We start from the raw sequence: 140598 nt of genomic DNA, 5'->3' as shown, positions 1-140598 counted from the left end.
ATAGAAAAATTGTAGTTGAAAAATTGAAAAAATTAACAATTGAAAAATTAAAAGCAGATGTCCTGAAATAACTAAAAAGCGAAAAATTGGAAAATTGGAAAACCGAAAAATTAGAAATCGTGAAACTTAAAAATCTAAAAAATGAAAAAAATCAAAAAACTGAAAAACCTAAAAAAGAAAATTCAAAAAACTGAAAAATCTAAAAATTTTAAAAATCAAAAGGTTGAAAAATGAGAAATTGAAAAGTTTAAAAGATGAAAAATGGAAAAACTTGAAACACGAAAATTGAAAAATCGAGAAAATGAAAACTCGAAAAATTGAAAACATGACAAACGGAAATATCTAAAAATTGAAAGATTAAAAATCGAGAAACTCAAAAGTCGAAAGAAGTAAAGTCGAAAGGCTGAAAAATCGAAAAACTGTAAACTCAAACATTTGTCAGTCGAAAAGTTAAATTGAAACATTGAAAAATCGAAAACTAAAATCTCAAAAAACTGAACAATTGTAAAATAAAAGTACGAATCGACAACTGAAAACAACGAAAATTGAAAAATCGGGAAAATGAAAACTCCGACAATTGAAACAACTAAAAATTGAAAAAACGAAAAATTGCAGAATCCAAAAATTTAGGGAATTAAAAAGTGAAAGATCGAAAAATTAAAAACAGATATTCTGAAATAACCAAAAAAACTGAAAACACGACAAACGGAAATATTTAAAAATTGAAAAATTAAAAATCGAGAAACTAAAAACTCGAAAGAAGTAAAATCGAAAAACTATAAAATCAAAAATTTGCCAGTCTAAAAGTTAAAGAAACAAAAAATTGAAAAATCGAAAAATTAAAATTTCAAATAACTGAAAAGTTGTAAAATAAAAAATCCGAATTGAAAAATTGAAAACAACGCAAAACGGAAAAATCGAGATACTGAAAACGTGAAAAATTGAAATGTCTAATAAAAATTTAAGATAATTGAAGATACAATGAAAAACCCAAAAACTGAAAACATAAGAAGTTAAATTAAAAAACTTAAAAAATCAAAAACCCAAATTCAAAAAACTGAAAATCAAAAAATGTTAAAACTGAAAATTTGAGAAAATGAAAAGTCGGAAAATTTGAACGTTATTAGAAAAATGAAAAAATTTAAATTCGAAGAAGCGAAATATCGGAAAATTGAAAAGCCGAAAAATTAGGAATTCAAAAATCAAAAAAATTAAACATCCGCAAATTGAAAACACGAAAACCTGAAAAGTTGAAAAATTGGAATACATATTCAAAAACTGAAAAACCGAAAAATAAAAAAAATCAATAATCTGAAAACTCGAAAAAATTGAAGAAACTAAAAAATAAAAAACAGAAAATTAAAAACAGAACCTCAATACATAAACGAAAAATCTAACAATTGCAAAACCGAAAAAATACAATCCGTGAAACTGAAAAACCAAGAAAAAGAAAAAATCAAAAACTGAAAACACGGAAAATTGAACCATCTAAAAACTGAAAAATAGAAAAATTGGAGTTAAAAAATTGAAAAAATTAACAATTGAAAAATTAAAAGCAGATGGCCTGAAATAACTAAAAACCGAAAAATTGGAAAATTGGAAAACCGAAAAATTAGAAATCGTGAAACTTAAAAATCTAAAAAATGAAAAAAATCAAAAAACTGAAAAACCTAAAAATGAAAAATCAAAAAACTGAAATATCTAAAAATTTTAAAAATCAAAAGGTTGAAAAATGAGAAAATGAAAAGTTTAAAAGATGAAAAATGGAAAAACTTGAAACACGAAAATTGAAAAATCGAGAAAATGAAAACTCGAAAAATTGAAAACATGACAAACGGAAATATCTAAAAATTGAAAGATTAAAAATCGAGAAACTTAAAAGTCGAAAGACTGAAAAATCGAAAAACTATAAACTCAAACATTTGTCAGTCGAAAAGTTAAATTGAAAAATTGAAAAATCGAAAACTAAAATCTCAAAAAACTGAACAATTGTAAAATAAAAGTACGAATCGACAACTGAAAACAACGAAGATTGAAAAATCGAGAAAATGAAAACTCCGACAATTGAAACAACTAAAAATTGAAAAAACGAAAAATTGCAGAATCCAAAAATTTAAGAAATTAAAAATTGGAAGATCGAAAAATTAAAAACAGATATTCTGAAATAACCAAAAAAACTGAAAACACGACAAACGGAAATATTTAAAAATTGAAAAATTAAAAATCGAGAAACTAAAAACTCGAAAGAAGTGAAATCGAAAAACTATAAAATCAAAAATTTGCCAGTCGAAAAGTTAAAGAAGCGTAAAATTGAAAAATCGAAAAATTAAAATTTCAAATAACTGAAAAGTTGTAAAATAAAAAATCCGAATTGAAAAATTGAAAACAACGCAAAACGGGAAAATCGAGATACTGAAAACATGAAAAATTGAAATGCTAATAAAAATATAAGATAATTAAAGATACAATGAAAAATCCAAAAACTGAAAACATAAGAAGTTAAATTAAAAAACTTAAAAACTCAAAAACCAAATTTCAAAAAACTGAAAATCAAAAAATGTTAAAACTGAAAATTCGAGAAAATGAAAAGTCGGAAAATTTGAACGTTTAAGATTAGAAAAATGAAAAAATTTAAATTCGAAGAAGCGAAATATCGGAAAATTGAAAAGCCGAAATATTAGGAATTCAGAAATCAAAAAAATTAAACACCCGCAAATTGAAAACACGAAAACCTGAAAAGTTGAAAAATTGGAATACATATTCGAAAACTGAAAAACCGAAAAATAAAAAAAATCAATAATCTGAAAACTCGAAAAAATTGAAGAAACTAAAAATTAAAAAACAGAAAATTAAAAACAGAACCTCAATACATAAACGAAAAATCTAACAATTGCAAAACCGAAAAAATACAATCCGTGAAACTGAAAAACCAAGAAAAAGAAAAAATCAAAAACTGAAAACACGGAAAATTGAACCATCTAAAAACTGAAAAATAGAAAAATTGTAGTTAAAAAATTGAAAAAATTAACAATTGAAAAATTAAAAGCAGATGGCCTGAAATAACTAAAAAGCGAAAAATTGGAAAATTGGAAAACCGAAAAATTAGAAATCGTGAAACTTAAAAATCTAAAAAATGAAAAAAAATAAAAAAACTGAAAAACCTAAAAAAGAAAAATCAAAAAACTGAAAAATCTAAAAATTTTAAAAATCAAAAGGTTGAAAAATGAGAAATTGAAAAGTTTAAAAGATGAAAAATGGAAAAACTTGAAACACGAAAATTGAAAAATCGAGAAAATGAAAAGTCGAAAAATTGAAAACATGACAAACGGAAATATCTAAAAATTGAAAGATTAAAAATCGAGAAACTTAAAAGTCGAAAGAAGTAAAGTCGAAAAGCTATAAAATCAAAAATTTGCCAGTCGAAAAGTTAAAGAAGCGTAAAATTGAAAAATCGAAAAATTAAAATCTCAGATAACTGAAAAATTGTAAAATAAAAAATCCGAATCGAAAAATTGAAAACAACGCAAAACTGAAAAACTGAAAAATCGAAATACTGAAAACACGTAAAATTTAAATGTCAAAAAATTTAAGATAATTGAAGATAAAATGAAAAATCCAAAAACTTAAAACGTAAGAATTTAAAATAAAAAACTTAAATAATCAAAACACCAAAATTCGAAACACTGAAAATCAAAAAATGTTAAAACTGAAAATTCGAGAAAATGAAAAATCGAAAAACTTAAATTCTTTGTTTACCAGAAAAATTTACCATTTTAGACATGGTTTAAGTTTCTTATTGTCGAAATAAGTCTACAGATATTAAGTAAAACAAGCAAAATATAGTATATCTCAATTGTGATGATTTTCTTTAATCGTCGAGAGCCAAAGGAGCGGAATTTAATTTCAACATCCTTACTATTTCTCTATAACAAATTACCATGTAAGACATATTTTTGAGTATCGTGTTATTCAAAGAATACTAGGTATATTTATCCTCCTTGAATAATTTTGTCCACATAACCTCAAATTTCAAATTTTGTGAGATTATGCAACCCACAATACATGTAGTTTTAATTTGTAGCCCTACGAACCGAACGAAAAAAGCTCAGGGAATTTTTATTCTTCTGCATCGAAAACCAACAAACTCACTAGATTTTCATGGCCAACCCTACTATGTAAAGATCGTGAACGGATAATATACACGAATCACGTCGTACAGTTGGTTGCCTACTTTCAAACTAGACACAAATTTGTGAGGTTATGCGAACGAAACAAAAACCTTGACAAATAAATTTATTTGACCATTTCGACGATCTTCCTCAGGTTTTAGGTAAAAAAATCGTACCAATTCTTTTATAATTAAATAAAATTGTAACACTGATTCTAGGATAACCAAAATGTCAATTTTGGAATTCTCTGAACAGTTTCATTGTACGAAAACCACGACAGAGAGTGTTCACCACTGCCAAATTTGCCCCTACTTTACAACATCATTTTTTCTCTTATCAAACCACATCCGAAGACACCGTTCATCGCTGCGACATTTCAACTGCCAAAACAGCAAACTCGAACTTTACCACTGCACCGACTGTGATTTCCAAACAGAATTAACAGTTCTGTTTAAACAGCACATTAAAAAACGTCACACCACTCAAAAACAACACACAGACTTCGAAATTCAAAAGTATGACTGCAAAAAGTGCTGTTTTCGGACACATTTTCCGATTAAGTGGCTGCATCACGCGATGAAATGTCTAGTAACAAATAACGACGACAAAAATATTCCCACGTGGTATAACTGTGATCAATGTGAGTTTAAAACTAAACACAAATATAATTTGAGTGTGCACAAGACCGTGAAACACTTAGATGAAAATAAAATCCGTTGGTACCATTGCACAAAGTGTTCATACAGAGCCAAATACAACTATTATTTAAAAAAACACATAAATGCGCAACATTTGGATGAGCGAGATATCCAGTGGCACGAATGCACCCAGTGTCTATACAAAGCTAAACAGAAAAAATATTTAAAAAGTCACATAAGAGCGTACCATTTGGACGAAAAGGACATTAAATGGTACAAGTGCGAAAAATGTCCGCAGAAATGTAAATACAAAGGTAATTTACAAGCCCATATAAGGGCGCACCATCTCGACGAACGAGATATTAAATGGTACGACTGCAAAAATTGCTCTTTTAGAAGTAAACACAAGCATTATGTTAAAATGCACGTGAGTACGTGCCATTTGGCAGAAGAGGATGTTAAATGGTACGATTGTGAAAAATGCAGGTACCGAACTAAATATAATTCTAATTTAAAACAGCACATAAATGCGAAGCATTTGGATGAACAGGATGTTAAATGGTATCAGTGTAAAGAGTGCCCTTATAAAAGCAAGTATAATTCGACTTTAAAAAGCCACGTGAATGCGTATCATTTGGACGAGGAGAATATTAAATGGTTTGAATGTGAAAAGTGTTCATATAAAGCCAAGCAAAATTCGAATTTAAGGCAGCATATAAATGCACGTCATTTGGGTGAAGAAGATGTGAAATGGTACGAATGCAGAAGTTGTACGTTTAAGACTAAACAACAGTCGCATTTGAACAGACATATAAAGAAGGCGCATGTAGACAGTGAAGATGTTAGGTAGTTGAATAATAAATGTTATTTTCATTATAAATTTTGTGTTTTTTTTTAAATTCATAAATTATTTGTTTTATCTTTGCAATAAAAACTACATATAAAATGGTTAAGCTCGATTTAAATACTGCAAGATAAAGAGAAATAACGATTTTGCAATTAGGCTCCGCCCCTTGGTCTGACAACGAATGAAAAATTCATCGCAATTGAGCTTGGGATGGATATGGGTGGGGCTTAATTTTTGGTTTGTTTTTTCTTAATATTTGCATATTTTCATTTTTCAATTTTTCGTTTCTTCAAATTTTCGATTTGAAATTTTCTGGTTTTCAATTACAAATTTTTCAATTTCACGTCTCTTCAGTCTAACGATTCTTTAAATTTTTGTTGCTTCAATTTTACGATTTTGTAATTTTTCGAGTTTTAAATCCCTAATTTTAGTTTTTCCATTTTTTATTTTTTCAGTTTTTTGACTTTTTAATTTTACGGTTTTCTGATTTTTCGATTTTACATTTTTTTTTTAATTTTTAAATATTATAATTTTTCGTTTTTTCAATTTTTTTATTTTTTGGATTTTTAATATTTTTGATTTTTCAGTTTTTCGTTTTCAATTTTTTGCTTGTTCAATTTTTCGATTTCCCGGTTTTTCGTTTTTAAATGTTCAATGCTTAAGTGTTTTAAGATTTTCCAAGTTTTCTCTTTTTCAATTTTTCCATTTTGTCAAATTTTTGTTTCAATGTTTCATTGTACATTTTTTCGTTTTTTCAATTTTTCCAGTTGCGTTTTTATGGTTTTCAATTTTACGTATTTCCATTTTTCAATTTTTTGTTTCTTTAAATTATAGATTTGCAATTTTCTGGTTTTCAGTTTCAAATTTTTCAATTTTTTCGACTTTCCAATTTATTGTCTTCTCAGTTTTACGATTTTTTAATTTTTTGTTTCTTCAATTTCACAATTTTCCAATTATTCGATTTTGTCCTCTAATTTTAGTGTTTACATTTTTTAAAATTTTTTACTTTTTAATTGTAGTTTCGCGATTTTTTTTTTTGGCTTACAATTTTTTAATTTTTCGTTTCTTGATTGGCAATTTTCTAGTTAAATTTTCCAATTTTCATTTTTTCATTTTTCAATTTTTTTTGTTATGTCAAATTTTTGTTTCAATGTTTCAGTTTACATTTTTTCTATTTGCAATTTTCTAGTTTTTAATTTCAAATTTGTCAATTTTCCATAACTTCAGTTTTGCATTTTTTTAATTCTCCGATTTTGCCATTTTCAGATTTTTGACTTCTTAAACTTACAATTTTGCAGTTTTTCGATTTTACAATTTTTAGTTTTAGATGCATATTTTAATATTTCGATTTCTCAGCTTTTGGTTTCTTCTATTTTTCGATTTGCAATTTTTAGATTTCTCTAAAATTTTTTTTTTTTAGTGTTTCAGTGTTAAACAATTTTTTGATTTTCAAATTTTTGTTTAAATGTTTAATTTTTTCATTTTTTCGAGTTGTTTTGAACTTGGCGTATTTTCCATTTTTCAATTTTATGTTTTAAATTATCGATTTGCAATTTCAAATTTTTCAATTTTTCGATTTTCCAGTTTACTGTCTCAGTTTGACAATTTTTTAAATTTTTGTTTCTTTAGTTTTACGATTTTTCAATTTTTTCGATTTTTTAAATTTTGCAATGTTGACATTTTTTTTTCAATTTTTTGACTTTTTGATTGTATAGTTTCGCGATTTTTTGATTTACAATGTTTTAATATTTCGTTTTTTCAATTTTTCTGGTTTTAGTTTCCGGATTTTTAATACGCTGTTTTTTCAGTTTCTGAATTCTTCAATTTTTCGAGTTGCAATTTTCTACTCCAAATTTTTCAATGTTTCAATTTTTCTTTTCGTCACTTTTACAATTTTGCAATTTTCTGTTTTCTCAGTTTTTTGATTTTTCAATTTCTATATTTTCTCAAATTTTTGTTTCAGTGTTTCGAGCAACGTAGAAATTTATTTGTGTGAAGACTGCAATTTCCAAACTGAAACATTGGAAAATTCGAAAATTGAAATATTAAAAATCGAGAAATTGAAAAATTAAGAATTCAAGAAATTGAAAAATCAAAAATCGAAAAACTGAAAAAATTGAGACCGAAAACTAAAAAAATTGAAGAAAGAAAAATTATAAAACGAAAAACCAAAATTCGAAAAATTGAAAATTTCAAAAGTTGAATGATCGAAAAATAAAAGAAACAAAAAAGCTGAAAAATTGAAAAATTATAAATTCGAACAACTGAAAATTGCAAAAGTTCAAAAATCGTAAAATTGAAAAATTCCAAAGTTGAAAGATCGAAAAATGAAAGAAACAAAAACTTGTAAAATGGATAATAATTATAAATCCAAAAAATGGAAAACTGAGAAATTCAAAATAACAATTCAAGATTGGAATACATAAATGGAAAACTGGAAAATTGATAAAACAAAGTTAAGAAATTGGAAATTGGAAAATCCAAAAGCTGAGAAATCGAAAAATCAAAAATTTTGAAATTAAAGAAACAAAGAGAAAAATCGAAGAACTGAAAAATACAAAAGTTGAAAAATCGAAACAATGAAGAAATAAAAAGAACTTAAAAATGGAAAAAACTGTAAAACTGAAAACTCGAAAAATTGGAAATGGAAAAATGGAGTCATTCAACATCAGAAAATTCGAAAAATGGAAAAATTAAAAAATTCGAAAGTGAAAAACCGAAAAACTGCTAAATTGAAAAATTCAAAATAAAAATTGGAATAAGTAAGAAATCGGAAAATTGATGAAACGTAAAATTAAAAATTCGAAAAATTGAAAAATCTAAAATTAAAATATCGAAAAATTGAATAAATTCTAAAGTTGAAATAGAAAAATCATACAAACAAAAACTTGGAAAAAATGACAAATTCGAAAGTCGAAAAACAAAAAAATTGAAAACTTGGAAAAGTATAAAATTGAGAAATTCAAAATAAAAAACCAAAATTGGAATAATTGAAAGATGGGAGAATTGATAAAACAAAATTAAGAAATCGAAAATTGGAAAATCCAAAAGCTGAAAAATCGAAAATTCAAAAATTTAGAAACTAATGAAACAATGTATGTTTATAATTCTATGTAAAGGTATATCCGTTAATAAACATTATTATTATTATTATTATTAAAGAGGAAAATCGAAAAACTCAAAAATTCAAAAGCTGAAAAATCGGAATAAAAAAACTGAAAAATGAAAAAGTTGCAAATGGAAAAATGGAATCATTGAACATCGGAAAATTCGAAAATTGAAACATTAAAAATCCAGAAATTGAAAAATTAAAAATTAGAGAGATTGAGAATTAAAAAACAAGAAACCAAAAATCGAAAAATTGAAAATTCCAAAAGTTCAAAAATCGTCAAATTTAAAAATTTCAAAGTTGAAAGATCGAAAAATGAAAGAAAGAAAAACTTGTAAAACGGAAAAACTGAAAAATTCGAAAGTCGCAAAATCGAAAAATTGAAAACTCAAAAAGTTACACATCCAAAAGTGTAAAACTGAGAAATTCGGAATAACATTCCAAGATTGGAAAAATTGAACAACAGGAAATTTGATGGAATGAAAAATAAAAAATTGATAAACTGAAGAATAGGAAAGGGAAATTGAAGAACTGAAAAAATGTGGAAATTGAAAAATCGAAAAATTAAAGAAATAAAAAACTAAAAATCTAAAAAATTGATAAACTTTAAAATTACAAGATCCAAAAATTAAAAAATCTGAAAACTAACAGAAAAGCTGAGAAATGGAAAAATTAAAAAACTCGACAGCGGGGAAAATTCAAAAATTGTAAAATTGAAAAATTCAAAATAAAAATCGAAAATCGGAGTAATTAAAATATTGAAAAATAGAAAAATTAAAAAATTCGAAAGAAAAAGAAAACGAAAAACTATAAAATTGAAAAATTCAAAATAAAAATCTTAAAATTGGAATAACTAAAAAATCAGAAAATTCATGAAACGTAAAATTAAAAAATTGAAAAATCTAAAATTAAAATATCGAAAAATTGAAAAATTCCAAAGTTGAACAAACAAAAACTTTGAAAATTTGGAAAAGTGTCAAAGAAATTCGAAATAAAAAACCAAAATTCGAAAAACTGAAAAACCCCAAAGTTGAAAAATCGAAAAATTGAAAACTCGAAAAGTTACAAATCCAAAAATGCAAAATGCGAAATTCTGAATAACAATCCAAGATTGAAAAAATTGAAAAACTGGAAAATTGATGGAATGAAAAATTAAAAATTGATAAACTGCAGAATAGGAAAGGAAAATTGACGTACTGAAAAAATGCCGAAATTGAAAAAACGAAAAATTAAAGAAACAAAAAACTAAAAAATGGAAAAATTCATAAATTTTTAAATTTTAAAACTGAAAATTCGAAAATTGCAAATCGAGAAATTGAATAACTGAAACATCGAAAAATTCGAAAATTGATACAATAAAAATCATAAAATTGAAAAATTGAAAAATTAAGAGTCGAAAAATTGAAAAATTAAAAAATCGCAGGATTGCAATATTCAAAAATTAAAAAATCGAAAAACTGTAAAAATAAAATTGCTAATTAAAATTTAAAAACGAAAAATTAAAAAAACAAGAATTGTAAAATTGAGAAATTCAACATAAAAATCGAAAATTGGAATAACTAAGAAATCGGAAAATTGATGAAACGTCATATTAAAAAATCGAAAAATTGAAAAATCTAAAATTAAAATACCGAAAAATTGAACAATTCTAAGGTTGGAAGAGAAAAATCAAACAAACAAAAACTTGGAAAAAAATGGAAAAAGTGACAAATTCGAAAGTCAAAAAATTGAAAAATTGAAACCTCGGAAAAGTGTAAAATTGAGGAATTCAAAATAAAAAACCAAAATTGGAATAATTGAAAAATCGGAAAATGGTCAAAACAAAATTAAGAAATCGAAAATTGGAAAAGCTGAAAAATCAAAAATTTAGAAATTAAAGAAACAAAGGGGAAAATCTAAGAACTGAAAACTCCAAAAGTTGAAAAATCGAAAAATTAAAAAAATAAAAAAACTAGAAAATGGAAAAAACTTTAAAAGTGAAAACTCGAAAAATTGTAAATGGAAAAATGGAATCATTGATTAATTGGAACATTTGAAAATTGAAATCTTAAAAATCGAGAAATTAAAAAATTAAAAATTTGTAATCAAAAATCGAAAAATTAAAAAAATTGGGACTGAGAAGAAAAAAAAATTGAAGAAACCAAAATTAAAAAAGGAGAAACAAAAACTTGTAAAATGGAAAAACTGAAAAATTCGGAAATCACAAAATCGAAAAATTGAAAACTCGAAAAATTACCAATCCAGAAAGTGTAAAACTGAAAATTCAAAATAACAATCCAAGATTGGAATAACTGAAAAACTGAAAAATTTATGCAATGAAAAATTAAAAATTCATAAACTGAAGAATAGGAAAGAAAAATTGAGAAACTGAAAAAATGCAAAATTTGAAAAATAGAAATATTAAAGAAATAAAAATCTAAAAAATGGAACAATTGAAAAACTTGAAAATTGAAAATTGCAAATCGGGAAATTGAATAAATAATTGAACCATCGAAAAATTCGAAAGTTGATACATTAAAAATCAAAATATTGAAAAATTGAAAAATTAAGAGTCGAAAAATTGAAAAATAAAAAATCGCAAGATTGCAAGATCTAAAAACTAAAATTGGAAATTCATAAAATTGCTAGTTACAATAAAAAGAACGAAAAATTAAAAAAACAAGAAACTAACAGAAAAGCTGAAAATGGAGAAATAAAAAAATTAGAAAGTGGGAAAATCGAAAAACTATAAAATTGAAAAATTTAAAATAAAAATCGAAAATTCGAATAACTAAAAAATCTGAAAATTGTTGATGAATTAAAATGCCAAAAAATTGAGAAATTCTAAAGTTGAAAGGGAAAAATCAAACAAACAAAAACTTGAAAAATTGAAAATTTGGGAAAAACGTAAAATTGAGAAATTCAGAATAAAAAACCAAAAATGGAAAATTGAAAAATCCAAAAGCTGAAAAATCTAAAAAATCAAAAATTGAAAAACTGAAAAATCGAATGTAACCGTTGCCCCATAAAGCTAAGGACAGTTATTCTCTAAGAAAACACATAAATGGATGAAAATGATATCAGATGGTATGAATTACAGAGCTAAAAGAAACGTTCATTTAAAAAAATAATACATTAAATGCTATATATGTATGAAAACGTGTTTTTTTTATTTCGGTTTACTTTCTAAACGTAGGTTTTTGTCATCACAAAAGTAAGTAATTGTTGGTTGCCTACCTTCATTGTTCACGTTTTGAGGTTATGAAAGTTAAAAATGTTTTAGATTTTGAAACAATTTTGGAGGTTTAGTTTCATGATTATAGCATTACGTGAGTACCGATATTGAATGAAAACGTGTTTTTGTTTTTTTTATTTCGGTATATTTTCCAATAAGCTTCATCAGTTATCACAGTGAGTAATTGTTGGTTGTCTACCTTCATTGTTGACGTTTTGAGGTTATATAACCTAAAAATGTTTTAGATTTTGAAACAAGTTACTGGTTTAGTTTCATTATTATTTCATCAGGTGAGTACAGACCTAATTCCTGGTACATAAATCTACAATAACTGAATTTAAGCAATCCACAATGTTAACTCTGGAGTCATCTGCAGAATGTTCCACAAACAAGAAACCTTCCCCCAAAGGTGCCCATTTTTGCAAGACTTGCCCCTTTTTCACCACATCGTTTTTCCTGATGGTGAACCACATCAGACGCCACAGCTCACCCTCGCAACACTTCAATTGTGCAAACAGCAACGTAGAAATTTATTTGTGTAAAGACTGCAATTTCCAAACCGGACTGACGCGCTTTTTTAAACAACACATGGAAGAACACAGTCGACAAAAAAAAGACCAATACATCATTCAAAAGTATTTTTGTGAACGTTGCCCCTTTGAAACACATTTCTCACTGAAATGGTTCCAACATTCCAAAACTTGTCTAGGAAGTAAAAATCCTCAAATGAGTCAAGCAAAAAATGAGGATAACGATAAATGCAAGTGTAAATATAGTTCGGGTGGACGTCGATGTTTGGAACACGTGCGCGATAGCAAAGTATGTTGGTACCACTGTTTGAAATGTTCCTACAAATGTCAACGAAAAAGATACATAAGAAGACACATAACCCAACATTGGAACGAAAGTGTGGCTAAATGGTACCAATGCACCAGTTGCCCATACAAAACTAAGTACAACTCTCACTTGAAAGTGCACTCGAAAAGACACTTGGACGAACACGAGATTGAATGGCATCGGTGCGAAAAATGCCGGTTTAAAACCAAATACAAATCGTGTTTAAATATGCACGTAAGTGTGCACCATTTAGATAACCAGAACGTTAAATGGCATATGTGTGCAAATTGTCCGTACAAATCGTTATGTCACTCCAATTTAAACAGGCACGTAAATGCGCACCATTTAGACGAGTCGCAAATTAAATGGTACGAATGTGAAGAGTGTCCACACAGAACTAAACACAAGTCGGCTTTACAAAAACACATTTATGTGCGGCATTTGAGTGAAGACGATATTAAATGGTTTAAATGCCAGAAGTGTTCGTATAAAGCTAAAAGGAAGTGTCATTTAGATGAACACGTAAATGCGCTTCATTTGGATAAAAGGGACATTAAATGGTTTGAATGCCAAAGTTGTCCATATAAAGCTAAGAGGAATAGTCATTTAAAAAGGCACATAAGCGCGCTACATTTAAATAAAAAAAATACTGAAAAAGTTTTAAATGAAAAAAATTAACTGGCAAATGAAATAAACGAAATATTTTTATAGAATATGTGTGTATTTTTTTCTTTTGCATTGTTTCATGTTTCACTTTTTGTATGATTAAATTTTGGATTTTTTTGACACGCTTTTGATTTTTAGATTTTTCGTTTCTCGGTTTTTAATTTTTCAATTTTTCGATTTTTAGTTTTTCAGTTTTACAATTTTGCAAATTTTCGATTTTTACTCTTTCTGTGAAATGTAACGTCTATCAAGAAAAATAATCCAAAACCTTCTAATTTGCAATTTTTCAAAATTTCAGTTGAATTGAAAATTTGACAAAGTTGAAAAATTGAAAAATTAAAAATCGAAAACGTGAACAATTAAAGATGGAAAAAATGAAAAATCGTACTATCGAGAAATCGAAAAGTTATAGTTAAACTGGAAAACTCTAAAACCTAAAATTGTAATATTGAAACATCAAAAAACTGAAAGATTCAAAAATCCATAATATAGAAAATCGGAAAGTCGAAAAATTTAATATTGAAAACTAAATAAATTGAGGGACGAAAAATTAAAAAACGAATAATTTAAAAATTGGAAAATTGATGAAATAGCGAAATTTAAAAAAACCAGAAGTTGAAACATTGAAAAATTAAAGAAACAAAAATTAAAAGAATGAGAAAATTGAAAAAGTGTAAAGTCGAAAAATGGAATAACTGAAACTGGTAAAATTCGAAAATTAAAATATTCAAAATCGAGAAATTGAAAAATTTGGGACTGAAAAGTAAAAAAAAAATTGAAGAAAGAAAAACTAAGAAATAATAAACCAAAAATCGAAAAATTGAAAATTTCAATAGTTGAATGATCGAAAAATAAAAGAAACAAAAAAGCTTACAGTTCAAAAATCTAAAATTCAAAAGTTGAAAGAAACAAAAACGTGTAAAATGAAAAAACTGAAAAATTCGAAATAATAAAAAATTGGAATAATTGAAAAACTGGAAAATTGATGGAATGAAAACTGAAGAACTGAAAAACACAAAAGTTGAAAAATTGAAATATGAAAGAAACAAAGAAATTAAGAAAAAACAATTGATAAATTTGAAAACTCTAAAATTGCACATCGAGAAATTGAATAACTGGATCATCAGAAAACTGCAAAATTGGTACATTAAAAATCATAAAGTTGAAAAATTGAAAAATTAAAAGTCGAGAAGTTGAAAAATTAAAAAGTTGCAAGATTGAATGTTCCAAAAGTTAAAAAATCGAAAAATTGAAAAATAACTAAAAAATCGGAAAATTGATGAAACGAAAAATTAAAAAATCGAAAAATTGGAAAATTAAAAATGAAAATACCGAAAAATTCTAAAGCTGAAAGAAATAAATCAAACAAACAAATATTTGAAAAGTCCAAAATAAAAATCAAAATTGGAAAATTGAAAAATCGAAAAATTGATAAACGAATGTTGAGAAATTGAAGAAACGAAGAGGAAAATCGAAGAACTGAAGAATTTAAAGGTTGAAAAATCTAAAATTAAAAAAATAAAAAACAAAAAATGGAAAAAACTTTAAAACTCAAAAACTCCAAAATTGCAAATTGAAAAATAGAATAACTGAAACATTGGAAAATTCGAAAATTGAAACATTAAAAATCAAAAAGTTGAAAAATCAAAATATTAAAAGGTAGAAAAATTTAAAAATTCCAAAGTTGAAAGATCAAAAAATAAAAGAAACAAAAACCTGAAAATGGAAAAAATTGAAAAATTCAGAAGTTGAAAAATCGAAAAAATGAAAACCCAAAAAATTGCAAATGGTAAGTGTAAAATTGAAAATTCAAAAAAAAATACAAAAATTGGAATAGTTGAAAAATCGGAAAACTGAAAACTCGAAAAATTACAAATCTAAAAAGTGTAACACTGAGAAATTCAAAATAACGGTCCATAATTGGAATAATTAAAAACTGGAAAATCGATGGAATGAAAAATTGAAAATTGATAAACTTAAGAATAGGAAAAGGAAATTAGAAAATTGAAAATTGAAACATCAAAAAATCAAAAATTGAGAAACTGAAGAATCGAAAAATTGAAAAATTTGAAAATCGAAAACTCGAAAAATTGTAAATTAAGAAATGGGAGAATTGAAACACTGGAAAATTCGAAAATTGAAGCATTAAAAATCGAAAAGGTGAAAAATTGAAAAATAAAGAAATCGACAAATTGAAAGATCCAAAAGTTAAAAAATTAATAAACTGTAAAATTGAAGATCAAACACTGGAAAAATTGCTAATCAAAATTGAAGAACGAAAATTGAAAAAACAAAAAAAAAACGACAAATCCAAAAATCGAAAAATGAAAAAAACAAAATGCTGAAAAATGGACAAATTAAAAAATTTAAAAGTGAGAAAACTGAAAAACTGTAAAATTGATAAATTCAAAATTAAAACAGAAAATTGGAATAACTGAAAAATCGGAAAATTAATGAAACGAAAAATTAAAAAAAAGAAATTTGAAAAATCCAAAAGCTGAAATATTTAAAAATCCAAATTTGAAAAACTGAAGAATCGAAGAGGAAAATCGAAGAATTGAAAAATCCAAAAGTTGAAAAATCGAAAAATTAAAGAATTGAAAAACTAAAAAAAATGGAAAAAAACTTCAAAACTGAAAACTCGAAAAATTGCAAATCGAAAAATGGAATTATTGAAACAACGGAAAATTCGAAAATTGAAACATTAAAAATCGAAAAGTTGAAGAATTGAAAAATTAAACGTCGAGAAATTGACAAATAAAAAAATCGAAAGATTGAAACATTCAAAAGTTAAAAAATTGACAAACTGTAAAGTTGAAGATCGAAAACTCGATAAATTGCTAATCAAAAGTGAAGAACGAAAAATTAAAAAAAAAAAACATAAAATGCATAAATTAAAAAATTCAAAAGTGAGAAAACCGAAAAACTGTAAAATTGAAAAATTCAAAATAAAAATACAAAATTGTAATAACTAAAAAAACGGAATATTGATGAAAAGAAAAATTAAAAAATCTAAAAATTGAAAAATTAGAATTAAAAAACCGAAAAATTGAAAAATTCTAAACTTGAAAGGGAAAAATCAAACAAACAAAAACTTGGAAAAAATGGAAAAAGTGACAAATTTGAAAGTCGAAATATTGAAAACTTGGAAAAGTGTAAAACTGAGAAATTCAAAATAAAAAACCAAAATTGGAATAAAAGAAAAATGGGAAAATTGATAAAACGAAAATTAAAAAATCGAAAATTGAATCATCCAAAAACTGACAAATCAAAAATCGAAAATTGGAAAACTGAAAATTCAAAAAAATGAAAAATCGGAAAATTGATAAAACAAAAAATAAAAAATTGAAAATTGAAAAACCTAAGAAACCTAAGTAGAAAAATCAAAAACTTCAAAATTTGTAAATCAAAAAATGGAAAATTGGAATAACTAAAAAATCGGAATGATTTGATGAAACGAAAAATTGAAAAATTTAATATTGAAATACCAAAAAATTGAAAAATATCAAAGTCGAAAGAGAAAAGTCAAACAAACAAAATCTTGAAAAATGGAAAAATTGACAAATTCGAAAACTGAAAACTTGGAAAAGTGTAAAATTCAGAAAATCAAAATTGGAATAATTGAAAAATCGGAAAATTGATGAAACCAACACTAAAAAATAGAAAATTGACAAACTGAAGAATTCAAGAATTGAAAAATCCGAAAATTGAAAATTCGAAAAATTAAAGAAATAAAAAACTAAAAAATGGAAAGAAAACTTGAAAACTGAAAACTCGAAAAACGCATATCTTAAAATGGAAAATTGAAAATTTAAAGTCGAGAAATTGAATAATTAAAAGTTCGAAAAATTTAAAAATTCCAAAGTTGAAAGATCAAAAAATGAAAAAAACAAAAGTGTTAAATTGAAAAATTGAAAACAAAATTCGAGAATTGAAAATTCAAGTTGAAAAATTAAAAAATCGGAAACTGAAGAGTCGAAAAGTGGAAAAACTTTAAAACTGAAAACTCGAAAAATTGTAAATCGAAAAATGGGAAATTTCAAACACCGGAAAATTGAAACATAAAAATCGAAAAATTGAAAAACTTAAAAATTCAAAATAAAAATTGAAAATTGGAATAACCAAAAAATCGGAAAATTGATAAACGAAAAATTGAAAAATTTAATACTGAAATACCGAAAAAATTGAAAAATTCTAAAGTTGAAAGAGAAAAGTAAAACAAAGAAAAACTTGAAAAATGGAAAAACTGACAAATTTGAAAGATGAAAAACTGAAAACTTGGAAAAGTGTAAATTGGGAAAATCAAAATTGGAAATTGATGAAACGAACATTAAAATATCGAAAATTGAAAAATCCAAAAGTTAAAAAATCGAAAATTGAGAAATTGAAGAATCGAAGAGGAAAATTGAAGAAGTGAAAAATCCTATATTTGAAAAGTCGAAAAATTGCAAATCAAAAAAATAATTAACAATTCGAAAAATAGAAAAATTCTAAAATTAAAAAATAGAAATTTGAAAAATCCAAAAGCTGAAATATGTAAAAATCCAGATTTGAAAAACTGATGAATCGAAGAGGAAAATCGAAGAATTGAAAAATCCAAAAGTTGAAAAATTAAAGAATTGAAAAACTAAAAAAAATGGAAAAAAAACTTTAAAACTGAAAACTCGAAAAATTGCAAATCGAAAAATGGAATTATTGAAACAACGGAAAATTCGAAAATTGAAACATTAAAAATCGAAAAGTTGAAGAATTGAAAAATTAAACGTCGAGAAATTGACAAATCGAAAGATTGAAACATTCAAAAGTTAAAAAATTGACAAACTGTAAAATTGAAAATCGAAAACTCGATAAATTGCTAATCAAAAGTCAAGAACGAAAAATTAAAAAAAAAACGAAAAATGCGTAAATTAAAAAATTCAAAAGTGAGAAAACCGAAAAACTGTAAAATTGAAAAATTCAAAATAAAAATACAAAATTGTAATAACTAAAAAAACGGAAAATTGATGAAACGAAAAATTAAAAAATCTAAAAATTGAAAAATTAGAATTAAAATACTGAAAAATTGAAAAATTCTAAACTTGAAATGGAAAAACTGTCAAATTCGAAAGTTGAAAAATTGAAAACTGGAAAAGTGTAAAATTGAAAAATTCAAAGTAAAAAACCAAAATTGGAATAATTGAAAAATGGGAAAATTGATAAAACGAAAATTAAAAAATCGAAAATTGAATAATCCAAAAACTGAAAAATCAAAAATCGAAAATTGGAAAATTGAAGAATCGAGAGGAAAATCGAAGAACTGAAAAATCCAAAAGTTGAAAAACCCAAAATTTAAAGAAATAAAAACTAAAAAGCGGATAAAATTTTAAAACTGAAAATCCGAAAAATCATTGCAACACAGGAAAATTCGATAATTGAATTAAAAATCGTAAAGTTGAAAAATCTAAATGTTAAAAAATAGAAAAAATTGAAAAATTAAAAAAAAGTCGAAAATTGAAAAATTACAAATCGTAAGAGTAAATTCTAAAATTTAAAAAAAATCGAGAATTGGAATAGGTATGTAATTGAAAAATCGGAAAATTGATAAAACAAAAAATTAAAAAATCTAAAATTGAAAACTAAAAACTTGAAAAATTGCAAATCAAAAAATGGAAAAATTGGAACACCGGAAAATTCGAAAACTGAAACATTAAAAATCGGAAAAGTTGAAAAATTGAAAAATTAAAAGTCGAGAAATTGAAAAACAAAAAAATCGAAAGTTTGAAATATCCAAAAGTTAAAAAATCGAAAAACTGTAAAATTGGAAAGTTGAAAGATCAAAAAATGAAAAAACAAAAAGGCTGAAAAATGGTAACATTAAAAAATTTAAAAATAAGAAAACCGAAAAACTGTAAAATTGAGAAATTCAAAATAAAAATCGAAAATTAGGATAATTGAAAAACCGGAAAATCGATGAAACAAAAAATAAAGAAATCGAAAATTGAAAATCTAAGTCAAAAAATGAAAAAATCAAAAATTGAGAAACTCTAGAATCGAAAAATTGAAAAACTTGAAAATTGAAAATTCGAAAAATTGCATATCGAAAAATAAAAAAATTGAAACAGTGGAAATTCGAAAATTGACACATTAACAATCAAAAAGTTGAAAAACTGAAAAATTAAAAATCGAAAAATTAAAAAATTCAAAAGTTAAAAATCGAAAAATTGTAAAATTTTATTTTGAAAACTAAAAAAATTACGAATCAAAATTGAAGAACGAAAATTTAAAAACGAGAAATTAAAAAATAGAAAAATTACAAATCGAAAAATTGAAAAATTCTTAAGTCGAATGAGAAAAATGAAACAAACAAAAACTTGAAAAATGGAAAAACTGACAAATTCGAAAGTCGCAAAATCGAAAAATTGAAAACTTGAAAAAGTGTAAAACTGATAAATTTGAAATAAAAAAGCAAAATTGGAATAATTGAAAAATTGGAAAATTGATAAAACCAAAATTAAAAAATCGAAAATTGAAAAATTCAGAAGGTGAAGAATCGAAGAGGAAAATCGAAGAATTGAAAAATTTAAAAACTGAAACATCGAAAAATTAAAAAAATAAAAATCTAAAAAATTGAAAAAATTGAAAATTCGAAATATTTCAAATCGAAACATGAAATCACTGAAAAAAAATGAAAAACGTAAGTTGAAAAATTAAAAAATCAAAAAATGAGAAATTGAAGAATCGAAAAATGGAAAATTTGAAATACCGAAAAATTCGAAAATTGAAGGATTAAAAATTGAAAAATTGAAAAATTCAACATAAAAATCAAAATTGGAATAACTAAAAAATCGGAAAATTGATGAAACGAAAAATTGAAAAATTTAATATTGAAATACCGAAAAATTGAAAATTTGGAAAATTGTAAAATTGAGAAAACCAAAATTGGAATAATTTGAATGAAGCGAACATTAAAAAGTCGAAAATCGAAAAATCCAAAAGTGAGAAAATCGAAAATTCACAAACAAGAACCGAAGAGGAAAATTCAAGAATTGAAAAATCTGAAAGTTGAAAATTCGAAAAATTAAAGAACTAAAAAACTAAAAAACGAAAAAAAGTTTAAAAACTGAAAACTCGAAAAATTGCAAATCAAAAAATGGAAAAATTGAAAATTTAAACACGAGAAATTGAAAAATTCCAAAAGTTCAAAATTCGAAAAATTGAAAAATTCTACAGTTGAAAGATCAAAAAATGAAAGAAACAAAAGTGTAAAATTGAAAACAAAAATCGAAAATTGAAAAATCTAAGTTAAAAAATTAAAAAATGGGAAACTGAAGAGTCGAAAAGTTGAAAAACTTGAAAATTGAAAACTCGAAAAACTGTAAATCAATAAATGGAAAATTTGAAAAACTGGAAAATTCGAAAATTTAAACAATAAAAATCGAAAAATTGAAAATCTGAAAAATTTAATGTTGAAATACCTAAAAAATTGAAAAATTCTAAAGTTGAAAGAGAAAAGTCAAACAAACAAAAACCTGAAAAAAAATGGACAACTGACAAAGTCGAAAAATTGAAAACTTGGAAAAGTGTAAAATTGAAAAATTCAAAACAAAAATCGAAAATGGGAACAATTGAGGAGCCGGAAAATTGATAAAACAAAAAGTAAAAAAATCAAAATTGATAAATCTAAGTCGAAAAATCAATAAATCAAAAATTAAGAAACTTAAAGTCGAGAAGTTGAGAAATTAAAAAATCGAGAGATCGAAAAATCCAAAAGTTAAAAAATCGAAAAGTTTTTGAAAACTAAAAAAATTGCAAATCAAAAATTGAAGAACGAAAATTAAAAAACGATAAACAAAAAAATCGAAAAATTGCAAATCGTAAAATTGAAAAATTCAAAATAAAACTGAAAATTGCAATAACTAGAGCCCTTACAGTTTTGTACGGCGCCTTTGTGAGGTCAATACTGGAATATGGGACTGTTATTTGGTCCCCAAGGTACAAATTTTATGCGGATCGCATCGAAAAAATACAACGGAAATTCATCAAATTTCTTTGTTTTAAGAATCGCGTTTGTTATGTTCAGGATCAATACAAAACTCTGTGTTCCTATTTTGGTTTACCGCTGCTTTGTAGTCGACGCATGTTCTTTGACATTTATTTTTGTTATAAAGTTATCAATAGTTTTTTAAAATGTACGCCTATCTTAGAACTTTTTCATCTCGCTGTGCCTGTAGTTCTATCTAGAAACTCGCCTCTTTTCAAAATATATTTTCACCGAACAAACTATGGGCAAAATTCGCCCATTACACGAATTAAACTAACAGTAAATAAGCATCCTAGCATAAATATTTTTAATTGTTTTCCAAGTAGTTTTAGGACTGAATGTCGAAAAGAACTGAATTTGTAACATATTCTTTTGTTTATATGTATTTATATTCTCTCTCTTTAGCAAATGTATTGGTATATCCGTAATAAACATTATTATAACTGACAAAATCGGAAAATTGATGAAACAACTTGAAAAATCCAAAAGCTGAAAACTCTAAAAAAAAAAATTGAGAAACTAATTACTCAAAATGGAAAAATCGAAGAATTGAGAAACTCAAAAGTTGAAAAATCGACTTCTGACAATTTTGGTTAGCGTTTTACCATTACATGATGTTCCTAAAACGTCAAACACACAAAACTTTACAACAATCGGTCTAATAATTTGAAACCTTAACCATCTAATAAAAATCGATACAGACGAGAACTGGCAGAGACCAGACCGTAGACGCGCAGACGGCGGACCTATTTTTTCGTGCTCTAGGGGTCATGAAACGCCCAGAAAACTAACCAATTTTAGTGCCACCAGACCCCAGACCCAAAGCACAATTCTTAAATATTGACCCTTTAGTGGCTGGTGAACCCAGTTAATAGTGAGGTTATATTAAAAACGAACCCCAGAAACATTAGGTGAGAAACTTCAAAAATAGGTGTTTCATTACCGGTTTTAATACTGTAAATCGTAATGTTGGTTGCCTACTTTGACAAGCGCTTTATTGTTGTTTAATTGTTGACGTTTTCAGGTTATGTAACCTATTAACGTCGGAGAAAGTTTTTCCGGTTTAATTTTTTTCTCACATCCTAGACACTATCTAGATGTGAGGAAAAATAACTGTTTACAGTTAAAGTAACTGCGTACAACCGCTAGTTAAGTGAAATGTAGAATAGTGCAATCCTGTTCTCAATAACAATTCGATTTTCAACAATGTATTCTAACTGTGCTATTTTCACTTAATTCCAGTTCGGACCACCTCTAGCAACCAACAGAATGCTCCACTGGCTAAAAGGAAAGCGTTTTACGCGCTAGTTACTCACGTACAGGTAAATTTTCGCGTACGTGGTGCCCCCGATTTTTTTAAATCGCGACTTTTGCAGTTGACTTGATCAAACATTTCGTAACAATTAAATCATCCACGATGTTAACTCTGGAGTACTCTGCAAACTACGCCACCACCAAAAAACCCTTCCTCAAAAGCGCCCACTTCTGCAAGGTTTGCCCCTTCTTTACAACATCATTTTTTCTGATGATGAATCACATCAGACGCCACAGTTCGGCGTTGCGACGCTTCAACTGCGTCACCAGCAACGTGGAGATTTATTTGTGCAGAGAATGCAACTTCCAGACCGGACTGACGCGCTTTTTCAAACAGCACATGGAAGAACACAGCGAACAAAGAAAAGAACAATACATTGTTCGAAAGTACCTTTGCGAACACTGCCCTTTTGAGACACATTTCTCGCTTAAGTGGCTCCAACACTACAAAAGTTGTCCGCGACGGAAAAACCCCCAAACAACGTATGCCAAAAGTTACACTTGGAATAATTGTCGCGAGTTCAAATGCAAATGTAAAACGAGTTCGAGTAAACGGAGGTGTTTGGAACACTTGCACGATAGTGGAATTTCGTGGTATTATTGTCTGAAGTGTTGTTACAAGTGTCAGAGGAAAAGGAACATACGAAGACACATCAACCAACACTTGAACGAACATGTGGTCAAGTGGTACGAATGCACACTTTGTCCCTACAAAAGTAAGTACAACTCGCATTTAAAAAAGCACGGGATTAAACACCTGGATGAGAAGAAAATCGAGTGGCATCAATGTGAAAAGTGTCCCTATAAAAGCAAGTACAAGTCGTGTTTAATCAGCCACATCAACGTGCATCATTTGGACGAGGAGGACGTAAAGTGGCACGAATGCCCCAATTGTCCCTACAAAACCAAATTTAACTCCAACTTGAACAAACACATTAACAGGCACCACTTGGACGGGACTCAAGTCAGATGGTATGAATGTGAAGAGTGTCCACACAGGACTAGGGAAAAGTCGGATTTAAAAAAACACATCTATGCGCGGCATTGCAGCGACAACGATATTAAATGGTTCGAATGCCAACACTGCCCCTACAAAGCCAAAAGAAAATGTCATTTAAATAACCACATAAATGCGCGACATTTGGATAAAAACGACATTAAATGGTTCGAATGCCAAAGTTGCCCATATAAAGCCAAAAGAAACTGTCATTTGCAAAGTCACATAATCGCGCGACATTTAAACGAGCAAGATATTAAATGGTACGAGTGCAACATGTGCCCCTATAAAGCCAAACAAAGTTCGAATTTAAGGCAGCACATAAACACGTACCATTTAAATGAGCACGATATTAAATTCTTTAAGTGTGAAAAATATCCTTAACAAACTAAATTATCACATTGTACTACTTTACTAGGTATAGAAAAATATATATCTGAATAATAAAAACGTATTATAATTTAGTGTATTGTGTGTTGCATATGTCACTATTTGGGCTGAATTGAGGTTATGTCCGTTTATTGTGTTCTTATTGGTTTTTATTTTACACAAAATGGGATAATTCACACAATTTAAACGACTTTTATTCAAATTTTAAATAAGAAGACACAATTCTAGGTGAGAAAAACCAAAAATTGTCTCCAGCTATATTAAAACCATTTTTCTAAATTAAGGTCCCAATGGAACTCTCCACACATCTAAGTACATTCCCACACCCTTTCAACTGCGAAAACAGCCCCATTGAAGGCTACTACTGCAAAGACTGCGAATTCCGCACCGACCTAACCCTACTTTTCAAACAACACGTCGCTAAACACTGCCTCATCAAAAAAGACCACAAAGAAAACGAAATCGTCATCCACAACTACATTTGTGAAAAATGCAACTTTGAGACCCATTTTGTGATCAAGTGGCTCCAGCACACCACTACGTGTTTCACTAGTGGCGCAAATTCCCATGTATTAAGTTGCACCATAGACGCCCGGAAAAATGTGGTCAAATGGTACAACTGCAAACACTGCGGACGCATGTTCAAGCAAAAAGGTAACATGAAGACCCACGAAATCCTAATGCACTCGAGCGACGACGAGTTGTGTTGGTACAACTGTACACAGTGTTCGTACAAGTGTAAACGAAAAAAGCACTTGGAAAGACACATTTATTTCCGGCATATGGACACCCAGAATATTTCGTGGTACGAATGCAAAAAGTGTCCCTATAAAACTAAAAGTAACTCGGCTTTGAAGCGGCACATAATCGCGCGACATGTAGACGAGCAAGACATTAAGTGGTACTATTGTGAAAAGTGTCCATACCGGAGTAAAGCCAGTAGCGACTTAAAACGGCACGTGAAACTGCGCCATTTGGATGAAGGGAACATTAAATGGTACAAATGTGACAAGTGCCCCTTTAGAGGTAAACACAAACTGTCTTTAAACACACACATTAATGCGTACCATTTGGACGAAAAGGATATTAAATGGTATGAATGCAAAAAGTGCCCATACAAAGCTAAACAAAAAGGGAATTTGAAACAACACATAGTGGCTCGGCATTCCAGTGAACAGGATATTAAATGGTATCACTGCGAGAAGTGTTCATATAAAGCTAAAGCCAACAGCGTTTTGAAAATACACATAAAAGCGTGCCATTTGGACGAACGGGAGATTAAATGGTATGAGTGTAAAAATTGTCCATACAAAGCTAAACGGAACTGGCAACTGAAGCAGCACATAAATGCCCATCATTTGCAGGAACAGGACGTTAAATGGTACAAGTGTAACAAGTGTCCACATAAAGCCAAGCAAAAGTCGAATTTAAAAAAACATATAAAGGCGCGCCATTTACGCGAATAAAGTAATAGAAAGTAATAGGAGTTTTATCCAGTGATTGAAAAAGGTACATCGTGTGTGTATAGTGTGTTGCATACACAATGATGGCGAATGCGCGTGAAGGCCAGTGGCGACTCGTCAGATAAGGCGACAGTGAATTGGATAACTTAAAAAGGAAACTTTACTCCCCGAGCATAAGCTAGTCTGTGTGGATTTTTATTAGACAAATAACCTAAACTATCGGACCGATTGTTGTCAAATTTTGTGTGTATATTAGTAATAATGTGTATTAATAAAAATTTTAGCTTGTATGTTTGGTTGCATAACTCATGTTTTGAATTTTAAGGAATTTAATAAAATTATGATCACCCGAAAAGTATTGCAACTTACTCAACTGTTAATTGGCGATTAATAATCTCGAATATTAACCTCTCGTTTATTAATCGCCTTTATTAACAAACTTAACAGCGAAGGTAAGCGTCCTTTACCTCATCCGTTTTTGTTGTCGAAATAAGTCTACACATATTAAGAAAAAAAAAACAAAATGTAGCCCCGCCCACCCGCCCTATCTCGATTGTGATGATTTTTTTGTATTCGTCGTGAGCCAAGGGGGCGGAGCTTAACTGCAAAATCCTTATTTCTCTACGAGAAATTAAAAATATGTTTTTGAGTATCGTGTTGTTCGAAGAATACTGTGTATATTAAGAAAAAATAAAGCCAAAGATACCCGCCCCGATCTCATTTCTCAATTGTTATGAAGTTTTCATTCGTTGACAGACCTAGGAGCGGAGCCTAATTGCAAAATCCATATTTCTTTACAAAAATTTACTATTTTAAACGTATTTTAAGTTTCTAAGAATAAAAAAATCATTATAATCGAGATGGGGTGGGTGGGCGGGGTTTATATTTACCTTTTTTTCTTAATATACATAGTATTCTTTCAACAACACGATACTCAAAAACATGTTTTTAATTTCTGTACCGAAATAAGTATTTTGCAGTTAAGCTCCACCTATTTGGTTGATGGCGAATAAAAAAAATCATCACAATTGAGATAGGGCGGGTGGGCGGGTTTATATTTTGCCTTTTTGTTTTAATTTGTGTAGAATTCTTTTCACAACATGAAACTTAAAACATCGTCGTGGGTCAAGAGGGCGGAGCTTAACTTAAATCCTTATTTCTCTACGAAAAATAAAAAATATATTTTTGAGTATCGTGTATATTAAGAAAAAATTAAAGCCAAAGATTTAGCCGCAAAACATGAAACTTAAAACATGTTTAAAATGAAAAACTTGTATAAGTAAATATCGATTTTGCAATTAGGCTACGCCCCATAATTGCAAAATCCATATTTCGTTAAAAAAATATACCATTTTAATTATGTTCTAAGTTTCTTGCTATGAAAAGATGGATATGTATATTAAGAAAAAAAAGGAAAATATAAGCCCCGCCCACCCGCCCTGTCTCAATTGTGATGATTTTTTTTATTGGTTGTAAGCCGAGGGGCGGAGCTTAATTGAAAAATCCTCATTTTTCTATTAGAATTTACCATGTGAAATATGTTCTTAACTAATTGTGTTATACAAAGAAAATAAATGTGTGAAGCAGAAAAAATCATCACAATCGAGATGGGGTGGGCGGGCGGGGTTTATATTTTACCCTTTTTTCTTAATATTTATAGTATTCTTTGGACAACGCCATACTCAAAAACATGTTTTTGTAAAGAAATAAGTATTTTGCAGTTAAACTCCACCCCTTTGGTTCACGGCGAATAAAAAAAGATCATTACAAATGAGAGAGGGCGGGTGGGCGGGCGGACATATTGCCTCCTTGTTTTAATAGTTGTAGGCTTCTTTTCACAACACAAATCTTAAAACATGTTTAAAATGGAAAATTTGTATAAGGAAATATCGATTTTGCTTCGCCCCATAATTGCGAAATCCGTATCTCCTTGCAAAAATGTACCATTTTAACCATGTTTTAAGTTTCTAGTTGTGAAAAGATGCCTACGTATATTAAGAAATTAAAAGGCAAAATATATGCTCCGCCCACCTGTCTTATCTCAATTCTGATGATTTTTTTTTTATTCGTCGTAACCCGAGGGGCGGAGCTTAATTGTAAAATCCTTACTTTTTTTTCTACGAGAAATACCATATGAAATATGTTCTTAAGTAATCGTGTTATACAAAGAAAACTAAATGTTTTAATCAAAAAAGAAAACCACAACAGAAGCCCCACCCATCCATCTCGATCTTAATCGTGATGAAGTTTTCATTCGTTGGCAGACATAGCGGCGGAGCCTAATTGCAAAATCCATATTTCTTTACACAAATTTATCATTTTAATCGTCTTTTACGTTTCTAAGAATAAAAAAAAAAATCAACACAATCGAGATGGGGTGGGTGGGCGGGGTTTATATTTTGCCTTTTTCTCTTACTATAAGTACATAGTATTCTTTCAACAACACGATATTCCAAAACATGTTTTCAATTTCTTGTATTTTGTAGTTAAGCTCCGCCCTCTTGCTTCACGGCTAATAAAAATGATCATTACAATTGAGAGAGGGTGGGTGGGCGGGTTTACATTTTGCCTCCTTGTTTTAATAGTTGTAGGCTTCTTTTCACAACACAAAACTTAACATTTGCATAACGAAGTATCGATTTTGCAACTAGGCTCCGCCCATCATTGCAAAATCCATATTTCGTTGCAAAAATGTACCATTTTAACCATGTTTTAAGTTTCTAGTTGTGAAAAGATAGCTATGTATGATAAGAAAAAAAAGGCAAAATATAAGCCCCGCCCACCCGCCCTATCTCAATTCAGATGATTTTTTTTATTCGTCGTAAGCCGAGGGGCGGAGCTTAATTGAAAAATCCTTATTTTTCTACCAGAAATTACCACATGAAATATGAAATATGTTCTTAAGTAATCGTGTTATACAAAGAAAACTAAATGTTATAATCAAAAAAGAAAACCACAACAGAAGCCCCACCCATCCATCTGGATCTTAATCGTGATGAATTTTTCATTCGTTGTTAGACCGAGGGGCGGAGCATAAAAAAATTTAAACATGTTTTAAGTTTATTGTCGTGAAACGATGACTACACATATTAAGATATTTGAATAATCACTGAAATTAGGTGGATGGGCGGAGCTAGCGCTTGCTTATAAAATACTCTGTACGAAAAAGTTAAAGTTAGCCCCACCCACCAACCCGTTTCCTCATTGTTGTTCTTCTGAAATAAAAAATACGATTGGAGCTTTTTTTTTAACAGCCTACCCATTCCCACTCTACAAAAGGAAATAACTCTTATAGCAAATAGTATATCAAAAAAATTACGACTACCGCTTTTTTTAGCAGCCTACGTACTCTTAATTCCCATTGGCATTATACCAAAGAACATATAATAAACCCCGCCCACCCTCCCCGCCTCCATTTCCGTGATTTATTTTATTTAGTCCGAATGAAAGGTGGATCTCAACTGAACAGAGGAAAAATGTAACTAGGTAGTTTTCCAATTTTTTATTTTGGCCTATTTCGGTTTCTCAGTTTTTCCAGTTTTCCAATTTTTCGTTTTTTGATTTTTCCGCTTTTCCAGTTTTTCAACTTTTAACTTTTTGTTTGTCGATTTCTCCATTTTTAGATTTTTCGACTTCATCACTTTTCGATTTCTCGTTCTTTTGATCTTTCAATCTCTCATTTTTTCAATTTTTCGAATTTTTAAGTTTTTTGATTTCTCGATTTATCGAGATTTGGATTTTTCGATATTTTGATTGTCAGTTTCTCAATTTATAAATTGTTCAATTTTTAAATTTTCGACTCCACGATTTCTTGATCTTTTGATTTTTCGATTTCTCGGTTTTTCGATGTTCCAGTTTTTCGATGTTTCGATTTTTCAGTTATCCGATTTTTTAAATTTGGGAGTTTCGATTTCTCGATTTTTCGTTATTCGGTTTTTAAATTTTAGATTTTTGAATTTTACATTTTTTCGATTTTCTGATGTTTCATTTTTAGATTTTCACTTCTTCGATATTTCGATTTTTCAATGTTTCCGTTTTACGATTTTTTAAGGTTTCGATTTTTCGATTATTAGATTTCTCGATTTTTCGATTTTTCGAATTTTCGATTATTTTAATTTTTCAATTATTTTCTCACTGTTAATATCATACAGTGTATCAAAAACAACCACAAAAATTGTCACTAAAACATTTAAAAATTCGTACAAAATAGAACACAGTGTTTCCAAAACATTTTCCCGAAAAGAATCCATTGGGTTATTACGATTTCAATAATATTCTTAGTTTAAGACGTTTTGCCAGTATAAAGTATTATACCTTGCACATTAAAAATTCCTTTGCGTCCTGAAGGAACATTTTCAGATTAGCACTCGTCGAAATTTTTGTATTTTTGGAACATTTTTTCTTTTTAAAAACGCAAATAGCTTGCCTAACTTTTTGTATCTGTATTTTTGAAAAAACCCACTTGGGTTAAACTTCACGAGCCGCCGCTGAGCACGCGCTTACGCAGTGACCTTCCTTATTTGCCCGGTCTCTCCTAATTAAAGTAATTGATTGCCTGTTAGCTGTACGGTGGGTTGCCTACACGCCACCCTTCCTGTTCCATTACATTCCCCAAAAAGATGATTCCCTACGCAAATTTAGGTACAAAGGGCGCACAAATTGTCCAACCGTGTGATAAACCCCCACGTGTGATTTCAGGCAGTTTTGAAGCAACCCGCCGATTTGAAACCGAAACGAAAATTTTGAGGTTAGGTTGTGAATAATTCAAAAAATTTAATTAGTGGCCATTGTTCCCGCAACCGCAGTGAATTAATTCGCACAAAACACTTTATTATGGACTATTCTCGAGCACACTATTTTCATGCAACGCACAAACCACTATCTTCATCGTCGCAACGTTTTAACTGTGAAACCGCCAACATCGAACTCTACTTCTGCAAAGACTGCCACTTCCAAACCGAACTCGCCCTTTCGTTGAAACAGCACCTTGAAAAACACACCATTAAAAGCGAAAATTCGCCCCTCGACGAGCACAAAATCCAGAGGTATGAGTGCAAAAAGTGCCCCTTTGAAACCCACTTTTTGATGAAATGGCTTCGACACAAATCAGCGTGTTCCCGGAACGGGGAGGCCTCCACTTCGAACGTAACGTGGTACAAGTGTCACCAGTGCGACCGTAAATACAAGAACCGGTCTTCGTTGAGTCAACACAAAATCTCCAAACACTCGAAAGACGACGAGATTTGTTGGTATCATTGCACGAAATGCTCCTACAAAGCTAAACAAAACTGGCGGCTGAACATCCACATGAGGTCCCGGCATCTGGACGAAAAAGATATTAAGTGGTACAAATGTGACCAGTGCCCGTACAAAGCCAAACAAAAAGTGAGCTTGAAGGATCACGTCATCGCGCGACACTTAAAAGAGCAGGAAATACATTGGTTTCAGTGCACTTTGTGCCCGTACAAAGCTAAGAGGAAAAGTAGCTTGAAAACTCACATATATCAGCTGCATTCCAACGACAAAGACATCAAGTGGTTCGAATGTAAAAAGTGTTCATACAAATCTAAAAGAAATTATGATTTAAAATTGCACATTGACGTGCGGCATTTGGATAAAAAGATTGTTAAGTATTTTAAATGTGCGAAGTGTCCGTATAAAGCTAAGCAGAAAACGTCGCTGGATAAACACATTATTGCTCAACATGTAGATGAGCAAGATGTCAAATGGCATACTTGTGAAAAGTGTCCATATAGGACTAAACACCACAGTAATTTAAGAACGCACATGAATTTAAATCATTTAAGTGAAAACGCTAGCTGGTATGAATGTACGATGTGTCCATATAAAACTAAGCTGAAGGGACATTTGAAAAATCACACTAATGCACGTCATGTGGACGAAAAAGATATTAAGTGGTTTGAATGTAGAGCGTGTTCTTTCAAGTCTAGGTATAAATCGTGTTTGAAACGACACATAAATGCACGACATGCGTCTGAGGTACTACTAAGTAAAGTAGATTTGGAAGAAGTGAGGGTTAATTGAGTACATTCACATTTTTTATCTTGTTGTTGTGGACTATATTCACATTTTTAGATATTTATGGAAGTCAGGGAAGCCATTACTGTAAATTTTAGATTTAAGTGAACTTTTACTACTTTACTTTTAATCAGGTGTCATAAAGTGGGTATAATTACAACCAGAAATCTATTTTATTAATAGTTTCTGGGTAAAAACAGTAGTTTGTATATTTTATTAACGATTGATTGTTGTTGTGTCAATTTTTGTCTTGTGAAAGTTTTATTAAATAAATGTTATAAAAATTGTGTGTATAATGGGTTGCATATATAGCACGTAAAATTATTTTACTTTTTAGTTCTAATACTATTATTTGACTTTTTTATTCATTCTGCAGTTATAATTTAAAAAATTAATCGTTCGGTTATTATTTTTAGACTTAACAAGTGAAATTTGTGTCATTTTAAATTTGCCGCCACTGATATTATAAACTTGAGCTGATGTTTCAATGTCAATTTTTGCCGTATTTAAAAGGGTTGTAGAGGAAAAGTGGAGGATTTAAGTTGATTACTACAAAAATGTACTATTTTAGACATATTTTAAGTTTCTTGTCGAAATAAGTCTACACATATTAAGAAAAAGAGGCAAAATGTAGCCCCGCCCACCCACCCTATCGCAATTGTAATGATTTTTTTCATTCGTCGTGAGTCAAGAGGGCGGAGCTTAACTGCAAAATCCTTATTTCTCTACGAGAAATTAAAAACATGTTTTTGGGTATCTTGTTGTTCAAAGAATACTATGTATATTAAGAAAAAAATAAAGCTAAATATTAGACCCCACCCATACCCGCCCTAATCTCAATTCTCAATTGTGATGAATTTTTCATTCGTTGTCAGATCGAGGGGCGGGGCCTAATTGCAAGATCCATATTTGTCGACAAGAATTTACCATTTTAAACATGTTTTAAGTTTCTAAGAATAAAAAAATCACCACAATTGAGATGGGGTGGGCGGGCGGGGTTTATATTTTACCTTTTTTTTCTTAATACACATAGTATTCTTTGAACAACACGATACTCAAAAACATGTTTTTAATTTCTTGTAAAGAAATAAGTATTTTGCAGTTAGGCTCCGCCCTCTTGATCCACGGCGAATAAAAAAATCATTACAATTGAGATAGGGCGGGTGGGCGGGTCTACATTTTGCCTTTTTGTTTTAATATATGTAGACTTCTTTTGACATGAAACTTAAAACATGCTTAAAATGGAAAATTTGTGTAAGGAAATATGGATTGGGCAATTAGACTCCGCCCCATAATTGCAAAATCCATGTTTCCTTGCAAAAATGTACCATTTTAATCATTTTCGAAGTTTCTTGTTGTAAAAGATGGCTATGTATATTAAGAAAAAAAGAAGGCAAAATATAAGCCCCGCCCACCCGCCCTATCTCAATTGTGATGATTTTTTTATTTGTCGTGAGTCAAGAAGGCGGAGCTTAACTGCAAAATACTCATTTTCTACGACAAATTAAAAACATGCTTTTGAGTATCGTGTTGTTCAAATGTTCAAATTCTATGTATCGATTTCTCAATTTTCCGATGTTTCAGATTTACGTTTTTTAAATTTTACTCCTCTTCAATTTTACGATTTTTAAATATTTCAATTTTTCAATTTTTGACTTTTATTTACTCAATTTTTCCAATTTTCCCATTTCTTGACTTTCGACTATTTCGATTTTTCAGTTTTTCAATTCTTCAATTTTTCGATTTTTCAGGTTTTTGATTTTTCAATTTTTCGATTTTTTTAAGGTTTCGATTTTTCGACTTCACTTTTTTGATTTTTCGATTTCTCAATTTTTCGATTTTCCAGGTATTCAATGTTTCGACTTTTCAATTATTTGATTTTCAATTTTTTAAATTTTGGAGTTTGTTTTTCCATTTTTCGTTTTTCGGTTTTTAAATTTTAGATTTTAACATTTTTTGAAGTCAAAAATCGAAAAATCGAAAAACGCGAGTATTCAAAAAATCGAAACATCCAAAAATTGAAAAACTGAAATGTCGAGAAGTCGAAAAATATCGAAAAACAGAAATACCCCAAAATCGAAAGATGCAAAAGTTAAAAATTGATGAAAATTTAAAACTTAAAAAAGATCGATAAATAAATAAAGCGAAAAACTGAAAAATCAAAGATTTAAAAAAATCGAAAAATTGAAAAATCAAAAAACTGAAACATCGAGAAATTAAAAAATTCGAAACTGAAATAAGGAAAATTTGGGAAATCCAAAAACTGAAAAATCGAAATATCGAAAAATCTAAAACTTGAAAAGCCGAAAAATTGAAAAACCGCGAAATCAAAACATCGAAAATTTGAAAAACTGAAACATCGAAAAATCGAGAAATAAAAAATTCGAGATGTCGAAAATTCGGGAAATCGAAAAGTTGAAAATGAAAAATTTTAAATTAAAAAGTATAAAAAATTTAAAAAATGTAAATTAAAAAAATCGATAATTTGAAAAAGTCTAAAACTGAAATGACGAAAAATTTGGAAATAGAAAAACTGAAAAATCCAAAAATCTAATAATGAAAAGCCGAAAAGTTGAAAAATCGAGAAAGCGAGAAATCAAAAAAACGCAACATCCAAAAATTGAAAAACTCAAACATCGAGTAATAGAGAAATTGCAAAGTCGAAAAATAAAAATTACCCAAAACCGAAAAATCGAAAAGTTAAAAATTGAAAATTTAAACATACAAAATTGAAAAATTTACATTAAAAAGAATAGATAAATAAAAACCAAAATATGTAAAAATTAAGAAATCTAAAAAATTGAAAATCAAAAAATCGAAAAATTTAATAATTCGAAATCCGAAAAGTCGAAAAATCGAACATTTTACCTTTTTGTTTTAATATGTGAAGACTTCTTTTCACAACATGAAACTTAAAACATGTTTAAAATGGAAAATTTGTATAAGGAAATATCGATTTTGCAATTAGGCTCCGCCCCATAATTGCAAAATCCATATTTCCTTGAAAAAGTGTACCTTTTCAACCATGTTCTAAGTTTCTTGTCGTGGAAAGATGGCTATGTACATTAAGAAAAAAAGCAAAATATAAGCCCCGCCCACACGCCCTATTTCGATTATGATGATTTTTTTAATCGTCATGGAGGGGAGGGGAGGAGCTTAATTGTAAAATCCTTATTTTTATACGAGAAATTACCATGTTCTTAAGTAATCGTGTTGTACAAATAAGAAAACTAAATGTATTAATTAAAAAAGAAAACCAAAAGAGAAGCCCCACCCATCCGTCTCGACCTCAATCGTGATGAATTTTTCGTTCATTGTCAGACCGAGAGGCGGAGCGTAATTGCAAAATCGATATTCCCCTATACAAATTGACCGTTTTAAACATATTTTAAGTCCCTTGTTGTGAAAAGATGACTCCACATATTAAGAGAAGAAGACAAAGTGTAAGCTTTGCCCACCCACCCTATCTCAATTTTTATTCGTTGTGAGCCAAGGAGGCGGAGCTTAATTCCAAAATTGTTATTTTTCTACAAGAAATAAAAAACACGTTTTTGAGTATCGTGTTGTTCAAAGAATATTATGTATATTATGAAAAAAACAAGCCAAAAATTAAGCCCCACGCATATCCACCCATGTGATGAATTTTTCATTTGCCTAATTGCAAAATCGATACTTTCCTACCAAAATTTACCACTTTAAACATGTTTTACCTTTCTTGTAATGAAAAGAACACTAGACATATTAAGAAAAAAGGGCTTAATGACTATTAGTGGACCCCATTGTCTCTGTCAAAATTTGATTTTCGTGGAATTAGTGCTGTCAACCACAAAAATGTCTCCCCTACTTCAGGGAATTTTCCTTCAGGTTGGCAGCGCTGCACACTACCGCAATTTGATTGGTTGCAAATCCAACGTCAACGGTAACGTCACGAGAAATTTAATTACTTGTTTATTAGTTGAGGTTATGTTTACAATTGTTCGTACTTTTTCACAAAGTTGGCGCAAGAAAAGGCAAAAATGTGTTAATTTACGAATTCACGAACCGTGTAGATCAGTTATTCGGTGAGAAAAAAAATTCATTCAGTCAAAAAATGATAATAATTTTTAGGCCATAATGTCAGTTCAAACTAAATCTTTATCCAAGAAGGTGCATCTGTGCAACGTCTGCCCCTACGTAACAACATCAGTTTTTCTCATGGTGAACCACACGAAGCGCCACTCTTCCCCAGTTTTGCCCTTCACTTGCGAGAACGCCGAAATTGAAGTGTATTCCTGTCAAGATTGTGATTTTCGGACAGAATTGACCCTTCTTTTCAAGCGACACCTTCAGGAACATCATAGTGTTAACCAAAACCAGGACAACTTTACAGTGCAAAAGTATGTTTGTGAAAATTGTACCCTTGAAACACATTTCTTGGGAAAATGGCTTGAACATACAGCAACGTGTGTCAAAAATAAACATAGTCGTCGGATGTCATCTTCTAAGGAAGATTCCGTTTTGTATAAGTGTGATAAATGTGAGCGCCAGTACAAGTGTGAATATAACTTAAAGAAACACAAAATCGTAAAACATGGCTGTGAAATACCTTGGTACCACTGTGCGAATTGTTCATTCAAAACTAAAAGAAAATGGTGTTTGACAGTCCACATAAATTGTTGGCATAGCGAAAGAAACAACGTTAAGTGGCTCGAGTGTAAAAATTGTTCTTTCAAAGCTAACCAAACTGACGATTTACATAAACACCTGAAAACGCAACATCTAGACAGAGAAAATATTAAGTGGCACAAATGTGAAAAGTGTCTTTATAAAACCAAATACTTGAGGAGTTTAAATTTGCATATAAAAGCCAGGCACGGTATTAAGTGTCATGAATGCAGAAATTGCCCCATTAAAACTGAGCAAAATTTTAACCTAGACCACGTAAATTTACACCATTTGGACAACCAAGATATTAAATGGTATGAATGCAAAAAGTGTCCATACAAATCTAGATACAGTACTCATTTAAAAACCCATATAGTGGCGCGCCATGTGGACCAAGACCACATTGAATGGTACAAATGTGAAAAGTGCCCATTCAAATCCAAACAAAATAGCAACTTAAAACAACACGTAATCGTGCGACATTTAAACGAGCAAGACATTAAATGGTTTGAATGCAGCAAATGTTCATACAAAACCAAGCAAAATTCGCATTTAAAAAGACACATGAACGCGCACCATTTGGATGAGAAATATATTAAATGGTACGAATGTGAAGCCTGCCCGTACAAGTCCAAAATGAAGAGCAATTTAAACTGCCACATAAATACGCAGCATTTGGATGACGAAGATATTAAATGGTACCGTTGCGATAAGTGTCCATACAAAGCTAAACACAAGCTGCATTTAAAAACCCACATAAATGCCCACCACTTGGACGAAAAAGACATTAAATGGTATGAATGCAAAGAGTGTCCATACAAAACCAAATATAGCTCGAATTTGAAATCTCACGTAAATTCGCACCATTTAAATGAGGAGAATATTAAATGGCATGGGTGCAGTAAATGTCCCTATAGAACCAAGTACAAGCATTATTTAAAAACACATGTAAATGCAAAGCATTTGTATGAATAGGATTTAATTTTGGTGACGTAAATTCGGAATGTTTAAAATTATAAAAAAAACGAATTTTTGTTAAATAAATTGTTCATAACGTAAAGAAGTTGAAATGAACTTTGTACTTAATCTGTGTTAATAAATGTATTTTTTTTACGCTCGGGAAGTAAAAAGTCAGTGAAATGGAAAAGGCAGGTGGGCGGAGCTATGTTTAGCTTTTTTCTAGTTTTATGAGCAAAACAGTAGCCCCGCCCACCCACCCCTTCTTCATTCCAGTGACTACTCTTAATGTTCAGTTCTATCTCATCAAGTTTTAGCCCCGCCCACCCACCCTTTATTTTCTTAGAGGATGTCATTTGCCACAATCATTATTTTCTTAGAAGGCATGGCAAGCTAGATTTTTTTTCCTCTGTTCAGTTGAGATCCACCTTTCATTCGGACTAAATAAAATAAATCACGGAAATGGAGGCGGGGAGGGTGGGCGGGGTTTATTAGATGGTCTTTGGTATAATGCGAATGGGAAATAAGCGAACGTAGGCTGCTAAAAAAAGCGGTAGTCGTAATTTTTTTGATGCACTATTTGCTATAAGAGTTATTTCTTATTTCAGAAGAAACAAGGTGAGGGGGTGGGTGGGCGGGGCTAAGCTTAACTTTTTCTTAGAGAGTCATAAGCAAACGGTAGCCCCGCCCACCCACCCCCTCTGCAGTCCTGTGACTACCCTAAATATTGTTTAGTCTTATCTTGGCAGGTGGTGATAATCGAATCCACCCGCCCTTAATTTTTTTAGAAGGTGTTGTTTGCCAAAATCGGTCTTATATTAGCAGGTACTAGCCCCGCCCACTTGCACTATTCTCACTTTAACGATTTTATTTTTGTTCGTCAGTATAAAATCCACCTTGTATTCAGATATAATTGAATCACTAAATTGAAGGCGGGGTAAGTGGGCGGAGTTAATTCTATGTTCTTCTGTAAAGTGGCAAGAAACTAATAGAACCTGGACTATTAAAAAGAGAAAAAAGAAAGATAATCGTAGTTTTTTTGTTACACTATTTGCTATAAAAATGCATTTCTTATTTCAGAAGAAAAAAACGGGTGGGTGGGCGGGGCTAAGTTAAATTTTTTCTAACAGAGTCTTTTATAAGCAAGCAATAGCCCCGCTCATCCACCTCTTCTTCATTCCAGTGACTACTCTTAATATTGTTTAGTTCTGTCTTAGCAAGTTTTAGCCCCGCCCACCCACCCTTCATTTTCTTAGAGGATATTTTATTTACCAAAATCAGTCTTACCTTACCAGGTACTAGCTAGATTTTTCCTCTGTTCAGTTGAGATCCACCTTTCATTCGGACTAAATAACATAAATCAAGGGTATGGACGCGGGGTGGGTGGGCGTTGCTTATTATATTTTCTTTGGTATAATGCGAATGGGAATTAAGAGTCCGTAGGCTGCTAAAAAAAGCGGTAGTCGTAATTTTTTGATGTACTATTTGCTGTAAGAACTATTTCTTATTTCAGAAGAAACAAGATGACAGAACGGGTGGGTGGGCGGGGCTAAGCTTAACTTTTTCTTAGAGAGTCTTATAAGCAAGCGGTAGCCCCGCCCACCCACCCCTTCTCCAGTCCTGTGACTACCCTAAATATTGTTTAGTCTTCTCTTGGCAGGTGATAATCGAATCCACCCGCGCTTAATTTTTTTAGAGGGTGTTGTTTGCCAAAATCAGTCTTCTATTAGCAGGTACTAGCCCCGCCCACCCGCGCTATTCTCATTTTATCGATTTTATTTTTGTTCGTCAGTATAAAATCCACCTTTCATTCAGATACAATTGAATCACCAAATTGAAGGCGGGGTAAGTGGGCGGAGTTAATTACATGTTCTTCTGTAAAGTGACAAGAAACTAATAGAACTTGGGCTATTAAAACGAGAAAAGAGAAAGCTAATCGTATTTTTTTTTGTTACACTATTTGCTATAAAAACGCATTTCTTATTTCAGAAGAAAAAAACGGGTGGGTGGGCGGGGCTAAGTTTAATATTTTTCTAATAGAGTCGTTTATAAGCAAGCAATAGCCCCGCTCACCCACCCCTTCTTCATTCCAGTGACTACTCTTAATATTGTTCAGTTCTGTCTTAGCAAGTTTTAGCCCCGCCCACCCACCTTTTATTTTCTTAGAGGATATCTTATTTACCAAAATCAGTCTTGCCTTAGCAGGTACTAGTTAGATTTTTCCTCTGTTCAGTTGAAATCCACCTTTCATTCAGACTAAATAACATAAATCATGGAAATGGAAGCGGCGAGGGTGGGCGGGGTTTATTATATGTTCTTTGGTATAATGCGAATGGGAAATAAGACAACGTAGACTGCTAAAAAAAGCGGTAGTCGTAATTTTTTTGACATACTATTTGCTATAAGAGTTATTTCTTATTTCATAAGAACCAAGATGACAGAACGGCTGGGTGGGCGGGGCTAAACTTAACTTTTTCTTAGAGAGTCTTATAAGCAAGCGGTAGCCCCGCCCACCCACCCCCTCTCCAGTCCTGTGACTGCCCTAAATATTGTTTAGTCTGTAACGAAGCGAATTTTCGCGGGCCGGAAACCGTGGCGCGTACCGCGAAAGCCGGGGGTAAATTGGCGATCGCCGCGCCGCCGCGGCGGAGGAGGGAGACTCTTACCTGCAACTTCAGAGAGTGCGGAAGTGCTGTGGCGATTTTGGTGTTTAAGAATTTTTGGAGAAGTGTGGCAGAAGTGTGCAGTTTGACCCTCCGACCTCCGTAAGTACCTTTTTGGGTCGCCTGCCTGTTTTGTACCGGTTTTGGAATCGCCGCCCCCGAGCGAGAAACCGTGTCACCGTCACCGCGTTCTTTTTGTCACCGTCGAAAGTCGACACCGTCGTGCACGCGTCGTTACCGTCACCGCGCTCCCCTCCCGGGTCGCCGTACCGTCTTCGCGCGATTTCCAGGTTCAAGGTCGCCGCCCCCAGAGCCAAGAGGAGCCCGGCCTGAAGGAAGTCGCCGCCCAGGAGGAACGACCGTGCCGGACAGTTAATTCTTTTTGTTGTAAAACCGTTGTTTAGTTATTTAAGTTGCTTAGCCGTAAGATTTATTATTTTAGACCGTGTAGCTGGTGGTAGGGAATAAACCCTATTTTTGTTATAAAATATCCTCGCCGTTTCATTTATTATTCTCGCGTTTTCGCGGCGGCTCATCACCTGAATTCCGTGTCTCCGGCTTTAGAGCACCCCGGCGCTCCCTCCCCCGGAGAGTGAGCTGGCGCCCGAGCTACCGCCGCTCCTGACCGAAGGCGCCACCCCCGGCGGCGTGAAGGTAGCCGCATAAGCTTGGTCGACCAGACGTGTTACTGACATCAGCGATACTAGTCGACCCAAAGCTTGGCACTCAAGTACGCCGCCACCCCATACGCTATCGGCGAGATTCCGGACCGTCACCGGACCGTCCGTCCCTCTCATCCGGAATTTCGTCGCAAGTCTTATCTTGGCAGGTGATAATCGAATCCACCCGTCTTTAATTTTTTTAGAGGGTGTTGTTTGCCAAAATCAGTCTTATATTAGCAGTATAGTTATTATTTTTGTTCGTCAGTATAAAATCCACCTTTCATTCAAATACAATTGAATCACTAAATTGAAGGCGGGGTAAGTGGGCGGACTTAATTTTATGTTCTTCTGTAAAGTGGCAAGAAACTAATAGAACTTGGGCTATAAAAATGCATTTCTTATTTCAGAAGAAAAAAAACGGGTGGGTGGGCGGGGCTAAGTTTATTTTTTCCTAACAAAGTCTTTTATAAGCAAGCAATAGCCCAGCTCACCCATCCCTTCTTAGAGGATATGTTATTTACCAAAATCAGTCTTATCTTACAAAGTACTAGCCCCGCCCACCCACCCTTTATTTTCTTAGAAGGTATGTCATTTGCCAAAATCAGTCTTACCTTAGCAGGTACTAGCTAGATTTTCCCTCTATTCTTTGGTATAATGCGAATGGGAATTAAGAGGACGTAGGCTGCTAAAAAAAGCGGTAGTTTCTTTGATATACTATTTGCTATAAGAGTTATTTCTTATTTCAGAAGAAACCAGAATGACAGAACGGGTGGGTGGGCGGGGATAAGTTTAACTTTCTCCTACAGTCTTTTATAAGCAAGCAATAGCCCCGCCCACCTACCCCCTCTTCATTTCACAGATTACCACAGATGAAGGAAGGGTGAGTTGGTGAGGTTAATTATATGTTCTTTTGTAGAGTGGGAATAGGTAGGCTGTTACAAAAGCAAAAAAAAGGCTCCAATCGTATTTTTTATTTCAGAAGAACAACAATGAGAAAACGGGTGGGTGGGTGGGGCTAATTTTAACTTTTTCTTACAGAGTATTTTATAAGCAAGCAATAGCTGCTCCGCCCATCCACCCAATTCCAGTGATTACTCAAATATCTTAATATGTGTAGTCATCTTGTCACAAGAAGAAACTTAAAACATGTTTAAAATGGTAAATTTGTATAGGGAAATATCGATTTTGCAATTACGCTCCGCCCCTCGGTTTCAATCAAGATGGATGGGTGGGGCTTCTCTTTTGGTTTTCTTTTTTAATTAATACATTTAGTTTTCTTTGTATAACACGAGTACTTAAGAACATATTTCACGTGGTAGTTTCTCGTAGAAAAATAAGGATTTTTCAATTAAGCTTCGCCCCTCGGCTTACGACGAATAAAAAAAATCATCAGAATTGAGATAGAGGGGGTGGGCGGGGCTTATATTTTGCCTTTTTTTTCCTTAATATATTTAGCCATCTTTTCACAATTAGAAACTTAAAACATGGTTAAAATGGTACATTTTTGCAAGGAAATGTGGATTTTGCAATTATGGGGCGGAGTCTAATTGCAAAATCGATATTTCGTTATACAAATTTTTCATCTTAAACATGTTTTAAGTTTCATGTTGTGAAAAGAAGCCTACACCTACTAAAACAAAAAGGCAAAATGTAAGCCCGCCCACCCGCCCTATCTCAATTGTGATGATTTATTTTATTCTTGGAAACTTAATACACGATTGAAGCTGTAAATTTTTGTAAGGGAATATGGATTTTGCAGTTAAGCTCCGCCCTCTTGACTCATAACGAATAAAAAAATCATCACAACTGAGATAGGGTGGGTGGGCGGGGCTATGTTTTGCCTTTTTTTTCTTCTTAATGTGTGTAGACTTATTTGAACAACAAGAAACTTAAAACTTTTCTCCGCAACGTCAGCGGGAACTTCAACGTCAACAAATTTGGTCATAAATTCAAAATATATATAGAATATATTTCTGGGCTGAATTTTATATCACATATATTTACGACAATAGGATTATTATTATTTATTAGTCGTAAATCGTAACATGTACATCAAACATAGAGGTTTGAGAACTTCTGGTTTTCCGTTCTGTCATATTTTTATTCTAGGGAATTTCAGCGCTGATAATAGTTGATTCTAGGGATTTTTAATTTATACTAACATAAGAAGAAACAAAATAAATAAAAGTCGATCAAGTTCCTAATTTGAATATTTTTTTAAACAATTGGAACGACTTTGTGTTAATAGCACAAACTATACGGAATGATGATCGAACTAGAACCGTAATACCAAACTTATGGCATTTACTCACACCCAGTTTGAGGTTAGGAAACCGTGATTACAACTCGTACCCTTTTTTTATTCACGTATTTGTCAATCTCAGGTGAGAGCTACAATACTAACCCCCATTTTGTAGTAAAAATATCATAATTCAGCCAACCCACAATGTCAGTTCTGGAGTATTGCGAAGCTGTCACCACACACGTCCACCCTTCAGAGCACAACGTCCACCACTGCAAACTCTGCTCATACTTTACCAAGTCCGTGCTTCTTATGACCAACCACATCAAGCGACACCACTCTCTACTGGCCCGTTTCAACTGCGGAGACGCCAAAATCGAACCCTTTTATTGCAAAGATTGCAAATTTAAAACCGAGCTAACCCTCCTTTTTAAACAACACATCGAACAGCGACATAGTCTTAAACCAAACTACGATTTATCAGACGAAAAGTTCACAATCCAACGATACGTGTGCCAAAAATGTAGCTTCGAAACGCACTTTATTATCAAGCGACTTCAACACACAATGTCGTGTTTGGGGAATTTCAGAGACTGTTTGGCGATTAGAGAACACACAGTCACTCGCTACTTCGACGAAGAAGGCATCAAGTGGCACCAGTGCAACTATTGCCTATACAGAACCAAGTACAAGTACGTTTTAGAAGACCACATAAACGCGCGACATTTGGAAGAACAGGACGTCCACTGGTACGAATGCAAAATGTGTCCATACAAAAACAAATTCCGGTCGAATTTAAAATGCCACGTGAAAGCTCGCCATTTGAAAGAACAGGATATTAAATGGTGCAAATGCAAAGATTGTCCATTTAAAACCAGAAAAAGCTCGCATTTGAAAAGCCACATAAACGCCCACCATTTGAACGGGCCGGACATCACATGGTACGAATGCAAAATGTGCCCATATAAGAGCAAGTTTAAGTCAAACTTGAAAGCTCACATTAATGCGCACCATTTGGACGAACAGGACATTCGGTGGTATGAATGCAAAAAATGTTCATATAGAGCTAAGCGGAAAGCGCATTTGGAAAGTCATATAAATGCGCACCATTTGGATAAACGGGATATTAAGTGGTATGAATGCGAAAAGTGTCCATATAAAGCTAAACGAAAAGCACATTTAGATATCCATGTGATTGCGCGACATTTGGATGAAAAGGATATTAAATGGTATGAATGTAAAAGCTGCACGTATAAAGCTAAGTCGAATTCTGATCTGAAAAAGCACGTAAATGCGCTGCATTTGGACGGACAGGACGTTAAGTGGCACAAGTGTGACAAGTGTCCGTATAAAGCCAAATTTAAAGTTTGCTTGAACAAACACGTCCAGCGAATTCATTAATGTAACTAAATAAACATTTTTCTGAAATAAAAGACTTATTAATGACCTAGATTGGGTAAATGGGGTTTCTAAAGTAAAATGACGTGCGTGTATAATGTGTTGCATACCTCACAAAACATTGAGGTTATGTTTACACAACAACAATAACACAAATATTTTTCACATTATACGACTAAATAAAATCGTAATTTATGAATTTATGCTGTCGAAAGATACAAAATCGACCCGTTGACTGCTACCCCATCACATTATTGGGTGAGAAAAAAAAACAATAAAAACATAACCCTATAATTGAAAGCAACAATAAATTTAGGCAAAATGTCGATTCTGGAGTACTCTGAGAAGTCCATTGACGTGAATCCCGCCCTCAAGGAAGTCCACACGTGCAACGTCTGCCCCTACATCACCAAATCCTCCTTCTTCATCTCGAACCACCTCAAACGTCACTCTTCATCCCTGTGGCCTTTCACCTGTGCAGACGCCAAAATCGAAAACTACCACTGCCAAGACTGCGACTTCCAAACAAAAATTACCCTCATCTTCAAACAACACCTTCAAGAACGACACCTCTTCACCCCCAAAAACCAAAAAAATACATCAAAAATCGCAATCCAGAAGTACGTTTGTGAAAACTGCAGCTTTGAAACCCACTTTTCAATCAAGTGGCTGCAACACACCGCAGAGTGTTTAAAAAACAAAAAAAGCAGCCCCAAGTTTAACGAAAAACGTGTTCAGTGGCATAAATGTGACCAGTGTGACTGCAAATACAAGTCCAAATATAATTTAAAAAGACACCAACTCGTAAAGCACTCGGACCAGTGCGAAAAACATTTCACTTGGTATAAATGCAACGGGTGTGACTACAAGTCGAAGAATAAGCACCATTTACGGCAACACAAAATCGCGCGACATTTAACCGACGACGAAATAAGTTGGCACCACTGCGCTGAATGCCCATACAAAACTAAAAGTAAAAGTTCGCTCGAACTTCACTTAAATTCCAGACACCGAGCCGGGGACAATATTAAATGGTACACGTGCCAGAAGTGCCCATTCAAAACCAAACAGAGCTCGAATTTGTACCACCACGTGAGTGCGCGCCACAAAGACGAGCACGATGTTAAATGGCACGAGTGCAAAAGTTGCCCGTTTCGAACCAAATACAATTCCAGTTTAAAAAAACACATAAATGCGTGCCATTTAGACGACCGAGAAGTGCGCTGGTACGAATGTAAGAAGTGTTTTTTCAAAGCTAAACGTATCTCTCGTTTGAAAAGTCACACGAATAAGTGCCATTCGGAAGAACACGATTTTAAATGGTACGAATGCAGGGAATGTGTATACAAATGTAAAGATAGTTCTCACTTGAAGCAACACATGATTACGCATCATCTGGGCGAACAGGACATTAAATGGTTCCGATGCACCCAATGTCCATACAAAAGCAAGTATAATTCTGTGCTAAAAAACCACATAAACGCCCATCATTTAAACGAACACGAGATTCAATGGTTCAAGTGCCAAATGTGTTCATACAAAGCTAAACAGAGTTCTAATTTGAAACTTCACATAAATGTGCACCATTTAGACGATCAGGACATTAAATGGTACAAATGCGAAAAGTGTTCATTTAAAGCTAAATATAAGCAAGCTTTGAATAGACACGTCAACGTGCACCGTATGGACAAACAAAGCCTTAAATGGCATAAATGCGTACAATGTTCGTATAAAAGTGCAAGTGGTTATAACTTAAAAATGCACGTTAATGCGCACCATTTGGACGAGAAAGACGTTAAATGGTACGAATGCGAAAAGTGTGCTTACAAAACGAAGTTTAATTCCAATTTAAAGCAACACGTGAGGGTGCATCATTTAGATGATAAGGATATTAAATGGTACGAGTGCCAGAAGTGTTCATTTAAAGCTACACAAAAGGCGGCTTTAAGACAACACGTGAATGATGAACATTTGGATGAACGGGGTGCTTTATGGTATGAATGCAAAGAGTGTTCATATAAAAGCAAGTGTGTTTCTAATTTGAAGCAACACGTGAATGTGCACCATTTGGATGGAGATGATGTTAAGTGGTATGAATGCAAAAAGTGTTCGTTTAAAGCTAAATATAAAGTTGCTTTGAATAGACATAAGTGTGCATCCTCTAAACGAACAAAGTGTTGAGTCTTGTTCAAGCAATATAAAAGTGTAGTAGTTTATTCTAAACAAGTGTACCTAGTAGTGGTGCTTAGTATTTATTTATTTTTCTACTTCTATTTAGTTTGTAGAATGTTGAATTAATAAATTTTATTTTTGTCACAGTTTGTGTATAGTTGGTTGCCTTATAGTTCGAAATATATTTTTAATAACTACTGGTCGTTTTATTCATGGTAGAAGGAGACATGGTATAGGCATACGCATCGGGTGTGACGTCAAGTGGGGTGAAATTAGCGCGAAATTTAAAATACAGTTCGTTATCCGACAACTAATTGACGTATTGGACAGAGCACTGACAACTTAAGCTGAAATTCCCTAGACTTCCCTAGCGAAGCTCACAATAGTCACAAGGTCGTTGATGCCACCTAACGTCACAAATGGATGCGCAGACCATTTTTAAATTGGTACATCGGATGCCTATACCATGTCTCCTTCTACCATGGTTTTATTAATCTTCAAATTTGCCGTAGATCTTTAATTTTACAAGATGTTTGTATGTATGCAACCCACAATGCGGCACACTATTCACCAGTTTTAAACATTAAGACGTGCGATTATTTAAATTTCTAATCTAGATAGGCGTTGAAATAAAACCCATATGTTCACTTTTTTAGGTTAGATATTAGTGATCTGCATTTAACTTAACATTGGCAGATCGCATGGTAAATCGCTAATCAAAATTTTTCTATTTATCCCCTCCAAAAACGTGTTGACGTCGTTTCAAAATCTTGCTAAATAAATCGTATCTAACATGTACAAATCATTAGTTATATAGTTTTCTATAAATGTTATTTTACTAATTAACAATAAATAATTGCTATTTCGGGATAAAAAGATTAGTAATTAAAACGGTTATTCCCAATAAAAAATTCCAATTACATTTCTGGATTCAAGACATAATTAAATAAATAAATAAATAATAATTAATCAACAATATCACAATTCAACGAGAACGTTTTCCTAGAAACACAAAGTTATGAAAAACAAATCAATTTGTGCAAATGTTGCTAAGCTAAACCCGAAAATGTGCAATTTCTCGGCCAAAATCTGTAAAATTTGTTTTGCAAAGGCAATGGCAAAGGTCATCACGTACTATGACATTACTGACAACAACATGAGCGCGTCATTTTGGCATAAAAGTAGTGCGTTTTTGCGTATTCTCTAATTCATTGTTAATAAGTACCCGGAATACTATTAATGATTGTTTTTTTTTTGTCAGGTTGGCGAAATATTTAAAATTTTATTATGGCGTACATGATTCTCAACATAAAATTTGGGGTATCAAATTATCTTCTCATCACGTTTGTTAGACACGATAGACACGCTCCTGTCAAAGCTGACAACCACTGTGCACTCAGATTTGCTGCCAATAATTCAGAATTACCAACACAAAAGTTTGTTTTAATGATTAATAGTCATCTGCTTGAAAATTTATAAAGTATCGCGGTGAACGTTTATGAAGTATGACATTATTGAAACTTCATCTGAAGTTTCACAGATATCTATCTGTGTCTCTCTATCGGTGTATTTGTGTCTGTAACAGTATATTATATATCTATGTTTGTATCTGAGTATCTGTGCATCTCGGAATCTTTGTATCTCTGTGTCCCTGTATCTTTGTGTCCCTGCAATTTTGTGTCTCTATATCTCTGTATGTTTGTGTCCCTGTGTCTTTGTATTTTTGTATCTCTATATCTTTGTTTCTGTTTATCTTTGTTTCGCTGTATCTTTTAATGTTAGTATTTCTGTATCTTTGAATCTCTATATCTATATGTATGAGTATTTCTGTATCACTGTATCTTTTTATCTCTCGATTTATGTACCGTTGTATCTCTATGTCTCTGCAAGTTTGTATCTCTGTATCTCTACATCTTCTGTATTTCTGTGTCTTTGTATCTTTGTATTTGTTTATCTTTCTATCTTTGTATCTCTGTATCTCTGTATCTTTATATCTCTCGATCTTTGTATCCGTGTAGCTACATGTTTGTATCTAAGCATCTGTGGATCTCTGTATCTTTGTATTTCTGTATTTATGTACCTTTGTATCTCTGTATCTCTGGGTCTCTGCATCTTTGTGTCTCTGTATCTTTGTGTCTCTGTGTCTTTATAGTTTTGTGTCTTTATATCTCTGTATTTTTGTATTTCTGTATCTTTGTATCTGCGTATCTTTGTGTCTCCGTATCTTTGTATCTCGGTATCTTTGTATCTCTCTATCTTTGTATCTCTGTATCTGTGTATCCGTGTAGCTATAGGTTTGTATCTAAGTATCTGTGGATCTCTGTATCTTTGCATTTCTGTATTTATGTACCTTTGTATCTCTGTATCTCTGGGTCTCTGCATCTTTGTGTCTCTGTATCTCTGTGTTTTTGTATCTCTTTACCTCTGTACCTTTGTGTCTCTGCATTTGTCTGTATCTGTATCTGTGTGTATCTGTATCTTTGTGTCTCTGTCTTTATATTTTTGTGTCTTTATGTCTCTGTATTTTTGTATCTCTGTATCTCTGTATTTTTGTATCTCTGTATCTTTGTATCTCTGTATCTTTGTATCTCTGTATCTTTGTATCTCTGTATCTTTGTATATCTGTATCTTTGTATTTCTGTATCTTTGTGTCTCTGTGTCTTTATAGTTTTGTGTCTTTATATCTCTGTATTTTTGTATTTCTGTCTCTTTGTATCTGTTTATCTTTGTATCTGCGTATCTTTGTATCTCCGTATCTTTGTACCTCTCTATCTTTGTATCTCTGTATCTGTGTATCCGTGTAGCTACAGTTTTGTATCTAAGTATCTGTGGATCTCTGTATCTTTGTATTTCTGTATTTATGTACCTTTGTATCTCTGTATCTCTGGGTCTCTGCATCTTTGTGTCTCTGTATCTTTGTGTCTCTGTGTCTTTAGAGTTTTGTGTCTTTATATCTCTGTATTTTTGTATTTCTGTATCTGCGTATCTTTGTATCTCCGTAACTTTGTATCTCGGTATCTTTGTATCTCTGTATCTGTGTATCCGTGTAGCTACAGGTTTGTATCTAAGTATCTGTGGATCTCTGTGTCTTTGTGTCTCTTTACCTCTGTACCTTTGTGTCTCTGCATCTGTCTGTATCTGTATCTGTGTGTATCTGTATCTTTGTGTCTCTGTATCTTTATATTTTTGTGTCTTTATGTCTCTGTATTTTTGTATCTCTATATCTTTGTATCTGTATCTTTGTATGTCTGTATCTTTATATCTCTGTATCTTTGTATCTCTGTATCTTTGCATCTCTGTATCTTTATATGTCTGTATTTTTGTATTTCTGTATTTTTGTATCTATTTATCTTTGTATCTGCGTATCTTTGTATCCCCGTATCTTTGTATCTCTCTATCTTTGTATCTCTGTATCTGTATATCCGTGTAGCTAGAGGTTTGTGTCTAAGTATCTGTGGATCTCTGTATCTTTGTATTTCTGTATTTATGTACCTTTGTATCTCTGTATCTCTGGGTCTTTGCATCTTTGTATCTCTGTACCTTTGTATCTCTGTATCTTTGTATCTCTGTATCTCTGGGTTTCTGCATCTTTGTGTCTCTGTATTTCTGTGTCTTTCTATCTCTTTACCTCTGTACCTTTGTGTCTCTGCATCTGTCTGTATCTGTATCTGTGTGTATCTGTATCTTGGTGTCTCTGTGTCTTTATATATTTGTGTCTTTATGTCTCTGTATTTTTGTATCTCTGTATCTTTGTATCTTTGTATCTCTGTATCTTCGTATCTCTGTATCTTTGTATCTCTGTATCTTTGTATCTCCGTATGTGTGTATTTCTGTATCTTTGTATCTCTGTATCTTTGTATCTCTGTATCTTTGTATCTCTGTATCTTTGTATCTTTGTATCTCAGTATCTTTGTATCTCTGTATCTTTGTATCTCTGTATCTTTGTATTTCTGTATCTTTGTATCTCTGTATCTCTGTATCCGTGTAGCTATATCTTTGTATCTGAGTATCTTCGTGTCTCTGTATCTTTGTGCCTCTGCTTCTGCGTGTATCTGTATCTCTGTATTTTTGTATCTCTGTGTCTTTGTATCTCTGTATCTTCGTCCCTTTGTATCTCTGTATCTTTGTATCTTATTCTCTTTGTATCTCTTCATCTTTGTATCTCTCCATCTTTGTATCCCTTCATCTTTGTATATCTGTATTTTTGTAATCTCTATCTTTGTATCTCTCTATCTGTACATCCGTGTATCTACATCTTTGTATCAGAGTATCTGTACATTTCTGTATCTTTGTCTCTTTGCATCTCTGTATCTTTTTATCTCTGTATCTCTCTATCTTTGTATCTTTCAATTTTTGTATGTCTCTATCTTTGTTTCTTTCTATCTTTGTATCTTTCTATCTGTGTATCCGTGTATCTATATGTTTGTATCTTTGTATCTCTGCATCTTTATATCTCTGTATTTTGGTATCTCTGTATCTCTGTATCTTTGTATTTCTATATCTCTACATCTTTGTATCTCTCTATCTGTGTATCCGTGCATGTACATATTTTGTATCTGAGTATCTGTGCATCTCTGTATATTTGTGTCTCTGCATCTCTGTATCTTTGTATTTTTGTATCTCTGCATCTTTGTATCTTTGTATCTCTTTATCTTTGTATATCTGTGTCTGTATATCCGTGTATCTATATGTTTTTATCTGAGTATCCGTGCATCTTTGTTTCTTTGTATCTCTATATTTATGTACCTTTGTATCTCTGGATCTCTGTATCTTTGTGTCCCTTTATCTGTGTGTCTTTGTATCTGTGTATCTTGGTATCTCTGTACCTCGGTACCTTTGTATTTCTGTGTCTCTGTATCTCTTTATATTTTCATCTCTGTATCTTTGTATTTCTCTATCTTTGTATCTCTGCATCTTTGTATCTCTGTATCTTTGTATCTGTGCATTTATATCTGTATATCTGCATCTGGATGTCTTTGTATATCTGTATCTGTGTATCTGCGGACCTGTGTATCTCTGTGTCTGTATCTGTATTTATATAGGTATGTTGTATCGATATTTGTTTATCTGAGTATCTGTATATTTGTGTGATAACTCAAACATCGCGCCATAATTTGACATCTGAATAACAAAATTTTAAAACCCGGGGAAAATTCAAAATTTGGCCTTGAACTGTGATCGTCAATGAAAACGAAACCTTACGATGTGTTTTTTTAAATGGCGGAATGCGTTCAAATGCAAACTGGTGCACCTCAAGATTGGAAAAGCGACCCTAAATCAAACACCAAATATGGAGGAAAAAATCTTTATTCCTCCAATCTGGAGAGGTAAAAAAAAATTGTGACTAAGTCCATTGTGGGCAGATTGCAAAGCCCTTAATAATCAGCTACTAACACTGCGTAGCTTTCAAACAAACACTAGGTAATGATGTATAAAACTTTTATTTTCATCAAATTTGTAAACAAAATAAACTCTGGTTCATGTTCAGATATCACCATTTGTCAACACGAAAACTAGAAACGTGTCCATCTGTTTTAACCTAAAAAAAAATAATTCAAGGACAAATGTTGCCATGACTCAATAATCTTACTTTAATCATCGTAATTTCAAGCATCCAATTCAACTTGTCTTACTGTAGCTTATTTAATCCGTTTTTCCTTTTCACTTCAAACATCAATTCGCCAAGAAAAGGAATGCTTGAAAAAAAAAGTGGTAGCTTTAAATGAATCATCTCCTTAATCACCTTTCTCATCGAAATGTCGCGCATTAATGTGTTTCTTCAAATGCGCTTTTTGTTTAGCTTTGTATGAACAATCACTGCATTTATACCATTTAATATCCTCATCATTTAAATGCTGCATCATTATGTGTCTTTTTAGGGCAGCTTTTTGTTTAGCTTTATACGGACACGTTGCACATTCATACCACTTGACATCACTTTCGTCCAAATGGATGGAATTAACGTGCCTTTTTAAACAAGAGCTTTGTTTTGCTTTAAATGGGCAAACTTTGCATTCGTACCATTTAGTATCCCGTTCTGCTAAATGGTGTGCATTTATGTGCTTTTTTAAAGATGAACTGTATTTAGCTTTATATGGGCACTGTTTGCATTCGTACCATTTCATATCTTTTTCGTCCAAATGTCGCGCGATTACGTGACTTTTTAAATGAGAGTTTTTTTTACCTTTGTATGGGCAGAATTGGCACGCGTACCATTTAATATCCTTCCCATCCATATGTCGCGCGTTTATGTGTTTAGTTAAATCAGAATTCTGTTTAGCTTTATATGGGCATATTTTACACTTGAACCAATTAATGTCTTTTGCATCCAAATGTCGGGCGATTATGTGTGTTTTTAAACACGTTTTGTGTTTAGATTTGTATGGACACTTTTTACACTTATACCATTTGATACTCTGAGTTTCGATATCAACATGTCGGGAATAAATGTGTCTTTTTAAATTCCCTTTTTGTTTAGATTTGTACGAACACTTTTCACACTGAAACCACAGTTGATCATTCGTTGTGCAATTTGTGTGCATTTTAGCGAAATTTTTGTACTTGAAAATGCGTCCACACTGCTTACAGTTGTACATTCTGGTGAGACTTTTCCTGCTACTGTTCAAAATTTTGGAACTCTCTTCACCACTGAAACACGCGATTGTGTGTTGAAGCCATTTAATCAGGAAATGTGTGTCGAAGCCGCATTTCTCGCAAACGTACTTCTGGATGAAAATTCCTTCATTTCCGTTTTCTTTTTTGACGCCATGGTAGGTGGAAATGTGGTGTTTGAACAAAAACGTCAAGTCTGTTCGGAAAGCACAGTCTTTGCAACGGTAGGTTTCGATGGTGGCGTTTTCACAGTTGAATGACAGGGGTGATGAATGGGGGCGTCTGATGTAGTTGGCCATCAAAAATTTTCAAGATTTCGAGTTGGACTGTAACATAACCTCAAATACTGAAATATCAGCTTTCACGTTCTTCAACTAATTTATCAATTTGTTTGTTTGCTTTATATCTCCTATCGCTTAAAAACCTACGAATAATAGCTGAAATTGTATAAATATGTGGAAATTTGTTTTTAAATAAATGACAGAAATTGTACATAACCTCAAAAACGATGGGATGTAGGCAACACACAATACACGAATAACAATAATTCTCCAATCACATAATAAATGAACAAAAACACTCGTTATATTGATCCAAATACTACAATATTCTTTCATTCATATGTCGTACATTTATATGCCTTGTTAACGTGTCTTTGCGGTTAGATTTGTATCCACAGCTTTCACACTGGTTCCACTTAATGTCCTTTTCATCCAAATGCTTCGTACTTATGTGCTTCTTTAAATCAAAATTTCTTTTAGCTCTGTATGAGCACTTATTACATTCGAACCACTTAATATACTGCTCATCTAAATGCTGTGTATCTACGTGCTTTTTTAAATTAGAGTTGTGTTTAGTTTTGTATGGACACTTCTGGCATTCGTACCATTTAACATCCTGTTCATCCAAGTGTCGTACGTTTATATGTCTCCTCAACGTCTCTTTGCGATTAGATTTATACGCACAACTCTCACACTTATACCATATGATATCCTTCTCATCTACATGATGCGAATTTACGTGCTTTTTTAAATTAAAATTAAATTTGCTTTTGAATGGACATTTCTCGCATTTGTGCCATTTAATACTCGTGTCGTCCAAATGCTGCGTGTTTATGTGTTTCTTTAAATCGAAATTTCTTTTAGTTTTATAGGGACACTTGTCACATATGTACCACTTAACATCTTTCGTAACCATGTGGTAAATATTCATGCCATATTGTTCTTTGATGCTGTGGTGGTCTTTAATGTGTTGTTTGAAACGAAGCGTTAGTTGGGTTTTGAAATCACAGTCGCTGCAATAAAAGGGTTCAAGTTTGGTATTTTCACAGTTAAAATGTAGCATGGAGGCACAATGTCGCCGGAGGTGGTTTACCATGAAAAAGGATAACGTTGTAAAGTATGGGCAAACTTTACAGTTATGGGTGTTTTTCAGGAGGGATTTCACACGTGTTGTGAAGGCTTCAGAGTACTCCAAAAGTGACATTTCGGTTTGCCTGAAGTTATTACACTTCGGTATAAGTATGAAAAATATACCGCTGAATGAGTTATCCCTTACCTGAGAGCTGATTTTAAATTTAAGTTACATGCATGAGATTATTTATGAGTGTTTTCGTTTATCAACAGTGATATCAATATAAATAACCTCAAATATTGAATGTTAGAAGTTGGATATCCCCGCAGAGTAGGCAACCAACAAGTCGTATTAATATATTGTAAATTTTATTATTAAAACTGACAACACAAATTTCTATAAAAGCGGTTATATTTTCAGCATTTTTTTCTCTCGTGTTAGGAATCTGACTGTCAATTAAGATATTTCGATAATATTTTTAAAGATTTTAGTTCATAATTTAGCGTATTGCTGGTTGCATAAGCAAAAAGTACAGCGTGATCAACGAAAATCGTGTCTGTTGGCATCAGTGAATTATCTTTAAAATTGGCAGATCTGTCATTCCACGCAAAGTCATTTAATAGATTAGTAGTTCTCTATTAACTAACCTTGGGATTTTTAATGTTTCTATTCAACAATGTTTCGATTTTTCGCTTTTTCAATTTCTCTAATTTTTAATTTTTCGAATTTTCAACTTTTACATTTTTTGATGTTTAATGTTGCAATTGTTCGATTTTTCAATTTTTGACTTTTGAATTATCTGATTTTTTAATTTCTCAATTTTTCGACTTTAAAATTTTTCGATTTTAACGTTTCTATTCAACAAAGCTTCGAATTTTCAGTTTTCCAATTTTTGATTTTTCAATTTTTAGTTTTTCGGTATTTTGATTTTTAAGTTTTATGATTTTTTGAATTTTAAATTTCTCGTTTTTTAATTTTTCAATTTTTCATTGTTACAATTTTTAGTTTTTTCGCTTTTCCAATTTTTCAGTTTCTGCTTTTTCAATTATCCGATTTTTCAATGTCTCTAATTTTTAATTTTTCGAATTCTCAACTTTTAAATTTTTTGATGTTTCAATGTTGCAATTTTTCGATTTTGCGATTTTTCAATTTTTGACTTGAATTATCTGATTTTTTAATTTCTCTATTTTTTCAATTGTTCTTTTCAACTTTAAAATTTTTCGATTTTTAATGTTTCTATTTAACAATGTTTCGATTTTTCAGTTCCTCGATTTTGGTTTTTGGATTTTTCGAATTTTCAGTTTGCAGTTTTCCAATTTTTGATTTTCAATTTTTAGTTTTCAGGATTTTGATTGTTCAGTTTTATAATTTTTCGAATTTTAGATTTCTCGTTTTTTAATTTTTCGAATTCTCAGCTTTTAATTTTTTGATATTTCAAAGTTGTAGTTTCCCGATTTTCCAATTTTTGACTTTTGAATTATCTGAATTTTTAATTTCTCAATTTTTCAGCTTTAAAATTTTTCGAATTTTAATGTTTCTATTCAACAAAGTTTCGATTTTTCAGTTCCTCGATTTTGGTTTTTGGATTTTTGACTTCTAAATTTTTCGAATTTTCATTTTTCCAATTTTTGATTTTTCAATTTTTAGTTTTTCAGAATTTTGATTTGTCAGTTTTATAATTTTTCGAATTTTAAATTTCTCGTTTTTTAATTTTTCAATTTTGCGATGTTGCAGTGTTGCAATTTTTCGTTTTTTCGCTTTTCCAATTTTTCAATTTATGCTTTTTCAATTATGCGATTTTTCAATTTCTCTAATTTTTAATTTTTCGAATCGTCAACTGTAAAATTTTTTGATGTTTTATCAAAGTTGCAATTTTTCGATTTTCCGATTTTTCAATTTTTGATTTTTGAATTATACGATTTTTTAATTTCTCTCCGTTATCAATTTTTCAACTTTAAAATTTTTCGATTTTTAATGTCTCTATTTAACAATGTTTCGATTTTTCAGTTCCTCGATTTTGGTTTTTGAATTTTTCGAATTTTCAGTTTGCAGTTTTCCAATTTTTGATTTTCAATTTTTAGTTTTCAGGATTTTGATTGTTCAGTTTTATAATTTTTCGAATTTTAGATTTCTCGTTTTTTAATTTTTCGAATTCTCAGCTTTTAATTTTTTGATATTTCAAAGTTGTAATTTTCCGATTTTCCAATTTTTGACTTTTGAATTATCTGAATTTTTAATTTCTCAATTTTTCAGCTTTAAAATTTTTCGATTTTTAATGTTTCTGTTCAACAAAGTTTCGATTTTTCAGTTCCTCGATTTTGGTTTTTGGATTTTTGACTTCTAAATTTTTCGAATTTTCATTTTTCCAATTTTTGATTTTTCAATTTTTGGTTTTTCAGAATTTTGATTTGTCAGTTTTATAATTTTTCGAATTTTAAATTTCTCGTTTTTTAATTTTTCAATTTTGCGATGTTGCAGCGTTGCAATTTTTCGCTTTTTCGCTTTTCCAATTTTTCAATTTCTGCTTTTTCAATTATGCGATTTTTCAATTTCTCTCCGTTATCAATTTTTCAACTTTAAAATTTTTCGATTTTTAACGTTTCTATTCAAAAATGTTAAAATTTTTCAGTTCCTCGATTTTGGTTTTTGGATTTTTCGAATTTTCAGTTTTCCAATTTTTGATTTTTCAATTTTTAGTTTTTCAGGATTTTGATTGTTCAATTTAATAATTTTTTGATTTTCCGATTTTTCAATTTTTGACTTTTGAATTATCCGATTTTTTAATATCTCTATTTATCAATGTTTCGACTTTTCAGTTTCTTGATTTTGATTTTTGGATTTTTCGACTTTTAAATTTTTCGAATTTTCAGTTTTCCAATTTTCGATTGAAATTTTTCAATTCTTAATTTTTCCGAATTTTATCGTTCAGTTTTATAATTTTTCGAATTTTAAATGACTCGTTTTTTAATTTTTCAATTTTGCAATGTTTCAATGTTACAATTTTTTGTTTTTTCGATTTTTCAATTTTTGATTTCGCAATCAATTAATTGAAACAATAGACTGGAAAAGTCTAATTTTTCGATGTCTCAATGTTAGACTTTTTCAACTTTTCAGTTTTAAAATTTTAGATTTTCCAATTTGTTTTTTTATTTTATAATCCCCGTTTTTCGATTTTAGATTTTTCAAATGTAGAATTTGTGGATATTTTAATTTTTTGATTTTTCGTATATCCAATATTCCAGTTTCACAATTTTTTCAATTTTAGATTTCTCACTTTTTCAATTTTAGATTTTTGAATGTTTTGTTTTTCAGTTTTCCAATTTTATATTTTTCGGTATTTTGTTTTTTCAGTTTTAGAATTTTTTAATTATTCAATTTTGCGATGTTTCAATGTTACAATTTTTTGTTTCTTCGATTTTTCAAATTTTGAATTTTTAGATATTTTTATTTTCCGATTTTTCTGTTTCACTGTTTATTCAATTTTTTAATTTAAAATTTTTCGATTTTTCAATTTCTCCATCTTTACATTTTCATGTTCCACTCTAATTTTTTGATGTTTCAATGTTACACTTTTTTAATTTTCCGAGTTTTCAATTATCCGGTTTTTTAATTTCTCTAATTTTTCGATTTTCAACTTTAAAATTTTTTAATTTTTACTGTTTCAATTTTTCGGGGTTTCGATTTTTTAAATTTTATGATTTGTCAGTTTTTCAATCAGTTTTAAAAGTTTTGTTTTTTCAAATTTGATTCCTGAATTTGTGGTTTTTCATTTTTTGTTTTAATATTAAAATTTTCCGTTATTTAATTTTTCAAATTTTTAACTTTACGACTTTTAATTAAAACAATACATATTATGTTGCCATCAAAAGTCCGAAATCTGCCAATGTCTAAATTTAAAAAACGGTCATGATCTTTCGATTTTTCAATTTTACAATTTTTTAATTTTTTGAATTTCAAAATTTCCGCTGTATAAGTTTGAATAAAATTCCTTCTTTTAGAAAACTGAAAAATAAAAAGATAGAAATTGAAAAGTTCAAAAATCGAGTATTAAAAATTGTAAAACCGCACAATGGAATAATTCAAAAATGAAAAAAAAATGAGGAAAAATTTTGCAAATAATGTAAACTTTAGAGACAGATTTTAGTATGTATTTTCTTGGGTACAAAAATAACCAGAAACAATAGGCACATCACTGTATTGTGTGTTGCATATATCGCTTAAATTAAATTGATAAACTAGGTTATGTACGAGATTGTCACATAGAATTATTGAAAAGTTTGCAACGATTTTTAGCTAGTGTGTACCTTTTTCGACAAAGAAACACAAAAACGATAGAAAATCCTCCCTGGTAGGGTTTTCTATGACAAAAATATTCATGTCCTTCATGAACTTTGTGGTGTCAAAAGTTGATTCCTGAATTTTTACCTAAAACCCAAATTAAATAAAAAACCATTACAATCTAAGAGTTTAACAAAACGTCAATAAAACATTAAGGGTTTGCAAGATTTGTCGTTAGTTTTATAATAAATGTGAAAATTTACAGTAAACTAGTACTTTGTGTATGGTTGGTTGCCTACTTTACAAATATCATGTCTGCATGTCTGACTTTTGAGGTTATGTTTTTAAACGAAAAATTGTGTTATTTTGTCTCAGTTTCACCATTTTCGTCGAATTCGTGTTAGGCTTTTAGGTGAAAAACTCAATAATGATTACTGTAACACTAAAATAACTGCAGTTAATAAATTTAGGCATATCAAGATGTCCATGGTGGTCTGCTCAAAGATTTCAACTAACACCAGACTTTCCCCAAAAAACCAGATCAGACACCACTACTTGTCATCTTTGTTACCCTTTTGCTGTACCAAAGCCCAAATTGAAGCATTCTACTGCCAGGATTGTGATTTCGAGACAGAACTAACCCTCCTCTACAAACAACACCTCCAAAAACACCATAACGTGAAAAAAAAATTAGCAAACGACATAATCATTCACAAATTTTTTTGTGACAAGTGTGGCTTTGAAACCCATTTCTCCATGAAATGGTTGCAACACGCTTCCACATGTGTGACAACCCCAAAACCGCCACCCTCCAGCGAAAACACCAAAAAGAAAATTTTCTCCTACAACTGTGACCAGTGCGAGCACAAGTACAAAAACAGGTCGTCACTATACTTGCACAAAATTTGCAAACATGTGACCGACGACCAAGCACATTGGTATTGTTGTACCATGTGTTCCTACAAAGCTAAACTAAAAGGGCAGTTGAAAGTGCACACGTATTATCGCCATTTGGACGAAGATCGCATTAAGTGGCATAAATGTGTCGCTTGTCCATACAAAACTAAACAGAAGTTCCATTTGAAGATACACATGAAGGTGCATCATTTGGGAGAACAGGATATTGAATGGTTTGAGTGTGCAAAGTGTTCGTTCAGGTCTAAACATAAGTCGTCTTTGAATAGTCACATAAATGCGCGGCATTTGGATGGAGAAGATGTTAAATGGTATGAATGTAAAAAGTGCAGTTTTAAGACGAAAGAAAAATCGAATTTAAGTCGACACAATATCGCGCGACATTTGGATGAAAAGGATATTAAATGGTATGAGTGTGAACAGTGTCCGTACAGAGCTAAAGCCAAACACCATTTGAAGTACCATGTGAAGGCGCGGCATAAAATTACCTAATTGGAACGATGGAGACTATTTTTTTGCAAATAGAATATGGACTGAGGAGATGTAGAGGAAGTTAGGGGCTCAAAAAATGGACAAGAATAAGAAAGAAGTCAAATGTACTAGAATTGTTTATTGTTAAAAAGAAGAAATGATTTTTATTGTTACTTAAAATATTTTGTTTTTGTTTCCTAGACGCGCTCAAGAAAGTTTTGTTATGATATTTTAAAGGTCGATTACACTGCTGTTGACGATGGGTTTTCAACCAATCAAATTGCGGTAGTGTGCAGTGCTGCCAACCTGAAAGACAATCCCCTGAAGTAGAGGCGACATTTTTCTCGTTGACAGCACTAATTCGACGAAAATAAAATTTTGATAGAGATAAAGAGGTCCACTAATATTAAGCTATTTAATCACCTGTTCACCGAAACCCTCATACATATTTTAAATAGCTGTCATCATTTTTTACACAGCAGCTTTTCTCGTAGAAAAATAATGATTTCACAATTAAGCTCCGCCCCTCGGTTTATGACGAATAAAAAAAAATCATCAGAATTGAGGGAGGGCGGGTGGGCGGGGCTTATATTTTGCCTTTTTTTTTAATATACATAGCCATCTTTTCACAACAAGAAACTTGATTAAAATGGTACATTTTTGCAAGGAAACATGGATTTTGCAATTATGGGGCGGAGCCTAATCGATATTTCCTTAGATAAATTTTCCATTTTAAACATATTTTCAGTTTCATGTTGTGAAAAGAAGTCTAGAAATATTAAAACAAAAAGGCAAAATGTAAGCTCGCCCACCCGCCGTTTCTCAATTGTGACGTTTTTTTTTATTCGCCGTGAACCACGATGGCGGAGCTTAAATATGGCGTTCAAAATTTATAAAGTAGGGCGTATATGTATATTCTGTATCTCTGTATATGTGTATCAGTGCGTCAACGTCTGTATGTGTATCGGTATGTTTGTATTTGAGTATATATATTTCTTATGTTTATAATTAAACTGTAAATGTCAAAAAATCAAATTTTTGAATTACAAATGAACTTATGCATGACATTTGTAGTATGATCAAAGATATGACAAATATTTCCATGGCCAACTCTAATCTGAAAAGTTTTTGTCACCCGTTATTTCTGTATCTCTGTATGTTTGTGTCTCTGCATCTTTGTTTCTCTGTATTTTGTATCTCCGTATCTTTGTATCTCTATATCTCTGTGTCTCTTACATCTGTATCTCTTACATCTGTATATCTGTGTCTCTGTATCTCTCTCTCTGTGTTTCTGCATATCTGTGTCTCTTTACCTCTGTATCTCTGTATTCCTGTGTCTCTATATCTTTGCATGTCTGTATCTTTGTGTCTCTGCATCTATTTATCCTCTGTATCTCTATATCATTGCAACTCTATAAGCTTTTCATCTCCGTATCATTGTATCTCTGTATCTTTGTATCTCTGCTTCTCTATATCTCTGCCTCTTATATCTGTATATCTGTGTCTCTGTATCTCTGTGTCTCTGTATATTTGTATCTCTGTCATCTTTGCATCTCTGTATCTCGGCGTCTCCATACGTTTGCGTCTTTGTGCCTCTATATCCCTGTATCTCTATGTCTCTGTATCTTTGTATCTCTGTGTCTCTGTCTCTGTATCTTTATGTCACTGTATCTTTGTATCTCTGAATCTCTGTATCTTCGTAACTCTGCAGCTTTGTATCTATGTATCTCTGTATCTTTGTATCTCCATATCTTTGTATCTCCGTACCTTTTTGTCTCCGTATCTCTGTATCTTTGGATCTCTCTGTATCTTTCCATCTCTCTGTATCTTTGCATCTTTATATCTCTGTGTCTCTTACATCTGTATATCTGTGTCTGTGTCTCTGCATATCTGTGTCTCTTTACCTCTGTATCTCTGTGTCTCTGTATCTCTGTATTCCTGTGTCTCTGTATCTTTGTATCTCTGCATCTATTTATCCTCTGCATCTCTATATCATTGCAACTCTATAATCTTTTCATTTCCATATTTTTGTATCTTTGTATCTCTGTATCTCCGTATTTTTTTGTCTCCGTGTCTTTGTATCTCTGTATCTTTGCATCTTCTTATCTTTGTATTTCTGCATCTTTATATCTTTGTATCTCTATATCTTTGTGTCTCTTACATCTGTATATCTATGTCTGTGTCTCTGTATCTCTCAATCTCTGTGTCTCTACATATGTATCTGTGTTTCTTTACCTCTGTATCTCTGTGTCTCTGTATCGCTGTATTCCTGTGTCTCTGTATCTTCGCATCTCTGTATCTTTGAATATCTATATGTTTGTATACCTGGCTCTTTGTATCTCTTTAACTTTTTATCTATCTCTCTATTGTTGTGTCTGTGTATCTGCATCTGGATATGTCTATATATGTGTACTTGTATAAAACTGACAAATCAAAATCCTGAAAAAGTAAAAATTGAAAAATCAAAAATTGGAAAACTGAAAATTCGAAAAATCGAAAAACCAAAATCGAGGAACTGAAAAATCGAAACTTTGTTGAACAGAAACATGAAAAATCAAAAAAAATTAAAGTTGAAAAATTGAGAAATTAAAAATTCAGATAATTCAAAAGTCAAAAATTGGAAAATCGGAAAACTACAACTTTGAAACACCAAAAAATTAAAAGTTGAGAAAATTGGAAAACTGCAAACTGAAAATTCGAAAAATCCAAAAACCAAAATCGAGGAACTGAAAAATCGAAACATTGTTGAATAGAAACATTAAAAATCGAAAATTTTTAAAGTTGAAAAATAGAAAAAAATAGAGAAATTAAAAAATCAGATAATTCAAGTCAAAAATTGAAAAATCGGAAAATCGAAAAATTGCAACATTGAAACATCAACAAATTTAAAAGTTGAAAATTCGAAAAATTAAAAATTAGAGACATTGAAACCTCGGATAATTGAAAAAGCAGAAATTGAAAAACTGGAAAAGCGAAAAAACTAGAAATTGTAACACTGCAATATCGCAAAATTGAAAAATTAAAAAACGAGAAATTTTATATTCGAAAAATTATAAAACTGCACAATCAAAATCCTTAAAAACTAAAAACTAAAAAATCAAAAATTGGAAAACTGAAAATTCGAAAAATTTAAATGTCAAAAAATCCAAAAACCAAAATCGAGGAACTGAAAAATCGAAACTTTGTTGAATAGAAACATGAAAAATCGAAAAATTTTAAAGTTGAAAAATTGAGAAATTAAAAATTCAGATAATTCAAGTCAAAAATTGGAAATTCGAAAAACTACAACTTTGAAACATCAAAAAATTAACAGTTGAGAATTCGAAAAATTAAAAATTAGAGAAACTGAAAAATTGGAACAGCGAAAAAACGAAAAATTGTAACACTGAAACATCGCAAAATTGAAAAATTAAAAACCGAGAAATCTATAATTCGAAAATTATAAAACTAAACAATCAAAATCCTGAAAAACTAAAAATTGAAAATCAAAAATTGGGAAACTGCAAACTGAAAATTCGAAAAATCCAAAACCAAAATCAAGGAACTGAAAAATCGAAACTTTGTTGAATAGAAACATTAAAAATCGAAAAATTTTAAAGTTGATAAATTGAAAAAAATAGAGAAATTAAAAAATTAGATAATTCAAGTCAAAAATTGAAAAATCGGAAAATCGAAAAATTGCAACATTGGAACATCAAAAAATTTAAAAGTTGAGAATTCGAAAAATTAAAAGTTAGAGATATTGAAAAATCGGATAATTGGAAAAGCGAAAAAACGAAGAATTGTAACACTGAAACATCGCAAAATTGAAAAATTAAAAAACAAGAAATTTAAAATTCGAAAAATTATAAAACTGTACAATCAAAATCCTTAAAAACTAAAAACTGAAAAATCAAAAATTGGAAAACTGAAAATTCGAAAAATCTAAAAACCAAAATGGAGGAACTGAAAAATCGAAACATTGTTGAATAGAAACATTAAAAATCCAAAAATTTTAAAGTTGAAAAATTGAAAAAATAAAGAAATTCAAAAATCGAATAACTGAAAAATCGGAAAATCGAAAAATTTAAAAGTTGAGAATTCGAAAAATTTAAAAATTAGACAAATTGAAACGACGGGTAATTGAAAAAGCAGATATTGAAAAATTAAGGAAAAAAATAAAACATTGGAAATTTAAAAACCGGAAAATTGAAATATCGAAAAATCAAAATATGTATTTAGAAATTTAAAATTTGGAAAATCGAAGACCTAAAAAAACCAGAAATTGTAAAATCAAAAATTACAACGTTATCGTGAACAAACTGGAAAATTAAAAATCAAAATATCGAAAAATAGACAAATCATAACTGAAAACTGAAAATTCGAAACATTGTTAAATGGAAACATTACAAAGAGAAAAATTTTAAAGTTAAAAAAATTGAAAAAATTGAGATATTAAGAAATCGGATAATTCAAAAGTCAAAAATTGAAAAATGGGAAAATCGAAAAATTGCAACATTGAACATCAAAAAATTTAAAAGTTGAGAATTCGAAAAATTAAAAATTAGAGAAATTGAAAAAACGGATAATTGAAAAAGCAGAAATTGAAAAATTGGAAAATCGAAAAATAATAGGTAACACTGAAACATCGCAAAATTGAAAAATTAAAAAACGAGAAATTTAAAATTCGAAAAATTATAAAACTTAAAAATCAATATCCTGAAAAACTAAAAATTGAAAATCAAAAATTGGAAAACTGCAAACTGAAAATTCGAAGAATCCAAAAACCAAAATCGAGGAACTGAAAAATCGAAACATTGTTGAATAGAAACATTAAAAATCGAAAAATTGCAAAATTGAAACATCAAAAAATTTGAAACTTGAGAATGCGAAAAATTAAAAATTAGAGAAATTGAAAAATCGGTTGATTAAAAAAAGCAGAAACATTGTTGAATAGAAACATTAAAACTCCAAAAATTTTAAAGTTGAAAAATTGAAAAAACAGAGAAGTTAAAAATTCGATAATAATTCATAAATCAAAATTTGAAAAATCGGAAAATTGCAACTTTGAAACATCAAAATATTTAAAATGTGAGAATTCGAAAAATTAAAAATTAGAGAAATTGAAAAATCGGATAATTGAAAAGCAGAAATTGGAAAATTGGAAAAGCGAAAGGACGATAGTGAAATTGAAAAATCGAAAAATTTGAAAAACTAAGAAATTGTAAAATAGAAAAACCGAAACATTATATGTATATCGAAAAATTTTAAACTTGAAAAATCGAAAAAATACAGAATTTAAAAAATCCCAAAACTGACAAATAAAAACTGAAAAATCGGTAAGTCGAAAAATTGTAACATTGAAATATCAAAAAACTGAAAAATCAAAACTGAAAAAACGAAAACATTGACAAATAGAAAGATTAAAAGTAAAAATCAAAATTTGAAAAACCAAAAATTGAACAAGTGAAATAACAAAACATTGAAAAATCGAAAAACTTATTGATAGTGAAATTGAGAAATCAGACATGTGATTGAAACATTGAAAAACAAAAATATCTAGAAATTCAAATTTTGAAAAATCGGAAATTTGGAAATCTCAGAAATTGTAAAATTGACAAACAAAAATCGGAAACAATGGAATATTGAAACATAAAGTATCGAAAAATTTGAAAGTTGAAAAATCGAAAAACATATAGAAATTAAGAAGTCGGGTAATAATTGAAAAATCAAATCGGAAAATCCACAAATTTATGAATAAAAAAAAATGAAATTAAAATGGGAAATTCGTAACATTAAAATTTAGAAATACATATTAACAATAAAAATAGAAAAATTTAAAAATTATAAAACTGAAAAATCAGTTTGGAAAATCGAAAATGTGAAAAAACGAGGAGTCGTAAAATCAAAAAATTGTAACATTGAATCATAAATAAACTGAGAAATCAAACATTAAAAAATTAAAAATCGAGAAATTGTATAATTCAAAAAATTATGACAGTGAACTGACAAATAATTTTAAATATTATATAAACCTTACTAAATAAAATACGGATATAGAACCAGTTATACACATAATTGCACCCACGTGAAAATCTATAAATGGATCATTAGAGTTTTCGTTCTAATCGTATATCTAATACTAATATTAGATAGCAATTGACCTTCATTTAAAGGAAACTGTGACATAATGTTTCGGAATTTAGTTGTTTGGTAGTGATTTCATAACGCTAAATTAAAAAAAAAATTAAACACATCCTACGGAAAAAAGAGAAAAAAAAAACAGGGCGGTTGTAATAATTATTTATTTAAAATACGTAGTATTAATATATAATCTACAAACAACGTGGAACACAATATTACTATTGCTATGAACATATTTCGTGGATGTTCTAAATACCGGGTGTTATTGAAAGGTACGTACAACAAAATGGACAGTTCTTCGTGAAGTCTAAGAAGTCGGAAAAACTTATTTTGTGTTATCAAAATTATAAGGGGGAAATTAACCCTTATCCAAACTTTTTAGACGCTACTGAAGGATAAATAGGTAAAATTAATTTATTTTAGTAAATCCTAGCAACTGTAACAATAAAACTTTTGTCAAGACTAAATGTTGCTATAGAAACGAAAGATAATCTTTTTGTCAGAGGCGTACAACGAATTTGGACATAAATTTTAATAATTTTTATCTCTAAAAGGAGAACACTTTTACCTGAACTTTTTTTAACTTTTAGCACCCATACTTCGAGACCAATTGCCGATTTTATTTTGTACGTACCTTTCAATAACAGGCTGTATACAAAAATCTTTATACACTCTTAAAAAACTTATAGTCAATAGACACGCTAAAAAATCTGAATCAGTAAAACCGGAATTATAGACAAAAACATGGATTAACAATCGTGATTTTCTCATTGTCTAATAATAATTAGTAATATTTACAAAGTCGAAACTATGCTATATTTCAAATCACTATACCTGAGTGTGAAACTACTTACTTTAGTGTTTTGTACATAAACAATACCAATAGAATAAATAGGCAAAATATACTAAGCTATGTTTAAATTGCATGGCAAGTCACAATTTACGTAATAAAATCTTAAAAATAAACTCCTGGGTTTTTATAATTTATCGTTCCATTAAAAAAAAAAAAAAAAAAAACAAGAACCTTAAACACGAAACACAAACAATCTACAAATAAAACGTCTTAAAGCTTAATCTTCTAACTATGTTAAGAATAATCAGAACATTTAAAATGTTAACAAACACATTTAATCATTCACATGATACTCATCCATATGATTCTTCAAATTCAACCTGTACATACTCTTGTACAAACACTTTTCGCATTCATACCACTTGATATTTCGTTCGTCCCAATGCTGCGAATTTATGTGACTCTTCAAATGATATTTCTTTTTAGCTTTATACGGACACTTGTCACATCTAAGCCACTTAATATCCTCCTCGTTCAAATGATGCGCATTTATGTGCATTTTCAACTCGTAGTTCGTTTTGGTTTTGTGCGGACACTTCTCACATCTGAACCACTTAATATCCTGAGCGTCCAAGTGCCGCGCAATTATGTGCTGCTTCAAATTATCGTTATATTTGGTTTTAAACGGGCACTTCTGACATTCGTACCATTTTATTTCGCGCGGATCTTTGTGCTGCGAATTTATGTGTTTATACAAAGCTAGACTTCGTTTAGCTTTGAATGGACACTTTTTACATTCGAACCATTTAATGCTTTGCACATCCATATGCCAACAATTTATGTGAACTGTCAAATACCATCTTCTCGTGGTTTTGTACGAACATTCCGCGCAGTGGTACCAACGGATTTCGTGGTCACTGGAATGCTTGACCATTTTGTGTGTTTTTAAATTATATTTAGATTTGTACTTGCGGTCACACTGATCACACTCGTATAAAATAAAGTCGTTTTTTTCTTCATGCATGGTGGTGGCTTTTATTTGGGGGTGTTTTCGGTTCCTTCCACAAGCCAAGCTGTGTTGGAACCATTTCAACGAAAAGTGTGTATCGAAGTTGCATTTTTTACAAATGTAGTTGTAGATTGTGAGTTCTTGGTTTGGTATGTCTTCACCGATTTCCCGTTTAATACCATGACATTCCTTGAGGTGCGCTTTGTAAAAAAGGGTCAAATCCGTCCGATAACCACAATATTTACAGTCATAAGGTTCCACTTTCGCGCTGTCGCACGTAAACGGTAAAAATGGAGCAGAGTGGCGGCGAACGTGGTCAATCATAAGCGGAAACGACGTAGTGAAGTACGGACATATTTGACAAGTGTGGACGTTCGGAGTGAAATTTCGCGTATAAGTGACAGATGGCCCACAATAGTCCAAAACGGATATTTCTTTACACAAATCCATCTCTGGTAGTACTAATTAAGTACTCTCTTACCTAACAAGCCACCGAAAACTCCAATTCCACCCCACTTGGTGTGTCTAAGTCCGGATTCCAACCAAACTTTGACCGACCTCACTGACCTAAAATCGCCCATTCGTTACTCAAATCACACTCTGAAACGCTCCTTGTCGCTTTTCTTACCGAAAATGTGAAAGGAAATTGGTGAAATCGCCCGAAATATTTACAATTTCGTTCGGCTAACATAAACATAACCTAGTATTGATTCACAGAGTTGCCAACCTGCGGTAATTGAATTATTGTTTTCGTCGTAACCCGGATCTTGAATTCTTGATTATTCTACATTGGAGAAGGGTAAATGGACGACTGCACTTTTGCTCTTTTCCTGTTTTTTGGCATGGAACACTCGTTATCGGTCACTCGTGTTTAATAAAGTTGTTTTACGTCACATTGGTCTTATCTGGGCTCGAAGATATCCGAGATAAACAGCGAACGCAGACGCCATTTTGAATTACGAGGAATGGGGGCGAAATTCAGCGGTTCCAAATAAGTCGAAACAGATTTGGAGGTTATTGTTTTCGACAGCACAGTGGCGTAACAAATAAAATCGCCTTATAAAATTCTTCTTGGGATTTCTAAACGTGCTGTTGACGTTGAAGTTTAAGTTGATTACTACAAAAATTTACCGTTTTAGACATGTTTTAAGTTTCTTGGTGTCAAAATAAGTTTACACATATTAAAACAAAGAAACAAAATGTAAGCCCACCCACCCGCCCTATCTCGATTGTGATGATTTTTTTATTCGTCGTGAGTCAAGAGGGCGGAGCTTAACTGCAAAATTCTTATTTCTCCACCAGAAATTAAAACATATTTTTGAGTATCGTGTTATTTTAAATTAAAGCCCAAGATTAAATAGTAATGAAGTTTTCATTCGTTGGCAGATCGAGGAGCGGAGCCTAATTGCAAAATCCATATTTCTTTACAAAAAATTATCATTTTAAACATGTTTTTAAGTTTTTTCTTATGAAAAGACGACAACGTATATTAAGAAACAAGGCATAATATAAACTAAATGTATTAATTAAAAAAGGAAACCAAAAGAGAAGCCCCACCCATCCGTGTCGATTTCAATCGTGATGAATTTTTCATTCGTTGTTAGACCGAGGGGCGGAGCGTAATTGCAAAATCGATATTTCCCTTTACAAATTTAAGCAACACGATACTTAAAGCATTGGGGTCCCCGAAATTGTGTCATAATTATTCTAAGATTGACACATCTGGCCTTGAGAGTGTGTCAATCATTTAAAATAGACACTTGTGGCCTAGGACCCTCGGGATTGTATAATAATTCAAAATAGACACTTGTGACCCCTGAGATTCTTTAATAATCTTTTTAAAGAATCAAACAAATACGAATTTTACAATTAAGTTCCGCCCCTCGATCTGACAACAAATGAAAAATTCGTCACAATTGAGAAGGGCGGGTGGGTGGGGCTTAATTGGTCAAGGTTTCTTTCTCTTAAAATGTATATAGTTTTGTTCAAAAACACGATACTTAAAGCATTCGTGCCTCCGAAATTCTGTCATAATCATACCTAATAATTTAAAATAGACAGTCGCGGCCTCGAGATTGTGTCATAATTATTTTAAGATTGACACATTTGGCCTTGAGATTGTGTCAATCATTTAAAATAGATACTTGTGGCTTGTGGCTTTGGAAATTGTGACACATTCATTTAAAATTGACATACGTTACCGTCGAGATCGTGTCAAAATAATTTAAAATAGACACTTGTGACCCCCGAGAATCTTTAATAAACTATTTAAAGAATCAAACAAATACGAATTTTACAATTAAGCTCCGCCTCTCGCTCTGAAAACAAATGAAAAATTCGTTACAATTGAGAAGGGCGGGTGAGTGGGGCTTAATAAGTCAAGGTTTCTTTCTTTTAAAAATAGACATTCGTGGTCTTCGAAATTGTGTAATAATTATTTTAAGATTGACACATCTGGCCTTGAGATTGTGTCAGTCGTTTAAAATAGACACTTGTGGCCTAAGAAATTGTGTCATATTCATTTAAAATTGACACACGTTACCTTCGAGAACATGTAAAAATAATTTAAAATACACACTTGTGACCCCCGAAATTCTTTAATAATCTTCTCAATGAATCAAACAAATGCGAATTTTACAATTAAGCTCCGCCTCTCGATCTGACAACAAATGAAAAATTCGTCACAATTGAGAAGGGCGGGTGGGTGTTGCTTAATTGCTTAGTCAAGATTTCTTTCTCTTAATATGTATATAGTTTTCATTCAACAACACGATACTTAAAGCATTAGGGCCTCCGAAATTGTGTCATAATAATTTAAAATAGACTTTCGTGGCCTTTGAAATTGTGTCATAATTATTTTAAGATTGACACATCTGGCCTTGAAATTGTGTCACTCATTTAAAATGGACACTTGTGGCTTCTGAAATTGTGTCACATTCATTTAAAATTGACACATGTGACTCTCGAGATCTTGTCAAAATTATTTAAAATAGACACTTGTGACCCCTAAGATTCTTTATAATAATCTTTTTAAAGAATCAAACAAATACGAATTTCACAATTAAACTTCGCCCCTCGATCTGACAACAAATGAAAAATTCGTCACATTTTGGACGGGCGGGTGGGTGGGGCTTAATTAGTCACTGTTTCTTTTCTTAATACAGTTTTTTACGTCTGTCTGTCTGTTTGTATCCAGTTACCCCATTTTCTCGAGAGCGTGAGAAAACATACATCTTTACATAATAGTGATACAACAAGAATTGTAATGTTCATAACATTTTGTTTGGTTGTGGTTTAATTAATAATTTTTGTTCTCTGTTTTGAGAAGACAAACTTATTCAAATCAATAGAGGAATATGTATTTTGCAATTACGCTCCTCCCCTCGGTGTAACGACGAATGAAAAATTCATCACAATTGAGATCGGGGCGGGTGGGTGGGGCTTAATTTTTTTCTTTAATATATAGAATTCTCCTTCAACAGGTTAGTTAAAAACATGTTTTCAGTTTCTTGTTGGGAAAAGAAGACTTCATATATTAAGAAAAACCGGACCAAATATATGCCCCGCCCACCCACCCCCTTCTCAATTGTGATGAATACTTTATTCATCGTGAGCTGAAGGGCGGAGTTTAGCTGCAAATTCGTCATGTCTCTACAAGAAATTACTATATGAAATATGTTTTTAAAAGAGTAGATTTTTTTAGAGAAATATTGATGTTACAATTAAACTCTGCCTTTAAAAACTCATCATCGGGTGGGTGGGGCTTAACTTTTGTTTTTTTATAATATATAGAATTCTCTTTCAACAACAGGTTAGTTGAACATGTTTTCAGTTTCTTGTTGGGAAAAGAAGCCTTCGTATATTATAAAAAAAAAATGGACAAAATATATGCACCGCCCACCCAATGTTTAAATCATTGGGGCCCCCAAAATTGTGTTATAGTAATTTAAAATAGACACACGTGACCTTGAGATTGCATAAATCGTATAAAATAGCCACTTGTGGCCTTGAAAATTGTGTCATAATCATTTAAAAGTGACACACGTGACCTTCGAGATTTTTAATAATCCAATAATAAATAATCACGTGTAAAAATCAGAATAAAAGTTCTTTATAAAAAACAAGTTTATTAAACCAATAAACTTAACTAACGTTCAATCATCAACACCCGAATTATTGTCTTCTCATTGACATTTGCGTTCCTATGACAACGCACCACGTGATGCATTTGATGGAGTGCGCAGTAACATGCGCATAAGCTTAAAATTAAAACAATTTTCTCATTTATGTTTTAACCTTCATCATCTTGATCTTCTATTTACTCCACTGAACATCCAAAAAACATCGACAACACCCACTCAAAATTCTATTCACCCACATGGTACTCATTTACGTGATTCTTCAAATTCAGCCTGTACATACTTTTATATAAACACTTGTTGCATTCATACCACTTAATACTCTGCTCATTCCAATGCTGCGAATTTATGTGACTTTTCAAATGATACTTCTTTTTGGCTTTATACGGACACTTGTCACATTTGTGCCACTTAACATCCTGTTCGTCCAAATGATTGGCGTTTACGTGCCTTTTCAAATCAGAATTCGTTTTAGCTTTGTGCGGGCACTTGTCACACTTGAACCACTTAATAACGTCTTGTTTATCATCCATATGGAGCGCGTTCATGTGATATTTTAAATGACAGTTGTACTTAGTCTTAAATACACACTTTTCACACTTGTACCATTTGATCTCCGCTTCGTCCAAATGGTGTGCATTGATATGCCTTTTCAAGTTTGAACTTTGTTTAGCTTTGTATGGACACTCCTGACACTCAAACCACCTGATGTCTTGTGCATCCATGTGCCAAGAATTCACGTGAACCTTCAAAGACCACTTCTGTCGAGTCTTGTACTGACACTTCACGCAGTAGTACCACGCTTTTTTGTCGCTGTTGTGCTTCAAGGTTTTGTGTCTTCGTAACGAATATTTGTTTTTGTAGATTTGCCCGCACTGGTCGCATTCGTACAAAATAAAAAAGTCGCCGTCTTTGTCTTTTTCTCTGGCGGGTTGTTCGTTTTCGAGACAGGCGGTGGTATGCTGGAGCCACTTCATTAGAAAGTGTGTTTCGAAGCAGCATTTTTCGCAAAAATATATCCGGATGGTGAAGTCTAGGAAATTTTCGTTGGAGTGGTTTTTGGTGGCGTGGCGTTGGTCGAGGTGTTGTCTGAAAAGGATTGTGAGTTCGGTTTGGAAGTCGCAGTCTTTGCAGGAGTAATTTTCGAGTTTGGTGTTTTCGCAGTTGAAAGGTGTTGAAGAGATGTGACTTTTAACATGATCCGCCATGAGACAATAAGTTAGTTTTAAATAGAGGTAAAGTTTGCAATGATGGACAGTTGCGAGGGTTTCAGGCATATCTCAAGTTGGCAGCAGTCTTTTTGGAGTAACCCATAATCGACAACTCAGTTTTCTAAAAGCATATTTTTGTTTGTTACTGCTAAATCCAATTAATGTTGGGGTCTTATCACCTAATTTTGTCACAAAAAAGTATAAACGTTGGTGATAGAAAAATTAATGTTTTTATTTTTTATATACATAACCTCAAATTTCATTTATTGAGTATGTAAATAAAATACGTCAATTGTAATGCAAAGGCGGTACATTTAAAATTGAACTATACTGATAAGATTAAAATGTTTAAGATTAAGATTGAATGTAGAAAATGTCAAGGGTGAAATGACTTTTACTTTTTTACTTTAGAAATTGATCAGAAAGTAAAATCATTAGAAAATATAATGCTAAAACGGAAAGATGTTAGAACGAAAGGTCAAAGCTCTATTTTCGTGTATAACTGGTTGCATACATACATGTATTTAATTCCATTGTAATTGATATGTACAGAGTGAGTAATGATCTAATGACTATAGTCTGAAAATTCTATGAAGGAATGCACTGAGTAGGTAAAACGATTTGCCCAAGTATTTACTTAACATGGATTTAAATACTCGACAATTTTTTGTAACGGATTATTGTTGATTTTAACTGTTTGTTTAACAAAAGATTTGTTGTGCAGTTACATGACATTTTGCTATAATGATTTTCTGCCACACTCAGTATAATGCTTCGATATCGTAACCTTACGGGGTACTGAATTTAGCTGTAAAAATCAATTACTCTGCAAAGTAGTGAGTTAATATACCATATGATCGAAAAAAAACTTGACGTGATTTTGATTTTTTTGTTTTAGTTGTATTGCTAACATTGGTAATTTCTGTCATTTTCGTATGAAAAGCGTCATTTTTGTATTTTAAACATATCGTCAAATTGACAGATTTAAATAACGTCATTCAAAAATAATGATAGCGTCAAGCTATTTTTAATAAATTACAAAGAAGACTGTCATCATTTATCAGTGTTAAAATCCCGTGAATTGAACAAAAGCGTAAATAACAGTAAAAATAATTACTTATTTTTATCATCGCCGTAGTACGTCAAATTTTCAATTTATGACTGCGTATTTCAGGATGGCCTATCTTTTCAAGTTGTCCAATGCATTATTGGTTGTGACTAAAATGTCGTCTTTTTCGTCTATTTTTTGTTAAATTCAATAAGATAATAATGATTATTTGTGCTTTAAGTATAAAAGTATTTTTACACCTGATGTCGACCCGTCACTTTTAAAAACAAAATAAAAAGACTGAACAAAAATTAACAAAGTTTGCAATTTTCATTACCTACGTGAAATTGTTAGCTTTTTCACGAAGGTTTATCTTCACATGTTGTCGAATGACGAGCTGTGGTCAAAATGTGATGTTTACAATCCAGAATTCAATCTATAAGGTAAATAAAAAACAAACAATTTACTTTAAATTACTTAGTTTATTTCAGTTGGTAATAATTGGGACAAGACTATATCTAGAAAAATTAATTTTAAATTCAGTAGGCTAATAATATGTAATAACAATAGCAATGATGTTGAGAAAAACAAAAACAGCTTTCAACCACTGTTAGACACATTTTCATTATTATAAGAACAATTTTCGTTAAAATTATTTTCAAGAAATTCCCCTACAATATAAAATGGTTAATTTAAATAAAAGTTTACATAATATGAGTACAATACAATTAAATAGCGGATAATAAAAGGATTTTCAAATAAGAGTAAAAGTAAACTAAGGAGTTATTTTTCATGGGTATAATTAATTAATTACAACATATAACTGTAAATGTCAAACTTCAAAGTATTGTTATTTACATCTAGTACAGTTTTAATTAAAGACATGGGACTATCTAACTACAATGTCGAATCTGTTTGCGTCAGATAGTTCTGAATTAATGAAATCATTAACCAAATTATGAGAAGTTTGTTCTTTACATTTTAATAATCCTCCTAAAGTGGAATTAAATTCTTGGGAATATCCAAAACTACCTTGGGAGGAGTTACACTTGAATTTCTGTAATCGTTTAAATTTATGGTTCATGAGCAGCAAAGTAGTTCATAGTCAGGGAAAGGAGAAAATTTATAAGGTTATTCTATTTATGAAGCAAGAAAAAGAGACTAAAGACCTTGTAATCCCTGTAAATTCGTTCTCCAAGAAAAACTATCAACAAACATTCTCCAAAATCAACAGTGGACCAGTTTGATGAAGAAAAGTTATTTATAAGTTGTATAATATAAGGAAGACAGTTATTTGCACTCATTTTCTTCTAGTCCTTATGGTTGGTGGCAAACGGACAACGGTGCTGTGACAAGTCAAAATTATCTCGCGATTCCCGGATTAAAATCTTGGTGTACTATATTGCATATTGTATTTTATTTGTAAAAAAGAGTTGTAATTGTTAGGGTATTTTCGTAAATGAAGTTGTGGCTTATTCATATTTCGCTTCCGCATTTCGCTAGATATTCGACAATTTCTTTGTGACCGTTGCAGGACGCTGCCTTAAGCGGTGTCCAACCATATTTATCAGCTCGATTGATTTCGGCCCCGTTTTTCACTAGGCATTCGACAGTTTTTTCGTGGCCCTTCGAGGAAGCCGTGTAAAGCGGTGTCTTACCGTTTTCATCAGTGCGATTAACTTCGCCTCCGCATTTCGCTAGATATTCGACAATTTTTTCGTTGTCGTTCGCAGAAGCTGCATAAAGTGGTGTCCGACCATTATTCCGAGGGCGATTGATTTTGGCTCCGTATTTCACTAGACATTTGACAGTATTTTCGCGCCCGTTCCTGGAGGCTGCATAAAGCGGTGTCCGACCGCCATTATCACCGCGATTGACTTTGGCTCCGGATTTCACTAGGAATTCGACAATTTTTTCGTGACCGAACTTTGAAGATGTGTAAAGCGGTGTCTCACCTTTATTATCAGCACGATTGATTTCGGCTCCGCATTTCGCTAGATATTCGACAGTTTTATAGTGAGCATTGGAGGCAGCTGCCTCAAGCGGTGTCTCGCCAAAAATGTCAGCGCGATTGACTTCAGCTCCGTTTTTTATTAGGTATTCAACGATTTTTTCATCGCCGTTCGAGGAAGCTGCGTGAAGTACTGTCCTACCATTTTCATCGGCGCTATTGGTTTCAGCTCCGCATTTCACTAGGAATTCGACAATTTTTTCGTGGCCCCTCGAGTAAGCTACATAAAGCGGTGTCTCACTAAAGTCGTCAGCACGATTCAGTTGGGCTCCGCATTTCACTAGATATTCGACGGTTTTTTTGTGGCCGTTAGATGAAGCTGCGTAAAGCGGTGTCCGACCATAGTTATCAGTATGATTAATTTTTGCTCCTCTTGTCACTAGACATTCGACAGTTTTTTCGTGACAGTGAAAAGTAGCTGCATAAAGAGGTGTCCAACCATATTTATTAGAGCGATTGATTTCGGTTCCTAGATCTAACAAACATTCAACGACTGCTGTGTGTCCGTTTTTGGACGCCAACGTAAGCGCAGTGTCATTATTCACTATAGAAATAAAATTTACTTCATCGTAATAAGTACTTAATTCTTTAGAAAAGACCGTTTTAATCGCATTCTCATAACCAAAAAAACTACTGTAATATAAAATATTAATTCTATCACAACAACTATGCAACTGTTTTGTTTGTGACATTTCTGCCTGTAGCAATTCCAGTTCCACACCTAAACTTTCACTGACTCGAGCATATGACAATGGCGTCATTTTAAATAACTCGTCCGGTTCTGACATGTTACATTTACTAAACAAGTGTAGCACTGCATTTAAATATTCCCTTGTTTCTAATTCCCCTTTAGTAAATTCGTAGTCATCGAGAGTGTACCGCACACTAGGTATTTTTTTCGAAAAGGAAATTTTTTTCACCAAGACAGAACTAAAATATGAAAAATCTCTATTTATCTTAGAACTCCTCACAGTCAGACGCGAATGTCTTTGTCCCCACGAACAAATCAAATGTAAGGCATTTCTTCCACCGACATCTTTCCTTGTTAATATTTTGTCGTCATAGCTCTTTAAAGCGGCAAAATTTCGGTACAAGACTGCAATGTGAACTGGTGAGTTTTTTGCCAACAACATATCAAAGAAAAATCGTACGTTGTTATACTTTCGATCGAAAAACCTATCTCCTGGTATAACCTCAAAATTTTTCGAGAAATACGCGGCAGTCAAATATTCCGCAAAAGATGCATGCACAAAAACCGGTGTGTTATTTTGTAGACCAGTTATAATACCGATGGTTTCGTATTCGTGAGTGCTGTCAGTGCCTTCTTGACATTTAATATCTTCGCAGTCGGAAAATATTAAGTCAACTGCGAGTTTTTCATAATGTGTTAAGATTTTTTCTTTGTCACTCTTAAAAACACGCCTTGAATAATAATCCTGTATATTAAGACACAATTTATTTCGGTAGAAAATGTTGAATTTCTCTTCAATAAAGTAATGATACAAATCAGTTAAGAGCCAAGAATCGCCAAATAATTTTAAATATTTGTCGTTATTTTGAAGAACTATCTCTGTGAGCATGAAAATTTGAAGTGGAATTCCTAAAATATCTACATGTTTTATCAAAGCAAAACTAGATTTAATTTTTCGAATAGCAGTTTCTATGTTGTCAGTTGAAATAATAGAGTTAAGACGTTTTCTAATATAATCTTCTTGTTCGTGCTCATTAAACTGACTTATGTTCAACGAAAATGTATTAAATTTTTTTTCAAGGAAAGATTTCAAGTGTTTTCTACTGGTAACCCATTGCATGAAACCTTGCTCTGATAACAAGACGATCAAATCTGATAGATCTTTCAAATATTTAGTATAAATTTCATCAAGAGCATCCCACACGTATAAAACACGCAGTTGATCGGAACACATTTTAAAAAATTCCTTATCGAACTTTCTAAGGGATCGATATTTTGTGTACGAGATGAATTTTTCAAATAAGTTTACATAATCGGATGTTTGACACTCTTCTAGTTGTTTAAAGAATAAATTAATTTCTTGAGGGCTAATAATTACCGTCCAGTATTTAGAAAAACACTTATTTTTTAAACTTTTTGCTAGCTCGGTTTTACCCATCCCCGGATCACCTACTACTAAATTAATCTTCTTCTTGATCTCGAAGGACCAAAATTCGTTTTCGCTTTTAGAATGATGAAGTAATTTATAATTTTGCAAATCTCCTACATCGCCTCTGCTCCGGATCCATTCTAAAATGTGGTTTTTAAGAAATTTGAAATAATGTACAGTTTTTGATTTTGGAGTTTTAGAGCATACTTTCTCAAATTCAGATTCGCCACATTTATTTTTACTAAAAATGAAAATTGAATCATTAGAACGTGTCCATTCTGGTTTATTTAAATAATCGTCGATGTTCCTCAGTTTAATATTTGGAAGTTTTTCTATTTCATTAGAACTATCTGCGCAATTTAGAATAACGACGGTATTACGATTAACATGTCCTAAATACTTACTATCTATAACATTTAACGACAAATACCTTTCGATGTAAGGATTAGGAAGAACTTCTTTTGCCCCGTCTACCAGGCGTGGACTGTCTATCATTTCTAAAAGATTGTTTACAATAATATTCTTCAAGAATTCTTCATTTCCTCCACATGCGTCTATCAGACTAAGCGCTGCTTTCCCTTGGAAGGAAATGGTAAAATTCTGCATTACTCTTTCATATAAACTGTGTTCTGATTTCAAATCCAACAAGTTCTGAAACACGGAGCGACCTTTCATCCATTCTCTCCATTTTCCTTCACCAAGCAACACGAATTTTCCATCGGGACAAAGTTGAATGGCTTTTTCGATATTTTCGTGTTCTTTTAAAATTAGCGGACGTTTCTCCATCAACCACAACAATTGCGCTAACACATTTCCATCTACATCTTCTATCTTGGATATATAATTAGGAGAAAGACGATGAAAAGATCTCAGTCTATTTAGTTCCTTGATATCAATATTCTTGTCCAAGTCGTCCCACAACTCTTTCACCACATCGCACTCGGTGTTTTCCAACAGCGTAATACCAAATGAACAAATCGCTTGTCGAAGAATTTTGCTTTTGTCGCTGACTGGACCAGAAATAAAATGTTCGACGTAAGGAGATAACAGACAAAGCGCAATTGCACGTTGCATCAACTTCCTGTCTAACTTTATTTTTGATCCTTCTAACATATCCCAATCAGATATAATTCTAACGTACTTTTCGAAGGTTTCTTGATTCGAACAGAATGTCTTCGTGAAGTTGTTCGCTGTTGATTTTTCAAGTGTTTCGAGACTTTGTTGGTTAGTGTATAGACTAAAGCTTTCAAGGAATGTCTTGAACTCTTGAAGTTCTGAAGGAGTTTCTCCATGATTTTCTTCTGCTACAATTCGAAATTTGTGGCAATAATTTATATCTTGAGAAACTTTCAAACAATCGTCAGCAATTTCTGTTTTATAACATTCTACGGAAAAATCTTTTCCACCTAGTTGAAATTTTGTGTTTTCAGAAACTTTAAATTTAAGGTTCGTGAACAGAATACATTGTTGTGGTTTCTTCTTTATCTCCTGGAACGATTTGAAATATTTCTGTATGCTAAAATCTCCCTTTTCGCTTGCTAGTCGGTGTATCCCTAAAGTTCCTGGATTGTTGATGTGTTTTAACTGCACTGCCTTTGTTTGCCTCCCCTTATCTGTCTCAATTTCTATTACGACATCATCAAATGCTCCAAAATTGGCATCGTTCGACGAAACGTAGAAGTTTTTTACTTTGTCGATGTTTACCATATGAAGTATGATGTTGGCAGTTATCATATTTTCGTACTTCTTCCCTTTGTCCGTCGTTCCAGGTCTTTTCCGAAAATTCTAAAATGTAATAAAAAATGCAAATGTAGCTGATGCACATCATGTAATTGTACAAATTCTGTTTACTTTCTCAGTTTAATTTTAATTTCAAGTTTTCCGGAATCTAACTTAGGTACATAACAAGCAATGACAACGGCAGCTACAGTTTTTGTAAGTCAGACCAGTTCGAGTTTTACTGGTATTTATGACAAATATATACTTTTATAAACTAGAATTTGTAATACCTTTTCTGTCGGAGATGGACTTCTTTCTGATTGAAACGTGGACGACGGTTTATCGGGTGATTGTTCATGGCGGAAATTTTTTTCTAAGCTTCCGGCTACGTCTTCCATAATGATGATTCCTCAATTCGTGAATACGCAGACTGAAATCAATTATAAAACATCATATTCATATTTAGATATTTTAGTGCCATCTGTTATAACACCAGTTCCTTTGTGTTTTGATTCTGTTGGTTTTACTAATATGTATACATTTTTAAAATTAAAAAGACAGTTTCGTCTATTTCCCGAAAAAACAAATCCATCTGATCATTTTTATTTTACTTACCCAAGCTTTTGACTTTTTCTGTTTTAATATTTTTCACAAGAAGTGAGTCACGGTTGGTTGGCTGTTATTCTGGAGTTGTTTTGTTTAAATTATTTTTGTAACTGAGCCACTGATACGATAAGACTGTTATCAGGGTGGAAATTGCATAATTGAGTGTTTCCGTCGGTAGCTAGCCATTTTATTTTGAAACAATAAATGAACAATTTAAAAAAAAATCATGTTCAGAATAAAAGACTTCATTTCTTACATAATTTTGAATATACTTATCTGACAATTCTATGGAGGAATGCAGTAAGCAGGTAGAACGATTTGCCCATTTACTTACTTAACATGAATTTAAATACTCGACAATTTTTTGTGAGGGATTATTATTATTGATTATGAGTAAAAAGCAAATATAAAACAGACAAAAAACTCTTTTTCTACTCCTATATATGAAAGTAGACTTTTTCCCATCGTTTACCCTTAACGAAAACATCATTTTCACTTCTACAAGCGAAAATAACCATGGACTGCTATGTGAAAAGTGAAAATTTAAAGTTTAAATCCACTGAAAATTTAAGTATCTTTTTTTTAATTTGATCAACTGTTAAGAAATGAAATATGACTACCTATTTAAATTGAAACTAAATTGATTAAAACTGATTAATAAATTTGAATAAAAATTAAACAAAAATGTTTGACGCAGCAAGATCTGCATACGTCTAAGCAACCAGTAGCGCTAGTCAAGTAGTCATATTGTTTATTCTAGGTGATTGTTTTATTTCGTAATGACATATTAGGTTTCAAATTGTGTTCCTAATTTATTGAAAAAGAAAAGCCATGTCTGATTCAGAAGAATCGCGTAGTTCCACACCACCTTATGTGATACAAGCAGCAACATCCGCTTCAAATGATATCTTACCACAAAAATCCCAACAGAGATATCAGTTTGTATACGAAAAATTTATAACTTGGCGGAAGGACAACCGAGTGACATCTTTTTCCGAAAATGTCTTGATGGCTTATTTCGGTACATTGTCAAACAGTCTGAAGCCCACCACATTATGGAGCATGTATTCCATGCTACGAAGTGCAATAAGTCTGAAACATGATGTTGATATTTCTAAATACATAAAATTAAAAACTTTTCTAAAAAGGAAGTCGACGGGTTTCAAATCTAAAAAGGCAAAAGTATTGAATTCGGAACAAATTCAGTTGTTTCTCGATAAAGCAAATGATGAAAAATTCTTGTTCACGAACGTAAGTTGAGTTGAGGTTGTGTTTTATAATGTTTCATACTAGACTATTTGAAGGTTGCTCTAATATTTGGGATCTGTGGAGCCTGTCGTTCACATGAATTAAAAGATTTAGAAATTCAAGATGTTCAAGATTTAGGAAGCGCTTTATTTGTGACTATTCCAAAGACAAAAACAAATTTACCTCGTTCATTTACAATTGTTAATACCCATTATAAAATCTGCAAGAGATACATCAATCTTCGTCCACAAGGAATAGACAATACGACTCGTAGATTTTTTTTGAATTACCAACACAACAAGTGCACCCGACAAGTTATTGGAATTAATAAATTTGCATCTGTTCCAAAAGAAATTGCTAAATTCCTCAAATTACCAGATTCACAGTTATATACTGGCCATTCTCTAAGGAGATCTTCCACGACACTTCTTGCAAACATGGGTGCTAACATGACTGAAATAAAGCAGCACGGCGGATGGAAATCGAGTTCTGTAGCTGAACAATACATCGAAGATTCGATTACTAACAAAATTAATAGAGGGAAAAAATTTTTTGATTCATTATAGATTAGCAAAGAAAATATCGGAAGTTTACCACCTATTGAGGGTTCGTTGTCACCTAAGGAGACAGAAATAACAGAAGCAGAGGTTCCTCCTGCATCACATGCACTTGAAGACAATGTGCCTTCATCAATAATTAATAAAAAAGAAAATAATGCTAAAGCAGCAGGTGTTGTACATAATTATTATAACTGTAATTTTCAATATATTACAAAATAAAATTTCCTGAAATTTATATGTAGTTAGGTATGTTTTTTGTCGTAGAAAAAATAGCATTTACGACTCGAACTGAAAGTCAATTTTTTCGTTCGTTGAGTGTGTTACACTCGTCGCTGCGCGACTCGTGAAACAATACTCAACTCACGAAAAAAGTATGACTTTCACTTCTTGTTGCAAAATATACTATTTTAAATTGCTGTGTTCTATTATTAAATCTATTTTTTATTAAATTCAATAAGATAAAAATGATTATTTGTGCTTTAAGTATAGAGTATTTTACACCGTCGACACGTCACTTTTAAAAACAAAATAAAAAGACTGAACAAAAATTAACAAAGTTTGCAATTTTCAATCAGCCCCGTAGCTACGGGGGGGCAAGATGGGGCTGAGCCCCCCCTAGCAGTTGTGGTTGCCCCCCCCTGGAAGACTTACACATTAAAAATTTCAATTTAGTAATAAAATTTCAATATAATGCCGATTGCTGAAGCATATTTACTAGCCCCACCCACCCGCCCTTTATTTTCTTACAGGGTATATTACTTGGCAATATCACTCTAACGTTAATTTTGACCGTGTAAAAAAAGCAACTGCCATGTCACATTTTATTCCATAGCCTACTACTAAACATGCAAAAAAATAAATATTATGAATAAAGAGGTACGTGCTCGTAAAAGCTTTAATGAACTTTAGGAAATATAACGCAAAAATACAGAATACAAAAAAACGACAGCTCATTACTTTTTTTTACAATTATTCATGTGTTCTTGTTTGTTGTCATGGCAAACCTATAGGGTTGCCCTCTTCTAATAGATCTAGCACTTCCCCTCGACCCGGGGTTGTGCTGGATCTAGCCGCTCCGTGAAGGAACCATGTTTTATACTTGCTAGACCCTTGGTGAAGATGTCACCGATCATATCTTCCGAAGGGACATGTTGTATAGTTAATGAGTCATTCTTCACCACTTCTCTGATGTAGTGATGTCTAAGGTCGATGTGCTTACTCTTCGCATGATAGACCGGATATTGAGCCAGTCTCAATGCGCCTTGGTTGTCACTAAATAGCACCATTTGTGACAACTGTGCGAACCCTAACTCCAGCAGGAACTTCTGGATGAAAGTGGCTTCTTTGGCTGCTTCTATTAATGCCATGTATTCAGCCTTTGTAGATGATAATGCCACAGTCTTCTGTTTCCTGGAGTCCCACGGAATGGGTCCCTCTGCTAACATGAAGACGTATCCAGTATACGATCGTCTGTCAATAGCACAATTTGCCCAGTCGCCATCTGTGTAGCCTCTTACAGGATCGGGGCAGTTTGTATACACAAGACCATAGTTCAGAGTACCCCTCAGATGTCGAAGCACTCGCTTCGCTGCTGTCCAATGGACCTTGCCATGACAGTTATTGAACTGTCCCAAGGAACTCACTGCGTGACTGATGTCAGGTCTAGTCGTGATGGCCAAATATGTCAAGCCACCTATCAATTCGCGATACGGGAAATTCTTCACTTCTTCAGCGGTCGTTGGTTTGACGAGCTTTGTCTGCGGATCCATAGGAGTTGATATCGGGTTGCAATTCTCCATGCCGAAACGTTTGAGGAGGTCTAAGATATAGCCTCTTTGGTGCATAGTTATCTTTGACTTCTCAACTTCAAACTCGACTCCCAAACAATAGCCAGCATTACCGAGTTTCTTCGCTTCGAACTCCTTGCACAATTTTTCTCGAAATTGCTTGATTCTGTTAGAATCTCTTGACATTATCAGTATGTCATCGACATAAATAACAACCATCGTTGCATCTTCCCCTCGTCCAACACAATATACGCACGGATCGGCGTTGGTTGGAATCGCACCAAGTTTTCGCAATACCTTGTCCAACATCATATGCCAGCTTCTACTCGACTGGCGTAGGCCATACAGGGACTTTTGTAGGTGACAAATTTGCTCGCTATCCCTAAAGTCTTCCAACATTCTTGCGGCTTTCTCGCCGACTACACTTCATCGGCCTCGTTTCTGTATGATAGACTCAAGAATATTAGCTAGATTGGTTGGAGGTCTCATGAAGACCTTCTCTTCGAGGGTACCATTCAGGTAAGCATTCGCTACATCGAGCTGTTCAATCTTCATGTCGTGAATTGCTGCCAAGGATACGAGCAGATGTATAGAGCTCATTCTAGCTGCAGGAGCAAACGTCTCAGTAAAATGTACACCTGGCTTCTGGTTAAAACCTTGTGCCACTAATCTGGCTTTTCTTTTATCTAGCATACCATTAGATTTGTATTTATTTCTCAAAATTATGCGACTCCCGATGATCTCTTCTCCATTGGGGTACTGTACCCTCTTCCAAGTATCATTTTTAACAATGCTTTCTACTTCTTGGCAGATAGCTTCAAACCATTCGTTCGCATCGGCACCGTTCAATGCTTGTTCTAATGGAATTTCGGAAAGAAAACCAAATACTGGTGCTTCGCTTGCCAACGTGGTTTCTTCTGTTCTGAGGTTGTATCGTTTTCGAGGTCTTCCCTTCAAGCCAATTCTTTCGATTCGCGGACGGCCTGGACCACGTCTAGTTGATGCCACTTCTTCTTGATCGAAATGTTCATTCTCGGAACCCTCTTCTTCACTTGCTGCTCTCTGGTCGCTATCTTGGATTTCTTGTCGATTGTCTTCGATCATAGGATCTATGGGAACGTCGATCGTGGAAGAACGAGATCTTCATAGTCATCATTCAACTTTAAATCTACTTTCTCTATAAATTTTACTTCTCGAGCTATGTATACTCTTCTCTCTTCTGGGAACCATACTCTAAATTCCTTGACTTCTTCTGAATATCCGACGAAAACGCCTTCCTTACATCTTTGTCGGAACTTATCTTGATTTGGTTTCTTCTGATGACATAAAACACGACAACCAAAAGTCTTAAAATAGCTAACATTGGGTTTCTTGCCCGTCCACAACTCAAAAGGAGTCAAGAGGTACGTGCTCGTAGAAGCTTTAATGAACTTTAGGAAATACAACGCAAAAATACAGGATACAAAAAAACAACAGCTCATTACTTTTTTTACAATTATTCATGTGTTCTTGTTTGTTGTCATGACAAACCTACAGGGTCGCCCTTTTCTAATATCTAACAATAAACTCAAACAAATTGGTTGTTACCTAGTGTTTTTGGCCACTGCACGAATTTTTGGATCCAGTACAGCTGTTTGTGAATCTACATTCTCTGTTTTAACCGGAATAAATCGTCCGGTGCGTTCAATGACGCATCAAAGATTGGCAAACTTGGTTTTTCTGGCTTTTGAAAAGTACCATACCAATTCTTTGGACTTCGACAGGATTTTACGAAAATTTTACAATTATTTTAATGTTCTTTCAAAATCTAAAAACTGAGAAAAAATAAAGTAGTATTATTAAAACATGTATATATATTTACATGAAGCCCCCTCTGTCGACAAACTTGCCCCCCTAAATAAGTTTTCTAGCTACGGGGCTGTTTTCAATATGTAAAATTGTTAGCTTTTTCACGAAGGTTTATTTTCACATGTTGTCAAATGACTAGCTGTGGTCAAAATGTGATGTTTACAATCCAAAATTCTATCAATATGGTAAATAAAAAAACAAACAATTTACTTTAAATTACTTTATTAAAAGAACAATTTTCGTTAAAATTATTTTTAAGAAATCCCACTACAATATAAAATGGTTCATTTAAATAAAAGTTTACATAATATGAATACAATACCATAGCATAATTTTATTTACAATATGCATACAGTATAATTAAATAGCGGATAATAAAATGATTTTCAACTAAGAGTAAACTGAGGAGTTATTTTTCATGTGTATAATTAATTAATTAAAACATATAACTGTAAATGTCAAACTTAAAATGATTATTATTATTTACATATACTCGTATTACAGTTTTAATCAAAGGCATGGAACTTTGCCAACGTATCATTTTATTTTTATTAGTTAACCTATCTAACTACAATGTCGAATCTGTTTGCGTCAGATAGTTCTGAATTAATGAAATCATTAACTAAATTATGTGAAGTTTGTTCTTTACATGTTAATAATCCTCCTAAAGTGAAATTCAATTCTTGGGAATATCCAAAACTACCTTGGGAGAAGTTACACTTGGATTTCTGTGGTCCAATCAAGGGTAAATATTTTTTAATAGTTTTAGATTTATATACAAATGCTCTATTTATGTTCAGCACTTGACACACACATCTGAAAAATATCAACGGCGGTGTGACAAGGCAAAATTATCTCGCGATTCCCGGATTAAAATCTTGGTGAGCTTGTATTTTATTTGAAGGGGGGAAGGTGTAAGATATGCAACCCACGATATTGTAATTGTTAGGAAATTTTGGTAAATGAAGTGACTTATTCATCAGCGCGATTAACTTCGCTTCCGCATTTCGCTAGATATTCGACAATTTCTGCGTGACCTTTGCACGACGCTGCCTTAAGCGGTGTCCAACCATTTTTATCAGCTCGATTGATTTCGGCCCCGTTTTTCACTAGACATTCGACAATTTTTTCGTGGCCCTTCGAGGAAGCTGCGTAAAGCGGTGTCTTACCGTGTTCGTCAGTGCGATTAACTTCGCCTCCGCATTTCGCTAGATATTCGACAATTTTTTCGTTGTCGTTCGCAGAAGCTGCGTAAAGTGGTGTCCGACCATTATTCCGAGGGCGATTGATTTCGGCTCCGTATTTCACTAGACATTTGACAGTATTTTCGCGCCCGTTCTTGGAGGCTGCATAAAGCGGTGTCCGACCGCCATTATCACCGCGATTGATTTCGGCTCCGGATTTCACTAGGAATTCAACAATTTTTTCGTGACCGAACGTGGAAGCTGTGTAAAGCGGTGTCTCACCTCTATTATCAGGGCGATTGATTTCAGCTCCGCCTTTCACTAGACATTCGACAATTTTTTCGTAACCAAACCCGGAAGCTTTGTCAAGCGGTGTCCAACCTTTATTATTAGCGCGATTAATTTCTGCTCCGCATTTCACTAGGCATTCGACAATTATGTGGTCGCCTTTCGAGGTAGCTACGTAAAGCGGTGTCTTGCCATGTTTATCAGCGCGATTGATTTCGGCTCCGCATTTCGCTAAATATTCGACAGTTTTATAGTGACCATTCGAAGCAGCTGCCTCAAGCGGTGTCTCACCAGAAATGTCAGCGCGATTGACTTCAGCTCCGTTTTTTACTAGGTATTCAACGATTTTTTCGTCGCCGTTCGAGGAAGCTGCGTGAAGTACTGTCCTACCATTTTCATCGGCGCAATTGGTTTCAGCTCCGCATTTCACTAGGAATTCGACAATTTTTTCGTGGCCCCTCGAGCAAGCTACATAAAGCGGTGTCTCACTAAAGTCATCAGCACGATTCAGTTGGGCTCCCCATTTTACTAGGCATTCGACGATTTTTTTGTGGCCGTTAGATGAAGCTGCGTAAAGCGGTGTCCGACCATAGTTGTCAGTATGATTAATTTTTGCTCCTCTTGTCGCTAGACATTCGACAGTTTTTTCGTGACCGTGAAAAGAAGCTGCATAAAGAGGTGTCCAACCATATTTATTAGAGCGATTGATTTCGGTTCCTAGATTTAACAAACATTCAACGACTACTGTGTGTCCGTTTTTGGACGCCAACGTAAGCGCAGTGTCATTACCCACTATAGAAATAAAATTTACTTCATCGTAATAAGTACTTAATTCTTTAGAAAAGACCGTTTTAATCGCATTCTCATAACCAAAAAAACTACTGCAATATAAAATATTAATTCTATCACAACAACTATGCAACTGTTTTGTTTGTGACATTTCTGACTGTAGCAATTTCAGTTCCACACCTAAACTTTCACTGACTCGAGCATATGACAATGGCGTCATTTTAAATAACTCGTCCGGTTCTGACATGTTACATTTACTAAACAAGTGTAGCACTGCATTTAAATATTCCCTTGTTTCTAATTCCCCTTTAGTAAATTCGTAGTCATCGAGAGTGTACCGCACACTAGGTATTTTTTTCGAAAAGGAAATTTTTTTCACCAAGACAGAACTAAAATATGAAAAATCTCTATTTATCTTAGAACTCCTCACAGTCAGACGCGAATGTCTTTGTCCCCACGAACAAATCAAATGTAAGGCATTTCTTCCACCGACATCTTTCCTTGTTAATATTTTGTCGTCATAGCTCTTTAGAGCGGCAAAATTTCGGTACAAGACTGCAATGTGAACTGGTGAGTTTTTCGCCAACAACATATCAAAGAAAAATCGTACGTTGTTATACTTTCGATCGAAAAACCTATCTCCTGGTATAACCTCAAAATTTTTCGAGAAATACGCGGCAGTCAAATATTCCGCAAATGATGCATGCACAAAAACCGGTGTGTTATTTTGTAGACCAGTTATAATACCGATGGTTTCGTATTCGTGAGTGCTGTCAGTGTCTTCTTGACATTTAATATCTTCGCAGTCGGAAAATATTAAGTCAACTGCGAGTTTTTCATAATGTGTTAAGATTTTTTCTTTCTCACTCTTAAACACACGCCTTGAATAATAATCCTGAATATTAAGACACAATTTATTTCGGTAGAAAATGTTGAACTTCTCTTCAATAAAGTAATGATATAAATCAATTAAGCGCCAAGAATCGCCAAATAATTTTAAATATTTGTCGTTATTTTGAAGAACTATCTCTGTGAACATATATATTTGAAGTGGGATTCCTAAAATATCTACATGTTTTATGAGAGCAAAGCTAGATTTCACTTTTTGAATCGTACTTTCTATATTGTTAGTTGAAATAACAGAACTAAAACGTTTTCTAATATAATCGTCTTGGTCATACTCATTAAACTGATTTATGTCCAAAGAAAATGTATTAAATTTTTTTTCAAGGAACGGTTTCAAGTGTTTTCTACTGGTAACCCATTGCATGAAACCTTTCTGTGATAACACAACAATCAAATCTGAAACGTCTTCCAAATATTTAGTAGAAATTTCATCAAGAGCATCCCACATGTAGAAAACGCGCAGTTGATCGGAACACATTTTAAAAAATTCTTTATCTAACCTTGTAAGAGTCTGATATTTTGTGCCCAAGATGAATTGAAATAAATTTGCATAGTCCGATGTTTTACACTCTTTTGATTGTTCAAAAAATAAATTAACGTCTTGAGGGCTAATAATTACTGTCCAGTATTCAGGAGAACACTTATTTTTTAAACTTTTTGTTAGTTCAGTTTTACCCATCCCCGGATCACCTATTACTAAATTAATGCTCTTTCTAAATTCGGACGACCAAAATTCATTTTCGTTTTTAGAATGATTAAGTAATTTATAATCATGCAAATCTTCGACATTGCCTCTGCTCCGGACCCATTCTAAAATGTTGTTTTTAAGAAATCTGAAATAATGAATCGTTTTTGATTTTGGAGTTTCAGAGCATATTACCTCAAATTCAGATTCACTACATTTAGTTTTACTTATAATGAAAATTGGATCATCAGAAGTTCTACATTCTGGTTCATTTAAATAATCGTCGATGTCTCTCAGTTTAATATTTGGAAGTTTTTCTATTTCATTAGAACTATCTGCGCAATTTAGAATAACTACGGTTTTAGGATTGACATGTTTTAAATACTTACTATCTATAACATTTAACGACAAATACCTTTCGATGTAAGGACTGGGAAGAACTTCTTTTTCCCCGTCTAGCAGGCGTGGACTGTCTATCATTTCTAAAAGATTATTTACAACAATATTCTTCAAAAATTCTTCATTTCCTCCACATGCCTCCGTCAGAGTAAGCGCCGCCTTCCCTTGCAAGGAAATGGTAAAATTTTGCTTCACTCTTTCATATAAATTCTGTTCTGATTTCAAATCCAACAAGTTCTGAAACACGGAGCGACCTTTCATCCACTCTCCCCATTTTCCTTCACCAAGCAAGACGAATTTTCCATCAGGACAAAGTTGAATGGCTTTTTCGATATTTTCGTGTTCTTTTACAATTAGCGGACGTTTCTCCATCAACCACAACAATTGCGCCAACACATTTCCATCTACATCTTCTATCCTGAATATATAATTAGGAGAAAGACGATAAAAAGATCTCAGTCTATTTAGTTCCTTGATGTCAATATTCTTGTCCAAGTCGTCCCACAACTCTTTCACCACATCGCACTCGGTGTTTTCCAACAACGTAATATCAAATGAACAAATCGCTTCTCGAAGAATTTTCCCTTTGTCGCTGACTGGACCAGAAGTAAAATGTTCGACGTAAGGAGATAACAGACAAAGCGCAATTGCACGTTGCATCAACTTCTTGTCTAACTTTATTTTTGATCCTTCTAGCATATCCCACTCAGATATAATTCTAACGTACTTTTCGAAGGTTTCTTGATTCGAACAGAATGTCTTCGTGAAGTTATTGGCTGTTGATTTTTCCAGTCTGTAGAGACTTTGTTGATTAGTGTATAGACTAAAGCTTTCAAGGAATGTCTTGAACTCTTGAAGTTCTAAAGAAACTTCTCCATGGTTTTCTTCTTCTAGAATTCGAAATTTGTGGCAATAATTTATATCTTGAGAAACTTTCATACAATCATCAGCAATTTCTGTTTTATAAGGTTCCAAGAAAAAATCTTTTCCTTCTAGCTGAAATTTTGTGTTTTCAGAAACCTTAAATTTTTGGTTCGTGAACAGAATGCATTGTTGTGGTTTTTTCTTTATCCCTTGGAACGATTTAAAGTATTTAAGTAAGCTGAAGTCTCCGTTTTCGTTTGCTAGTTTTTTTAAGGCCAAAGTTTTTGCATTGCTGCTGTGTTTTAATTGGATTGCTCTTGTTTGGATTCCCTTGTCGGTCTCCATTTCAATAACCACATCATCGAATGCTCCAAAAATTGAATCGTCCGACGAAACGTAGAAGTTTTTTACTTTATCGTTGGATATCATGTGAAGTACGACATTGGCGACTATCATATTTTCGTACTTCTTTCCCATGTCTGTGGTTCCAGCTCTTTTGCAGAAAATCTAAAACGTAATAAAAAATGTAAAAATGTAGGCTAAATTTATAGAATCAGTTTTCAAATATTCGAAAAACAATGTTTTATAAGAAGTAAGAAAACAAATACAATTAATTAAGTTCATTTTTTTAAATTGTGCCCAAATAACTATTACGTTTGCACATATTCTTTCTATTTATTTCTCTTTGTTAATCAGATTTCTTAAATTTTTACTTGCATTTTTATGTTAATGTTACTTCGATTTAAATATTTAGTTTTATAAAATGAAAACTGTAATACATACCTTGTCTGTAGCAGATGCATTCCCTTTTTCTAAGCTTCCGATTACGTCTTCCATAATGACGATTTTTGACTACGTAAATACGCAAATCTGAAAATAAATTATAAAACACGATATTCATATCCCGAAAGAACAAATAATGAAATGTGTGATAGTTTGAATCCCTAAATTGAATCTCAAACTCGCTAGTGGTAATTTTTATTTAACTTACCTACACTTCCAACAGTTTTCTCTTCTAATATTTTTCACAAAATGTTATAAACTTGTCGACTTGACAATAATCTATAACTTAGCTAGTCACTATTAATTTGTAAATTCGTGGTTGATTAGCTGTTATTTCTGTAGCTATTTTCTCTTTAAATCATTTTGCAACTGATCCACTGATACGATAATATCAGTGTTGAAATTCCATGAATTGATATTTTCTGAGGACGGGAACTTTTATTTGACGCAATAGATAAACAGATTAAGGAAATGATGTTCAAAATAAGGGGCTTTGTCGCTTTATAGATAATTTTGGGCATATCTGAGAATTCTATGAATAAATGCACTGAGCAGGATTTGTTGAATTCCTTGCCGAAGATGGATTTAAATACTCAACAATATTTTTTATCAAGAACAAAACAAATAAAATTTAACAAAGCATTTTGGTGTGTTTTTTGAGCTTTTTGAACCTTTGAACCATTTGAATGGTTTAATTGAGAAAATGTGAATTCAATTTGGACTTCCTTTTTATAATAAAATTGTGTTTATTTATACTTTCGGTGAAAATTTGCCATCAAATTGCGGCGCGATTCTCATTCATTGATTTTATTGGCATCTTAATCCCTAAAGTACATATTATAGATGTATTTTTCCAACAACAAGTTTCATAATTTTTTATCGCAAATATCGATCCCAACCCGCTTCTAAAGCTGTCTGTAATAAATAAATAGGATTATTATAATCCTTTCAATTTTACAGTTATCTTAATCCAATATTTACTGTTGTTGAGATCACACGGTACTAGTCGTTAAAGTTATTTGGGTATTAACTTTTTTACAAAATTTAAGAAATTAGTTGCGTACTTTATTTTAATATAGAAAGGAGAAACCAATTAGAGCATAATGATGCAGTAAATAAATTAAAAAAAAATGGTCTGCTATTATTTGGATAGGATGTTCTTCGCCATTAAAGCGCTGTTTATGGCTATATATTTCGGGATGGTTTACATGTCGAATGAGCGACTGTGATCCAAATGTATTGGTTCAAAAACCAGAATTCAATGTAAAAGGTAAATGATAAACAAACAAACAATTTACTTTAAATTAATGTATAATAACAAAATTAGCCAATAATAAAAAAATTAATAAAGATTTAAACCATTATTGTCAAACACACATTCATTATTAAAAGCACAATCTCGTTAAAATTATTTTCAAGAAATTCCTCTACAGCATAAAATGCTTTATTTAAATAAAAGCATACATAATATGAATACAATACAATACAATAATACTGCTTATAACATAAGGATTTTCAAATGACTTACTGAGTACAGTTTCAAACTTGTTTGCGGCAGATAGTTCTGAACAAATGAAAAAAATTAGTGCATTAATCTTTGGAACAGTAATTTCAAAATTACCCGTTAAATGAATGTAGAGTTGTGATGTTTACTTTAGTCCATGTGCTAAGATTTATTATTACCCTGTGGATCCCAAAACAGGTCGAATAAATTGTCAGGAACTTTGCTTTAAGGTGTTGGAGTTGAAACAGATGAAACAGCAGAAAACATTCAGGATTAGTCACATTGACATAAGTGACTTCATGAGTAATGAAAAACACGAATTTGAAAGTATGTCTTAATGACAATAAATAAATGTGGGTACTGATAACATATTAAATGTGATCCCGAACTTAAGTCATATTTATGATCAAGGTATAATAAGGGCTATTAAAAAAATGAAAAAATTTCTAGTTTTTTAATTAGATTGTTCTTCTGTGTCTAATTGCCATGTTGGATCGTTATATGTGGAATACAACAACTTTATATCAAGAATGATACGTAATTGTGGGGTACCTCAGAGTTCCACTTCAGGTCCTCTACTATTTTTAAAATTTTTTATAAACGATCTGAGTTGTGATATTAAATCGAGTCATTTATTATAGTCTGATGATTTTAAAATTTAGAGAATAATTGAGAATGAATATGATTGTGATATTTTACTTGAAGATGTAAACGTAGTTTCTCGTTGATGTAAGGAAAACCATTTACTTCTTAAATGAAAAAAATATTAGTTAAGTGTATAAGAGTTTCAAAAGATTCACAATTTTCTGTGTAATGATCACTTTTTTGCACCATTTGCCGTTAAGTAGGTTACAATTTCTTCATGGTCTCGACAGGAGGCTATATAAAGCGGTGTCTCACCATTGTTATTACCACGATTGACTTCGGCTCCGTATTTCACTAGGCATTCGACAACTTTTTCGTGGCCATTACAGGCAGCCGTGAAAAGCGGTGTCTTGCCATCTTCATCAACGCAATTAACTTCACCTCCGCATTTCGCTAGTAATTTGACAATTTTTTCGTGCCCGTTTGAGGCAGCTGCGTAAAGCGGTGTTTTACCATCATCATCAGCTTGATTGATTTCGGTTCCGCATTTCACCAGGTATTCGATAATTATTTCGTTGCCTTTCGAAGAAGCCACGTAAAGCGGGGTCATACCACTGGTATTAGCACGATCGATTTCAGCTCCGGATTTCACTAGGAGTTCCACAATTTTTTCGCAGCCGTTCGAGGAAGCAGTGTAAAGCAGTGTTTCACCATTTTCATCAACTCGATTAATTTCGCCTTTGTATTTTATTAGATATTCGACTATTCTTTCGGGATTGTTCGATGAAGCTACGCAAAGTAGTGCCTCATTAGCTTCATCGGCATAATTAACTTCGGTTTCGCATTTCGCCAGATATTCGGCAATTTTTTCGTGGCCTTTCGAGAAAGTTGCCTTAAGTAGTGTCCAACCATCATGATCAGCGCGAGTGATTTCGGCTCCGCATTTCACTAGATATTGGACAATATTCTCGTGACCTTTCGACGAAGCTACGTTGAGCGGTGTCCAATTGTATATATTAACGTGATTGATCTCGGCTCCAGATTTCACTAGGAATTTGACAATTGTTTCATGGCCGTTTTCAGAAGCTGCGTAAAGCGGTGTCTCACCAATTTCAGTGGTACGATTGACTTCGGCCCCGCTTTTCACTAGGCAGTCGACAGTTCTTTCGTGGCCGTTCGAGGCAGCTGCGTAAAGCGGTGTCTCACCAATTTCAGTGGTACGATTGACTTCGGCCCCGATTTTCACTAGGCAGTCGACAGTTCTTTCGTGACCGTTCTCAGAAGCTGCGTAAAGCGGTGTCTCACCAATTTCAGTGGTACGATTGACTTCGGCCCCGCTTTTCACTAGACAGTCGACAGTTCTTTCGTGGCCGTTCGAGGCAGCTGCGTAAAGCGGTGTCTCACCAATTTCAGTGGTACGATTGACTTCGGCCCCGCTTTTCACTAGGCAGTCGACAGTTCTTTCGTGGCCGTTCGAGGCAGCTGCGTAAAGCGGTGTCTCACCAATTTCAGTGATACGATTGACTTCGGCCCCGCTTTTCACTAGGCAGTCGACAGTTCTTTCGTGACCGTTCTCAGAAGCTGCGTAAAGCGGTGTCTCACCAATTTCAGTGATACGATTGACTTCGGCCCCGCTTTTCACTAGGCAGTCGACAGTTCTTTCGTGGCCGTTCGAGGCAGCTGCGAAAAGCGGAGTCCAACCATTAATATTAGCACCATTGATGTCGGCTCCACATGTCACTAGGAATTCGACGATTGTTTCGTGACCGTTCTCAGAAGCTGCGTAAAGCGGTGTCTTACCAATTTCAGTGGTACGATTGACTTCGGCCCCGCTTTTCACTAGGCAGTCGACAGTTCTTTCGTGGCCGTTCGAGGCAGCTGCGAAAAGCGGAGTCCAACCATTAATATTAGCACCATTGATGTCGGCTCCACATGTCACTAGGAATTCGACGATTGTTTCGTGACCGTTCTCAGAAGCTGCGTAAAGCGGTGTCTCATTATTAGTATTAACCTTATTGATTTTGGCCCCGTTTTTCACTAGACATTCGACGATTTTTTCATGACCGTTCGAAGAAGCTTCGTGAAGCGGTGTTTGACAAAATCCATTAGCACGATTGATTTTGGCTCGTTGTTCTAACAAACATTCAACGACTGCTGTGTGTCCATTTGCGGATGCGATCATAAGAGCAGTGTCATCGAACTGTTCACAACTAAAATTTACTTCGTCGTAATAAGTACTTAATTTTCCAGTGACAACGGTTTTAATCGCCTTGTCATAACCAAATATACTAGAAAAATATAAAATATTAATTCTGTCACAATAACTATACAACTGATCAGTTTGTAACATTCCTGACTGTAACAATTCCAGTTCCGCACCTAAACTTTCACTAGGTATAGCATATGACAACGGCGACAGTTGAAACAGTCCATCCAGTTCTGTAATCTTACATTTATTAAACAAGTGTACGACCCCATCTAGATATTCTCTTGTTTCTAATTCCTCTTGAGAATATTCATAGTCATCATCATCAAGTATGTATTTCACACTACGTACTTTTTTGCGCAAGACACGTGAAAATCTTTTTTTCTTCTTAATCACTACAGTTCGACGGGAATGTCTTAATCCCCACGAACACATCAGATGTAAAGCACTTCTTCCACCGCCATCTTTACTTGTTAATATTTTGTCGTCAAAGTCGTTTAGTGCGTTAAAATTTCTGTACAAGACTGCAATGTGCACTGGTGAGTTTTTGGCCAACAACATATCAAAGAAAAATCGTACGTTGTCATATTTCTCATCAAAAAATGTATCCGCAGGTATAACTTGAAAATTCTTCGAAAAATACACTGCAGTCAAATATTCCGCAAAAGATGCATGTAAAAAAAGCGGTGTGTTATTTTGGAAACCAGTTGTAATCCCGATGGATTCGTATTCGTAAGAAGTGTTGTCTATATCTTCTTGACATTTAATATCTTCGCAGTCGGAAAATATTAAGTCAACTGCGAGTTTTTCATAATGTGTTAAGATTTTTTCTTTGTCACTCTTAAACACACGCCTTGAATAATAATCCTGAATATTAAGACACAATTTATTTCGGTAGAAAATGTTGAATTTCTCTTCAATAAAGTAATGATACAAATCAGTTAAGAGCCAAGAATCGCCAAATAATTTTAAATATTTGTCGTTATTTTGAACAACTATCTCCGTGAGCATGAAAATTTGAAGTGGAATTCCTAAAATATCTACATGTTTTATGAAAGCAAAACTAGATTTAATTTTTCGAACAGCACCTTCTATGTTGTCAGTTGAAACGATAGAATCAAGACGTTTTCTAATATATTCTTCTTGTTCATCCTCGTTAAACTGACTTATGTTCAACGAAAATGTATTAAATTTTTTTTCAAGGAAAGATTTCAAGTGTTTTCTACTGGTAACACATTGCATGAATCCTTTCTCTGATAGCAAAACAATCAAATCTGATACGTCTTCCAAATACTTAGTAGAAATTTCATCGAGGGCATCCCACACGTAGAAAACACGCGCTTGATCCGAACACAGTTTAAAAAATTCTTTGTCTAACCTTCTAAGAGATTGATATTTCGTGTCTAAGACGAATTTTTCAAATAAATTTACATGATCTGATACTTTACACTCTTCTGATTGTTTAAACAATAAATTAACTTCTTGAGGGCTAATAAGTACTGTCCAGAATTTAGAAGAACACTTATTTTTTAAGCTTTTTGTTAGTTCAGTTTTACCCATCCCCGGATCACCTACTACTAAATTAATGTTCTTCCTAAACTCGGAGGACCAGAATTCGTTTTCGTTTTTAGTATGATTAGTTAATTTATAATTTTGCAAATCTCCGACATCGCCTCTACTCCGGACCCATTCTAAAATGTGGTTTTTAAGAAATTTGAAATAATGAACAATTTTTGGAGTTTTAGAGCATACTTTTTCAAATTCAGATTCGCTACATTTATTTTTACTTATGATGAAAATTGGATCATCAGAAGTTCTACATTCTGGTTCAACTAAATAATCGTCGATGTTTCTCAGTTTAATATTTGGAAGTTTTTCTATTTCCTTAGAACTATCTGCGCAATTTAAAATAACGACGGTATTCCGATTAACATGTCCTAAATACTTAATATCTATAACATTTAACGACAAATACCTTTCGATGTAAGGATTGGGAAGAACTTCTTTTTCCCCGTCTATCAGGCACGGACTGTCTATCATTTCTAAAAGATTATTTACAATAATATTCTTCAAGAATTCTTCATTTCCTCCACATGCGTCCATCAGAGTAAGCGCTGCTTTCCCTTGCAAGGAAATGGTAAAAGTCTGCATCACTCTTTCATATAAATTGTGTTCTGATTTCAAATGCAACAAGTTCTGAAACACGGAGCGACCTTTCATCCATTCTCTCCATTTTCCTTCACCAAGCAAGACGAATTTTCGATCAGGACAAAGTTGAATGACTTTTTCGATATTTTCGTGTTCTTTTAAAATTAGGGGACATTTCTCCATCAACCACAACAATTGTGCCAACACATTTCCATCTACATCTTCTATCTTGCATATATAATTAGGAGAAAGACGATAAAAAGATCTCAGTCTATTTAGTTCCTTGATGTCAATATTCTTGTCCAAGTCGTCCCACAACTCTTTCACCATATCGCACTCGGTATTTTCCAACAGCGTAATATCAAATGAACAAATCGCTTCTCGAAGAAGTTTCCTTTTGTCGCTGACTGGACCAGAAGTAAAATGTTCGACGTAAGGAGATAACAGACAAAGCGCAATTGCACGTTGCATCAACTTCTTGTCTAACTTTATTTTTGATCCTTCTAGCATATCCCACTCAGATATAATTCTAACGAACTTTTCAAAGGTTTCATGATTCGAACAAAATGTCTTCGTGAAGTTATTGGCTGTTGATTTTTCAAGTATTTCGAGACTTTGTTGGTTAGTGTATAGACAAAAACTTTCAAGAAATGTCTTGAACTCTTGAAGTTCTGAAGGAACGTCTCCATGGTTTTCTTCTTCTACAACTCGAAATTTATGGCAATAATTTATGTCTTGAGAAATTTTCAAACAATCATCAGCAATTTCTGTTTTATAAGGTTCTAAGTAAAAATCTTTTCCGCTTAGTTGAAATTTTGTGTTTTCAGAAACCTTAAATTTAAGGTTCGTGAACAGAATACACTGTTGTGGTTTCTTCTTTATCTCTTGGAACGATTTGAAATATTTGAGTATGCTAAAATCTCCCTTTTCGCTTGCTAGTCGGTGTATCCCTAAACTTCCTGGATTGTTGCTGTGTTTTAACTGCACCGCCTTTGTTTGCCTTCCCTTATCTGTCTCAATTTCAATGATGACATCATCAAATGCTCCAAAATTGGCATCGTCAGACGAAACGTAGAAGTTTTTTATTTTATCCATGTTTACCATATGAAGTATGATGTTGGTAGTTATCATATTTTCGTACTTCTTTCCTTTGTTCGTGGTTCCAGGTCTTTTCCAAAAATTCTAAAACGTGTTAGAAAATGTAAATTAACTGAATAAAAGACACTCGCTATTAACATATTAAATGTACAAACGCTAACTCAGATTTTGTGAAATTTTTAAACCTCCGAAAACTATTTGTTGAAAATATTTACCTGAAAATGTACACACTTTTTGTTAAATCAAGATTGGAATATGGATTATTTCCAAATTCTTATCTTGACTAGTTTCTAAAATCAATTTTAGATCTGTTCGATTTGTACTGGCATTTATAGAAAAATAATTCTTTTGTACTAAATACTTGGAATTAACAACTTTTCATAAACTAGAAATTGTAATACCTTTTCTGCGCAAGATGTGTTCCCTTCCGGTTGAATAGCGGACGACATTTCGTCGGTTGATCGCTTCGGTATAAATTTTCTTCTAAGCTTCCGGCTACGTCCTCAGTGTTGATGAGTCTTCACTACGTCAAAACTGAAAATCAGTCATAAAGCATGAAATTCATGTTTATAGCGAAAGTCGGACAAAATATATAGTTTAGTGTGATCTGTTACACATGGTTTTATTGTTTTGATATATGCTACAAAATTAAAGGAGCAAAACTCAACAAGTTATCTCACAACAATTCAAAGTTACCCGACTGATTTGTGATTACACAGCAATTATGTACAAAATAAATCCGGCGCAATTTGGCTGTACTTTCGTGGACTGAACTGATTGAATAATAATCGTTCCTGAAGGTGGCATCAGTTTATAATCGTGAGTTCCGCTTCTAGGCTGTTCTGTAGCGAACGCCGTTCGGCCGCGTCATCGACGATGAGTCATCATCGCCATACATACTAAAACCCATTAGCGTCGTACCGGACGGTATGGGTTTATTTCATAACACCATATTTTCAGCCATAATGACCAATATATATGATTATAATTATTTGGTAGCCAACTATGTAATAATGTTTTTGCTAATATACAGTATTTCTAGTTGTTATTTTTATTTAACTTACCTAAGTTTTTAAATTTTTTTCTCTTGCAATGTTTTTCACAAGAAGTTATAAACTTATTGTCGACTTGTGATCTTATAACTTCGCTAGTCAAACTTTTACTTTATGGAGTCACGCTTGACTGGCTGTTTATTCGGTGGGGTGTACTTTTATTTGACGCAATAGTTAGACAAACTCAAATATAATATACTTTATTTAAACGTATATGAGGTGTAAAAATAAGCGACCTTATCTCTGTACACATATTTTGACATTTCTGAAAATTCCACAAGGATGAATTAATGCATTAAGAGTAACAATTTGCTGATTTCATTTTTATTAATCCTGGGATGAAATTCAATCAAATAATATAATAATATAGCGTCCATTTTGTTACAAAACGAATTACTTGTGTAAAGTAATGAGTTAATATACAGGAAGTATGTTCAATAGTTTCAACATCACCAACCTGTGTCGTCGTAAATAAAATTATTTACTTATCATAAATATGTGGGGAATCTAATAAATTTAAAGTTCATTGCGCAATTTTTTTTTTCAAACACGTCACGTCGTGATTCACGCGTTTTCGTTCTACAGAATTGATTTCCTGATGAATTTATCTTCTGATTATGTTACTTTCGATAAAGTTCGAGATTTTTAACCTTTACTTAAATTGAAAATTTTAAATACCCATATAAATTATTATTATTATCATTCCACGAACCTAGATAAAAAAATATGCGAAAACAACGGAAAAATAAATTTTAATTGTTTTTTAATTACTTTATTTCACATGTTTCAAAAGCCACATGTTAGACAACGTGTATTTTTTGGATTTATAAAGAAAAGAATACGCAAGTTTGCTTGACAGCTTCAGCTTCTCACGACAGGGATTTTTGCACAAAAGCAAAAAAAGTTACTAGATTTGACATTTATACCGCATGGCGGATAGTACATATAATAGCAGGGATTGTTTACTCGAAGGAGCTGACCCAACAATTGAGGTTAATTGAGGTTAGCTAATCGCTTTCCAGAAAAAACGAAATGTTTTCTTAGATTCGGACGATTTTCCATCAAAATGTCGGTAGGAAAATCACATATTATGTCATCTCAGTTATAAACTAATTACGTTTTTGACATTTTAGGTAATGTGCTGATTGTATTGAAAACTACACTTACAAGTTTAAATTCATTATCGTTAGGTAAAGTGGCTTAAATAGTTATTTCTATACCGTAACAACACAGTATTTGTTGTAGACCACGATGTCAAATCTGGAATACTCAATAAAATTCACTTCACACGAAAATATCCCCAAAAACGTCCACCACTGTGAAGTTTGTCCATACTTTACAACATCATTTTTTCTCCTAGTTAACCACCTCAAACACCACAGTTCATCACTGCAACACTTTGACTGCGAGAGAACCGACATTGAAAGTTACTACTGTAAAGACTGCGAGTTCCACTCAAAGTTCACACTTACTTTCAAACAACACCTGCGAGAACATCACAGCATTAAAAAAGACTACCCGGACGAAAACACCATACAAAACTACACTTGTGACAAGTGCTCGTTTCAAACGAATTTTGCTTTAAAGTGGCTCCAGCACAAAACCACGTGTTTTGGAATTCCAGAAAATATCCCCATTTTTAATACCAGAAGTAGCGTTAAATGGTACGCTTGCAGCCACTGTATATTCAAATCCAAATACAAGCAGAGTTTAAAACGCCACATGACGCTCCATTTGGACGCCAGTGACTTTGAATGGTATCAGTGTAAATATTGTCCATACAAATCTAAACAAAAAGGCCATTTAAAAATCCACACAATCGCGCGGCATTTGGAAGATCAGGAGATTAAATGGTACGACTGTGATAAGTGTACATACAAAGCTAAATTAAGTGGTGATTTAAAAAGACACGTAAATTCGCACCACTCAGATGACCAGAACATTAAATGGTACGACTGCACACAGTGTTCTTACAGAACCAAAAGTAGTTACAGTTTAAAGCAACACATAAATGGACAACACTTAGACGAAAAGGACGTTAAATGGTACCAATGCAAAATGTGTTCATTTAAAGCTAAACTCGGCTGCTATTTAAAAAGACACATACAACGGCGCCATTTTGATGAGCAGAATATTACGTGGCATCAGTGTGAAGAGTGCTCATACAAGAGTAAAACAAACGGGGATTTAAGAAACCATGTTAAAGCTCACCATTTAAACGAACAGAATCTCCAGTGTAAAATGTGTCCGTATAAAGCTACGTGGATTTCTAATTTAAAGCGACATATAAATGCGCAACATTTAAGTGAACAGGAAGTTAAGTGGCATCAGTGTAAGTCGTGTCCATATAAAGCTAAAGCAAGTTCCGACTTAAAAAAGCACGTAAATGCGCAGCATTTAGACGAGAAGGACATTAAATGGTACGAGTGCAACAAGTGTCCATATAAAGCTAAGGAAATTTCGAATTTGAAAAAGCACATTTATGCGCGACATTAGTAAAAAATTTGAAATTATGAAGTCTTGGAATGAATAAAGTCATTAAAAGCGTCAAGATTTGTAATTTTTGTAATTATTTATGGTGTGAAATAAATTTTCATTGCTTATTTGTAACTACAGAGTTAGAGTCTTTCGATTTTTTTATTCAATGTGTATAATGTGTTGCATATCTTGTCAACAAAGTTACGATTGAGGTTATGTCCCATGTTGTGTTTCTCAATACATTTTTTGCTAAAAACCTCATCAAACCCCGAAAAATCAAGTAAGAAAGGTCATAAACGTAATCATAAAAAATAAATCATCGATTCAAGGGATCAGCAAACCTAAAAAATTGGATTTGGTCTTGTACAAAAAAATTGATTTTAATTTAAAATGTTCATGGTAAAATGTCGCTCCTGGAATACTGCCGGAAGGTCGTCCACGTGAAAACGCCCCATGAAAATGTCCAACACTGCTGCAAAATTTGCCCCTACTTTACAACATTGTCTTTTCTAATGGTAAACCACCTGAAAAGTCACCATTCTTCACTACACCATTTCAACTGTGAAACCTCAACCGTTGAAGTTTTCAGCTGCAAGGATTGCGATTTCCAGACAGAACTGACGCTTCTTTTCAGACAACACCTTCGAGAACATCACTCTGAACCAGAATTAAGTGAAAAATTCACAATTCAAAAGTACGTTTGTGAAAAATGCGGCTTTGAGACACATTTTTCAGTAAAGTGGTTTCAACATAGTATTGGTTGCTCAAAGAATAGGGAAATTGATGAACCATTTAATTTGAATGAGGTGGACGAAAATGGCCTTATGTGGTATCATTGTGACCAGTGCAAGTTCAAATGTACTTGGGACAATTTGTTACAAAAACACAAGCTGAGGATGCATTTTAGTTATATTGAAGGCCTTTGGCACCACTGCGTGAAATGTGCATATAAAAGTAAAACCCAGTCTACTCTAAACAGGCACATAAAAGTACTACATTTGGAAGGAGAGGATATTAAATGGTATAAATGTGAACAGTGTTCATATAAAGCTAAAATTCGGTACGCTTTAAACAGACACATCAAAGCAAAGCATGTAGATGAAAAGGATATTAAATGGTATGAATGCCAAGCTTGTTCATATAAAGCCAAAAAGAACTGTGATTTAAAAAGACATATAAATTCCTTGCATTTGGACGAAAAGGATATCAATTGGTATGAGTGTCAACTGTGTCCATTTAAAGCTAAAAAGCACTATATTTTGAAGAAACATACAAGTTATAAGCATTTTAATGAACAGGATAGTAAGTGGTATGAATGCAAAAAGTGTTTGTACAAAAGTATGTACTTGTTGAATTTAAAAAACCACGTGAAAGAGGTCCATCTAAATGAGTAAATTCTATTCTAAAAAATTCATCAGGCTGTGAAGAAAATAATTGGCTTTACTTGTCAACCACCAATACAAAGTTATACAGGGGAAATCTTGTTATCAGTATTTTTATTCAATACAACAAATGTAATAATGTAATCAATGTCTTTTGTGTTTTGATAAATATTGTAAAAGGGTTTATTAATTTTGTAGTTTTTTTTTAATAAAGTGGAACATTTTGTTATGTTTAATTTTTACTCCCCAAGCGGAAAAAGTAGGTCTATCCATAGTCGTAATAAATAAATAATATTTATTCTTCAATAAATAATCTAATCAAAGTATGATGTCATCATCAACACTTTAGCAAGGACATACAGATGAGTAACTTCAACATTTGGCGGTGAGGAATTGCTGTAAAAGAGTTTGTGCGAAATCGAGACGTTCGTTTTGGAAAATTTTACCTTCGTTTTTAGTAAGTTTACGTAATTTAATTTTTAAATGTCAAAATTAGGTATACTGAAACCCATAACACAACAATAAAAAAGACGTTTTGATACATAACCTCAAAATAAAATATCTCTGCTTGGGAAAGGGAAAAACCAAATTACTGTATTTGAACATGAAACATTAGTGAAGGAACATAATATCGTTTTATCGTAAGGCAATATTTGTTCGAATTTTTTATCTCTTGAAGGTCTTGATAAAAACGAAATTATCACATTTCCTAACTCCACCTTTAGAAACAAATTGTTGCAATACATTAACAAGTTCAGAGCAATAATTGTGAATTAATATTGAAATCCAACAATTTATTTTATTAAAGTTATTTGTGATATTAAAACTAAACTTTTTGACGGGTAAGTTGAAAATTACAGTTAGGCTGTGTAATACAGGGTTATAAATTCAAAACGCAACCAATGCAAAATTTTGAGATTACGTCATTAAAATTGATTCGGACTTGTACTTCTAAATACCACTAGTTTGCTTTTAATTGACGGTTTAGTCACTGAATATTATGTTTTTAGCAGGCACATTCAACGTTGTCATCATGGACTCGGGTTCCGACGAAGAAATTCGACGATGGAAGGAAGACTTAAAATGTAAAATAGAACAAAGAAAACGAGAAAAGCGTGAACAAAGAAATACTACTCTCTCACAAACTCGGCAATCTGAAGAGAGGCTCCGGTCTACAAAAACGGTATTATAATTATTTTTACAAATTCAATAAAATTTTGAAGTGGTTTTTAAAATTAATTTGGAAGTTCAAAGGCTTTGAAAATATTCAAAGGAATTCTGCAACGTCTTCCAGTTGTTGTTAGCCTTGAATTTTTGAAATTTGCGTGAAAAGGAACATTTGGAATTAATTTTGAAAAATTCTTAGAAATTTTGACGATACTAGAAATGCTATGAAGTAAGGAGTAGTCAAGACTCTGAAGACTAAGAATAGAACAATAGCTGACAAGAACGTCGTCAAAATTTCGTTATGATCGATTGATTTCGGATAAATACATTTCTTTTGTTCTTAAAGCTCCAAGTAGCCCAAAATTTCTAACTATTAGAAAGTGCAAATGTCAAGGCTACCAAAGTAGTAAAAGTGCGTTTTCACGTCCTTCCGTTGAAATTTTGGACATTGGCAATGGGAAATTTTTAAAATTAATGGAAGACTAAGAAGGGGTCGATTTTTGACAACTACATAGTTCGGAAAATTAATTCTGAAATACTTCATGGATTTTTTTAGAAATAACGTATTCAAAGCACTTCTGTAACGTCTTTTAGTTCTTGGACCTTTGAAATTCGGACGAAAAAGTATTTCGAACTAATTTCGAAAAGCTCGTGTGAATTTTTTTCGTTACGAAAGTCGTCGAACTTGTAATAACAAAAATAATTCGTTCATTCATTCATTCCTCAACATAACTACTAAAAAATAATCCTACTAAGAGTGAAAATATTTTTTTTCAGTCGACAGATTTAATAACAGAAGATACCAATCAACACACTAAAAATGCCACTGAAGAAAGTGTGTACCCAAAGAAAAGCGGACAAATAGATATAGAAACAACGAATAAGTCTTTTCGAGAGAAGGTAAATATATTAATCAGGAAATTCATTTTTCTAATAAGCCAGTTGTGGTCAAGATATATTCAATAAATAGAGTGCCATTAATAAATTTTTGTGGCTACATGGATTGTCGTTTGAAAAAAAAAAAAAACAAGAAAACGCAGGAAAACACTAAATTACACACTACAATTTACATTTTTCATTTTGGAAGCAAAGAAATGTGGAAACCGTAAAAAACGGCCAAAACTATTGTAATTGTTATCGATGCACAAAAATACTTCGAACTCTGTAATGTTGGTTGCCTATTTATGACGGGTCAAAAAATTGGAGAGGATCCCTGTATTCCAGCTCTAAAACTCTCGTTGTGAAGATTGTTTACTTTCATTGACTCCTACATAGGGGAGTCCACCTCCAGATTTTCCTCAGAAGTGTTAAGGTCGATTTATAAACTGTCGCTGACGTTGCCGTTGAAAGTTGGCACGCCGTTGGGGTGACGTTCGAGATGACCAACTTTTAACATTTGTCGTTACGTTGCCGTGTGCTGCCAACCTAAAGGAAAAATCCCCTGAAGCCTGGAATAGATATGGGTGGGGCTTAATTTTTGGCTTGTTTTTTTCTTAATATACATGGTATATTACGAATCTCCAAAAAACATGTTTTTTATTTCTTGTAGAGAAATAAGGATTTTGCAATTAAACTCCTCCCCCTTGGCTCACGACGAATAAATCTTTTGGTTTTCTTTTTTCGTTAACACATTTAGTTTTCTTTGTATAACACGATTACTTAAGAACATGTTTCACAATGGTAATTTCTCGTAGACAAATTAGGATTTTGTAATTAAACTCCGCTCCTTGCTTTACGACGAATAAAAAAAATCATCAGAATTAAGATAGGGCGGGTGGGTGGCGTTATATTTTGCCTTTTTTTTTCTTAATATACATAGCCGTTTTTTCACAACAATAAACTTAGAACATGGTTAAAATGGTAAATTTTTGCAGGGCAATATGGATTTCGCAATTATAGGGCGGAGCTTAATTGCAAAATCGATATTTCCTTATACAAATTTTCCATTTTAAACATGTTTTAAGTTTCATGTTGTGAAGAAAAGTCTACATATACTAAAATAAAAAACAAAATTTTATCTCAATTGTAATGACTTTTTTATTCGCCGTAAACCAAGGGGGCGGAGTTTAATTGCACAATACTTATTTCTTTGCAAAAGATTAAAAACATGTTTTTGAGTATCGTGTTTCAAAGAATACTAGGTATATTAAGAACAAAAAGAACAATATAAACCCCGCCCACCCACCCCATCTCAATTGTGATGATTTTTGTATTCTTAGACACTTAAAACAGGTTTAAAATGCTAAATTTTTGTAAGAAAATATGGATTTTTCAATTAGGCCGCCCCTAGGTCTGGCAATGAATGAAAACTTCATTACTATTTAGATTAGGGCAGGTATGGGTGGGACTTAATCTTTGGCTTTATTTTTTTCTTATACTCAAATATACACGATACTCTAAAACATGTTTTTAATTTCTCGTAGAGAAATAAGGATTTTGCAGTTAAGCTCCGCCCTCTTGGCTCACAACGAATGCAAAAAATCATCACAATCGAGATAGGGCGGGTGGGCGGGCCTACATTTTGCCTTTGTTTCTTAATATTTGTAGACTTATTTCGACAACAAGAAATTTAAAACATGTCTAAAATGTTACATTTTTGTAGTAATCAACTTAAATCCTCCACTTTTTCGTATAAATGAGAATTTTCAGCTTTAAAAGCAACGTCAGCGGCAACAGCAACTGCAACGGGAACTTCAACGTTAACAGCAAATTTATAAATCCCACTTTAGAGTCGTAGATAAAACGTCGTATCTGACTCTTTCAATAATAAATATCTTTGATTTCTAATGTGCACATAATAATTTTAACTGGCTCATTTTATTCAAGTCCATGTTTTTAAAGATATTATAGTTTGTTTCAGTTTAATTATTACAATGTTTCTTTATTTTTAGACTTTTCAAAAAAGATCAGGGACTACCGATAAAGGAAAAAAATACGAAGATATGATTATGGCTAATGTCATACTTCAAATGGTAAGCGACACTAAAATAACCGATTTCAACATTTCGTCGAATGATGCAAGTTTTGGTGATTTCGATGACGTAGTAATACAAATTGAGACAGATCGAGGTACTGAAACAACAGCAATGCAATTAAAACACAGCAGTCGAGGAAATTTAGCGATCCAACAACTAGCAAGCAAGAGGGGAGATTTTAGCATAAGCAAGTATTTCAATTCTGCACAAAATTTACTGGACAAAGCGCAACGATTTGTATTATTCACCAACAATAAATTGAATATTCCGGACAAAGCAAAGTTCAAACTCGAAGGAGAAGAGTTTTACCTAGAACCGAAAAAAGTTTTGGCTTCAGAAAGCAGTTACGAGGTTTTAGAAATCTCTAAAAATGTGAATTATTGCTACAAATTTGAAATTATAGAAGATCAGCGGACTAAAGAAAATTTAGAAAAAGTTCATCAATATCAGACATTCTTTAACCGCTTTCGTTTATACACCAACCAAGAGCCTTTGGAAACTCTTGCGACATCAACGATGGATAGATTTACTAAGATGTTTTGTTCTAATGAAGAAATATTCAACGCATATTTTAAATTCATATCGGAATGGAGTATGGAACAAGGAACGAAGGAAAAACTAAGCAAAAAATGTACGCAACGTTTAATTGCACTTCGTCTGCTTTCTCCTCATATCGAACCTCTTGTTTTTGGTCCGGTCAGTGACGAAATGAACATCCTTCGAGACGCTATTTGTCATTTCGACATCACGTTATTGGGGAAAGAAGGCAGCAACGAACTTAAAAAATTATGGGGCGACTTGAACAAAAATATTGATCTCAAAAAACTAAACAAAGTGCGATCACGATATTGTCTTTCTTCTGCTAATATATCTACTGTCGAAAATCTTGACGCCAATGTGTTGACGCAATTGTTATGGTTGATGGATAAATGTCCGTTAATCGTAAAAGAACACGAAAATGTCGAAAAAGCTATTCAGCTCTGCCGTGATACAAAGTTTGTTTTAATTGGTGAAGGAAAATGTAAAAAATGGATGAAAGTTCGTTCCGTATTTCTCAACTTGTCAGATTTAGAGTCAAAACTTGAATCATGGGAAAAAGTGTTAAAAAAATTTACTATTTCGTTGCAAGGGAAAAACGCGTTTAATTTAGAAACTGCTTTTGAGCAAAATGAAGACTTTTTAAAGCACGTAACTGTGAACAAACTTTTAGAAATGTCAAACGGTTCGTGCTATATAGGTGGACAAAAGGAAACTTTTCCCAATATTTATATCGATAGATATTTGTCGGTCACTATGATTGATATTAAATATTTAGAACATGTTAATCAAAACACTGTTATCGTTCTCAACTGCGAAGAAAATTTGGAGCAATTAAAAGTATCTAAAAAGCACATTCTGATAGATATAAACGATTTTCTCAGTAACAGAGATTCCAAAATTTACCGCACTCCAGTTGTTATAATAACTAAAAATAAATGTAGCGAATCTGAATTTCACAAAATATGTTCCAAAATAATAGACTCCAAAATTGTGCATCATTTTGATTTTCTTTATAACAAAACTTTAGAATGGATCCGAAGTAGAGGGGACATTAGTGAATTGCGAAATTATAAGTTAAGTAATTATTCCCAAAACGAGAAAGAGTTTTGGTCTTTCGATTTAAACAACAACATTAATTTAATAACAGGCGATCCCGGAATGGGCAAAACTGAGTTGACAAAAAGCTTAAAAAACAACTGTTGTTTTAAACATTGGACGGTGATTATGACCCCTCAAGATATTAATTCATTGTCTAAAACTTTACAAACTTGTGACGCATCAGATTACTTAAATCGGTTCGAATCATTTATCTTAAACGAAAAATATCGACATCTTGAACGGTTCGATCGAGAATTTTTCAAAATGTGTTTGGAGCAAAACAATGTCGTTTACGTGTGGGACGCTCTCGACGAAATTTTAATTATAAATGTGGACGTTGTTTCAGACTTGATTCTTATATTATCACAAAAAGGTTTCATTCAGTGGGTTACCGCACGACAACACTTAATGTCGTTCCTTGAAACAAAATTTAATGTATTGTCGATGGGTATTAACCAGTTCAGCGAGACCGAGCAAGAAGATTATATTAGAAAACGTCTTTCCAGTATTATTTTGTCCGACGACATGGAAAGAACGATCGAGAAAATTAAATCAACGTTTGCGTTCACAAAACACATCGATATTTTGGGGATTCCGCTTCAGATTTTTATGCTTACAGAGATATTCCGTCAAAATAAAGAAACTTGTTTAGAATTGAACAACAAGTTTCTCTTGACTGACTTATATCGTTATTTTATTGACGGAAAATTTAAAGTCTTCTTTGGAGGCAAGGTGCCTCTAAAAGGTGACTATTGGGAAGAAGAGGTCAGAAAGAAAAAAGAAGACAAATTAAAGCAGTATGAAAAGTTCGCACTTGAGTTAATATTTCCTGAAGAAATTTTGAAGGAATTAAAGATCGACTGTTCACGAGATGTAAATTTAGTTTCTGAAGATTTTGCAACTGTTGGTATCGTCACTGGATCACAATTCGTGCACGCGTCTTTTGCTGAGTATTTCGTTGCCTCGTATTTTTCTAAAAATTTTGAAATGATACGCAGAGACATATTTTTTGATCAAAAGTACAATAACGTACGGTTTTTCTTCGACATGCTAATTGTTAAAAAATCACCGGTGCACATCGCGGTCTTGTACAGAAATTTTGAACAACTAAAGAGTTATAATGACGAAATAATAAATCGTAAAGACGACGGTGGAAGAAGTGCCTTACATCTCATTTGTTCTTGGGGACAAAGACATCCACGTTTAGAGGTATACGAGGAAGATGATCTTTATGTAATCGATGACTATTTCTTCAGTGATTCGCTAGAAACGAGAGAATATTTTAACGCGTTGCTATTTCTCTTGAACAAATGTGAAATTTCAGAACACGATTTGTTGTTTAAAATCACACCTTTGGAATGTTCTCGAGAAAGTGAAAGTTTGGGGGCTGAGCTGCAATTATTGCAGTCGAGAAAGTTACAGTTGCAACAATTGTATAGTACAAGTGATAGAATTAATATTTTGTATCACTCTGCTCGGTTAGGGTACGACGAAGCGATTAAAGGGGTTATTTCCGAAAATTCTGGCTCCTCTTACAAAGAAGTAAATTTTAGTACTGCACGCTATAGTGAAACTCCTTTGTTAGCAGCTTCCGAAAAGGGACACACCCTTGTTGCAGAATACTTGGTAAAGTGCGGAGCCGAAGTCAATCGCGCTACTCATTTTGGTTGGAGACCGCTCCACGCAGCTTCCTCGAACGGTCACTACAAAATTGTCGAATGTCTAGTGAAACGCGGAGCCGAAATCAATCGTTCTAACAATTATGACGAAACCCCGCTTTTCGCAGCTTGTTTGAACGGCTACGAAAAAATTGTCGAATGTCTAGTGAAATACGGAGCCGAAATCAATCGTTTTGATAGTGATGGTTGGACACCGCTTTATGCCGCTTCCTCGAAGGGTCACTATAAAACCGTCGAATGCCTAGTGAAATACGGAGCCGAAATCAATCGCGCTAATAGTATTGGTTGGACACCGCTTAACACAGCTTCTCTGAACGGTTTCGAAAAAATTGTCGAATGTCTTGTGACATATGGAGTCGAAGTCAATCGTGCTACAAATGGTGGTCGGACACCACTTTATTCAGCTTCCTCGAACGGTCACTATAAAATTGTCGAGTGTTTAGTGAAAAACGGAGCCGAAATCAATCAGGCTAATAATATTGGTCGGACACCGCTTCACGCAGCTTCCTCGAACGGTCACTATAAAATTGTCGAATATTTAGTGAAATGCGGAGGCGAAATTAATAGGGCTAATAAAGATGGTTGGACACCGCTTTACGCAGCATCTAAGTATCAACATACCAAAACAGTAGAATTTTTATTAGCAAATGGTGCAAAATAATTTTAAACTATAGTACTCAAAGAACTGTACAATTTAAGGCTTTGTTATATTAGTACAGATTGTTTCGTAACTTGTGACAAATTGTTGACTCAGTTTTTCCAATCCCATTGTCTAAACTCTATATTCTTAAAGATTTTAGATACACCTTAAATTTTAAATGGAATTTTACATTCACTGTGCAATAGGTTAAGACTTTTTTTTTCAAGATTTTTAGTTCAACGAGCAGATTGTGGAAGCAATATCTAGATTGATTTATACTTTTTAGACTTTCTCGTAAAATAATTTTCGTAGTAATGCTCTGGATGTTTTCCTTCTCCAACTAAAATGATTTTGATTTTGATTTTTTTATTTCATTGTTAATTTTTTTACAACCATATCCTTTGCTTCACTCCACTGATTGCAACGTTTTCCCTTGACGTGAGTGTACATCTTCACAAATATTCTGCTTTATCTAATAACAAAATTTTAGTAAAACATTTTTTGGTAAGCCAAAAAAGGAGAGTTCCGATAAAACGTGACCATTACTGTACAGCATGGAAAAAATGGAAGGCACAGATAAACTATGGTATTTAGGTACAATATTAAAAATAGTGTTTCATTTACAATGTAGGTGTCTCCATAGCTTAAGACTACAAATTCCTTATCGCTCATTGAACAATTACCAGATGAAAGTTCTACGACAACCACTCCGAACTTCAGAAAAATGTACTTTAGCTGGAAACGTCGTTCTGCAACATCTGTATCTAACAGAGGAAACAACTTTCTGTAAATCAATGAAAATAAATAAAATACAATAAATATTCAGGTTTTATATAATAATAATATTCTATTCTTTCTGCTTGCCTTAGTTCCCTTATCTTTAGAGAGCGGATTTCTAGGTTTAATGCTTTTTGTGAAAAATGTAAGCACTTCAAAACTTTTTTTATATCTGTAACTATGATACAATTTGGAGCCATTTGACACATTTTTTTATGCTTATTTGATTTTTTTTCAATTTTATGCATATTAAAACTTATATGCTTATTTAATGCTTTTTTCGACGAATATGAGTTTTATTGCATATTTTGTTCAAATGCTGGCCTTGTCGGGATGACAAATACTTGTTAGTTAGCCGCATCGTGTCGTATGCATTTTACCTGGACTTGACCATTGAAGTACACTTACTCAAGACCCTTTCTGTGCATAGGTGAGGTTCCGGTCGTTTGGGTAATAAAATTTTATTATATGATTGGAAAAATACTCCATAGATTTTATGACTTTAAATCCTTACTTCCGTTGATAATGAATTAAAGCTTTTAACCAGATGTTCTTTTTCGGCATTTTGCGGCAATGCCGTTGAAGATTTTCTAGAAAAAAGGATTATTGTACGCAACTACCTACCTTAAAATTTTTCTAATGGAAACTTTTAAGTAAATGAACCGTTTATTTCACAACCATCAGTCTATCGCATCTGTCGTAGTACAGTGTTATACGTGGTTCTCCCTTGTTACATGTTGAGATCTTTTTGGTAATATTACTAATATTTTAAAAGCATGCCGAAAGTAAAATCGACGCCGGATGAGTGGATAAGGGATTTTCCAGAATTAAAATTAGAAAACAACAAAATATTCTGCAGAGCTTGTGTGAAAACCGTAAGCCCACTAATTTTTTTTTATCTATTTTCCTTTGTTAATCCTGTATATGTACGTTGTTTTAGATTCAAAGTGATAAAAAATATAACGTGACGCAACATGTCAGAACGACTCTTCATGTAGAAAGGAAGAAAATGTTTGAAGTTTCTAAAATTAAACAGCAGACCATACATGAATCTGTTGCATCTACTTCCACAAAAGATGAGTAGTTTCAGTTTAATTTCGATTTATGTAAAATGATGATCCAGTCCAATATACCTTTAAAAAAATTGGAGAATGGCACTCTTCAAGAATTCCTTGAAATACACTGCAATCGAGATATTACGGTTGAAAGTACTCTCCGAAAAAATTATGTAGGCCCAGTGTTTCAGCAAGTTTACAACGAAATTAAACATCGCATTGGAGATAATTATTTATGGTTCGCTGTCGATGAAACAACCGATAGTTGTGGAAGATACGTGGCAAGTTTAATTGTTGGAATCTTAAATGAAAATTTCCCTAGTCGAGGGTATGCAGTAAGTTTGAAAATGTTACATAAAACAAATGGCAATACGATTACCAGATTCGTAAATGACAGTCTTACGTCACTATTTTTGCCAAATGCCGTACCGGGGAATAAAATTTTATTGATAATCTCGGATCCAGCTCGTTATATGTTGAAAGCAGGGAATAATCTAAAAATATTGTACCCCAATTTAATTCACTCTACTTGCATTGCCAACGGTTTAAACAGAGTGGCTGAAGGAATACGTTTGCAGTTTCCTACTGTTAATAAATTCGTGACAAATGGTAAAAAGATTTTTGTTAAAGCCCCACTAAGTGTGCAACATTTTAAGGAAAAATTTCCAAACATACCATTGCCCCCAGAGCCGATTATAACGAGGTGGGGAACATGGTTACAGGCGACATTTTATTATGACAAATATATGAAAGAATTTGAGGAAGTAGTTACGGAGTTTAGCGAAGATTCTTCTCAATCGATTAAAGATTGCATAAATATTTTGGAAAACAAAGATTTGCGACAAGATCTAGCTTTTCTAAGAAGCAATTATCAGTTCGTATGTGAGGTAATAGGAAAGTTAGAAAAACCCAACATGTTGTTGGTAGATGCCATAAACTTAGTGAAAGAATTTAAACAACAAGCAAACGCAGTAAGGGGTGATATTGGTACTAGAGTATCTCAAAAACTAGACGAAGTGTTAAATAAAAATCCAGGTTTCGGTGTTCTTTCCGACGTTGCTCGTGTTTTACAAGGCCAGAAGGTGGAAAATTTGGAGTTAGATTCAACATTAGTTGCAAAATTCAAATTTGCGCCAACGAGTGTGGATGTTGAACGCACATTCTCCAATTTTAAACACATTTTAAATGATCGGCGAAAAAATTTTACAGTGGACAACTTGGAACATATTACAATCATAAATTGTTTTAAAGAAAACTGAAATACGTGTTTAAAATATAAAGTCTAGGATTATTGTAATAATATTTTATCCAAAGTTCTAAGAAGTGTTCTTTGATTTGTAATATGATTGTTTTTAATGCTTTTTTGCTTAAAATAAAACTTTTTTATTGAAAATGTTGTGCTTATTTAAGCGCTTATTCTTAATTTTTTTGTGTTTATATATCCGCTCTCTACTTATCTTCTATACTTCTTTCATCCAGTCTGGTCCTCTTCCATCCTCGTTTAACGATTTTCCCCTACTTTCCTCCGATTCTCTGTCCTGTACATCCTTCCAGCATATGCTCTATTGTTTCTCCTTCTCTCCAACATATCCTACACCTTCTGTCAGTTTCATCCATCTAAAAATTATTCTCTTTCTCTTCATTTCCACACCTAAATCTCGCCATCATTCTTTCTCCGTTATACTCTCTGTCTCTGTGTACTTTGGTACTTCATCCTTTACTATTTTTCTATACTCTGCATTGTATCTAGACTCCGATATTCTCGATCTGCGTTCTTGCCTATCTATATCCTTATCTCTTACACTCAGTTCTTCTTTCATACTCCTTCCCATTTCTCTCATTCTCTCTATTTCTTCACATGCATATCCCTTTCCTTCGTAATACTTGTCTCTTTCGTTCCAAACATGTTTTCCCCCTTCCTTTCTTCTTGCAATATTTTACAGTCACCTCTCTCACTAAATTTCTCTTCAAATCCAACCGCCGTTTTACCCGCTTCCACTATCATTTTCTCCCTTTTTGTTTCTTCTCTCACTATATACCCCGGCATATCCTTTTCCAATCCCAATGTCCAGTTTACGTATGTTTCTTGCACTCTCTCTATTTCTTCATATTCCCTCCATTCCCAAATCTCAGCCCCGTACATAAATACACTTTTGATCAAACTATCAAACATCATCATTCTTCTCTTATAATCATGTCCAAATTTTCTCCCTCCTATTCCTCATACTATTCCTATCACTTTGTTCGCTTTTCGGACCATTTCTTGAATATGCGCTCCATCTGAGTTTTTGCTCTTTAATGTATATCATAAGTACTGGAATTATTTCACCTGTTCAATCTCCTCCCCTCTCCATGCCCACTCTTTCTTCTCGTTTCTTACTTTCTTCCCAAACACCACCATTTTTTTTTTCTACATTCACTTCCAATTCCTTTTTTTGTACCTACTTCTCTAAACTTTTAATCATTGTTTTCATTTCTTCTCTTTTCTTTGCCACAATCACAAAATGATCTACGTACGCCAACGACCACACTTTCTCTTTGTTCACTATCACACCTCCTGTCTTGCTTTTCTGAACATTTCATCTATATCTCCAAGATAAGCTGCAAACAATGCGGGTCTGAGTGGGCATCCTTGTCTCACTCCTCTATTTGTATAAAATCTCGCTCTCTATTCCATTCACTCTTACCTTACTTACTGCTTCTTCATATATTTCTTCCATTTTCGTTACCAAGTACGCATCTACTCCCTTTTTCCTCAGATACTCCCTCATTTTCTTTCTATTCACGCTATCAAACGCTGCTTTGAAATCTATGAACAATGCGTACATTCGTCCACCCTCTTTCCTTATTTCTCTTCCTACTAAATGCCGCAGGATGTACACATTGTCCATAGTACCTCTTCCTTTCCTAAACCCTGTCTGACCGTCTGGTAACATACCCCTTGCTTCCATCTCCTTTCGTAACCTCTCATCTAGTACCATTGCGTATATTTTGTACGCCGTATTGAGCAACGTGATCCCTCGGTAGATCTTCACGTCACTTTTTTGCCCCTTTTTAAATAATGGGATTATTATACCTTCCCTCCACTGCCGAGGAAACCCTTTTCTCTTCCAAACTCCATCTACCACTTCCCATATCCTTTTTTTCACTCCTGTCCCGAACATCCACGCTTCGTTCTGGATTCCATCCACTCCTGGTGCCTTTCCCCTTTTCAGTTTTTCAATCTGTCTTTCTATTTCATCTTCTGTTATTTCCGAACCTCTCCACATTTCTTCCCGTCTAATAATTCCATAAAGTGTCTTTTCCATTCATGTATTTTGATTCTCCTACTGACTTCAGTCTTCCTTCTCCGTTCCTTGTTTATACTTATATCTCCATACTTCTTCTTCTGTTTTCAGGGACTTTATTGTCTTCTCTTCTTCTTCTCGTTTTTTCTTTTTCTTTCTTCACATTTTCTCCTATAATTCTCTCTTCCTTTTAAGTATTCTTCTTTCCTTCCGCTATTATTCTTCCATTTTCTTAATTTTCCCTTGGTTTTCTCTTCAGCTCACTACATTTTCCGTTCCATCCATTATTCCTTCCTTGCCATATGTATATCTTTCTTTTTCCCGTAGCTTCTACAATTAAGTTGATCAGTTCTGCTATCATAGCTTCTATATCTTCTTTTACTTCGAATTTCTTTCTTATAGTTTACTTCTGTATCTTTGAAATCTCTCTCCATCCCATATTCTTTTTTCTATTTCTTTTCTTTCGTTTCTTCTCGCTTGTCTTTCGTACTCTTGATTCCTTTGATTTTTATTTCTAGTGGCATGTGGTCTGATTCTACCCTTTCCCCCACTTTTTAACTTTTTATTTCTTCCCACGCCCCTTCGTTGACAATCCCATGGTCTATAATTGATTCTCCCCTAGCCCCTACGTACGTCCACTCTCCTTCTTCATCTCCTTCCTTGTTTCCATTCAAAATTTCCCATCCCATTTCTTCTGTTATCTTCCACAATATTTTCCCTTCTTTGTTATTTGCTTTGTCTTTTGATCCTCTTTTCTCTCCCTTTTCTTTGTCTATTATTCTTGTCCCGTTATCGCCCACTCTTGCGTTAAAATCCCCTACTATAAGTCTTTTTTCATCTCCTTTTTCTTTTGTTTTCTTTTCTATGTTTATCTTGGTTTCTTCCATTTTCTTGCTATAAACGGGTATTATTTCCCATCGATTGTTATCCAGCTGTATTATTTTCTTCATTAGTCCGTTTTTATTATTACTTCCCTTTTCCAATTCTTGCATTTCTTTTCTAATTCCCATTACTATTCCCCCGCTTACTCTCCCCTTTTTCTTTTCCTTTGTCGCCCCTTGACACTCCCACACATATTCTTGTGGTAGTGTCTCTTCAAGTTTCTCCCAGTTTTCTCCTTGTATCCATCCCCAGTAACATTTTATATGTAATCAATATTGAAGTTCTAACATTTAAATAATATGGGTAACGACAGATTTTTTTTTAAAAAATCAATATTGGTTTTAAATATTGAATATATATTTATTTTCAATGTTTAATACTTATTTAGTTCAGAACATTTAATAAATGTTCTTCATATGAAAGGGGGTATGGATATAAAAAAAAACTTGTATGGAATACAATATAATATTTATTAAATACAAAAATACATTGTCACTGGAACAGTGACAGTGTATTTGAAACGTTGCGGCAATATTTATACATTTAAAAATTATTTGTCCTAGAACCAATTCGTTGAAAATTTGTACCGGGTGATTTTTTTTTTAATTTCTGCTTTTTTTTTCAGTTTCACTGCTTATGTCAGCAGTGAAACTGAAACTGCTGGCATAAGCTTCATGGGCAGAAATTTAAAAAATCACCTGATGTGAAACACAATATAAATTTTTTAAACATAAAAATACACTGCCAACTTACAATGAAATAAAAATACATTGTCAATGGAAATAACAATGTTCTGCTACATTTCAATCGTTATACAGAAATATTTATTTAATAATTATTTGCTCTATAACCGATTCATTGAAAAGCGATATAATTAATTAAAATAAAAAAAATCATACCTCATGTTTTTTTCGATGAGAATTCACTCTTGCTTTTGTCTGCGCTTAATGAGGTCCTACCATTTTTTAAATTTCAGCAGTTGTGGCGTTTTTGTGACGTTTCCGTGTGGTACCTACAATTAAATTAACTTACAAATTTCGTAATTTTTAAAAAATCACATAACTTTACATATTGTAGCCTTGTTAATTGTGAGTTTACTAAAAGAGAGCTTATTTTTTCCTTGCCCTGAAAACTTGAAAGCAATTTGGTTCATTATTAATAATTTCTTCAAAATTGCATAGGTACCTACATGTTTTTTTACATCTTCTCTTCCTGGAAAATAAACATTATTATCAGTCTGAAACTAACTAGTTTATAAATACTAGGAGTTAATAATAAGAATAATAAATGCTTACCAATTCATTCAATTTCTGCGTATCTCCCGCAATTTCTAACTGGATTTCTTCTTTTTTTTGGTTGCGCCCGGACATTCATCATTTTGTTTCTACATTCATAATGTGCTTATATTCAGGAATATTAAACCTCTTAAATATACTTACGTGTTGAGAAATTGCATTTTCTGCATTGCTTGTAGAAGTGAGGTTATGTAGAATTAGTACTGTTTTCTTGACAAAACGGTATTTACTACACTATTCTGAATTTATCGCAGTACCGATAATCACAATTCACAATAGAACAAACACCATGAACTTACAGAAAATACTTTTTGAACCACCAACAACAACAGAAAATATGTATATGTTGCACATTGCGCAAACGCGTTCCAGCAGAGCAAGCGCAAATTTAAGTAAGTTTTACAAAAATGATGAATAAAATTATTATTTTTTGTTCGCAAAAATAAAAAAAATATTACTTTTTAATGAGCAATTAATAGTATGCAACACGATATTTCGAATAGTGTCAATTTCACAATAGGTGGTATTTTTTCAAATCAATTTTTAATATTGCTCCGATAAAAACCCTATGACATAAATTACCTACAAGTTGTCCCAACATGGTACTTTTTTTTCATTTTTGTTGTTCGGTATCTTGATAAAAAGACATTTCATAAATATGTAATATATGTTGAAATTCATATATAAATTTATAAATATAAAATGAATATTATATAAATATTTGTAATATCTAATCAACATTTAATATTATATCAATCTTATATAAATATTAGAAAAATATTGCTTGCTACTGGGGATGTCTCTACTAGCCCCACCACAACAAATTTTCCCACGTAGTCCCAGAATTCCTTTTTTCTGAACCGTTGGATATTCCAAAACTGTACCTTCATCCCTTTTTCTCTGCATTTTTTATTCCTTTTCTTTTGCCTTGTTTCCTTCCATTTTTCCTCATTTTCTTACTTTTCTTTTGGCTCTTTACAAAAAATTTTCTACCTTCTCGAGTCTGCCCTCTTCTTCATTCCATTCAAAATTTCTGCCATCTACAGTTAACTTTTTATATTCCATTCTAACCATTTTTCCTTTATTTCTCTTTTTTATTGCTTCTTCTTTTATTTTGATTTGAATTTTTCTTTCCGTTTCCGTCAAATCATCATTTATGTAAATTGACGACCCTTTTAAGTTCTTCCTTTTCATTACATTTATTTTTTCTTCTCTATTTTGGATTTCCACTACATAAACTTTCTTTGCAATTTTGTCACCTTTTCAATTATCTGTTCTTATTTCCAATCGCTACTTTGCTACGTACACCCTCGGGAAAAAAATCTAAAGTTAGCCAATTCGATCTAGAAAAAGTTCATTGATTTGGTACATATAGATATTTTAAAAACATTGTAACATTTGATGTCGAAGTTTCTTAACAATTCATAAATAGCTTAAATGCAATTATTATCATCCCGGCGCCTCCACCTTTTTTATGGAAATACTATTTAAATTTTTCAGATTGGTTCAAAAATGAGTTAACGAAGAATTTAGCTCAAATCGTAGGATTTTAGTTGATAATAAGGTACACTATTGCGCGTTCAGTTTTTACTTATCGCAACGCAATATTGATTCCAATATTTATCTGTCAAGGTCTTGATAATCTCGATATCTTAATTTCATCTTTAGGATAACGTATGAAACAGATCATTGAAATAGATACACGACTAACAAATTCTGATTGTGAAGTAATACTGAAATTGTAACATATTTTATAAAAGTTTTTGTGATTGTAAATTTTGACAGGTAAGTTGAAAATTACATTTAGGTTGTATAACATAATAATGTGATATAGGTACTGATCTCGTACTAAGTATAACTGACTTTGATATTATTACTAGATTATTATTACAAGTCTAACCGCAACTAGTTTGACAATTTGGTTACGGGATTTTTTTTTTTTTTTGAAGACATATTCTACTTTTTCATCATGGACTTGGACGAAGAAATCAGACGACTTGAAGAAGAATTAAAACGTAAAAAAGAGCAAAGAAGAAAAATACAAGAACTGGGAAATAGTGGTGTGTTACACACCCAGCAAACTGATGAGAATAGTCGTTCTACAAAAAAGGTACTATAATTATTTTTATTTGTAACGTGAATTCAGATTGCAAAACTGAACAAATTTTTAAAAATTAGAAAAAAATTAGCAATCCATTCGCTGCTATATTAATAACTCTCGCAAAATTTAATACTAAATTTATTTATTCGTAGACAATTAAAAATACTTTTTTCAGTCGACGGATTTCACAACAGAAGATACCAATCAACACATTAAAGATGTGAATGAGGAAAGTATGTATGCAAAGAAAGGGGAACAAATAGATACAGAAACAACAAATAAGTCTTTTCTGGAGAAGGTAAATAAATATATTAAACAGGAAATTCATTATTATTCAAGTCCATGTTTTTAAAGATATTATAGTTTGTTTGAGTTTAATTATTACAATGTTTCTTTATTTTTAGACTTTTCAAAAAAGATCGGGGACTACCGATAAAGGAAAAAAATACGAAGATATGATTATGGCTAACGTCATACTTCAAATGGTAAGCGACACTAAAATAGCCGATTTCAACATTTCGTCGAATGATGCAAGTTTTGGTGATTTCGATGACGTAGTAATACAAATTGAGACAGATCGAGGTATTGAAACAACAGCAATGCAATTAAAACACAGCAGTCGAGGAAATTTAGCGATCCAACAACTAGCAAGCAAAAGGGGAGATTTTAGCATAAGCAAGTATTTCAATTCTGCACAAAATTTACTGGACAAAGCGCAACAATTTATATTATTTACCAACAATAAATTGAATATTCCGGACAAACCAAAGTTCAAACTAGAAGGAGAAGAGTTTTACCTAGAATCGAAAAAAGTTTTACCTTCAGAAAGCAGTTACGAGGTTTCAGAAATCTCTAAAAATGTGAATTATTGCTACAAATTTGAAATTATAGAAGATCAGCGGACTAAAGAAAATTTAGAAAAAGTTCATCAATATCAGACATTCTTTGACCGCTTTCGTTTATACACCAACCAAGAGCCTTTGGAAACTCTTACGACATCAACGATGGATAGATTTACTAAGATGTTTTGTTCTAATGAAGAAATATTCAACGCATATTTTAAATTCATATCGGAATGGAGTATGAAACAAGGAACGAAGGAAAAACTAAGCAAAAAATTAACGCAACGTTTAATTGCACTTCGTCTGCTTTCTCCTCATATCGAACCTCTTGCTTTTGGTCCGGTGAGTGACGAAATGACTATCCTTCGAGACGCTATTTGTCATTTCGACATCACGTTATTGGGAAAAGAAGGCAGCAACGAAGTTAAAAAATTATGGGGCGACTTGAACAAAAATATTGATCTCAAAGAACTAAACCAAGTGCGATCACGATATTGTCTTTCTTCTGCTAATATATCTACTGTCGAAAATCTTGACGCCAATATGCTGTCCCAATTGTTATGGTTGATGGACAAATGTCCGTTAATCGTAAAAGAACACGAAAATGTCGAAAAAGCTATTCAGCTCTGTCGTGATACAAAGTTTGTTTTACTTGGTGAAGGAAAATGTAAAAAGTGGATGAAAGTTCGGTCCCTATTTCACAACTTGTCAGATTTGGAGTCAAAACTTGAATCATTTGAAAAAGTGTTAAAAAAATTTACTATTTCGTTGCAAGGAAAAAACGCGTTTAATTTGGAAACTGCTTTCGAGCAAAATGAAGACTTTTTAAAGCACGTAACTGTGAACAAACTTTTAGAAATGTCAAACGGTTCGTGCTATATAGGTGGGCAAAAGGAAACTTTTCCCAATATTTATATCGATAGATATTTGTCGGTCAATATTATAGATATTAAATATTTAGAACATGTTAATCAAAACACTGTTATCGTTCTCAACTGCGAAGAAAATTTGGAGCAATTAAAAGTATCTAAAAAGCACATTCTGCTAGATATAAACGATTTTCTCAGTAACAGAGATTCCAAAATTTCCCGCACTCCAGTTATTATAATAACTAAAAATAAATGTAGCGAATCTGAATTTCACAAAATATGTTCCAAAATAATAGACTCCAAAATTGTGCATCATTTTAATTTTCTTAATAACAAAACTTTAGAATGGATCCGAAGTAGAGGGGACATTAGTGAATTGCGAAATTATAAGTTAAGTGATCATTCCAAAAACGAGAAAGAATTTTGGTCTTTCGATTTAAACAACAACATTAATTTAATAACCGGCGATCCCGGAATGGGCAAAACTGAGTTGACAAAAAGTTTAAAAAACAACTGTTGTTCTAAACATTGGACGGTGATTATGACTCCTCAAGACATTAATTCATTGTGTAAAACTTTACAAACTTGTGACGTATCAGATTACTTAAATCGGTTCGAATCATTTATCTTAAACGAAAAATATCGACATCTTGAACGGTTCGATCGAGAATTTTTCAAAATGTGTTTGGTGCAAAACAATGTTGTTTACGTGTGGGACGCTCTCGACGAAATTTTAACTATAAATTTGGACGTTGTTTCAGACTTGATTCTTATATTATCTCAGAAAGGTTTCATTCAGTGGGTTACCGCACGACAACACTTAATGTCGTTTCTTGAAACAAAATTTAATGTACTGTCGATGGGTATTAACCAGTTCAGCGAGACCGAGCAAGAAGATTATATTAGAAAACGTTTTTCCAGTATTATTTCGTCCGACGACATGGAAAGAACGATTGAGAAAATTAAATCCACGTTTGCGTTCACAAAACATATCGATATTCTGGGGATTCCGCTTCAGATATATATGCTTACAGAGATCTTCCGTCAAAATAAAGAAATATATTTAGAATTATTGAACAACAAGTTTATCTTGACTGATTTATATCGTTATTTTATTGACGGAAAATTTAAGGCGTTCTTTGGAGGGAAGGTGCCTCTAAACGATGACTATTGGGAAGAAGACGTCCGGAAGAAGAAAGAAGAAAAATTAAAGCAGTACGAAAAGTTTGCACTTGAGTTAATGTTTCCTGAAGAAAGTTTGAAGCAATTAAAGATCGACTGTTCACGAGATGTAAATTTAGTTTCTGAAGATTTTGCAACTGTTGGTATCGTCACTGGATTACCAAACGGCATTCCGCAATTCGTGCACGCGTCCTTTGCCGAGTATTTTGTATCCTTATATTTTTCTAGAAATTTTGAAGTGTTACAACCAGGCATATTTTTTGATCAGAAGTACAACAATATACGGTTTTTCTTCGACATGTTAGTTGGAGAAAAATCACCAGCGCACATCGCTATCTTGTACAGAGATTTTGCTGAATTAAGGAATTTTAATCACGGAATAATAAAGCGTAAAGATGAGTGTGGAAGAAGTGGTTTACATTTGATTTGTTCTTGGGGACAAAGATATCCACGTTTAAATGTACATGAAAGCAATGATGGTTACGTAATCGAAGACGGTAATAGGAGATTTAATGATTTACTTGAAACAAGAGAATATTTTGATGCATTGCTATTTGTGTTGAACATATGTGAAATGTCAGAAGATTTATTATTTAAAATCACGCCTCTAGAATGTTCTCGAGAAAGTGAAAGTTTAGGCGCGGAGCTGCAATTATTAGAGTCGGGAAAATTACAAATCCAACTGTCGTATAGTAAAAATGATAGAATTAATATTTTATATCATTCTGCTCGGTTAGGATACGAGGAAGTGATTAAGTTGGTTACTTCCGAAAATTTTGGCCCTTGTTACAAAGAAGTCAATTTTAGGACTGCATCTTTGGGTGAAACTCTTTTGTCGGTGGCTTCCAAGAAGGGAAATACTACTGTTGCAGAATATTTAGTAAAGTGCGGAGCGGAGATAAACCGTGCTGATAGAAAGGGTCAGACACCACTTTACGCAGCTTCCGTGACCGGTCAGGAAAAAACTGTCGAATGCTTGGTCAAATGGGGTGCCGAAATCAATCGCATTGATCAACTGGGTCGAACACCGCTTTGGGCAGCTTCCTGGTACGCTTACAACGAAATAGTCCAATTTCTAGCGAAAAATGGAGCGGAAACCAATACTGCCGATAATGAGAATCGGACACCACTTCACGCAGCTTCCCGGAACGGTAACGAAAGTATTGTCGAATGCCTAGTGAAATACGGAGCCGAAATAAATCGCGCTGGTAGAATGGATGAAATTCCACTTTACGCAGCTTCCTGGTACGGTCACGAAAAAACTGTCGAATGCATAGTAAAATGCGGAGCCGAAGTCAATCGCACTGATGAAGATGGTCGGCCACCGCTTTACGCAGCTTCCTGGAACGGCCACGAAAAAATTGCTGAATACCTAGTGAAATGCGGAGCCGAAATCAATCGCGAAAATAGTAATGGTGTGACACCGCTTTATGCAGCTTCTGAGAACGGCCACGAGAAAACTGTCACATGTCTAGTGAAATGTGGGGCCGAAATCAATCGCTCTAATAAACGTGGTGGGACACCGCTTTTCGTAGCTGCTTTGATGGGTCACGAAAAAGTTGTTGAATGTCTAGTGAAACATAGAGCGAAAATCAATAGTGCTGATAATGCGAGTCGGACACCGCTTTACATAGCTTCCTGGAACGGCTATGAAAACATAGTCCAATGTCTAGTGAAAAATGGAGCCGAAATCAATGGCACCGACAATGCGGGTCGGACACCGCTTCACGCAGCTTCCCGGAACGGTAATCAAAATATTGTCGAATGTCTAGTGAAATGCGGAGCTGAAATCAATCGCGCTGATAGTGATGGTTGTACACCACTCTATAGAGCATCCGAGAATCAACACACGAAAGTAGCGGAATTTTTATTAGCAAATGGTGCACACTGAATTTACCTTCTCACAGACTCTCCAAGAAAGGGCAACATCTTCCACACACTTGTAATTGTTTTGGTAGCATTCAATTACAAAAACAGTTGTTGTAAACTCAGTTTTCCCAATCCCATTTTCAAATCCCATAATGATATGAATTTTAGATAAATTTTAAATGGAATTTTACTTTCACTACAGCACGTGATAAAAATCCGGAGACCCAGGTGGCCATTCTATTGGTCCACGTCTTCCGATCCACCTTCTAAGAAACTGATTATCCAAAAAACCCTTACATTTACGCCATAATGTGGTGGTACATTTTTTTATATAAATTCAAACGAATTTTCTTATTATAATAAAAAAAACCATTGTAATGAAATTAAATAAACAAAAATTTATTGTTATAATTAATGAAATTTTCTTAATTTGTTGCAAGATTTTTAGATCAACGAACAAGTTGGTGAACATCTTAATTAATTTTAGATTTGTCCATACTAGTGCTTAACCTAAAAGAAAACAGTTATATTTATTACAGTATGTTTTGATTTTCGAAGTAATGCCCTCCCTGGAATGCAAACATGCAAACATTTTATTGTAAGCTTTAAACCTTAGTGTTTTACAGGCTAAGAATTTAGTTAGCTAGTATTAAGAACAACGCGATATAATTAGTTCCAAGATCAATAGTAAATTTATTTTGTACTCATAGTACTTATAAAATGTCCTTGTTTTCCGAAACAACTATATAATATAAAATGTGATGCGACTGAAAATGAATATCGCATATTAGTCAGAGGTCATCACTTTGAAGTTAGTCATTTTCAGTTGCACAATTGTAGTTTTAAGTTTAATCATAACACTGTATTATTTGTCGTTGTATGTGAAAATATTTAAGTATTTAAATGTATTGCACATATGTATGTTATTACACAGGATTATTATATACCAAGACAATTTTTAACTTTGAACATAAAAAACGAAGTATGCAACCAATATTACGTCAATCTAGTATAATAGTTTAACTGAAGAAAATAAGTTAAATATCTGATATCATAGATTAATCTAGATGCGACGTACAGGCTGATTTTGCAAAACCACCCTTATGGACATGGGAGTCCTCAACCGCCAAAGGCAAGCGCTAAATTTAAATAGTCGATACCAATAAAAAAAACTTGTTTCACTACAACTCGTCGCCTGAGAACTTGTTTGATCTACAGACCAGAGCACGCTCAGGCCAATGTCGACTCTAAGCGTTCAGAAGCGATTTGGTTCGTTTGGACTACAATTTCTACGGGAAATAGTTGTTTGGTCGGTTTTTATAACGACTAAGTGAATATTTTTGGTACATATTTAGATGATTTTACATATTTTGTTTAACCAAGAATTAGTTCTTTATTTGTGTTTTATACTAGCAAAACGTCTTAAACTAAGAATATTGTTGAAATCGTAGTAACCCAACGTTATATTTTGTTTGAATTTTTAAATGTTTTTAGGGACAATTTTTGTGGTTGTTTTTGATACACTGTATGATATCAACAGTGAGAAAAAAAATGAAAAATTAAAATAATCGAAAAATTGAGAAATCGAAACTCCCAAATTTAAAAAATCGGATAACTGAGAAATCGAAACATCGAAAAACTGGAAAATCGAAAAACCGGGAAATCGAAAAATCAAAAGATCAAGAAATCGTGGAGTCGAAAAGTCGAACAATTGAGAAACCGAAATAGACCAAAATCGAAAAGTTAAAAATTGAACAATTTATAAATTGAGAAATTGACAATCAAAATATCGAAAAATCCTAATCTCGATAAATCGAGAAATCAAAAAACTTAAAAATTCGAAGAATTGAAAAATTGAGAAACTGAAAGATCAAAAGAACGAGAAATCGAAAAGTGATGAAGTCGAAAAGTCGAAAAATAGAGAAAAAGTTAAAAGTTGAAAAATTGGAAAAGCGGAAAAATCAAAAAACGAAAAATTGGAAAACTGGAAAAACTGAGAAACCGAAATAGGTCAAAATAAAAAATTGAAAAACTGATAAATCGAAAACCTGAACAAGCAAATCTCGATAAATCGGGAATGAAAAATTAACAAATCGAAAAATTGAAAAACAGAATATCTAAAACTAGGAAGTCGAAAAATCGAAAGATTAAGAAATATTGAAAAATTAAAATATCAAAAGATTGAAAAGACTAAAATTTAAAAATCCAAAAATTGAAAAATCGAAAAAGTAAAACGGCAGACACATCGAAAAATCCAGAAGTCAAAAATAGAAAAGCCAAAGAATTGAAATATTGAAAAAAGTGAATTCGAAAAATAGAAAAATCAAAAACCTGAAAAATCAAAAAATTAAGGAATTGAACAACAGGAAAATCGAAACACTCGAAGGTCAAGAAATGGGAAAATCAAAACATCGATTAATTGAAAAATCGAAAAATTGAGAGTTTGTAAAAGTCAAATTTGAAAAATTAAAAAATCGAAAATTTGACAAAATGACAATTAAAAAACAGAAAACCTAAAACCGGGAAGTCGAAAAATCAAAGGATTAAGAAATCGAAATCCAATTTCAAAAATTGGAAAACTTGAAAAATTGAAATATCGAAGAACGGAAATGAAAAATCGAGAAATCGAAAAATCTAAACTTTTAAAAATTAAAAAATCTAAAATTTAAAAATCGAAAAATTGAAAAATCGAAAAAGTAAAAAAAATCGACACATCGAAAAATCCAGGAGTCAAAAATCGAAAAGTCGAAGAATCGAGATATTGAAAAATCTCAAAACTGAAATATCGAACACTTGAAAATGAAAAAAAACTAAAAATGGGAAACTAAATCGGGAAATCAAAACACTGAAAAATCGAAAAATTTAAAACGACAATTGAAAACAGAAAATGTAAAACTGGGAAATCGAAAAATCGAAAGATTAAGCAATCGAAAAATTTAAAAATCCCAAAACTGAGATATCGAAAAACTGAAAAATGAAAGAAAAACTGAAACATCCGAAAACTGAAATATCCAAAAACTGAGAACCTAGAAGTTGAAAAATTGAGCAATCGAAAAATCCAAAAAGTGAAGTCGAAAAATCGAAACCTTAAAAAGCTAAAAAATGAAAAATCAAAAGCCTGAAAAATCGAAAAGTTAAAGAATTGAAGAACAGGAATATCGAAACCCTCGAAAGTCAAGAAATAGGAAAATCAAAACATCGATTAACTGAAAAATCGAAAATTTGAAAAAACGACAATTGAAAAACAGAGAATCTAAAACCGGGAAGTCGAAAAATCGATAGATTAAGAAATCAAAACATTTGAAAAATTCTAAAACTTGAAAAAATGAAATATCGAAGAACTGAAATGAAAAATCGAGAAATCGAAAAATCTAAAGTTTTAAATATTGAAAAATTAACGTATCAAAAAACTGAAAAATCTAAAATTTAAAAATCCAAAAATTGAAAAATCGAAAAATTAAAAAAGTAGACACAGAAAAATCCAGAAGTCAAAAATAAAAAAGCCGAAGAATTGAAATATTAAAAAGTCCTAAAACTGAAATATCTAAAAACTGAAAAATCTAAAAATCAAAAAAGTTAATTCGAAAAATAGAAAAATCAAAAACCTAAAAAATCAAAAAATTAAAGAATTGAAGAGCAGGAAAATCGAAACACGAGAGTTTATAAAAGTCAAATTTGTAAAATTAAAAAATCGAAAATTTGACAAAATGACAATTGAAAAACAGGAAATCTAAAACCAGGAAGTTGAAAAATCAAAAGATTAAAAAATCGAAACATTTGAAAAATTGGAAAACTTGAAAAATTGAAATGTGGAAGAACTGAAATGAAAAATCGAGAAATCGAAAAATCTTAACTTTTAAAAATTAAAAAATCTAAAATTTAAAAATCGAAAAATTGAAAAATCTAGAAAGTAAAAAAAAATCGACACATCGAAAAATCCAGGAGTCAAAAATCGAAAAGTCGAAGAATCGACATATTGAAATTTCCCAAAACTGAAATATCGAAAACCTGAAAAATGAAAGAAAAACTAAAAATGGGAAAACTAAATCGGGAAATCAAAACATTGAAAAATCGAAAAATTTAAAACGACAATTGAAAAACAGAAAGTCTAAAACCGGAAAGTCGAAAAATTGAAAAACTGAGAAATCGAAACATTGGAAAAATTGAAATATGGAAGAGCTCAAATGAAAAATCGAGAAATCGAAAAATCTAAAATTTTAAATATTGAAAAATTAAAATACTAAAAAATTGAGAAATCAAAAATTTAAAAATCGAAAAAGTAAAAAGTCCACAGTTCCAAAAAAATCCAGAAGTCAAAAATGGAAAAGTCGAAGAACAGAAATATTGAAAAATCCCAAAACTGAAATATCGAAAAACTGAAAAATGAAAGGAAAACTCACGAATCGAAAAACTGAAAAATCCCACAACTGAAATATCCAAAAACTGAGAATTCAATGAATCGAAAAATTGAGAAATCGAAAAATGAAAAATGTGAAGTCGAAACATCGAAACCTAAAAAAAATCGAAAAATTGAAAAATCAAAAACCTGCAAAATCGTAAGATCAAAAAATTGAATAATAAGTAAACTGAAAAATCCCAAAACTGAAATGTCCAAAAACTGAGAAATTAAAAAACTGAAAAATTGAGAAATCGAAAAATCAAAAAAGTGAAGTTGAAAAATCGAAACCTGAAAAAATAGAGAAATTAAAAAACCAGGAAACTTAAAAAATCAATTAATTGAAAAATCGACAAATAAAGAGTTTATAAAAGTCAAAAATTGAAAAATCGAAATATTTAAAAATCGTAAAATTGAAAAATCGAAAAAGTAAAAAAGTAGACACATCGAAAAATCCAGAAGTCAAAAATAAAAAAGCCGAAATTGAAAAGTCCTAAAACCGAAATATCTAAAAACTGAAAAATCTAAAAATCAAAAAAGTGAAGTCGAAAAATAGAAACCTTAAAAAATCGAAAAATTGAAAAATTAAAAACTTGAAAAATCAAAAAATTAAAGAATTGAAGAACAGGAAAATCGAAACACTCGAAGGTCAAGAAATGGGAAAATCAAAACATCGATTAATTGAAAAATCGAAAAATTGAGTTTGTAAAAGTCAAATTTGAAAAATTCAAAAATCGAAAATTTGAAAAAACGGCAATTGAAAAACAGAAAATCTATAACCGGGAAGTCAAAAAATCGAAAAATTGAGAAATCGAAACATTTGAAAAATTGAAATATGAAAGAGCTGAAATGAAAAATCGTGAAATCTAAAAATCTAAAATTTAAAAATCGAAAAAGTAAAAAGTCGACACAACGAAAAATCCAGAAGTCAAAAATGGAAAAGTCGAAGAACAGAAATATTGAAAAATCCCAAAACTGAAATATTGAAAAACTGAAAAATGAAAGAAAAACTGACGAATCGAAAAAATGAAAAATCCCAAAACTAAAATATTCAAAAACTGAGGATCCAATGAATCGAAAAATTGAGAAATCGAAAAATCAAAAAAAGAGTTTATAAAGTCAAAAATTGAAAAAATGAGAAATTGTAAAATCCAAAAATTGAATAATAGACAGGAGTAAACTGAAAAGTCTCCAAACTAAAATTTCGAAAAACTAAGAATTCGAAAGTTGAAACAGCAAGAAATTATGGTCGAAACCGCTTAGGATGTGTATCATGGCTTATAAATCAAATTGTTTCCGAACGCTTAGAGTCGACATTGGCCTGAGTGCGCGTTGGTCTGTAGATCAAACAAGTTCTCAGACGACGAACTGTAATTCGTGTGACCTGAATTAAAGTTAAGGAAACAGTAAAAGCAGATTGTAAAGTAAAACGCGTCGTTAAAAATATTATGACATTTTTTTTTTCTATTGTAGTTAATTTTATTCCTAGTTAGAAACAAACACTGTTGCCAACATAAGTCGAGGAGGCCGCAACTGGTGTAAGGTGTAATTAAGTACACATTTTCAATTATGTTTTGTTTTCACAATTTGTAGCCGAGTATTGTGTGTTGCCTATACGACAACTTGTTTTTTGAGGTTATGTACGATTGTACGAATTATTTTTAAAAAAGACAATCCTACCTACACATGCACATGACCCACACTTTATAAAACGAAAAACAGAACTATTGACTTCACAGTTTAGTCAAGGAAAGATACAAACACCCAGTAAATATCGTAAAGAATTAACGAGGTAAGAATCACCCAGTATTACTTCATTACATAAAATTATTAATGAATCATTTTAGGCAGTTATGGAATAATCATCAAAATTGCCACATTCCACAACACCCTCATTTTTAATGGCAAACCACTTCAGACGTCACCACTCGCCCTTGCAGCCCTTCAACTGCGAAAACACAAATCTTGAATTTTATCACTGCAGTGATTGCAACTTCCGCACAGAATTGTTATTCCATTTTAAACAACACCGTCACAGCAGCGACCTCTCAAAAGAAGCATTCACCATTCAAAAATATATTTGTGACAAATGTAGCTTTGAAACTCATTTCTTGATCAAGTGGCTTCAACACATTACAGTATGTCCAGAAAAAAACTTCAATGGAAACGTGTGGTACAACTGCGATCACTGTACTTACAGATATACAACGAAAGATTCTCTAAAGAAACACACTATTTTAAAACACTTGAAAGATGAACAACTGCTTTGGTATCACTGCACCAGTTGTCCATACAAAGCTAAACAAAAATATTATTTGAAAAGCCACATACACACGCATCATTTGGACAGACAGTATATTATTTGGCATGAATGTGACAAGTGTCCATACATAGGTAAAAGAAACTCAGATTTACAAAAACACATAAAGGCGCATCATTTGGATGCAAAAGACATCGAATGGTATGAATGTAAGCAATGCCCATATAAAGCTAAAGGAAACTCAACCTTAAAAAGACACATAAGCACACACCACGTGAATCGCCCGGATATTAAGCAGTACGAATGTGACAAGTGCCCATACAAAGCTAAACAACAGTCAGATTTGAAAAAACACACAAATAACCGACATTCAGATAACCAAAACGTTAAATGGTACGAATGCGAGAAGTGTCCATTTAAAGCTAAAAATACGTCGTCGTTAAACAGACACGTAAATTCGCAGCATTTGAATGAAGAAAATGCCAAGTGGTACGAATGTAAAGAGTGCCCATACAAAGCTAAAGATGTTTCTAATTATAAAAGGCACGTGATAGTGCGGCATTTGGACGAACAAGATATTAAATGGTATGAATGTGAACAGTGTCCATACAAAACTAAAAGGAATTATCATTTAAAAAGTCACATAAACACCCAACATTTGGATAGGGAAAGTATTAAATGGTATGAATGCGAAAAGTGCCAATTTAAAGGTAAACACAAGTCGTCGTTAAATAGACACATAAATGCGCAGCATTTGGATGAGGAAAATGTTAAGTGGAATGAGTGTGAAGAGTGTTCATTTAAAACTAAATATAAGACTAATTTGAGAAATCACGTCAAGACAATTCATTTGAAAGAAGAGGAAATAATATGACTTCAAGTTTTTATATTCCCGTTTTGTCCTTTTATTTTATTAATTTTTTTTACGATTTTGGAAACTCGTTCATTTTGTCATTATTTATTATTTATTAAACGCAACAGTAATAAATGTTTTTTTTCAACACCGACCCATTTTCTCCCATTTTAATCCCCACTTATTGCAATGTAATGACCGCTTTTAATCCCCCCACAAATTTTAAATATTGTGTGCCTGTTTGCTCAATTATTTATTAAGATATTTTATTTCTGTAAAACGCAATGGATTTTCTAATACAATTTCTACCAATGTACTGTTTTGAAAATTTAAAATTGATCCATAAATACCGAAAACCAGATAATCTCACTCATCACAATTTTAACGCGTTGTAGTTTTTTTTTGATAACAAAATTTAAAAAACGGAAAAGCAATCTGGGTAGGGTTTTTTACGCTCATTTCAACGGTGTGAAGTTTATTACAATCGGACGTATACTTTTGGCAAAAATTTGGGCACAAGTTTATGTGTTTCCCAGTGTTGGGGACACATACTTTTAAAAATATCTATATACAGATTGTTTTCGATTTTTTCGAAATGTATCTAGATAACAGATACAAGAAAACAGATACGTTTTGAAGCTTTAACGAATAAAATAACTGAAAACATGTTTATGTATTTTTACTATTAAAATTACTCTTATTTAATAACACAAATACAACCAGCGGGCCTACCGGACCCGGGTTGCTCAGGTACACAGATAAAATGCATTGCCCCTATAAGCGTAAAACGCAGTGAATAGTGAACTGTGGTTTATGGTTTTTAAAATACCATCTTACCATGGCTTAGATTTATTACCCCTCAGGATTATATTTAAAGATGTATAAGTACTGAAGGCTACAATGTAGGAAATGATGGTATTAAAAACATGAAAATTTCCGTGACAGAACACTATTAATGGACCTATTACCTCTATTTTTGTTTATGTGACCAAATCATCAACATGAAGTATCAAAAATTACTACTAGTACAACCCAACTAATAACTACTGAAAAAAAAGTGAAATAAAAAAATGTATCTGTATCTGCGTCATTAATTTTGTATCTAAATACAGATATTTTGTGCTTAAAATCTATTTTATCTAGATACAGATACTATATAGATACCCAAAAATGTATCTAGATACTTTATTTAGATACAAGTATCTAGATACTGCCCAACACTGGTGTTTCCCTATGCTGAAATATGCTTTAGCTCACCCTTAAAATGATGAAGAGCTTATGTATATTATGGTTACCTGTTTTCTTAACAAATTCTGTGCTAAATTTGTTTTAGATTTTAACTCCCTACTGGGTTAATCTTCTCCTTGTGGGGACGGACCAAGTATAAAAATACCACCAGGTCAGGTAGAATTATCTTATATTTGGATTAAATGTATGTCATTGCAAAAAGTAATTGTAAAAGTGACTGAATTACTCAAAGAAAGTAATTCGTTACCATTACTCATTACATTTTTTGAAAAGTAATGCATTACAATTACTTCAAACCACTGAATAATACATTATACACAAACGAGCTACCTTATGAGGTTACCTACGTCGTAAAAACTGAGTTTAAAACAAAATTAAAGGAGATATACCGGTTGATACAAATGAACTTTAATCAGAGAACCCTTCAGATAAGTACACGGTTTGTCTATATCGCTATTTTAAATATTTTTCTTATATTGTAGCTGAGTATTACTGGTTGCCTAAAAGTTGGAAATAAAGTTCAACCACAAATTACGGATACCAGATGGTTCACTTGTGGGCGTAACTGTCCGCAAATTTTCCGTGCGCATGACACTAAAATTGGTTCGGCACTTTTAAATCTCTTTGAAACTGGTTCGACAGATTAACACGCAAAATAATATTTACAATGAAGCAGATATAAGAATAAAAGTTTAGGTAATAATTCAGGGAATAAATAACATTACAAGGATTAATTTCTACGTTTTTGGTTACGAAGGGATTTTTTTAAAGTTTTAAAATAATCAGAAAATTAGTTAAATAAATACCTACCTGCATTAAACTGTATTATAGTATCGTTTAGTAAATATATCTTGTCTATAATGCCTGATTTTGTAAATGAATAAGAGAATACAACATTTTCCCTTCTTTTCCTTTAAACTCGTTTCAGTCTTAAATAACCACCAAAAATCGAAGATCACTATAAAGACGAGTAGATTAGAAAACTGTAACAACAAAGTTCAGAAATGCAAGCGCAGCAAATTTCATTAACTATTCCCTCCAATTCTTCTAACTTTCGGTAACCGTTTAAGCCGTATAGTTAAAGAGGTTACGTTTATTCACCATGCAAAAATTTTAACACCACTTTCTTGTTAGCACTATATTCGAGAATACGTGTTTTTTACGCTCTAAAATTTTTTAATGCCGATGCATGTGTCCGCAATTCTTTTCAGAGGAAATTGTGAAATGTTAAGCATTTCTAATAACCATAAATCATTTTGTGTAAGGCAAATAAGCATTTTGTTCGTTTTTTCTTCACTTAGAACCTCATCCCTTGCATCATCGCTGTAATTTTTCTCTGACCGCCGCGCTTTTAAATTCAAACCTTGCGAACCAATTTTGGTAGAGCGTGCGTAGTAGCGTGAATACCGCTTGAAATCTCGGGACACCGACTTCAAAGTGCCGACAGCTGAGTGAACTATCTGGTATCCGTAATCTGTGGTTCAACTTTAAAAATACGACATACAATTTTTCTTGAAAAATCTTTGAGAACTGGAATAACTTATCAAGTTTCTGACATAGAAGGTAACAAAGAGAGAAAACTAAAATAGATTTCAGAAAAGAGGGAATATTGGGAAAAGATATGAGGCATCATTTATCTAAGACCAGTTAAAATAACTGCACTTAAATCAAACAGTATTTATGTTCCGTTTTTATAACAAACGACACTTCACGATGGCACTTAATTATTGTAAACGATTAATCGTAATTCCTTGCCGTTAACGTTGAGTTTTTAACCAATCAAATTGCGGTCACAGAATATCATATGATATTCTGTGTTGCGGTAAAGCGCAGTGCTGCCAACCTGAAGGAAAGTCTCCTGATAAAGTAAGGGCACAGCATAGATAACAATCAGTAGGGACAGCTCGTGTCGGCGCCTTTGTTCTTTCTGACCCGAATTTTAAGCCGTCATGGATGGTCGTTGCCTAAACTATTCCTAGATGTCGCCACCCAATTTAAAAAGTATCACTTCATTTAAAATTTCAAAAATTGATTCGTGTACGCAATATTGCAAACTGTGTAGTTTGCTCAAATCGTATAATCATGAATCGCAATAAGAAAAAAAAAGTCGATATTTAAATTATAAACACGATGATTTGTTACAGTTTTTATTTTATTACTTATACAGTCATAAATGTTAATCCGGAAATGGTACACTTTGTAATGGACCGTAGGTAAAGGAGTATTTTATGAGGACTAAATATTTTTCGAGAATAGACTCTTTTAGTTATTAAATCCATATTATTTATATATGTATGTAGAAGGCTAAAAAAAAGTAGAGAAATAAACAGACAGGCATGATAATGTAATTATGGTAATTACTTTATACAAGAATAAATATAAAAATAAGAACAGCACCTGTTAAATTGTTTAATAATTTCAAAAATTTTACGAAAAAAAATCGCATTTTACCTAACAACTTAACCCGTAAGCGTAATATCATATAAAGTAAAATTTTTATTTAAAAAAAAAATATTACAAAAAAAAATACATATTTGTCGACTCGCATAAAGTGCAGGTAATTGGTATGGGTCGACGCAGGTAAGAATAATTAAGCAATTCATGAAACCGGAAGTCCATAGGGATTAAGCGAAAAAAGATATTTGACAAAATGTACGGCTTGGGTCATTTTTACCCACGCGCGACTGCTTATGGGTTAAGCAACGTCTCAAAATAAAACTCAAGATTGTGTAGGTCAAAAAAAAAATATATATATACATGATGAATAAAAAAATTGTTTATTGAGTGAAGGTCTGCTTATATAATTTTTTGTTACGTGTAGTTTGTTTCTTATTACTTTTATATTTAATTTTACCACAACAACGGAATCATATATAATAAATTTTTTATATTTATTTCATAACCACCGTTGTTGTTCGTTTGCGACGACTTTTTAAACAAAAAGTGTGTTATGTTTACTATCTTTTCCAAGAATTCCAAACACGAGGGAGAGAATAAGGCAGGCGCACAACAGGGATCCTTTATGAAAATTCATCGGACGAAGATTTTACCTTTTATTGTGAAAATTACATTTTTATACTATTTGTACAATTCTACTGGAAAAGCAGTCTTAAACAAGCAAAACCGGCAAAAATATTGTAACAAAACTGCCAAATTTCAAATATTTTAGACCAAGGCCGACTGAATTCATGCGTTATAAGGCCTGCTCACTCGGGCTTTTTAAAAGTTCTTGTCAGAAGTTTAGAAAGTGGCGTGCTCTTGTGAGTTTTTTTATAAATATTATGACGTGATTGTGACAATCATTTGTCGTTAGTAGTTAAAACAACGAAGTAAATTAACCAATAGGTTATGTCAATTTGTCAGCTTTTATTTACAAAGAAGATAATAAGTTATAATACTATTATGAACACTAACGATAGATAGAAACACAAATTATTAAAACACGAAAACTATACACAGAAAACTTGTAAGTATATTAAACTTTTAATACCTTTCTACTCGAGGGTTTGTTATCCAACATTTTTCTCTTTAAAGAGTCTGTTTTTTCCAGACAAATATTGGATAACACTGGTCTAGCTACTATAACAATTAGCATCACACAAAATTCACTCTGGTGCTGTTGGCAAGACAATAATGGGTTTTGTAATAAATGTGGTTCCAATATTTTGATGAGTTGACCGCATGTTCTGTTGAAAGTTAAATGTGGTAACACCTCTTGTGTTATTTCAGCAATTCTTTTGACGAGTCCTACAAAAGGTTCGTTGGGATACAGTAAACCTCCACGATCTTGGAGTGTGATTAATTTCATTAGAGGTCCAGGTAATGTAGTTGAGAGCAGTGGTGCTACACAGTCGTCACATTGTTTTTTTTGTTGCAGCTTTAAAATAATGTATCCCGACAGGAAAGCGACAGAGGCAGAGAATAGATTTGGCTCTGGTATTTCATTCTTTTTTAAATTGTGTATTTTAGTTCGTAGTGTCGCTGGTAAAAGTATTTCTTCAAAGTCTTCATCAATATTTTGTGGTCTCACACGAGAAAGTTGGTTACGGCTTATATTACTTATAGTTCTTGCTGTGTTGGCAGAAGTCGATGATTTTAAAATACCAGAGCGCAAAATTTGCCGTAAACCATACTCGGCAGCACGAGCATCGGTAGTATCATTTGAACCACCTTTCAAGCGTATGTGAGAAAAAGTTGCTTCAACAGCATCGGAACTGAAACAACGAGGTAAAACATAATAAAATCCTGCATCTTTGAGGAGAAACTTGATACACAAAAAAGTACTTTGAGCTGTAAATTTTAGTGCGTGAGCAGTTTCGTTGCTCAGACCTTGGTACCCTGTGCATGCAGAGATCGACTGGATATCATCAACATAATTTTGGAAGTCCTTATTTAGCCACTGCAGGCGTTCATCACAAATATCAATATATGGTGCAATACTGCTGTTTAATGCATGTATGTAGTGCCTTCTGCTTGAGACATTGTGGACTTGGAAAAAGAGGAACATGTTTTCCATGTATAAAATAGTTCCATCGCTATTATCAAAATCTTCATATTTATCTTCTTTTAAGAGCTTCAGTGCTGCGGTAACGGTTGGTGAAAATACCTGTATGGCCCGCAAAACATTCATCTTCTCGAAATTAGATGGGTATAGATGTTTTTTAGTTAGATATCTAACAGGCTTTACAGGCATCCCCTTTTGCAAGTCGTATAAAGCTTTCAAAAATGATGACGAAATAACACCAGCTGACGAGTTCATGTCATGGTCTAAGAAGAGGTTTCTAGCATTTTTGATTGCGTGGCAAAAGTCGAATGATAAGAAGAGGGGCATCGGTAGAAATGGGTTGTTAATGCAGTTTTGCAATATTCCTCCACTTAAATTTTTAAATAGACCAACATTGCCGGGATGATTATCTGTAACAATCCTCAACACCATGAAG

General features: G+C 32.5%; 20 protein-coding genes and 3 long non-coding RNA genes across 33 annotated transcripts in view; 15 read left to right on the top strand and 8 right to left on the bottom strand.

Annotated features, from left to right (window-relative positions):
• The first annotated feature begins 4142 nt into the window (after positions 1-4142).
• Positions 4143-5687, top strand: LOC135138224 (zinc finger protein 711-like). The gene is made up of 2 exons (XM_064068146.1): positions 4143-4330; positions 4388-5687. The coding sequence occupies exon 2, from the start codon at positions 4398-4400 to the stop codon at positions 5655-5657; it is 1260 nt and encodes a 419-aa protein (XP_063924216.1). The 5' UTR covers positions 4143-4330; positions 4388-4397; the 3' UTR covers positions 5658-5687.
• Positions 5688-12040: 6353 nt separating this feature from the next.
• On the top strand, positions 12041-13504 carry LOC135138219 (zinc finger Y-chromosomal protein-like). Of its 2 annotated transcripts, XM_064068143.1 has the most exons (3): positions 12041-12153; positions 12223-12267; positions 12320-13504. In XM_064068143.1, exon 3 carries the CDS (start codon positions 12329-12331, stop codon positions 13490-13492), a length of 1164 nt encoding a protein of 387 aa, XP_063924213.1. In that variant the 5' UTR covers positions 12041-12153; positions 12223-12267; positions 12320-12328; the 3' UTR covers positions 13493-13504. The 2 variants fall into 2 exon arrangements, with proteins under 2 accessions (XP_063924213.1, XP_063924212.1); XM_064068142.1 differs by lacking the exon at positions 12041-12153 and having other exon boundaries at positions 12189-12267.
• Positions 13505-22522: 9018 nt separating this feature from the next.
• Positions 22523-24231, top strand: LOC135137912 (zinc finger Y-chromosomal protein 1-like). The gene is made up of 2 exons (XM_064067689.1): positions 22523-22822; positions 22877-24231. Exon 2 carries the CDS (start codon positions 22918-22920, stop codon positions 24193-24195), a length of 1278 nt encoding a protein of 425 aa, XP_063923759.1. The 5' UTR covers positions 22523-22822; positions 22877-22917; the 3' UTR covers positions 24196-24231.
• An 83-nt stretch (positions 24232-24314) lies between these two features.
• On the top strand, positions 24315-25883 carry LOC135138281 (zinc finger protein 711-like). The gene is made up of 2 exons (XM_064068221.1): positions 24315-24429; positions 24486-25883. Exon 2 carries the CDS (start codon positions 24492-24494, stop codon positions 25665-25667), a length of 1176 nt encoding a protein of 391 aa, XP_063924291.1. The 5' UTR covers positions 24315-24429; positions 24486-24491; the 3' UTR covers positions 25668-25883.
• Positions 25884-30211: 4328 nt separating this feature from the next.
• LOC135138001 (zinc finger protein 711-like) lies at positions 30212-31956 on the top strand. The gene is made up of 2 exons (XM_064067811.1): positions 30212-30305; positions 30363-31956. The coding sequence occupies exon 2, from the start codon at positions 30498-30500 to the stop codon at positions 31707-31709; it is 1212 nt and encodes a 403-aa protein (XP_063923881.1). The 5' UTR covers positions 30212-30305; positions 30363-30497; the 3' UTR covers positions 31710-31956.
• Positions 31957-35609: 3653 nt separating this feature from the next.
• On the top strand, positions 35610-37410 carry LOC135139018 (zinc finger Y-chromosomal protein 1-like). The gene is made up of 2 exons (XM_064069084.1): positions 35610-35764; positions 35811-37410. The coding sequence occupies exon 2, from the start codon at positions 35817-35819 to the stop codon at positions 37320-37322; it is 1506 nt and encodes a 501-aa protein (XP_063925154.1). The 5' UTR covers positions 35610-35764; positions 35811-35816; the 3' UTR covers positions 37323-37410.
• A 5391-nt stretch (positions 37411-42801) lies between these two features.
• Positions 42802-44272, top strand: LOC135138191 (zinc finger protein 711-like). Its single transcript, XM_064068105.1, has 2 exons — positions 42802-43013; positions 43066-44272. Exon 2 carries the CDS (start codon positions 43076-43078, stop codon positions 44270-44272), a length of 1197 nt encoding a protein of 398 aa, XP_063924175.1. The 5' UTR covers positions 42802-43013; positions 43066-43075.
• A 122-nt stretch (positions 44273-44394) lies between these two features.
• LOC135138122 (zinc finger protein 91-like) lies at positions 44395-46540 on the top strand. Its single transcript, XM_064067995.1, has 2 exons — positions 44395-44527; positions 44586-46540. The coding sequence occupies exons 1-2, from the start codon at positions 44464-44466 to the stop codon at positions 46448-46450; spliced, it is 1929 nt and encodes a 642-aa protein (XP_063924065.1). The 5' UTR covers positions 44395-44463; the 3' UTR covers positions 46451-46540.
• Positions 46541-51894: 5354 nt separating this feature from the next.
• LOC135138106 (zinc finger protein 711-like) lies at positions 51895-53555 on the bottom strand. Its single transcript, XM_064067970.1, has 2 exons — positions 52032-53555; positions 51895-51980 (listed from the first exon to the last, which is right to left on the bottom strand). The coding sequence occupies exon 1, from the start codon at positions 53350-53352 to the stop codon at positions 52177-52179; it is 1176 nt and encodes a 391-aa protein (XP_063924040.1). The 5' UTR covers positions 53353-53555; the 3' UTR covers positions 51895-51980; positions 52032-52176.
• A 67-nt stretch (positions 53556-53622) lies between these two features.
• On the bottom strand, positions 53623-54698 carry LOC135138258 (uncharacterized). The gene is made up of 2 exons (XR_010282018.1): positions 54611-54698; positions 53623-54548 (listed from the first exon to the last, which is right to left on the bottom strand). It is a non-coding gene; the product is annotated as an uncharacterized LOC135138258 (long non-coding RNA).
• A 4295-nt stretch (positions 54699-58993) lies between these two features.
• LOC135138377 (zinc finger protein 64-like) lies at positions 58994-60219 on the top strand. The gene is made up of 2 exons (XM_064068343.1): positions 58994-59096; positions 59155-60219. The coding sequence occupies exon 2, from the start codon at positions 59165-59167 to the stop codon at positions 60089-60091; it is 927 nt and encodes a 308-aa protein (XP_063924413.1). The 5' UTR covers positions 58994-59096; positions 59155-59164; the 3' UTR covers positions 60092-60219.
• Positions 60220-66338: 6119 nt separating this feature from the next.
• LOC135138384 (zinc finger X-chromosomal protein-like) lies at positions 66339-68972 on the bottom strand. Its single transcript, XM_064068352.1, has 2 exons — positions 68624-68972; positions 66339-68562 (listed from the first exon to the last, which is right to left on the bottom strand). The coding sequence occupies exon 2, from the start codon at positions 68443-68445 to the stop codon at positions 67321-67323; it is 1125 nt and encodes a 374-aa protein (XP_063924422.1). The 5' UTR covers positions 68446-68562; positions 68624-68972; the 3' UTR covers positions 66339-67320.
• A 3088-nt stretch (positions 68973-72060) lies between these two features.
• On the bottom strand, positions 72061-73613 carry LOC135138153 (zinc finger Y-chromosomal protein-like). Its single transcript, XM_064068040.1, has 2 exons — positions 73525-73613; positions 72061-73466 (listed from the first exon to the last, which is right to left on the bottom strand). The coding sequence occupies exon 2, from the start codon at positions 73409-73411 to the stop codon at positions 72362-72364; it is 1050 nt and encodes a 349-aa protein (XP_063924110.1). The 5' UTR covers positions 73412-73466; positions 73525-73613; the 3' UTR covers positions 72061-72361.
• Positions 73614-75126: 1513 nt separating this feature from the next.
• Positions 75127-98477, bottom strand: LOC135137978 (uncharacterized). Of its 2 annotated transcripts, none has more exons than XM_064067781.1 (3): positions 98461-98477; positions 80534-80673; positions 75127-80309 (listed from the first exon to the last, which is right to left on the bottom strand). In XM_064067781.1, the coding sequence occupies exons 2-3, from the start codon at positions 80639-80641 to the stop codon at positions 75870-75872; spliced, it is 4548 nt and encodes a 1515-aa protein (XP_063923851.1). In that variant the 5' UTR covers positions 80642-80673; positions 98461-98477; the 3' UTR covers positions 75127-75869. The 2 variants fall into 2 exon arrangements, with proteins under 2 accessions (XP_063923851.1, XP_063923849.1); XM_064067779.1 differs by lacking the exon at positions 98461-98477 and adding an exon at positions 80859-80948.
• On the bottom strand, positions 86498-92542 carry LOC135138071 (uncharacterized). The gene is made up of 3 exons (XM_064067920.1): positions 92399-92542; positions 92191-92277; positions 86498-91914 (listed from the first exon to the last, which is right to left on the bottom strand). The coding sequence occupies exons 2-3, from the start codon at positions 92242-92244 to the stop codon at positions 87265-87267; spliced, it is 4704 nt and encodes a 1567-aa protein (XP_063923990.1). The 5' UTR covers positions 92245-92277; positions 92399-92542; the 3' UTR covers positions 86498-87264.
• On the bottom strand, positions 93694-100508 carry LOC135138458 (uncharacterized). The gene is made up of 3 exons (XM_064068432.1): positions 100428-100508; positions 100133-100265; positions 93694-99815 (listed from the first exon to the last, which is right to left on the bottom strand). Exons 2-3 carry the CDS (start codon positions 100178-100180, stop codon positions 94512-94514), a joined length of 5352 nt encoding a protein of 1783 aa, XP_063924502.1. The 5' UTR covers positions 100181-100265; positions 100428-100508; the 3' UTR covers positions 93694-94511.
• Positions 100509-101700: 1192 nt separating this feature from the next.
• On the top strand, positions 101701-103334 carry LOC135138013 (zinc finger Y-chromosomal protein-like). Its single transcript, XM_064067827.1, has 3 exons — positions 101701-101855; positions 101917-101973; positions 102029-103334. The coding sequence occupies exon 3, from the start codon at positions 102035-102037 to the stop codon at positions 103277-103279; it is 1245 nt and encodes a 414-aa protein (XP_063923897.1). The 5' UTR covers positions 101701-101855; positions 101917-101973; positions 102029-102034; the 3' UTR covers positions 103280-103334.
• A 331-nt stretch (positions 103335-103665) lies between these two features.
• Positions 103666-104655, top strand: LOC135138457 (RE1-silencing transcription factor B-like). Its single transcript, XM_064068431.1, has one exon. The coding sequence runs from the start codon at positions 103666-103668 to the stop codon at positions 104653-104655; it is 990 nt and encodes a 329-aa protein (XP_063924501.1).
• Positions 104656-105002: 347 nt separating this feature from the next.
• Positions 105003-113585, top strand: LOC135137863 (uncharacterized). Of its 8 annotated transcripts, none has more exons than XR_010281952.1 (6): positions 105003-105100; positions 105657-105826; positions 106588-106710; positions 108702-113180; positions 113233-113336; positions 113386-113585. XR_010281952.1 is itself a non-coding variant. In XM_064067620.1 (4 exons), exons 2-4 carry the CDS (start codon positions 105677-105679, stop codon positions 112761-112763), a joined length of 4335 nt encoding a protein of 1444 aa, XP_063923690.1. In that variant the 5' UTR covers positions 105003-105100; positions 105654-105676; the 3' UTR covers positions 112764-113181. The 8 variants fall into 8 exon arrangements, 1 of the variants encoding a protein (XP_063923690.1); XR_010281950.1 differs by having other exon boundaries at positions 105654-105826; positions 113233-113328; XR_010281955.1 differs by having other exon boundaries at positions 105654-105826; positions 113233-113328; positions 113374-113585.
• A 5677-nt stretch (positions 113586-119262) lies between these two features.
• On the bottom strand, positions 119263-120481 carry LOC135138237 (uncharacterized). Of its 2 annotated transcripts, none has more exons than XR_010282011.1 (5): positions 120183-120481; positions 120039-120127; positions 119933-119955; positions 119807-119875; positions 119263-119755 (listed from the first exon to the last, which is right to left on the bottom strand). It is a non-coding gene; the product is annotated as an uncharacterized LOC135138237 (long non-coding RNA). The 2 variants fall into 2 exon arrangements; XR_010282010.1 differs by having other exon boundaries at positions 119812-119875; positions 120183-120476.
• A 1270-nt stretch (positions 120482-121751) lies between these two features.
• On the top strand, positions 121752-127672 carry LOC135138368 (uncharacterized). The gene is made up of 4 exons (XM_064068334.1): positions 121752-121823; positions 121988-122148; positions 122315-122437; positions 122544-127672. The coding sequence occupies exons 2-4, from the start codon at positions 122008-122010 to the stop codon at positions 126921-126923; spliced, it is 4644 nt and encodes a 1547-aa protein (XP_063924404.1). The 5' UTR covers positions 121752-121823; positions 121988-122007; the 3' UTR covers positions 126924-127672.
• A 5292-nt stretch (positions 127673-132964) lies between these two features.
• LOC135138726 (zinc finger X-chromosomal protein-like) lies at positions 132965-134548 on the top strand. Its single transcript, XM_064068710.1, has 2 exons — positions 132965-133089; positions 133145-134548. The coding sequence occupies exon 2, from the start codon at positions 133199-133201 to the stop codon at positions 134429-134431; it is 1233 nt and encodes a 410-aa protein (XP_063924780.1). The 5' UTR covers positions 132965-133089; positions 133145-133198; the 3' UTR covers positions 134432-134548.
• Positions 134549-138880: 4332 nt separating this feature from the next.
• LOC135138076 (uncharacterized) overlaps positions 138881-140598 on the top strand; it is a 2657-nt gene continuing 939 nt past the window's right edge. The window contains exons 1-6 of the long non-coding RNA XR_010281973.1: positions 138881-138918; positions 138975-139124; positions 139209-139477; positions 139536-139885; positions 139962-140174; positions 140230-140598. The exon at positions 140230-140598 is cut by the window's right edge and continues 88 nt beyond it. This is a non-coding gene — a long non-coding RNA (uncharacterized LOC135138076). The remainder of the gene's footprint in view (positions 138919-138974; positions 139125-139208; positions 139478-139535; positions 139886-139961; positions 140175-140229) is intronic.

This window comes from Zophobas morio, unplaced genomic scaffold (assembly GCF_036711695.1).
Source record: "Zophobas morio isolate AGI-343-1 ecotype UQ-CSIRO unplaced genomic scaffold, CSIRO_AGI_Zmor_V1 ptg000030l, whole genome shotgun sequence".
Classification (NCBI taxonomy): domain Eukaryota; kingdom Metazoa; phylum Arthropoda; class Insecta; order Coleoptera; family Tenebrionidae; genus Zophobas; species Zophobas morio.
This window is presented reverse-complemented; position numbering and strand designations above follow the sequence as displayed.

Coding starts and splice junctions, on each gene's coding strand:
- LOC135138224 (XM_064068146.1), top strand. CDS start 4,398: ATGTCAATTTTGGAATTCTCTGAACAGTTTCATTGTACGAAAACCACG.
- LOC135138219 (XM_064068143.1), top strand. CDS start 12,329: ATGTTAACTCTGGAGTCATCTGCAGAATGTTCCACAAACAAGAAACCT.
- LOC135137912 (XM_064067689.1), top strand. CDS start 22,918: ATGTTAACTCTGGAGTACTCTGCAAACTACGCCACCACCAAAAAACCC.
- LOC135138281 (XM_064068221.1), top strand. CDS start 24,492: ATGGAACTCTCCACACATCTAAGTACATTCCCACACCCTTTCAACTGC.
- LOC135138001 (XM_064067811.1), top strand. CDS start 30,498: ATGGACTATTCTCGAGCACACTATTTTCATGCAACGCACAAACCACTA.
- LOC135139018 (XM_064069084.1), top strand. CDS start 35,817: ATGTCAGTTCAAACTAAATCTTTATCCAAGAAGGTGCATCTGTGCAAC.
- LOC135138191 (XM_064068105.1), top strand. CDS start 43,076: ATGTCAGTTCTGGAGTATTGCGAAGCTGTCACCACACACGTCCACCCT.
- LOC135138122 (XM_064067995.1), top strand. CDS start 44,464: ATGAATTTATGCTGTCGAAAGATACAAAATCGACCCGTTGACTGCTAC. Junction 44,528..44,585: donor CTACCCCATCACATTATTGG/GTGAGAAAAAAA, acceptor CAATAAATTTAG/GCAAAATGTCGATTCTGGAG.
- LOC135138106 (XM_064067970.1), bottom strand. CDS start 53,352: ATGGCCAACTACATCAGACGCCCCCATTCATCACCCCTGTCATTCAAC.
- LOC135138377 (XM_064068343.1), top strand. CDS start 59,165: ATGTCCATGGTGGTCTGCTCAAAGATTTCAACTAACACCAGACTTTCC.
- LOC135138384 (XM_064068352.1), bottom strand. CDS start 68,445: ATGGATTTGTGTAAAGAAATATCCGTTTTGGACTATTGTGGGCCATCT.
- LOC135138153 (XM_064068040.1), bottom strand. CDS start 73,411: ATGCCTGAAACCCTCGCAACTGTCCATCATTGCAAACTTTACCTCTAT.
- LOC135137978 (XM_064067781.1), bottom strand. CDS start 80,641: ATGGAAGACGTAGCCGGAAGCTTAGAAAAAAATTTCCGCCATGAACAA. Junction 80,310..80,533: donor GTCCATCTCCGACAGAAAAG/GTATTACAAATT, acceptor ATTACATTTTAG/AATTTTCGGAAAAGACCTGG.
- LOC135138071 (XM_064067920.1), bottom strand. CDS start 92,244: ATGGAAGACGTAATCGGAAGCTTAGAAAAAGGGAATGCATCTGCTACA. Junction 91,915..92,190: donor ATGCATCTGCTACAGACAAG/GTATGTATTACA, acceptor ATTACGTTTTAG/ATTTTCTGCAAAAGAGCTGG.
- LOC135138458 (XM_064068432.1), bottom strand. CDS start 100,180: ATGTCGTCCGCTATTCAACCGGAAGGGAACACATCTTGCGCAGAAAAG. Junction 99,816..100,132: donor ACACATCTTGCGCAGAAAAG/GTATTACAATTT, acceptor AACACGTTTTAG/AATTTTTGGAAAAGACCTGG.
- LOC135138013 (XM_064067827.1), top strand. CDS start 102,035: ATGTCAAATCTGGAATACTCAATAAAATTCACTTCACACGAAAATATC.
- LOC135138457 (XM_064068431.1), top strand. CDS start 103,666: ATGTCGCTCCTGGAATACTGCCGGAAGGTCGTCCACGTGAAAACGCCC.
- LOC135137863 (XM_064067620.1), top strand. CDS start 105,677: ATGGACTCGGGTTCCGACGAAGAAATTCGACGATGGAAGGAAGACTTA. Junction 105,827..106,587: donor GGCTCCGGTCTACAAAAACG/GTATTATAATTA, acceptor ATTTTTTTTCAG/TCGACAGATTTAATAACAGA. Junction 106,711..108,701: donor ATAAGTCTTTTCGAGAGAAG/GTAAATATATTA, acceptor CTTTATTTTTAG/ACTTTTCAAAAAAGATCAGG.
- LOC135138368 (XM_064068334.1), top strand. CDS start 122,008: ATGGACTTGGACGAAGAAATCAGACGACTTGAAGAAGAATTAAAACGT. Junction 122,149..122,314: donor ATAGTCGTTCTACAAAAAAG/GTACTATAATTA, acceptor TACTTTTTTCAG/TCGACGGATTTCACAACAGA. Junction 122,438..122,543: donor ATAAGTCTTTTCTGGAGAAG/GTAAATAAATAT, acceptor CTTTATTTTTAG/ACTTTTCAAAAAAGATCGGG.
- LOC135138726 (XM_064068710.1), top strand. CDS start 133,199: ATGGCAAACCACTTCAGACGTCACCACTCGCCCTTGCAGCCCTTCAAC.